Here is a 134,754-nt window from a genome sequence, read left to right on the forward strand (position 1 = left end):
CCTTGAGATATGTTGAACCATCCCTGCGTCTCTGGGATGAAGCCGACTTGATCATGATGATCAGGATGATTGTTCTGATGTGTTCTTGGATTCAATTTGCCAGTATTTTATTTAGTATTTTTGCATCAATGTTCATGAGTGAGATTGGTCTGCAATTCTCTTTCTTAGTAATGTCTTTATGTGGTTTGGGTATCAGGGTAATTGCAGCCTCATAAAAAGAGTTTGGCAATGTTCCTTCTGTTTCTATTGTATGGAATAATTTGAGGAGTATTGGTATTGGTTCTTCTTTGAAAATCTTGTAGAATTCTGAGCTGAAACCATTTGGTCCTGGGCTTTTTTTTGGTAGATAGTATTTTGATGACTGTTTCTATTTCTTCAGCAGTTATAAGTCTGTTTAATTTTCTTATCTTGTCTTGATTTAATTTTGTTAAGTGATATTTATCCAGAATGTTGTCCATTTCCTTTAAGTTTTCCAATTTTGTGGAGTACAGGTTTTTGAAATATGCCATGATGATTCTCTGTATTTCCTCCATGTCTGTTGTTATATTGCCCTTTTCATTTCTGATTTAGTTAATTTGGATATTCTCTCTCTGCCTTTTGGTTAGTTTGGATAAAAGTTGGTCTATTTTGTTGATTTTCTTGAAGAATCAACTCTTTGTCTCATTGATTCTTTGTATTGTTTTCTTTGTTTATATTTTTGTTGAGTTCAGCCCTCAATTTGATTATTTCCTGCCTTCTAGTTCTGTTGAGTGAGTTAGCTTCCTTTTGTTCTAGAGTTTTCAATTCTAGTGTGGAATTTTTCCAGCTTCTTTATATAGGCATTAGGTGCTTTGAACTTTTCTCTTAACACTGCTTTCATTGTGTCCCATAAATTTGGGTATGTTGTGTGGTCATTTTCATTGAATTTTAGGAAGTTTTTAATTTCTCCCTTCATTTCTTCCTTGACCCGTTGATGATTCAGGTGAACATTGTTTAATTTCTTTGTGTTTGTGGGCTTTCTGGAGTTATTATTGCTGTTGACTTCTATTTTTAAACCATAGTGATCTGATAAGATACATGGGGTTATTCCATTTTTTTTGTATTTGTTGAGGCTTTGTTTTGTTACTGAGTATGTGGTCAATTGTTGAGAAGATTCCATGAGGTGCTGAGAAGAAAATATATTCTTTTCTGTTTGGATGGAATATTCTATAGATGTTTGTTACGTCCATTTGAGTCATAACATCTGTTAGTTCTCTTATTTATCTATTCATATTTTGTCTGACTGACCTGTCCAGTGGTGAGAGTGGAGTGTTGAAGTCTCCCACTATTAGTGTGTGGGGTTTAATGTATGATTTAAGCTTTAGAAATGTTTCTTTTACATATGCAGGTGCCCTTGTATTTGGGGCATAGATATTCAGTATTGAAATTTCCTCTTGATGAATTTTTCCTGTGTCCTTCCTTGTCTCTTTTGATTGATTTTAGTTGAAGTCTATTTTGTTAGATATTAGGATTGCTATATCATCCTGTTTCTTAGGCCCGTTTGATTGGAAATTTTTTTCCCAACCCTTTACTCTGAGCCGATATCTGTCTTAGAGGTTGATGTGTGTTTCTTGTATGCAGAAGAAGGATAGATTCTGTTTTTGTATCCAGTCTGTTATCCTGTGCCTTTTTATAGTTGAGTTGAGTCCATTTATATTAATGGATATTAATGACCAGTGATTGCTATCTCCTGTTAATTTAGTTTTTGTTGTTGGTGATGTTAATTTGTGCATTTTTCCCTTCTTTGGAATTTGCTGCTATAAGACCATTAATTGTCTGTGTTTTTATTGATGTAGCCAAATTCCTTGGGTTGGAGTTTTTCTTCTAGTATTTTGTGTAGGGTTGGGTTTGTGGCTAGGTATTGGTTAAATCTGGTTTGTCATGGACTATGTCATTTTGTCTTCCTATGGTGATTGACATTTTTGCTGGATACAATAATGTATGCTGGCATCTGTGGTCTCTAAATGTCTGCATAGTGCTTGACCATGACCTTCTTTGGCTTTCATTGTCTCCAATGAAAAGTCATGTATAATTCTCATAGGTCTGCCTTTATATGTTACTTGGCATGTTTTCTTTGCAGATCTTGATATTCTTTTTTTTAATTCTGTATGTTTAGTGTTTTGATTATTATGTGGCAAGGGGACTTTTTTTATCCAGCCTGTTTGGTATTCTGTAAGCTTCTGGTATCTTCATAGGCATATCTTTCTTTAGGTTGGGAAAGTTTTCTTCTATGATTTTGTTAAATATATTTTCTGTGCTTTTGAAATGATCTTCTCTTTCTTCTATATCTATTATTCTTAGGTTTGGTCTTTTCATGGTGTCCCATATTTCCTGAATATTTCGGGTTAAGCTTTTGCTAGATTTAATGTTTTTTTTTGACTGATGAGTCTATTTCCTCTATTGTTTCTTCAGCACTTGAGATTCTCTCTTCCATCACTTGTATTCTGCTGTTCATGCTTGTGTTTGTGGTTTCTGATTATTTTCACATTATTTCTGTTTCCATAATTCCCTCAGATTTTGTTTTCTTTATTGTCTCTATTTTAGTTTTAAACATCCAAGACTGGTTATTTTTCAACAACTGATAATAAGACCCCATTGCTAAAGATAACACCTACACAACTCATTGAACATGGAGAAGTGGAGCTGGTGCCTATATAGAGGATGATACTCTGCATGCCAGCAAAAGAGAAACATAAAAATCAGTTCAGCCTCAAAACCTTTTATCTACCATGGTGTCCTGCCTAACCAGTATGCTAGTGTATTGGGGGCACAAAAGTTGTGGGAGTTATAAATATCTAATTTGACTTAAGGACAACTCCATGAGATGGAACCCATACATGACACTGTTTGGGTGATAAAGAACCTGAAACTAGATCACCAAGGGAGCTATGGTAAATCTAAATACTACTGTTCTAAAAATAGCAATAAAAAGACTCCCAGTGACATTCTGTTATACTCATAGATCGGTGACTTGCTCAGCCATTATCAGAGAAGCTTCCTTCTACAGCAGATGAGAACAAGTACAGAGACCTACAGTTAGACATTGCGAAGACAGTGGAACCTTGGAACATTCAGCCCTAAATGGGATGTCTCCATCAAATCTCTGCCTCCATGGCTAGGGGAATCCTGTGGAAGAGGAGGAAGAAAGAATATAAGAGCCAGTGGAGATGGAGGACAACATAAGAACAAGGCCCTCTAAATCACCATGCACAAAATTCATGTGGATTTATAGAGACTGAGGCAGCATGTATAGGGCCAGCATAAGTCTGCACTATATCTTTTGTTTACATGTTATGGCTTCCTGTTTAGTATTTCTGGGGATTCCTAAGTGTGTAAGCAAGTGAGTCTCTGTCTCTTGTGCCTTTTCTTGGCTGCTTTCCTCTTGTTGGTTTGCTTTGTCCAATTCTGATGTGTTAAGTTTTGCTTTTATCTCACTATATTTTATTTTATTAATATCTCTTACGATGTGGGATTCCCCTCTGTATGCTGTGAATATGTTTCATTACCATTGGTTAATAAAGAAGCTTCTTTGGCTTATGCCTGTGCAGAATATAGGTAGGTAGAAAAACTAAACTGAATGCAGGGAGAAAGTAGGTGGAGTCAGGAAGATGCCATGTAGCTACCGAAGGAGAAAGATGCCAGAACCTTACCAGTAAGCCACAGCCTGTGGTAATACACATATTAATAGAAATAGGTTAATTTTAGATGGAAGTGCTTGCTAGGAATATGCCTGAGTCATTGGCCAAATGGTGGTGTAATTAATATAGTTTTGTGTGATAATTCAGGTCAGGGTGGCCAGGAAACAAAGTACAGTCTCTGTCTATACTCTTAGAAGCTTGTTTTCTAGTGAGATCCAGAAAGGGAGTGGGTGTGGAGGGAAGGTGAGGTGGGGAGGAACTGGGAGGAGTATAGGGATTAGAAACTGTAATCAGGATATGTTGTATGAGAGAAACCTACTTTCAATAAAATATATCTTTTTTCAGAAAAAAATGTTCCAAGTAAAAATAACAGGTGGCAATTTACCCTCCAGATAAATTGGTAAAGTTTAGCTTCCCCAATTTGTATTGGCACTAGAATGTCCTGGTAGTTTTAAATACCAAGAATGCTCTAAAAATTAATGGGGACAAAGCCAAAACCCATAGGAGTCAAACACAAAGGCTTGAATGAGGAGCTCTAGTCTCTGAAAATGTTAGACAAAGACTTAATTACAGGTCTAAGATATATACTGCAAGACAGTATTCTGAAATATCTTGCTGGAGGAAAAATTATGTTTTGCTTGAAATTGGGAAATATTGTTAAAAAATGCAAATGCCTGAACATCATTCCCAAAGATGCCAAGTGAACAGATTTGGGGAGGATCTTGGATTCTTCACTATTTTTTAAAAGATTTATTTGTATGTGTTGTATGTGTGCATGTGTGTGTGCATGTGTGTGCACAAGCGTGTGTGTATGTGTGTACATCTGTATGTGCTGGTGCATGTGCCTTTGTGTGAATATTGGCTAGAAACAAACTTTGGGTATCTTCTATCAAAGACAAGGTCTCTTCCTGAACCTAAGACTCAGATTTTTTCAACTAGGTTAGAGGCCAAAAAACTCAACAGTTATCTTCCTGCCTCCATTCCCCTTAAAGCTAGGGTTAAAAGCATGCAAAGGTCACCCAGATTTGTATGTGGGTTTTGGGATCTGAACTCCAGTCCTCATGATTTTATAGCAAGTGTTGTTAAACTCTGAGACATCTCTCCAGTCCCCACTAATTTCTTTTAGAGTTAGGGTTGCAAGAAACCCAGGATGGCTTCAATCTCACTATGTAGCCAAAGGTAACCTTGAAGTTCTGACCCTCTTGTCTCTGCCTCCCAAGGTTTTCTGTTATGAGCTACCATGACTAGTTTATGTATAAATATCTGTCAAACTCAGGGCTTCCTGCATACTAGGCCAGTACTGTGCAAACTGAGCTACATCCCTATCCCCATAGCTGTAACTTTTAGTAAATTATGATTCTGTGAGCATTTTTTTAGCATCTCAACACAGTGTTGGCCATTTATATATTTTTTCTCCATCCACCGTTTCAGAGCAGAGGTTTGGTATTTGACTTTATAAATTCTGTTCAATGAGTTCTTATGGTGACAAAAGCATCAGGGTGGAGAGGAAGTATATGTCAAAGGAAAGGATGAGATTTTACTACTTGATTGGCCATGGTACTTGAAACCTAGCTACGTTCCTTTCCCTCTCCACTGAACTCTGGCATGCAGTGGTAACTGGATTGCATTGCCAGGTTTTCAGGAAGAAGGTGTTTGGGATGAAAGTCACAAATTCTGTGACAGGGGTTTGAGACCTGGCTCTGCCATTGACTGGCTGTGCAACATCTATTTCCTCTTCTGTGCAGTAGGACATAACTTACAGAAGAGGCACAGAGTGGTAAGCTGTTTCACTTCCAGAACTGTTTCATCAGTCAGATAGGGGGAGATGGAGAAAAGCCCTTAGCAGAATGTCTGATACACAGCTGTTACCTAATAAATGTACTTCTAGTGTCTTTCACTCCACTGCTGTGTAGTTCAAGTCAGAGAGTTGTATAACAACCTGAAAATGACAGTCTATATACACAGTAATATTTCAGACCCATATTGGTGGTGGAGAGTTGTACTGCAGGGTAGGAGCCACTTCACAAATATTTCTATGCAAAATAAGAACTATCTTAGAAACAGATCCTGCTGTTACAAATAAAGTTGCTATGAGCATAGTTGAGCAAGTGTCCTTGTGGTATGATTGAGCGTCCTTTGGGTATATATCCAAGAGTGGTGATGCTGAGTCTTGAGGTAGATTGATTCCTAATTTTCTGAGAAACTGCCATATTGATTTCCAAATTGGCTGTACAAGTTTGCATTCCCACTGGCAGTGGAGGAGTGTCGCTACTCCACATCCTCTCCATCATACACTGCCATTCATGTTTTTGACCATAGCCATTCTTATAGGTTATGGTGGTTTGAAAGAAAGTTGCCCCCAAAGGAGTGGCACTATTAGGAGGTGTGGACTTGTTGGAGTAGACATGGTCTTGTTGGAAGAAGTGTGTTGTAATATGAGCAGTCTGCTTGTTGTTGTTTTTGTCCTGTCTGGTACCCCACAACTGTTTAGACCCAAAGAAAATCACACATAGGTCTTCATAAATTATAAGCTGATTGGCTAGCCTCTCACTGGCTAACTCTCACATCTTGATTAACCCATCTTTCTGATCCATGTTAGCCATGTGGCTCAGTACCTTTTTCAGTGAGGCATATCACATCCTGCTGCTTTGGTAGTCTGGGCAGGAGTGGGAGGAATCAACTTCCTCCTTCCCAGAATTCTCCTGTTCTCATTATATCATTTTTACTTCCAGTCTGGTTTTCCCGCCTATATTTCCTGCTTGGCCAATCAGCATTTATTTATAACATGATTGGCAGAATACAGACAATTCTCCCACACCAGTGTGTCACTATGGAGGCAGGCTTTGAGGTCTCATATATGCTCAGGCCACCCCCAGTGCGTGAATCAATTTCCTGTTGTCTGCATATCAACATGTAGAAGCTGCCTCTCCCGTACCATGTTTGCCTGCACACCACCATGTCTTGCCATGATGATAATGACTGAACCTCTGAACTGTAAGTGAGTCACTACCATTAAATGCTTTCTTTGTAAGAGTTGTTGCTGTCATGGTGTCTCTTCACAACAATAGAAACTCTAACTATTACAGCACTGTAAGATGGAATCTCAGAGTCAATTTGATTTGCATTTCCTTGATGGCTAAGAAAATTGAACATTTAATTGTTTCCCTGCCATTTCAGATTCTACTGTTAAGTATTCTCTGTTTAGATATGTATCCCATGTTAAAATTGGATTATTTCATTTTTTGATGGCTAGTTTCTTAAGTTCTTTTTAAAAATATATTCATTTACTATGCATACTGTGTTCTACCTGCATGTATGTCTGAAGGCCAGAAGAGGGCACCAGATCTCATGATAGATGATTGTGAGCCACCATCTGGTTGGTGAGAATTGAACTTGGGACTTCTGGAAGAGCAGCCAGTACTCTTAACTGTTGAGCCATCTCTCCAGCCCCTCTTAAGTTCTTTATATATTTTAGAGATCTACCCTGTGCCAGATATGGGGTTGGGAAAGATCTTTTCCCATTCTGAATGCTGTCATTTTGTCTCATTGATATTGCCCTTTGCCTTTCAGAATCTTTTCAATTTCATGAGGTTCCACATATTAATGGTTGAGTTTAGTGTCTGTGCTACTGGTGATTCAGCAAGTTGTCTCCTGTGCCAATGTGTTTAGTGCTATTTCCCATTTTCTCTTCTATCAGGATCAGTGTAACTGGATTTATGTAGAGGCCTTTGTTAGACTTGAGTTTTGTGCAAGGTAATAGATATGTATCTATTTGCTTTCTTCTACATGCTGACATCCAGTTAAGCGAGCATCATTGCTTGAAGATGCTCTCTTTTACCCAGTGGGTTCTTTGTCAAAAATCAGATGTCCATAGGTGTGTGAATTTATGTCTGGGACTTCGATTTGATTCCATTGATCTACCCATCTGTTAGTATGACAATTCTATACTGTTTTTATTACTATAGCTCTGTAGTAGAGCTTGAAATCAGGGATGATGATACCTCCAGAAGTTCTTTTATTGTACAGGATTGTTTTTAAATATCCTGGGGTTTTTTATCTTCCATATAAAGTTGCATACTGTTCTTTCAAGGTCTATAAAGAATTGTGTTGGCATTTTGATGGAAACTGTGTAACAAATCTTATTTGCATTTCAATAAATAAAGGTTTTTTGAAGATCGGAGAAAAAACAGCCCAGGTGGTCAGTCTTACATACCAGTCAGTGGTAACACACAGCTTTAATTCCAGTAGCCACACCAGTTGCCTTAGAAACTGGGTGGTAGTGGTGCACGACTTTAATACCAATTCTAGAGAGGAATATAAGACAGGAGGAGATAGCTCTCAGACACAGTTTCATTCTGAGATTTCTGGAGGCAGGATCGCCATTTCAGACTGAAGTAGAAGTAAGAGCCAGTGGCTGGCTGTTTTGCTTTTCTGACCTTTAAGTTGAGACCCAACATCTGTCTCTGGGTTTTTATTAATCATGCTACAGGATTGCATTGAATTTGTAGATTGCTTTTGGTAAATTTTGTTAAAATTACTGATCAATAAGTTTGTGGCAGCTTTATTCATAATATCCAGGAACTGGAAACAACCTAGATGCCCATAAAACAGAAGAATGGACAAAGAAAATGTGGTACATTTTCAAGACAGTTTCAGGTTGTCCTGGAACTTCCTCTGGAGACCAGCTGGCATCAAACACAGAGATCCACTTGTCTCTGCCTCCCAAGCGCTAGAATTAAAGGTGTGCACCACCACTGCCCAGCTCCCTTGTAGAACCATTTTAAGAACTCAGGTATCCCAGGTTGCACTGAAACAGTGATATTTAGCTTGGAATAAATAAGTTATTCTGAAAAATTAAGAATAAAATAAATATTGGGGCTCTTCTGTGAGATAGAAACAGAGGTAGAGAAGAACTTAAGAGGAGAGTTGTAAAAATGTATTAATTTTGTAACTCTAGTTTGTTTTAGGGACTTCTTAGCAGTTGTAAGGTCTGGAACCAGGAAGTGACAGATTGATATGGCAGTGGTCAGGAACATGACAGTGGTCAGGAGAAGTGGTAAGGAACATGGCAGTGGTAAAGACTGTGGCAGTGGTAAGGAGTGTGGCAGTGATAAGGACTGTGGCAGTGGTAAGGGGTGTGGCAGTGGTAATGACTGTGGCAGTGGTAAGGGGTGTGGCAGTGGTAGGGATTGTGGCAGTGGTAAGGGGTGTGGCAGTGATAAGTATTGTGGCAGTGGTAAGGACTGTAGCAGTGGTAAGGAATGTAGCAGTGGTAAGGAGTGTGGCAGTGGTAAGGAGTGTGGCAGTGGTAATGACTGTGGCAGTGGTAAGGGGTGTGGCAGTGGTAGGGATTGTGGCAGTGGTAAGGGGTGTGGCAGTGGTAAGGGGTGTGGTAGTGGTAAGGGGTGTGGCAGTGGTAAAGAGTGTAGCAGTGGTAAAAAGTGTGGCAGTGGTAAGGGGTGTGGCCGTGATAAGGAGTGTGGCAGTGGTAGGGACTATGGCAGTGGTAAGGACTGTGGCCGTGGTAAGGGGTGTGGTAGTGGTAAGGACTGTGGCAGTGATAAGTATTGTGGCAGTGGTAAGGAGTGTGGCAGTGATAAGGAGTGTGGCAGTGGTAAGGGGTGTGGTAGTGGTAAGGAGTGTGGCAGTGGTAAGGGATGTGGCAGTGGTAAGGGATGTGGCAGTGCTAAGGAGTGTGGCAGTGGTAAGGGGTGTGGTAGTGGTAGGGATTGTGGCAGTGGTAAGGGGTGTGGCAGTGGTAAGGAGTGTGGCAGTGGTAAGGGGTGTGGCAGTGGTAAGGGGTGTGGCAGTGGTAAGGAGTGTGGCAGTGGTAAGGGGTGTGGTAGTGGTAAGGACTGTGGCAGTGGTAAGGGGCGAGGCAGTGGTAAGGGGTGTGGCAGTGGTAAGGACTGTGGCAGTGGTAAGGAGTGTGGCAGTGGTAAGGAGTGTGGCTGTGGTAAGGGGTGTGGCAGTGGTAAGGAGTGTGGCCTTGGTAAGGAGTTTGGCAGTGGTAAGGAGTGTGGCAGTGGTAAGGGGAGTGGCAGTGGTAAGGAACATGGCTGTGGTAAGGACTGTGGCAGTGGTAAGGGGTGTGGCAGTGGTAAGGGGTGCGGCAGTGGTAAGGGGTGTGGCAGTGACAAGGAGTGTGGCAGTGATAAGTATTGTGGCAGTGGTAAGGAGTGTGGCAGTGGTAAGGACTGTGGCAGTGGTAAGGGGTGTGGCAGTGGTAAGGACTATGGCAGTGGTAAGGGGTGTGGCAGTGGTAAGGAGTGTGGCAGTGGTAAGGACTGTGGCAGTGGTAAGGGGTGTGGCAGTGATAAGTATTGTGGCAGTGGTAAGGAGTGTGGCAGTTGTAAGGGGTGTGGTAATGGTAAGGACTGTGGCAGTGACAAGGGGTGTGGCAGTGGTAGAGATTGTGGCAGTGGTAAGGGGTGTGGCAGTGGTAAGGGGTGTGGCAGTGATAAGGATTGTGAAAGTGGTAAGGAGTGTGGCAGTGTTAAGGACTGTGGCAGTGGTAAGGGGTGTGGCAGTGGTAGGGATTGTGGCAGTGGTAAGGGGTGTGGCAGTGGTAAGGGGTGTGGCAGTGATAAGTATTGTGGCAGTGGTAATGAGTGTGGCTTTGGTAAGGGGTGTGGTAGTAGTAAGGACTGTGGCAGTGGTAAGGGGTGTGGCAGTGGTAAGAATTGTGGCAATGATAAGGAGTGTGGCAGTGGTAAGGGGTGTGGCAGTGGTAAGCGGTGTGGCAGTGGTAAGGGGTGTGGCAGTGGTAAGGGGTGTGGCAGTGGTAAGGAGTGTGGCTGTAGGAAGGAGTGTGGCAGTGGTAAGGACTGTGGCAGTGGTAAGGACTGTGGCAGTGGTAAGGGGTGTGGCAGTGGTAAGAAGTCTGGCAGTGGTAAGGAGTGTGGCAGCGGTAAGGGGTATGGCAGTGGTAAGGAACATGGCTGTGGTAAGGAGTGTGGCAGTGGTAAGGGCTGTGGCAGAGGTAAGGGGTGTTGCAGTGGTAAGGGGTGTGGCAAGAGTAAGGGGTGTGGCAGTGGTAGGGATTGTGGCAATGATAAGGAGTGTGGCAGTGGTAAGGAGTGTGGCAGTGGTAAGGGGAGTGGCAGTGGTAAGGGGTGTGACAGGGGTAAGGGGTGTGGCAGTGGTAAGGGGTGTGGCACTGGTAAGGGGTGTGGCAGTGGTAAGGGGTGTGTCAGTGGTAAGGACTGTGGCAGTGGTAAGTGGTGTGGCAGTGATAAGGAGTGTGGCAGTGGTAAGAGGTGTGGAAGTGGTAGTGGTGTGGCAGTGGTAAGGGGTGTGGCAGTGATAAGGAGTGTGGCAGTGACAAGGAGTGTGGCAGTGATAAGTATTGTGGCAGTGGTAAGGAGTGTGGCAGTGGTAAGGGGTGTGGCAGTGGTAAGGACTATGGCAGTGATAAGGGGTGTGGCAGTGGTAAGGACTGTGGCAGTGGTAAGGGGTGTGGCAGTGATAAGTATTGTGGCAGTGGTAAGGAGTGTGGCAGTGATAAGGAGTGTGGTAGTGGTAAGGACTGTGGCAGGTGTAAAGACTGTGGCTGTGGTAAGGGGTGTGGTAGTGATAAGGAACTTGGCAGTGATAAGTATTGTGGCAGTGGTAAGGACTGTGGCAGTGGTAAATGGTGTGGTAGTGGTAAGGACTGTGGCATTGGTAAGGAGTGTAGCAGTGGTAAGGAGTGTGGCAGTGGTAAGGAGTGTGGCAGTGGTAATGACTGTCGCAATGGTAAGTGGTGTGGCATTGGTAGGGATTGTGGCAGTGGTCTGGGGTGAGGCAGTGGTGAGGAGTGTGGCAGTGGTAACGGGTGTGGCAGTGGTAAGGAGTGTGGCAGTGGTAAGGAGTGTGGTAGTGGAAAGGAGTGTGGCAGTGATAAGGACTGTGGCAGTGGAAAGGGGTGTGGCAGTGATAAGGACTGTGGCAGTGGTAAGGACTGTGGCAGTGGTAAGGGGTGTGGCAGTGGTAGGGATTGTGGCAGAGCTAAGGGGTGTGGCAGTGGTAAGGGGTGTGGCAGTGATAAGTATTGTGGCAGTGGTAAGGAGTGTGGCTTTGGTAAGGGGTGTGGTAGTGGTAAGGACTGTGGCAGTGGTAAGGGGTGTGGCAGTGGTAGGAATTGTGGCAATGATAAGGAGTGTGGCAGTGGTAAGGGGTGTGGCAGTGGTAAGGGGTGTGGCAGTGGTAAGGGGTGTGGCAGTGGTAAGGGGTGTGGCAGTGGTATGGAGTGTGGCGGTGGTAAGGGGTGTTGCAGTGGTAAGGAGTGTGGCAGTGGTAAAGGGAGTGGCAGTGGTAAGGGGTGTGACAGGGGTAAGGGGTGTGGCAGTGGTAAGGGGTGTGGCACTGGTAAGGGGTGTGGCAGTGGTAAGGGGTGTGTCAGTGGTAAGGACTGTGGCAGTGGTAAGTGGTGTGGCAGTGATAAGGAGTGTGGCAGTGGTAAGAGGTGTGGAAGTGGTAGGGGTGTGGCAGTGGTAAGGGGTGTGGCAGTGATAAGGAGTGTGGCAGTGACAAGGAGTGTGGCAGTGATAAGTATTGTGGCAGTGGTAAGGAGTGTGGCAGTGGTAAGGGGTGTGGCAGTGGTAAGGACTATGGCAGTGGTAAGGGGTGTGGCAGTGGTAAGGAGTGTGGCAGTGGTAAGGACTGTGGCAGTGGTAAGGGGTTGGCAGTGATAAGTATTGTGGCAGTGGTAAGGAGTGTGGCAGTTGTAAGGGGTGTGGTAGTGGTAAGGACTGTGGCAGTGATAAGGGGTGTGGCAGTGGTAGAGATTGTGGCAGTGGTAAGGGGTGTGGCAGTGGTAAGGGGTGTGGCAGTGATAAGGATTGTGAAAGTGGTAAGGAGTGTGGCAGTGTTAAGGACTGTGGCAGTGGTAAGGGGTGTGGCAGTGGTAGGGATTGTGGCAGTGGTAAGGGGTGTGGCAGTGGTAAGGGGTGTGGCAGTGATAAGTATTGTGGCAGTGGTAATGAGTGTGGCTTTGGTAAGGGGTGTGGTAGTGGTAAGGACTGTGGCAGTGGTAAGGGGTGTGGCAGTGGTAAGAATTGTGGCAATGATAAGGAGTGTGGCAGTGGTAAGGGGTGTGGCAGTGGTAAGGGGTGTGGCAGTGGTAAGGGGTGTGGCAGTGGTAAGGGGTGTGGCAGTGGTAAGGAGTGTGGCTGTAGGAAGGAGTGTGGCAGTGGTAAGGACTGTGGCAGTGGTAAGGAGTGTGGGAGTGGTAAGGACTTTGGCAGTAATAAGGGGTGTGGCAGTGGTAAGGGGTGTGGCAGTGGTAAGAAGTCTGGCAGTGGTAAGGAGTGTGGCAGCGGTAAGGGGTGAGACAGTGGTAAGGAACATGGCTGTGGTAAGGACTGTGGCAGTGGTAAGGGCTGTGGCAGAGGTAAGGGGTGTTGCAGTGGTAAGGGGTGTGGCAAGAGTAAGGGGTGTGGCAGTGGTAGGGATTGTGGCAATGATAAGGAGTGTGGCAGTGGTAAGGAGTGTGGCAGTGGTAAGGGGAGTGGCAGTGGTAAGGGGAGTGACAGGGGTAAGGGGTGTGGCAGTGGTAAGGGGTGTGGCACTGGTAAGGGGTGTGGCAGTGGTAAGGGGTATGTCAGTGGTAAGGACTGTGGCAGTGGTAAGTGGTGTGGCAGTGATAAGGAGTGTGGCAGTGGTAAGAGGTGTGGAAGTGGTAGGGGTGTGGCAGTGGTAAGGGGTGTGGCAGTGATAAGGGGTGTGGCAGTGGTAACGGGTTTGGCAGTGGTAAGGGGTGTGGCAGTGGTAAGGACTGGGGCTGTGGTAAGGGGTGTGGCAGTGGTAAGGACTGTGGCAGTGATAAGTATTGTGGCAGTGGTAAGGGGTGTGGCAGTGGTAAGGAGTGTGGCAGTGGTAAGGAGTGTGGCAGTGGTAAGGGGTGTGGCAGTGATAAGGAGTGTGGTAGTGGTAAGGACTGTGGCAGGTGTAAAGACTGTGGCTGTGGTAAGGGGTGTGGTAGTGATAAGGAACTTGGCAGTGATAAGTATTGTGGCAGTGGTAAGGACTGTGGCAGTGGTAAATGGTGTGGTAGTGGTAAGGACTGTGGCATTGGTAAGGAGTGTAGCAGTGGTAAGGAGTGTGGCAGTGGTAAGGAGTGTGGCAGTGGTAATGACTGTCGCAATGGTAAGTGGTGTGGCATTGGTAGGGATTGTGGCAGTGGTCAGGGGTGAGGCAGTGGTGAGGAGTGTGGCAGTGGTAACGGGTGTGGCAGTGGTAAGGAGTGTGGCAGTGGTAAGGAGTGTGGTAGTGGAAAGGAGTGTGGCAGTGATAAGGACTGTGGCAGTGGAAAGGGGTGTGGCAGTGATAAGGACTGTGGCAGTGGTAAGGACTGTGGCAGTGGTAAGGGGTGTGGCAGTGGTAGGGATTGTGGCAGAGCTAAGGGGTGTGGCAGTGGTAAGGGGTGTGGCAGTGATAAGTATTGTGGCAGTGGTAAGGAGTGTGGCTTTGGTAAGGGGTGTGGTAGTGGTAAGGACTGTGGCAGTGGTAAGGGGTGTGGCAGTGGTAGGAATTGTGGCAATGATAAGGAGTGTGGCAGTGGTAAGGGGTGTGGCAGTGGTAAGGGGTGTGGCAGTGGTAAGGGGTGTGGCAGTGGTAAGGGGTGTGGCAGTGGTATGGAGTGTGGCGGTGGTAAGGGGTGTTGCAGTGGTAAGGGGTGTGGCAAGAGTAAGGGGTGTGGCAGTGGTAAGTGGTGTGGCAGTGGTAAGGGGTGTGGCAGTGCTAATGGGTGTGGCAGTGGTAAGGACTGTGGCAGTGGTAAGTGGTGTGGCAGTGATAAGGAGTGTGGCAGTGGTGAGAGGTGTGGAAGTGGTAGGGGTGTGGCACTGGTAAGGACTGGGGCTGTGGTAAGGGGTGTGGCAGTTGTAAGGTCTGTGGCAGTGATAAGTATTGTGGCAGTGGTAAGGGGTGTGGCAGTGCTAAGGAGTGTGGCAGTGGTAAGGAGTGTGGCAGTGGTAAGGGGTGTGGCAGTGATAAGGATTGTGGTAGTGGTAAGGACTGTGGCAGGGGTAAGGACTGTGGCTGTGGTAAGGGGTGTGGTAGTGGTAAGGAGTGTGGCAGTGATAAGTATTGTAGCAGTGGTAAGGACTGTGGCAGTGGTAAAAAGTGTGGCAGTGGTAAGCCGTGTGGCAGTGGTAAGGACTGTGGCAGTGGTAGGGATTGTGGCAGTGGTAAGGGGTGTGGTAGTGGTACGGAGTGTGGCAGTGGTAAGGGGTGTGGCAGTGGTAATGGGAGTGGCAGTGGTAAGGAGTGTGGTAGTGGTAAGGGGTGTGGTAGTGGTAGGGATTGTGGCAGTGGTATGGGGGGTGGCAGTCGTAAGGAGTGTGGCAGTGGTAAGGGGTGTGGTAGTGGTAAGGACTGTGGCAGTGTTAAGGCATGTGGCAGTGGTAAGGGGTGTGGCAGTGGTAAGGAGTGTGGCAGTGGTAAGGGGTGTGGCAGTGGTAAGGAGTGTGGCTGTGGTAAGGGGTGTGGCAGTGGTAAGGAGTGTGGCTGTGGTAAGGGGTATGGCAGTGGTAAGGAGTGTGGCAGTGGTAAGGAGTTTGGCAGTGGTAAGGAGTGTGGCAGTGGTAAGGGGTGTGTCAATGGTAAGGAACTTGGCTGTGGTAAGGAGTGTGGCACTGGTAAGGGGTATGGCAGTGGTAAGGAGTGTGGCAGCGGTAAGTGGTGTGGCAGTGTTAAGGAACATGGCTGTGGTAAGGAGTGTGGCAGTGGTAAGGGGTGTGGCAGAGGTAAGGGGTGTTGCAGTGGTAAGGGGTGTGGCAAGAGTAAGGGCTGTGGCAGTGGTAGGGATTGTGGCAATGATAAGGAGTGTGGCAGTGGTAAGGAGTGTGGCAGTGGTAAGGGGAGTGGCAGTGGTCAGGGGTGTGACAGGGTAAGGCGTGTGGCAGTAGTAAGGGTTGTGGCAGTGGTAAGTGGTGTGGCAGTGGTAAGGGGTTTGGCAGTGGTAAGGAGTGTAGCAGTGGTCAGGGGTGAGGCAGTGGTAAGGAGTGCGGCAGTGGTAACGGGTGTGGCAGTGGTAAGGAGTGTGGCGGTGGTAAGGAGTGTGGTTGTGGAAAGGAGTGTGGCAGTGATAAGGACTGAAACTGTGGTAAGGGGTGTGGCAGTTGTAAGGTCTGTGGCAGTGATAAGTATTGTGGCAGTGGTAAGGAATGTGGTAGTGGAAAGGAGTGTGGCAGTGATAAGGACTGTGGCAGTGGTAATGGTTGTGGCAGTGGTAGGGATTGTGACAGTGGTAAGGTGTGTGGCAGTGGTAAGGGGTGTGGCAGTGATAAGTATTGTGGCAGTGGTAAGGAGTGTGACTTTGGTAAGGGGTGTGGTAGAGGTAAGGACTGTGGCAGTGGTAAGGAATGTGGCAGTGGTAGGAATTGTGGCAATGATAAGGATGTGGCAGTGGTAAGGGGTGTGGCAGTGGTAAGGGGTGTGGCAGTGGTAAGGGGTGTGGCAGTGGTAAGGGGTGTGGCAGTGGTATGGAGTGTGGCGGTGGTAAGGGGTGTTGCAGTGGTAAGGGGTGTGACAAGAGTAAGGGGTGTGGCAGTGGTAGGGATTGTGGCAATGATAAGGAGTGTGGCAGTGGTAAGGGGTGTGGCAGTGGTAAGGGGAGTGGCAGTGGTAAGGGGTGTGGCAGGGGTAAGGGGTGTGGCAGTGGAAAGGGGTTTGGCAGTGGTAAGGGGTGTGGCAGGTGTAAGGGGTGTGTCAGTGGTAAGGACTGTGGCAGTGGTAAGTGGTGTGGCAGTGATAAGGAGTGTGGCAGTGGTAAGAGGTGTGGAAGTGGTAGGGGTGTGGCAGTGGTAAGGGGTGTGTCAGTGATATGGAGTGTGGCAGTGGTAAGGGGTGTGGGAGTGGTAATGGGTGTGGCAGTGGTAAGGACTGGAGCTGTGTTAAGGGGTGTGGCAGTTGTAAGGTCTGTGGCAGTGATAAGTATTGTGGCAGTGGTAAGGGGTGTGGCAGTGGTAAGGAGTGTGGCAGTGGTAAGAGTGTGGAAGTGGTAAGGGTTGTGGCAGTGATAAGGAGTGTGGTAGTGGTAAGATTGTGGCAGGGGTAAGGAATGTGGCTGTGGTAAGGGGTGTGGTAGTGGTAAGGACTGTGGCAGTGATAAGTATTGTAGCAGTGGTAAGGACTGTGGCAGTGGTAAAAAGTGTGGCAGTGGTAAGGGGTGTGGCAATGGTAAGGACTGTGGCAGTGGTAGGGATTGTGGCAGTGGTAAGGGGTGTGGTAGTGGTACGGAGTGTGGCAGTGGTTAGGGGTGTGGCAGTGGTAATGGGAGTGGCAGTGGAAAGGGATGTGGCAGTGCTAAGGAGTGTGGCAGTGGTAAGGCTTGTGGTAGTGGTAGGGAGTGTGGCAGTGGTACGGGTTGTGGCAGTCGTAAGGAGTGTGGCAGTGGTAAGGGGTGTGGTAGTGGTAAGGACTGTGGCAGTGTTAAGGAGTGTGGCAGTGGTAAGGGGTGTGGCAGTGGTAAGGAGTGTGGCAGTGGTAAGGGGTGTGGCAGTGGTAAGGAGTGTGGCTGTGGAAAGGGTTGTGGCAGTGGTATGGAGTGTGTCAGTGGTAAGGAGTTTCGCATTGGTAAGGAGTGTGGCAGTGGTAAGGGGTGTGGCAGTGGTAAGGAGTGTGGCAGCGGTAAGGGGTGTGGCAGTGGTAAGGAACATGGCTGTGGTAAGGAGTGTGGCGGTGGTAAGGGGTGTGGCAGAGGTAAGCGGTGTTGCAGTGGTAAGGGGTGTGGCAAGAGTAAGGGGTGTGGCAGTGGTAGGGATTGTGGCAATGATAAGGAGTGTGGCAGTGGTAAGGAGTGTGGCAGTGGTAAGGGGAGTGGCAGTGGTAAGGGGTTTGACAGGGTAAGGGGTGTGGCAGTGGTAAGGGGTGTGGCAGTGGTAAGTGGTGTGGCAGTGGTAAGGGGTGTGGCAGTGGTAAGGGGTGTGGCAGTGGTAAGGGGTGTGGCAGTGGTAAGGGGTGTGGCAGTGGTATGGAGTGTGGCTTTGGTAAGGGGTGTTGCAGTGGTAAGGGGTGTGGCAAGAGTAAGTGGTATGGCAGTGGTAGGGATTGTGGCAATGATAAGGAGTGTGGCAGTGGTAAGGAGTGTGGCAGTGGTAAGTGGAGTGGCAGTGGTAAGGGGTGTTGCAGGGGTAAGGGGTGTGGCAGTGGTAAGGGTTGTGGCAGTGGTAAGGGGTGTTGCAGTGGTAAGGGGTGTGGCAGTGGTAAGGGGTGTGTCTGTGGTAAGGACTGTGGCTGTGGTAAGTGGTGTGGCAGTGATAAGGAGTGTGGCAGTGGTAAGAGGTGTAAAAGTGATAGGGGTGTGGCAGTGGTAAGGGGTGTGTCAGTGATATGGAGTGTGGCAGTGGTAAGGGGTGTGGCAGTGGTAAGGACTGGGGCTGTGGTAAGGGGTGTGGCAGTGGTAAGGTCTGAGCACTGATAAGTATTGTGTCAGTGGTAAGGGGTGTGGCAGTGGTAAGGAGTGTGACAGTGGTAAGGAGTGTGGCAGTGGTAAGGGGTGTGGCAGTGATAAGGAGTGTGGTAGTGGTAAGGACTGTGGCAGGGGTAAGGACTGTGGCTGTGGTAAGGGGTGTGGTAGTGGTAAGGACTGTGGCAGTGATAAGTATTGTAGCAGTGGTAAGGACTGTGGCAGTGGTAAAAAGTGAGGAAGTGGTAAGGGGTGTGGCAGTGGTAAGGACTGTGGCAGTGGTAGGGATTGTGTCAGTGGAAAGGGGTGTGGTAGTAGTGCGGAGTGTGGCAGTGGTAAGGGGTGTGGCAGTGGTAATGGGAGTGGCAGTGGTAAGGGATGTGGCAGTGCTAAGGAGTGTGGCAGTGGTAAGGGGTGTGGTAGTGGTAGGGATTGTGGCAGTGGTACGGGGTGTGGCAGTCGTAAGGAGTGTGGCAGTGGTAAGGGGTGTGGTAGTGGTAAGGACTGTGGCACTGTTAAGGGGTGTGGCAGTGGTAAGGAGTGTGGCAGTGGTAAGGAGTTTGGCAGTGGTAAGGAGTGTGCCATTGGTAAGGGGTGTGGCAATGGTAAGGAATTTGGCTGTGGTAAGGAGTGTGGCAGTGGTAAGGGGTATGGGAGTGGTAAGGAGTGTGGCAGCGGTAAGGGGTGTGGCAGTGGTAAGGAACATGGCTGTGGTAAGGAGTGTGGCAATTGTAAGGGGTGTGGCAGAGGTAAGGGGTGTTGCAGTGGTAAGGGGTGTGGCAAGATTAAGGGGTGTGGCAGTGGTAGGGATTGTGTCAATGATAAGGAGTGTGGCTGTGGTAAGGAGTGTGGCAGTGGTAAGGGGAGTAGCAGTGGTAAGGGGTGTGACAGGGGTAAGGGGTGTGGCAGTGGTAAGGGGTGTGGCAGTGGTAAGTGGTGTGGCAGTGGTAAGGGGTGTGGCAGTGGTAAGGAGTGTGGCAGTGGTCAGGGGTGAGGCAGCGGTAAGGAGTGTGGCAGTGGTAACGGGTGTGGCAGTGGTAAGGAGTGTGGCAGTGGTAAGGACTGTGGCAGTGGTAAGGGGTGTGGCAGTGATAAAAAATGTTGGAGTGGTAAGGAGTGTGGCAGTGGTAAGGACTGTGGCAGTGGTAAGGGGTGTGGCAGTGGTAGGGATTGTGGCAGTGGTAAGGGGTGTGGCAGTGGTAAGGGGTGTGGCAGTGATAAGTATTGTGGCAGTGGTAAGGAGTGTGGCTTTGGTAAGGGCTGTGGTAGTGGTAAGGACTGTGGCAGTGGTAAGGGGTGTGGCAGTGGTAGGAATTGTGGCAATGATAAGGATGTTGCAGTGGTAAGGGTTTTGGCAGTGGTAAGGGGTGTGGCAGTGGTAAGGGGTGTGGCAGTGGTAAGGGGTGTGGCAGTGGTATGGAGTGTGGCGGTGGTAAGGGGTGTTGCAGTGGTAAGGGGTGTGGCAAGAGTAAGGGGTGTGGCAGTGGTAGGGATTGTGGCAATGATAAGGAGTGTGGCAGTGGTAAGGAGAGTGGCATTGGTAAGGGGTGTGGCAGGGGTAAGGGGTGTGGCAGTGGAAAGGGGTGTGGCAGTGGTAAGGGGTGTGGCAGTGGTAAGGGGTGTGGCAGTGGTAAGGGGTGTGTCAGTGGTAAGGACTGTGGCAGTGGTAAGTGGTGTGGCAGTGATAAGGAGTGTGGCAGTGGTAAGAGGTGTGGAAGTTGTAGGGGTGTGGCAGTGGTAAGGGGTGTGTCAGTGATATGGAGTGTGGCAGTGGTAAGGGGCATGGCAGTGGTAAGGGGTGTAACAGTGGTAAGGGATGGGGCTGTGGTAAGGGGTGTGGCAGTGGTAAAGTCTGTGGCAGTGATAAGTATTGTGTCAGTGGTAAGGGGGGTGGCAGTGGTAAGAATTGTGGCAGTGGTAAGGAGTGTGGCAGTGGTAAGGGGTGTGGCAGTGATAAGGAGTGTGGTAGTGGTAAGGACTGTGGCAGGGGTAAGGACTGTGGCTGTGGTAAGGGGTGTGGTAGTGGTAAGGACTGTGGCACTGATAAGTATTGTAGCAGTGGTAAGGACTGTGGCAGTGGTAAAAAGTGTGGCAGTGGGAAAGGGTGTGGCAGTGGTAAGGACTGTGGCAGTGGTAAGGGGTTTGGCAGTGGTAATGGGAGTGGCAGTGGTAAGGGATGTGGCAGTGCTAAGGAGTGTGGCAGTGGTAAGGGGTGTGGTAGTGGTAGGGATTGTGGCAGTGGTACGGCGTGTGGCAGTCATAAGGAGTGTGGCAGTGGTAAGGGGTGTGGTAGTGGTAAGGACTGTGGCAGTGTTAAGGGGTGTGGCAGTGGTAAGGGGTGTGGCAGTGGTAAGGAGTGTGGCAGTGGTAAGGGGTGTGGCAGTGGTAAGGAGTGTGGCTGTGGTAAGGACTGTGGCTGTGATAAGGGGTGTGGTAGTGGTAAGGACTGTGGCACTGATAAGTATTGTAGCAGTGGTAAGGACTGTGGCAGTGGTAAAAAGTGTGGCAGTGGTAAAGGGTGTGGCAGTGGTAAGGACTGTGGCAGTGGTAAGGGGTTTGGCAGTGGTAATGGGAGTGGCAGTGGTAAGGGATGTGGCAGTGCTAAGGAGTGTGGCAGTGGTAAGGGGTGTGGTAGTGGTAGGGATTGTGGCAGTGGTACGGCGTGTGGCAGTCATAAGGAGTGTGGCAGTGGTAAGGGGTGTGGTAGTGGTAAGGACTGTGGCAGTGTTAAGGGGTGTGGCAGTGGTAAGGGGTGTGGCAGTGGTAAGGAGTGTGGCAGTGGTAAGGGGTGTGGCAGTGGTAAGGAGTGTGGCTGTGGTAAGGGGTGTGGCAGTGGTAAGGACTGTGGCAGTGGTAAGGAGATTGGCAGTGGTAAGGAGTGTGGCAGTGGTAAGGGGTGTGGCAGTGGTAAGGAACTTGGCTGTGGTAAGGAGTGTGGCAGTGGTAAGGGGTGTGGCAGAGGTAAGGGGTGTTGAAGTGGTAAGGGGTGTGGCAAGAGTAAGGGGTGTGGCAGTGATAGTGATTGTGGCAATGATAAGGATTGTGGCAGTGGTAAGGAGTGTGGCAGTGGTAAGGGGAGTGGCAGTGGTAAGGAAAATGGCTGTGGTAAGGAGTGTGGCAGTGGTAAGGGGTGTGGCAGAGGTAAGGGGTGTTGAAGTGGTAAGGGGTGTGGCAAGAGTAAGGGGTGTGGCAGTGATAGTGATTGTGGCAATGATAAGGATTGTGGCAGTGGTAAGGAGTGTGGCAGTGGTAAGGGGAGTGGCAGTGCTAAGGGGTGTGACAGTGGTAAGGGGTGTGGCAGTGGTAAGGGGTGTGGCAGTGGTAAGGGGTGTGGCAGTGGTAAGGGGTGTCTCAGTGGTAAGGACTGTGGCAGTTGTAAGTGTTGTGGCAGTGATAAGGAGTGTGGCAGTGGTAAGAGGTGTGGAAGTGGTAGGGGTGTGGCAGTGGTAAGGGGTGTGGCAGTGATAAGGAGTGTGGCAGTGGTAGGGGGTGTGGCAGTGGTAAGGGGTGTGGCAGTGGTAAGGACTGGGGCTGTGGTAAGGGGTGTGGCAGTGGTAAGGACTGTGGTAGTGATAAGTTTGTGGCAGTGGTAAGGGGTGTGGCAGTGGTAAGGAGTGTGGCAGTGGTAAGGAGTGTGGCAGTGGTAATGGGTGTGGAAGTGGTAAGGAGTGTGGCAGTGGTAAGGAGTGTGGTAGTGGTAAGGACTGTGGCAGTGGTAAGGGGTGTGGCAGTGGTAGGAATTGTGGCAATGATAAGGAGTGTGGCAGTGGTAAGGTGTGTGGCAGTGGTAAGGGTTGTGGCAGTGGTAAGGGGTGTGGCAGTGGTAAGGGGTGTGGCAGTGGTATGGAGTGTGGCTTTGGTAAGGGGTGTTGCAGTGGTAAGGGGTGTGGCAAGAGTAAGGGGTGTGGCAGTGGTAGGGATTGTGGGAATGATAAGGAGTGTGGCAGTGGTAAGGGGAGTGGCATTGGTAAGGGGTGTGGCAGGGGTAAGGGGTGTGGCAGTGGTAAGGGGTGTGGCAGTGGTAATTGGTGTGGCAGTGGTAAGGGGTGTGGCAGTGGTAAAGGGTGTGTCAGTGGTAAGGACTGTGGCAGTGGTAAGTGGTGAGGCAGTGATAAGGAGTGTGGCAGTGGTAAGAGGTGTGGAAGTGGTAGGGGTGTGGCAGTGGTAAGGGGTGTGTCAGTGATATGGAGTGTGGCAGTGGTAAGGGGCGTGGCAGTGGTAAGGGGTGTGGCAGTGGTAAGGACTGGGGCTGTGGCAAGGGGTGTGGCAGTGGTAAAGTCTGTGGCAGTGATAAGTATTGTGTCAGTGGTAAGGGGGGTGGCAGTGGTAAGGAGTGTGGCAGTGGTAAGGAGTGTGGCAGTGGTAAGGGGTGTGGCAGTGATAAGGAGTGTGGTAGTGGTAAGGACTGTGGCAGGGGTAAGGACTGTGGCTGTGGTAAGGAGTGTGGTAGTGGTAAGGACTGTGGCAGTGATAAGTATTGTAGCAGTGGTAAGGACTGTGGCAGTGGTAAAAAGTGTGGCAGTGGTAAAGGGTGTGGCAGTGGTAAGGAATGTGGCAGTGGTAGGGATTGTGGCAGTGGTAAGGGGTTTGGCAGTGGTAATGAGAGTGGCAGTGGTAAGGGATGTGGCAGTGGTAAGGAGTGTGGCAGTGGTAAGGGGTGTGGTAGTGGTAGGGATTGTGGCAGTGGTACGGCGTGTGGCAGTCATGAGGAGTGTGGCAGTGGTAAGGGGTGTGTAGTGGTAAGGACTGTGGCAGTGGTAAGGGGTGTGGCAGTGGTAAGGGGTGTGGCAGTGGTAAGGAGTGTGGCAGTGGTAAGGGGTGTGGCAGTGGTAAGGTGTGTGGCTGTGGTAAGGGGTGTGGCAGTGGTAAGGACTGTGGCAGTGGTAAGGGGTGTGGCAGTGGTAAGGGGTGTGGCAGTGGTAAGTGGTGTGGCAGTTGTAAGGGGTGAGGCAGTGGTAAGGGGTGTGTCAGTGGTAAGGACTGTGGCAGTTGTAATTGGTGTGGCAGTGATAAGTAGTGTGGCAGTGGTAAGAGGTGTGGAAGTGGTAGGGGTGTGGCAGTGGTAAGGGGTGTGGCAGTGATAAGGAGTGTGGCAGTGGTAGGGGGTGTGGCAGTGGTAAGGGGTGTGGCAGTGGTAAGGACTGGGGATGTGGTAAGGGGTGTGGCAGTGGTAAGGACTGTGGTAGTGATAAGTTTGTGGCAGTGGTAAGGGGTGTGGCAGTGGTAAGGAGTGTGGCAGTGGTAAGGAGTGTGGCAGTGGAAACGGGTGTGGCAGTGGTAAGGAGTGTGGCAGTGGTAAGGAGTGTGGTAGTGGAAAGGAGTGTGGCAGTGATAAGGACTGTGGCAGTGGTAAGGTGTGAGGTAGTGGTAAGGAGTGTGGCAGTGGTAACGGGTGTGGCAGTGGTAAGGACTGTGGCAGTGGTAAGGAGTGTGGTAGTGGAAAGGATTGTGGCAGTGATAAGGACTGTGGCAGTGGTAAGGTGTATGGCAGTGATAAGGACTGTTGGAGTGGTAAGGGGTGTGGCAGTGGTAAGGAGTGTGGCAGTGGTAAGGACTGTGGCAGTGGTTAGGGGTGTGACAGTGGTAGGGATTGTGGCAGTGGTAAGGGGTGTGGCAGTGGTAAGGGGTGTGGCAGTGATAAGTATTGTGGCAGTGGTAACGAGTGTGGCTTTGGTAAGTGGTGTGGTAGTGGTAAGGACTGTGGCATTGGTAAGGGGTGTGGCAATGGTAGGAATTGTGGCAATGATAAGGAGTGTGGCAGTGGTAAGGGGTGTGGCAGTGGTAAGGGGTGTGGCAGTGGTAAGGGGTGTGGCGGTGGTAAGGGGTGTTGCAGTGGTATGGAGTGTGGCGGTGGTAAGGGGTGTTGCAGTGGTATGGGGTATGGCAAAAGTAAGGGGTGTGGCAGTCGTAGGGATTGTGGCAATGATAAGGAGTGTGGCAGTGGTAAGGAGTGTGGCAGTGGTAAGGGGAGTGGCAGTGGTAAGGGGTGTGGCAGTGGTAAGGGGTGTGGCAGTGGTAAGGGGTGTGGAAGTGGTAAGGGGTGTGGCAGTGGTAAGGGGTGTGGCAGTGGTAAGGGGTGTGTCAGTGGTAAGAGGTGTGGAAGTGGTAAGGGTGTGGCAGTGGTAAGTGGTGTGTCAGTGATATGGAGTGTGGCAGTGGTAAGGGGTGTGGCAGTGGTAAAAGGTGTGGCAGTGGTAAGGACTTGGGCTGTGGTAAGGGCTGTGGCAGTGGTAACGTCTGTGGCAGTGATAAGTATTGTGGCAGTGGTAAGGGGTGTGGCAGTGGTAAGGAGTGTGGCAGTGGGAAGGAGTGTGTCAGTGGTAAGGGGTGTGGCAGTAATAAGGAGTGTGGTTGTGGTAAGGACTGTGACAGAGGTAAGGACTGTGGCTGTGGTAAGGGGTCTGGGTAGTGGTAAGGACTGTGGCAGTGATAAGTATTGTAGCTTGGTAAGGACTGTGGCAGTGGTAAAAAGTGTGGCAGTGGTAAGGGGTGTGGTATTGGTAAGGACTGTGGCAGTGGTAGGGATTGTGGCAGTGGTAAGGAGTGTGGCTGTGGTAAGGGGTGTGGCAGTGGTAAGCTGTGTGGCAGTGGTAAGGAGTGTGCCATTGGTAAGGGGTGTGGCAATGGTAAGGAATTTGGCTGTGGTAAGGAGTGTGGCAGTGGTAAGGGGTATGGGAGTGGTAAGGAGTGTGGCAGCGGTAAGGGGTGTGGCAGTGGTAAGGAACATGGCTGTGGTAAGGAGTGTGGCAGTTGTCAGGCGTGTGGCAGAGGTAAGGGGTGTTGCAGTGGTAAGGGGTGTGGCAAGAGTAAGGGGTGTGGCAGTGGTAGGGATTGTGGCAATGATAAGGAGTGTGGCTGTGGTAAGGAGTGTGGCAGTGGTAAGGGGAGTGGCAGTGGTAAGTGGTGTGACAGGGGTAAGGGGTGTGGCAGTGGTAAGGAGTGTGGCAGTGGTCAGGGGTGAGGCAGTGGTAAGGAATGTGGCAGTGGTAAGGACTGGGGCTGTGTTAAGGGGTGTGGCAGTGGTAAAGTATGTGGCAGTGATAAGTATTGTGTCAGTGGTAAAAGGGGTGGCAGTGGTAAGGAGTGTGTCAGTGGTAAGGAGTGTGGCAGTGGTAAGGGGTGTGGCAGTGGTAAGGAGTGTGTCAGTGGTAAGGAGTGTGGCAGTGGTAAGGACTGTGGCAGTGGTAAGGACTGTGGCAGGGGTAAGTACTGTGGCTGTGGTAAGGGGTGTGGTAGTGGTAAGGACTGTGGCAGTGATAAGTATTGTAGCAGTGGTAAGGACTGTGGCAGTGGTAAAAAGTGTGGCAGTGGTAAAGGGTGTGGCAGTGGTAAGGGGTGTGGCAGTGGTAAGTGGTGTGGCAGTGGTAAGGGGTGTGGCAGTGGTAAGGAGTGTGTCAGTGGTAAGGACTGTGGCAGTTGTAAGTGGTGTGGCAGTGATAAGGAGTGTGGCAGTGGTAAGAGGTGTGGAAGTGGTAGGGGTGTGGCAGTGGTAAGGGGTGTGGCAGTAATAAGGAGTGTGGCAGTGGTAGGGGGTGTGGCAGTGGTAAGGGGTGTGGCAGTGGTAAGGACTGGGGCTGTGGTAAGGGGTGTAGCAGTGGTAAGGACTGTGGTAGTGATAAGTTTGTGGCAGTGGTAAGGGGTGTGGCAGTGGTAAGGAGTGTGGCAGTGGTAAGGAGTGTGGCAGTGGTAACGGGTGTGGCAGTGGTAAGGAGTGTGGCAGTGGTAAGGAGTGTGGTAGTGGAAAGGAGTGTGGCAGTGATAAGGACTGTGGCAGTGGTAAGGTGTGAGGTAGTGGTAAGGAGTGTGGCAGTGGTAACGGGTGTGGCAGTGGTAAGGACTGTGGCAGTGGTAAGGAGTGTGGTAGTGGAAAGGAGTGTGGCAGTGATAAGGACTGTGGCAGTGGTAAGGGGTGTGGCAGTGATAAGGACTGTTGGAGTCGTAAGGGATGTGGCAGTGGTAAGGAGTGTGGCAGTGGTAAGGACTGTGGCAGTGGTTAGGGGTGTGGCAGTGGTAAGGTCTGTGGCAGTGGTAAGGAGTGTGGCAGTGGTAAGGAGTGTGGCAGTGGTAAGGGGTGTGGCAGTAATAAGGAGTGTGGTTGTGGTAAGGACTGTGACAGGGGTAAGGACTGTGGCTGTGGTAAGGGGTGTGGTAGTGGTAAGGACAGTGGCAGTGATAAGTATTGTAGCTTGGTAAGGACTGTGGCAGTGGTAAAAAGTGTGGCAGTGGTAAGGGGTGTGGTATTGGTAAGGACTGTGGCAGTGGTAGGGATTGTGGCAGTGGTAAGGAGTGTGGCTGTGGTAAGAGGTGTGGCAGTGGTAAGCTGTGTGGCAGTGGTAAGGAGTTTGGCAGTGGTAAGGAGTGTGCCATTGGTAAGGGGTGTGGCAATGGTAAGGAATTTGGCTGTGGTAAGGAGTGTGGCAGTGGTAAGTGGTATGGGAGTGCTAAGGAGTGTGGCAGCGGTAAGGGGTGTGGCAGTGGTAAGGAACATGGCTGTGGTAAGGAGTGTGGCAGTTGTAAGGCGTGTGGCAGAGGTAAGGGGTGTTGCAGTGGTAAGGGGTGTGGCAAGAGTAAGGGGTGTGGCAGTGGTAGGGATTGTGGCAATGATAAGGAGTGTGGCTGTGGTAAGGAGTGTGGCAGTGGTAAGGGGAGTGGCAGTGGTAAGTGGTGTGATAGGGGTAAGGGGTGTGGCAGTGGTAAGGGTTGTGGCAGTGGTAAGTGGTGTGGCAGTGGTAAGGGGTGTGGCAGTGGTAAGGAGTGTGGCAGTGGTCAGGGGTGAGGCAGTGGTAAGGAATGTGGCAGTGGTAACGGGTGTGGCAGTGGTAAGGAGTGTGGCAGTTGTAAGGGGTGTGGTAGTGGAAAGGAGTGTGGCAGTGATAAGGACTGTGGCAGTGGTAAGGGGTGTGGCAGTGATAAAAACTGTTGGAGTGGTAAGGAGTGTGGCAGTGGTAAGGAGTGTGGCAATGGTAAGGAGTGTGGCTTTGGTAAGGGGTGTGGTAGTGGTAAGGACTGTGGCAGTGGTAAGGGGTGTGGCAGTGGTAGGAATTGTGGCAATGATAAGGATGTGACAGTGGTAAGGGTTGTGGCAGTGGTAAGGGGTGTGGTAGTGGTAAGGGGTGTGGCAGTGTTATGGAGTGTGGCGGTGGTAAGGGGTGTTGCACTGGTAAGGGGTGTGGCAAGAGTAAGGGGTGTGGCAGTGGTAGGGATTGTGGCAATGATAAGGAGTGTGGCAGTGGTAAGGAGTGTGGCAGTGGTAAGGGGTGTGGCAGTGGTAAGGGGTGTGGCAGGGGTAAGGGGAGTGGCAGTGGTAAGGGGTGTGGCAGTGGTAAGGGGTTTGGCAGTGGTAAGGGGTGTGGCAGTGATAAGGAGTGTGGCAGTGGTAAGAGGTGTGGAAGTGGTAGTGGTGTGGCAGTGGTAAGGGGTGTGGCAGTGGTAAGGGGCGTGGCAGTGGTAAGTGTGTGGCAGAGGTTAGGACTGGGTCTGTTTTAAGGGGTGTGGCAGTGGTAAAGTATGTGGCAGTGATAAGTATTGTGTCAGTGGTAAGGGGGGTGGCAGTGGTAAGGAGTGTGTCAGTGGTAAGGAGTGTGGCAGTGGTAAGCGGTGTGGCAGTGATAAGGAGTGTGGTAGTGGTAAGGACTGTGGCAGGGGTAAGGACTGTGGCTGTGGTAAGGGGTGTGGTAGTGGTAAAGACTGTGGCAGTGATAAGTATTGTAGCAGTGGTAAGGACTGTGGCAGTGGTAAAAAGTGTGGCAGTGGTAAAGGGTGTGGCAGTGGTAAGGACTGTGGCAGTGGTAGGGATTGTGACAGTGGTAAGGGATGTGGCAGTGCTAAGGGGTGTGGCAGTGGTAAGGGGTGTGGTAGTGGTAGGGATTGTGGCAGTGGTACGGCGTGTGGCAGTCATAAGGAGTGTGGCAGTGGTAAGAGGTGTGGTAGTGGTAAGGACTGTGGCAGTGTTAAGGGGTGTGGCAGTGGTAAGGGGTGTGGCAGTGGTAAGGAGTGTGGCAGTGGTAAGGGGTGTGGCAGTGGTAAGGAGTGTGGCTGTGGTAAGGGGTGTGGCAGTGGTAAGGACTGTGGCAGTGGTAAGGAGTTTGGCAGTGGTAAGGAGTGTGGCAGTGGTAAGGGGTGTGGCAGTGGTAAGGAACTTGGCTGTGGTAAGGAGTGTGGCAGTGGTAAGGGGTATGGCAGTGGTAAGGAGTGTGGCAGCGGTAAGGGGTGTGGCAGTGGTAAGGAACATGGCTGTGGTAAGGAATGTGGCAGTGGTAAGGGGTGTGGCAGAGGTAAGGGGTGTTGCAGTGGTAAGGGGTGTGGCAAGAGTAAGGGTTGTGGCAGTGATAGGGATTGTGGCAGTGATAAGGAGTGTGGCAGTGGTAAGGAGTGTGGCAGTGGTTAGCGGAGTGGCAGTGGTAAGGGGTGTGACAGGGTTAAGGGGTGTGGCAGTGGTAAGGGGTGTGGCAATGGTAAGTGGTGTGGCAGTGGTAAGAGGTGTGGCATGGTAAGGGGTGTGTCAGTGGTAAGGATTGTGGCAGTGGTAAGTGGTGTGTCAGTGATAAGGGGTGTGGCAGTGGTAAGAGGTGTGGAAGTGGTAGGGGTGTTGCAGTGGTAAGGGGTGTGGCAGTGGTAAGGGGTGTGGCAGTGGTAAGGACTGGGGCTGTGGTAAGGGGTGTGGCAGTGGTAAGGACTGTGGCAGTGATAAGTATTGTGGCAGTGGTAAGGGGTGTGGCAGTGGTAAGGAGTGTGGCAGTGGTAAGGTGTGTGGCAGTGGTAACGGGTGTGGCAGTGGTAAGGAGTGTGGCACTGGTAAGGAGTGTGGTAGTGGAAAGGAGTGTGGCAGTGATAAGGACTGTGGCAGTGGTATGGGGTGAGGTAGTGGTAAGGAGTGTGGCAGTGGTAACGGGTGTGGCAGTGGTAAGGACTGTGGCAGTGGCAAGGAGTGTGGTAGTGGAAAGGAGTATGGCAGTGATAAGGACTGTGGCAGTGGTAAGGGGTGTGGCAGTGATGAGGACTGTTGGAGTGGTAAGGAGTGTGGCAGTGGTAAGGACTGTGGCAGTGGTTAGGGGTGTGGCAGTGGTAGGGATGTGGCAGTGGTAAGGGGTGTGGCAGTTGTAAGGGGTGTGGCAGTGATAAGTATTGTGGCAGTGGTAAGGAGTGTGGCTTTGGTAAGGGGTGTGGTAGTGGTAAGGACTGTGGCATTGGTAAGGGGTGTGGCAATGGTAGGAATTGTGGCAATGATAAGGAGTGTGGCAGTGGTAAGGGGTGTGGCAGTGGTAAGGGCTGTGGCAGTGGTAAGGGGTGTGGCGGTGGTAAGTGGTGTTGCAGTGGTGTGGAGTGTGGCGGTGGTAAGGGGTATTGCAGTGGTAAGGGGTATGGCAAGAGTAAGGGGTGTGGCAGTGGTAGGGATTGTGGCAATGATAAGGAGTGTGGCAGTGGTAAGGAGTGTGGCAGTGGTAAGGGGAGTGGCAGTGGTAAGGGGTGTGGCAGGGGTAAGGGGTGTGGCAGTGGTAAGGGGTGTGGAAGTGTTAAGGGGTGTGGCAGTGGTAAGGGGTGTGGCAGTGGTAAGGGGTGTGTCAGTGGTAAGAGGTGTGGAAGTGGTAGGGGTGTTGCAGTGGTAAGGGGTGTGTCAGTGATATGGAGTGTGGCAGTAGTAAGGGGTGTGGCAGTGGTAAAAGGTGTGGCAGTGGTAAGGACTGGGGCTGTGGTAAGGGCTGTGGCAGTGGTTAGGTCTGTGGCAGTGATAAGTATTGTGGCAGTGGTAAGGGGTGTGGCAGTGGTAAGGAGTGTGGCAGTGGTAAGGGGTGTGGAAGTGGTAAGGGGTGTGGCAGTAATAAGGAGTGTGGTTGTGGTAAGGACTGTGACAGGGGTAAGGTCTGTGGCTGTGGTAAGGGGTGTGGTAGTGGTAAGGACTGTGGCAGTGGTATGGATTGTGGCAGTGGTAAGTGTGTGGTAGTGGTACGGAGTGTGGCAGTGGTAAGGGGTGTGGTAGTGGTAAGGACTGTGGCAGTGGTAGGGATTGTGGCAGTGGTAAGGGGTGTGGCAGTGGTAAGGAGTGTGGCAGTGGTAAGGGGTGTGGTAGTGGTAAGGAACTTGGCTGTGGTAAGGACTGTGGCAGTGGTAAGGGATATGGCAGTGGTAAGGAGTGTGGCAGCGGTAAGGGGTGTGGCAGTGGTAAGGAACATGGCTGTGGTAAGTCGTGTGGCAGTGGTAAGGGGTGTGCCAGAGGTAAGGGGTGATGCAGTGGTTAGGGGTGTGGCAAGAGTAAGGGGTGTGGCAGTGGTAGGGATTGTGGCAATAATAAGGAGTGTGGCAGTGGTAAGGGGTGTGGCAGTGGTAAGGGGAGTGGCAGTGGTAAGGGGTGTGACAGGGGTAAGGGGTGTGGCAGTGGTAAGGGGTGTGGCAGTGGTAAGTGGTGTTGCAGTGGTAAGGGGTGTGTCAGTGGTAAGGGGTGTGTCAGTGGTAAGGACTGTGGCAGTGGTAAGTGGTGTGGCAGTGATAAGGAGTGTGGCAGTGGTAAGAGGTGTGGAAGTGGTAGGGGTGTGGCAGTGGTAAAGGGTGTGGCAGTGATAAGGAGTGTGGCAGTGGTAAGGGGTGTGGCAGTGGTAAGGGGTGTGGCAGTGGTAAGGACTGTTGCTGTGGTAAGGGGTGTGGCAGTGGTAAGGACTGTGGCAGTGATAGGTATTGTGGCAGTGGTAAGGGGTGTGGCCGTGGTAAGGAGTGTGGCAGTGGTAAGGAGTGTGGCAGTGGTAAGGGGTGTGGCAGTGATAAGGAGTGTGGTAGTGGTAAGAACTGTGGCAGGTGTAAAGACTGTGGCTGTGGTAAGGGGTGTGGTAGTGGATAGGACCTTGGCAGTGATAAGTATTGTGGCAGTGTTAAGGACTGAGGCAGTGGTAAAGGTTGTGGTAGTGGTAAGGACTGTGGCACTGGTAAGGAGTGTAGCAGTGGTAAGGGGTGTGGTAGTGGTAGGGATTGTGGCAGTGGTACGGCGTGTGGCAGTCATAAGGAGTGTGGCAGTGGTAAGAGGTGTGGTAGTGGTAAGGACTGTGGCAGTGTTAAGGGGTGTGGCAGTGGTAAGGGGTGTGGCAGTGGTAAGGAGTGTGGCAGTGGTAAGGGGTGTGGCAGTGGTAAGGAGTGTGGCTGTGGTAAGGGGTGTGGCAGTGGTAAGGACTGTGGCAGTGGTAAGGAGTTTGGCAGTGGTAAGGAGTGTGGCAGTGGTAAGGGGTGTGGCAGTGGTAAGGAACTTGGCTGTGGTAAGGAATGTGGCAGTGGTAAGGGGTGTGGCAGAGGTAAGGGGTGTTGCAGTGGTAAGGGGTGTGGCAAGAGTAAGGGTTGTGGCAGTGATAGGGATTGTGGCAGTGATAAGGAGTGTGGCAGTGGTAAGGAGTGTGGCAGTGGTTAGCGGAGTGGCAGTGGTAAGGGGTGTGACAGGGTTAAGGGGTGTGGCAGTGGTAAGGGGTGTGGCAGTGGTAAGTGGTGTGGCAGTGGTAAGAGGTGTGGCAGTGGTAAGGGGTGTGTCAGTGGTAAGGATTGTGGCAGTGGTAAGTGGTGTGGCAGTGATAAGGAGTGTGGCAGTGGTAAGAGGTGTGGAAGTGGTAGGGGTGTTGCAGTGTTAATGGGTGTGGCAGTGGTAAGGGGTGTGGCAGTGGTAAGGACTGGGGCTGTGGTAAGGGGTGTGGCAGTGGTAAGGACTGTGGCAGTGATAAGTATTGTGGCAGTGGTAAGGGGTGTGGCAGTGGTAAGGAGTGTGGCAGTGGTAAGGTGTGTGGCAGTGGTAACGGGTGTGGCAGTGGTAAGGAACTTGGCTGTGGTAAGGACTGTGGCAGTGGTAAGGGATATGGCAGTGGTAAGGAGTGTGGCACCGGTAAGGGGTGTGGTAGTGGAAAGGAGTGTGGCAGTGATAAGGACTGTGGCAGTGGTAAGGGGTGAGGTAGTGGTAAGGAGTGTGGCAGTGGTAACGGGTGTGGCAGTGGTAAGGACTGTGGCAGTGGCAAGGAGTGTGGTAGTGGAAAGGAGTATGGCAGTGATAAGGACTGTGGCAATGATAAGGAGTGTGGCAGTGGTAAGGAGTGTGGCAGTGGTAAGGGGAGTGGCAGTGGTAAGGGGTGTGGCAGTGGCAAGGAGTGTGGTAGTGGAAAGGAGTATGGCAGTGATAAGGACTGTGGCAATGATAAGGAGTGTGGCAGTGGTAAGGAGTGTGGCAGTGGTAAGGGGAGTGGCAGTGGTAAGGGGTGTGGCAGGGGTAAGGGGTGTGGCAGTGGTAAGGGGTGTGGAAGTGGTAAGGGGTGTGGCAGTGGTAAGGGGTGTGGCAGTGGTAAGGGGTGTGTCAGTGGTAAGAGGTGTGGAAGTGGTAGGGGTGTTGCAGTGGTAAGGGGTGTGTCAGTGATATGGAGTGTGGCAGTAGTAAGGGGTGTGGCAGTGGTAAAAGGTGTGGCAGTGGTAAGGACTGGGGCTGTGGTAAGGGCTGTGGCAGTGGTTAGGTCTGTGGCAGTGATAAGTATTGTGGCAGTGGTAAGGGGTGTGGCAGTGGTAAGGAGTGTGGCAGTGGTAAGGGGTGTGGAAGTGGTAAGGGGTGTGGCAGTAATAAGGAGTGTGGTTGTGGTAAGGACTGTGACAGGGGTAAGGTCTGTGGCTGTGGTAAGGGGTGTGGTAGTGGTAAGGACTGTGGCAGTGGTATGGATTGTGGCAGTCGTAAGTGTGTGGTAGTGGTACGGAGTGTGGCAGTGGTAAGGGGTGTGGTAGTGGTAAGGACTGTGGCAGTGGTAGGGATTGTGGCAGTGGTAAGGGGTGTGGCAGTGGTATGGAGTGTGGCAGTGGTAAGGGGTGTGCCAGAGGTAAGGGGTGATGCAGTGGTTAGGGGTGTGGCAAGAGTAAGGGGTGTGGCAGTGGTAGGGATTGTGGCAATGATAAGGAGTGTGGCAGTGGTAAGGGGTGTGGCAGTGGTAAGGGGAGTGGCAGTGGTAAGGGGTGTGACAGGGATAAGGGGTGTGGCAGTGGTAAGGGGTGTGGCAGTGGTAAGTGGTGTTGCAGTGGTAAGGGGTGTGTCAGTGGTAAGGGGTGTGTCAGTGGTAAGGACTGTGGCAGTGGTAAGTGGTGTGGCAGTGATAAGGAGTGTGGCAGTGGTAAGAGGTGTGGAAGTGGTAGGGGTGTGGCAGTGGTAAAGGGTGTGGCAGTGATAAGGAGTGTGGCAGTGGTAAGGTGTGTGGCAGTGGTAAGGGGTGTGGCAGTGATAAGGACTGTTGCTGTGGTAAGGAGTGTGGCAGTGGTAAGGGGTGTGGCAGTGATAAGGAGTGTGGTAGTGGTAAGAACTGTGGCAGGTGTAAAGACTGTGGCTGTGGTAAGGGGTGTGGTAGTGGATAGGACCTTGGCAGTGATAAGTATTGTGGCAGTGTTAAGGACTGAGGCAGTGGTAAAGGTTGTGGTAGTGGTAAGGACTGTGGCACTGGTAAGGAGTGTAGCAGTGGTAAGGAGTGTGGCAATGGTAAGGGGTGTGGCAGTGGTAGGGATTGTGGCAGTAGTCAGGGGTGAGGCAGTGGTAAGGGGTGTGTCAGTGATATGGAGTGTGTCAGTGGTAAGGGGTGTGGCAGTGGTAAGGGGTGTGGCAGTGGTAAGGACTGGGGCTGTGGTAACGGGTGTGGCAGTGGTAAGGTCTGTGGCAGTGGTAGGGATTGTGGCAGTGGTCAGGGGTGAGGCAGTGGTGAGGAGTGTGGCAGTGGTAACGGGTGTGGCAGTGGTAATCACTGTCGCAATGGTAAGGGGTGTGGGAGTGGTAGGGATTGTGGCAGTGGTCAGGGGTGAGGCAGTGGTGAGGAGTGTGGCAGTGGTAACGGGTGTGGCAGTGGTAAGGAGTGTGGTAGTGGAAAGGAGTGTGGCAGTGATAAGGACTGTGGCACTGGTAAGGGGTGTGGCAGTGATAAAAACTGTTGGAGTGGTAAGGAGTGTGGCAGTCCTAAGGTGTGTGGCAGTGGTAAGGAGTGTGGCAGTGGTAAGAGGTGTGGCAGTGGTAGGGATTGTGGCAGTGGTAAGGGGTGTGGCAGTGATAAGTATTGTGGCAGTGGTAAGGAGTGTGGCTTTGGTAAGGGGATTGGTAGTGGTAAGGACTGTGGCAGTGGTAAGGGGTGTGGCAGTGGTAGGAATTGTTGCAGTGGTAAGGGGTGTGGCAGTGGTAAGGGGTGTGGCAGTGGTAAGGGGTGTGGCAGTGGTAATGGGTGTGGCAGTGGTATGGAGTGTGGCGGTGGTAAGTGGAGTTGCAGTGGTAAGGGGTGTGGCAAGAGTAAGGGGTGTGGCAGTGGTAGGGATTTTGGCAATGATAAGGAGTGTGGCAGTGGTAAGGGGAGTGGCAGTGGTAAGGGGTGTGGCAGGGGTAAGGGGTGTGGCAGTGGTAAGGGGTGTGGCAGTGGTAAGGGGTGTGGCAGTGGTAAGGGGTGCGGCAGTGGTAAAGGGTGTGTCAGTGGTAAGGACTGTGGCAGTGGTAAGTGGTGTGGCAGTGATAAGGAGTATGGCAGTGGTAAGATGTGTGGAAGTGGTAGGGGTGTGGAAGTGGTAAGGGGTGTGTCAGAGATTTGGAGTGTGGCAGTGGTAAGGGGTGTGGCAGTGGTAAGGGGTGTGGTAGTGATAAGGACTGGGGCTGTGGTAAGAGGTGTGGCAGTGGTAAGGTCTGTGGCAGTGATAAGTATTGTGGCAGTTGTAAGGGGTGTGTCAGTGGTAAGGAGTGTGGCAGTGGTAAGGAGTGTGGTAGTGGTAAGGACTGTGGCAGTGGTAAGTGGTGTGGCAGTGATAAGGAGTGTGGCAGTGGTAAGAGGTGTGGAAGTGGTAGGGGTGTGGCAGTGGTAAGGGGTGTGTCAGTGATATGGAGTGTGGCAGTGGTAAGGGGTGTGGCAGTGGTAAGGGGTGTGGCAGTGGTAAGGACTGGGCCTGTGGTAAGGACTGGGGCTGTGGTAAGGAGTGTGGCAGTGGTAAGGTCTGTGGCAGTGATAAGTATTGTGGCAGTGGTAAGGGGTGTGGCAGTGGTAAGGAGTGTGGCAGTGGTAAGGAGTGTGGCAGTGGTAAGGGGTGTGGCAGTGATAAGGAGTGTGGTAGTGGTAAGGACTGTGGCAGGGGTAAGGACTGTGGCTGTGGTAAGGGGTGTGGTAGTGGTAAGGACTGTGGCAGTGATAAGTATTGTAGCAGTGGTAAGGACTGTGGCAGTGGTAAAAACTGTGGAAGTAGTAAGGGGTGTGGCAGTGGTAAGGACTGTGGCAGTGGTAGGGATTGTGGCTGTGGTAAGGGGTGTGGTAATGGTACGGAGTGTGGCAGTGGTAATGGGTGTGGCAGTGGTAATGGTAGTGGCAGTGGTAAGGGATGTGGCAGTGCTAAGGAATGTGGAAGTGGTAAGGGGTGTGGTAGTGGTAGGGATTGTGGCAGTGGTAGGGATTGTGGCAGTGGTATGGGGTGTGGTAGTTGTAAGGAGTGTGGCAGTGGTAAGGGGTGTGGTAGTGGTAAGGACAGTGGCAGTGTTAAGGGGTGTGGCAGTGGTAAGGGGTGTGGCAGTGGTAAGGGGTGTGTCAGTGGTAAGGAGTTTGGCAGTGGTAAGGAGTGTGGCAGTGGTAAGGAGTGTGTCAATGGTCAGGAACTTGGCTGTGGTAAGGAGTGTGGCAGTGGTAAGGGGTATGGCAGTGGTAAGGAGTGTGGCAGAAGTAAGGGGTGTGCCAGTGGTAAGGAACATGGCTGTGGTAAGGAGTGTGGCAGTGGTAAGGGATGTGGCCGTGGTAAGGGGTGTTGCAGTGGTAAGGGGTGTGGCAAGAGTAAGGGGTGTGGCATTGGTAGGGATTGTGGCAATGATAAGGAGTGTGGCAGTGGTAAGGTTTTTGGCAGTGGTAAGGGGAGTGGCAGTGGTAAGGGGTGTGACAGGGGTAAGGGGTGTGGCAGTGGTAATGGGTGTGGCAGTGGTAAGTGGTGTGGCAGTGGTAAGGGGTGTGGCAGTGGTAAGGAGTGTGGCAGTTGTAAGGGGTGAGGCAGTGGTAAGGAGTGTGGCAGTGGTAACGGGTGTGGCAGTGGTAAGGAGTGTGGTAGTGGAAAGGAGTGTGGCAGGGATAAGGACTGTGGCAGTGGTAAGGGGTGTGGCAGTGATAAAAACTGTTGGAGTGGTAAGGAGTGTGGCAGTGGTAAGGAGTGTGGCAGTGGTAAGGACTGTGGCAATGGTAAGGGGTGTGGCAGTGGTAGGGATTGTGACAGTGGTAAGGTGTGTGGCAGTGGTAAGGGGTGTGGCAGTGATAAGTATTGTGGCAGTGGTAAGGAGTGTGGCTTTTGTAAGGGGTGTGGTAGTGGTAAGGACTTTGGCAGTGGTAAGGGGTGTGGCAGTGGTAGGAATTGTGGCAATGATAAGGATGTGGCAGTGGGATTGGGTGTGGCAGTGGTAAGGGGTGTGGCAGTGGTAAGGGGTGTGGCAGTGGTAAGGGGTGTGGCAGTGGTATGGAGTGTGGCGGTGGTAAGGGGTGTTGCAGTGGTAAGAGGTGTGGCAAGAGTAAGGGGTGTGGCAGTGGTAGGGATTGTGGCAATGATAAGGAGTGTGGCAGTGGTAAGGAGTGTGGTAGTGGTAAGGGGAGTGGCAGTGGTAAGGGGTGTGGCAGGGGTAAGGGCTGTGAAAGTGGTAAGGGGTTTGGCAGTGGTAAGGTGTGTGGCAGTGGTAAGGGGTGTGTCAGTGGTAAGGAGTGTGGCAGTGGTAAGTGGTGTGGCAGTGATAAGGAGTGTGGCAGTGGTAAGAGGTGTGGATGTGGTAGGGGTGTGGCAGTGGTAAGGGGTGTGTCAGTGATATGGAGTGTGGCAGTGGTAAGGGGTGTGGCAGTGGTAAGGGGTGTGGCAGTGGTATGGACTGGGGCTGTGGTAAGGTTTGTGGCAGTTGTAAGGTCTGTGGCAGTGATAAGTATTGTGGCAGTGGTAAGGGGTGTGGCAGTGGTAAGGAGTGTGGCAGTGGTAAGGAGTGTGGCAGTGGTAAGGGGTGTGGCAGTGATAAGGAGTGTGGTAGTGGTAAGGACTGTGGCAGGGGTAAGGACTGTGGCTGTGGTAAGGGGTGTGGTATTGGTAAGGACTGTGGCAGTGATAAGTATTGTAGCAGTGGTAAGGACTGTGGCAGTGGTAAAAAGTGTGGCAGTGGTAAGGGGTGTGGCAGTGGTAAGGACTGTGGCAGTGGTATGGATTGTGGCAGTGGTAAGGGGTGTGATAGTGGTACGGAGTGTGGCAGTGGTAAGGGGTGTGGCAGTGGTAATGGGAGTGGCAGTGGTAAGGGATGTGGCAGTGCTAAGGAGTGTGGCAGTGGTAAGGGGTGTGGGAGTGGTAGGGACTGTGGCTGTGGTACAGGGTGTGGCACTCGTAAGGTTGTGTGGCAGTGGTAAGGGGTGTGGTAGTGGTAAGGACTGTGGCAGTGATAAGGGGTGTGGCAGTGGTAAGGGGTGTGGCAGTGGTAAGGAGTGTGGCAGTGGTAAGGGGTGTGGCAGTGGTAAGGAGTGTGGCTGTGGTAAGGGGTGTGTCAGTGGTAAGGAGTGTGCCAGTGGTAAGGAGTTTGGCAGTGGTAAGGAGTGTGGCAGTGGTAAGGGGTGTGGCAGTGGTAAGGAACTTGGCTGTGGTAAGGAGTGTGGCAGTGGTAAGGGGTATGGCAGTGGTAAGGAGTGTGGCAGCGGTAAGGGGTGTGGCAGTGGTAAGGAACATGGCTGTGGAAAGGAATGTGGCAGTGGTAAGGGGTGTGGCAGAGGTAAGGGGTGTTGCAGTGGTAAGGGGTGTGGCAAGAGTAAGGGTTGTGGCAGTGATAGGGATTGTGGCAATGATAAGGAGTGTGGCAGTGGTAAGGAGTGTGGCAGTGGTTAGGGGAGTGGCAGTGGTAAGGGGTGTGACAGGGTTAAGGGGTGTGGCAGTGGTAAGGGATGTGGTAGTGGTAAGTGGTGTGGCAGTGGTAAGGGGTGTGGCAGTGGTAACGGGTGTGGCAGTGGTAAGGAGTGTGGCAGTGGTAAGGAGTGTGGTAGTGGAAAGGAGTGTGGCAGTGATAAGGACTGTGGCAGTGGTAAGGGGTGTGGCAGTGATAAGTATTGTGGCAGTGGTAAGGAGTGTGGCTTTGGTAAGGGGTGTTGTAGTGGTAAGGACTGTGGCAGTGGTAAGGGGTGTGGCAGTGGTAGGAATTGTGGCAATGATAAGGAGTGTGGCAGTGGTAAGGGGTGTGGCAGTGGTATGGAGTGTGGCGTGTGTAAGGGGTGTTGCAGTGATAAGGGGTGTGGCAAGAGTAAGGGGTGTGGCAGTGGTAGGGATTGTGGCAATGATAAGGAGTGTGGCAGTGGTAAGGAGTGTGGCCGTGGTAAGGGGATTGGCAGTGTTAAGTGGTGTGGCAGGGGAAGGGGTGTGGCAGTGGTAAGGGGTGTGTCAGTGGTAAGGGGTGTGGCAGTGGTAAGGGGTGTGGAAGTGGTAAGGGGTGTGTCAGTGGTAAGGACTGTGGCAGTGGTAAGTGGTGTGGCAGTGATAAGGAGTGTGGAAGTGGCAAGAAGTGTGGAAGTGGTAAGGGCGTGGCAGTGGTAAGGGGTGTGGCAGTTATAAGGACTGTGGCAGTGGTAAGGGGTGTGGTAGTGGTAAGGACTGTGGCAGGGGTAAGGACTGTGGCTGTGGTAAGGGGTGTGGTAGTGGTAAGGACTGTGGCAGTGATAAGTATTGTGGCAGTGGTAAGGACTGTGGCAGTGGTAACGAATTTAGCAGTGGTAAGGAGTGTGGCAGTGGTAAGGAGTGTGGCAGTGGTAATGACTGTGGCAGTGGTAAAGGGTGTGGCAGTGGTAGGGATTGTGGCAGTGGTAAGGGGTGTGGCAGTGGTAAGGGGTGTGGTAGTGGTAAGGAGTGTGGCAGTGGAAAAGAGTGTAGCAGTGGTAAGGAGTGTGGCAGTGGTAAGGGGTGTGGCCGTGATAAGGAGTGTGGCAGTGGTAAGGACTGTGGCAGTGGTAAGGACTGTGGCCGTGGTAAGGGGTGTGGTAGTGGTAAGGACTGTGGCAGTGATAAGTATTGTGGCAGTGGTAAGGAGTGTGGCAGTGATAAGGAGTGTGGCAGTGGTAAGGGGTGTGGTAGTGGTAAGGAGTGTGGCAGTGGTAAAGGATGTGGCAGTGGTAAGGAATGTGGCAGTGCTAAGGAGTGTGGCAGTGGTAAGGGGTGTGGTAGTGGTAGGGATTGTGGCAGTGGTAAGGGGTGTGGCAGTGGTAAGGAGTGTGGCAGTGGTAAGGGGTGTGGTAGTGGTAAGGACTGTGGCAGTGGTAAGGGGCGAGGCAGTGGTAGGGATTGTGACAGTGGTAAGGTGTGTGGCAGTGGTAAGGGGTGTGGCAGTGATAAGTATTGTGGCAGTGGTAAGGAGTGTGGCTTTGGTAAGGGGTGTGGTAGTGGTAAGGACTGTGGCAGTGGTAAGGGGTGTGGCAGTGGTAGGAATTGTGGCAATGATAAGGATGTGGCAGTGGTATTGGGTGTGGCAGTGGTAAGGGGTGTGGCAGTGGTAAGGGGTGTGGCAGTGGTAAGGGGTGTGGCAGTGGTATGGACTGTGGCGGTGGTAAGGGGTGTTGCAGTGGTAAGAGGTGTGGCAAGAGTAAGCGGTGTGGCAGTGGTAGGGATTGTGGCAATGATAAGGAGTGTGGCAGTGGTAAGGAGTGTGGCAGTGGTAAGGGGAGTGGCAGTGGTAAGGGGTGAGGCAGGGGTAAGGGGTGTGAAAGTGGTAAGGGGTTTGGCAGTGGTAAGGTGTGTGGCAGTGGTAAGGGGTGTGTCAGTGGTAAAAAGTGTGGCAGTGGTAAGTGGTGTGGCAGTGATATGGAGTGTGGCAGTGGTAAGGGGTGTGGCAGTGGTAAGGCGTGTGGCAGTGGTAAGGACTGGGGCTGTGGTAAGGTTTGTGGCAGTTGTAAGGTCTGTGGCAGTGATAAGTATTGTGGCAGTGGTAAGGGGTGTGGCAGTGGTAAGGAGTGTGGCAGTGGTAAGGAGTGTGGCAGTGGTAAGGGGTGTGGCAGTGATAAGGAGTGTGGTAGTGGTAAGGACTGTGGCAGGGGTAAGGACTGTGGCTGTGGTAAGGGGTGTGGTATTGGTAAGGACTGTGGCAGTGATAAGTATTGTAGCAGTGGTAAGGACTGTGGCAGTGGTAAAAAGTGTGGCAGTGGTAAGGGGTGTGGCAGTGGTAAGGACTGTGGCAGTGGTATGGATTGTGGCAGTGGTAAGGGGTGTGATAGTGGTACGGAGTGTGGCAGTGGTAAGGGGTGTGGCAGTGGTAATGGGAGTGGCAGTGGTAAGGGATGTGGCAGTGCTAAGGAGTGTGGCAGTGGTAAGGGGTGTGGGAGTGGTAGGGACTGTGGCTGTGGTACAGGGTGTGGCACTCGTAAGGTTGTGTGGCAGTGGTAAGGGGTGTGGTAGTGGTAAGGACTGTGGCAGTGATAAGGGGTGTGGCAGTGGTAGGAATTGTGGCAATGATAAGGATGTGGCAGTGGTATTGGGTGTGGCTGTGGTAAGGGGTGTGTCAGTGGTAAGGAGTGTGCCAGTGGTAAGGAGTTTGGCAGTGGTAAGGAGTGTGGCAGTGGTAAGGGGTGTGGCAGTGGTAAGGAACTTGGCTGTGGTAAGGAGTGTGGCAGTGGTAAGGGGTATGGCAGTGGTAAGGAGTGTGGCAGCGGTAAGGGGTGTGGCAGTGGTAAGGAACATGGCTGTGGAAAGGAATGTGGCAGTGGTAAGGGGTGTGGCAGAGGTAAGGGGTGTTGCAGTGGTAAGGGGTGTGGCAAGAGTAAGGGTTGTGGCAGTGATGGGGATTGTGGCAATGATAAGGAGTGTGGCAGTGGTAAGGAGTGTGGCAGTGGTTAGGGGAGTGGCAGTGGTAAGGGGTGTGACAGGGTTAAGGGGTGTGGCAGTGGTAAGGGGTGTGGCAGTGGTAAGTGGTGTGGCAGTGGTAAGGGGTGTGGCAGTGGTAACGGGTGTGGCAGTGGTAAGGAGTGTGGCAGTGGTAAGGAGTGTGGTAGTGGAAAGGAGTGTGGCAGTGATAAGGACTGTGGCAGTGGTAAGGGGTGTGGCAGTGATAAGTATTGTGGCAGTGGTAAGGAGTGTGGCTTTGGTAAGGGGTGTTGTAGTGGTAAGGACTGTGGCAGTGGTAAGGGGTGTGGCAGTGGTAGGAATTGTGGCAATGATAAGGAGTGTGGCAGTGGTAAGGGGTGTGGCAGTGGTATGGAGTGTGGCGTGTGTAAGGGGTGTTGCAGTGATAAGGGGTGTGGCAAGAGTAAGGGGTGTGGCAGTGGTAGGGATTGTGGCAATGATAAGGAGTGTGGCAGTGGTAAGGAGTGTGGCCGTGGTAAGGGGAGTGGCAGTGTTAAGTGGTGTGGCAGGGGAAGGGGTGTGGCAGTGGTAAGGGGTGTGTCAGTGGTAAGGGGTGTGGCAGTGGTAAGGGGTGTGGAAGTGGTAAGGGGTGTGTCAGTGGTAAGGACTGTGGCAGTGGTAAGTGGTGTGGCAGTGATAAGGAGTGTGGAAGTGGCAAGAAGTGTGGAAGTGGTAAGGGCGTGGCAGTGGTAAGGGGTGTGGCAGTGATAAGGACTGTGGCAGTGGTAAGGGGTGTGGTAGTGGTAAGGACTGTGGCAGGGGTAAGGACTGTGGCTGTGGTAAGGGGTGTGGTAGTGGTAAGGACTGTGGCAGTGATAAGTATTGTGGCAGTGGTAAGGACTGTGGCAGTGGTAACGAATTTAGCAGTGGTAAGGAGTGTGGCAGTGGTAAGGATTGTGGCAGTGGTAATGACTGTGGCAGTGGTAAAGGGTGTGGCAGTGGTAGGGATTGTGGCAGTGGTAAGGGGTGTGGCAGTGGTAAGGGGTGTGGTAGTGGTAAGGAGTGTGGCAGTGGAAAAGAGTGTAGCAGTGGTAAGGAGTGTGGCAGTGGTAAGGGGTGTGGCCGTGATAAGGAGTGTGGCAGTGGTAAGGACTGTGGCAGTGGTAAGGACTGTGGCCGTGGTAAGGGGTGTGGTAGTGGTAAGGACTGTGGCAGTGATAAGTATTGTGGCAGTGGTAAGGAGTGTGGCAGTGATAAGGAGTGTGGCAGTGGTAAGGGGTGTGGTAGTGGTAAGGAGTGTGGCAGTGGTAAAGGATGTGGCAGTGGTAAGGAATGTGGCAGTGCTAAGGAGTGTGGCAGTGGTAAGGGGTGTGGTAGTGGTAGGGATTGTGGCAGTGGTAAGGGGTGTGGCAGTGGTAAGGAGTGTGGCAGTGGTAAGGGGTGTGGTAGTGGTAAGGACTGTGGCAGTGGTAAGGGGCGAGGCAGTGGTAGGGATTGTGACAGTGGTAAGGTGTGTGGCAGTGGTAAGGGGTGTGGCAGTGATAAGTATTGTGGCAGTGGTAAGGAGTGTGGCTTTGGTAAGGGGTGTGGTAGTGGTAAGGACTGTGGCAGTGGTAAGGGGTGTGGCAGTGGTAGGAATTGTGGCAATGATAAGGATGTGGCAGTGGTATTGGGTGTGGCAGTGGTAAGGGGTGTGGCAGTGGTAAGGGGTGTGGCAGTGGTAAGGGGTGTGGCAGTGGTATGGACTGTGGCGGTGGTAAGGGGTGTTGCAGTGGTAAGAGGTGTGGCAAGAGTAAGGGGTGTGGCAGTGGTAGGGATTGTGGCAATGATAAGGAGTGTGGCAGTGGTAAGGAGTGTGGCAGTGGTAAGGGGAGTGGCAGTGGTAAGGGGTGAGGCAGGGGTAAGGGGTGTGAAAGTGGTAAGGGGTTTGGCAGTGGTAAGGTGTGTGGCAGTGGTAAGGGGTGTGTCAGTGGTAAAAAGTGTGGCAGTGGTAAGTGGTGTGGCAGTGATATGGAGTGTGGCAGTGGTAAGGGGTGTGGCAGTGGTAAGGGGTGTGGCAGTGGTAAGGACTGGGGCTGTGGTAAGGCTTGTGGCAGTTGTAAGGTCTGTGGCAGTGATAAGTATTGTGGCAGTGGTAAGGAGTGTGGCAGTGGTAAGGAGTGTGGCAGTGGTAAGGGGGGTGGCAGTGATAAGGAGTGTGGTAGTGGTAAGGACTGTGGCAGGGGTAAGGACTGTGGCTGTGGTAAGGGGTGTGGTATTGGTAAGGACTGTGGCAGTGATAAGTATTGTAGCAGTGGTAAGGACTGTGGCAGTGGTAAAAAGTGTGGCAGTGGTAAGGGGTGTGGCAGTGGTAAGGACTGTGGCAGTGGTAGGGATTGTGGCAGTGGTAAGGGGTGTGGTAGTGGTACGGAGTGTGGCAGTGGTAAGGGGTGTGGCAGTGGTAATTGGAGTGGTAGTGATAAGGGATGTGGCAGTGCTAAGGAGTGTGGCAGTGGTAAGGGGTGTGGTAGTGGTAGGGATTGTGGCATTGGTACGGGGTGTGGCAGTCGTAAGGAGTGCGGCAGTGGTAAGGGGTGTGGTAGTGGTAAGGACAGTGGCAGTGTTAAGGGGTGTGGCAGTGGTAAGGGGTGTGGCAGAGGTAAGGAGTGTGGCAATGGTAGGGGTGTGGCAGTGCTAAGGAGTGTGGCTGTGGTAAGGGGTGTGGCAATGGTAAGGAGTGTGGCAGTGGTAAGGAGTTTGGCAGTGGAAAGGAGTGTGGCAGTGGTAAGGGGTGTGTCAATGGTAGGGAACTTGGCTGTGGTAAGGAGTGTGGCAGTGGTAAGGGGTATGGCAGTGGTAAGGAGTGTGGCAGCGGTAAGGGGTGTGGCAGTGGTAAGGAACATGGCTGTGGTAAGGAGTGTGGCAGTGGTAAGGGGTGTGGCAGAGGTAAGGGGTGTTGCAGTGGTAAGGGGTGTGGCAAGAGTAAGGGGTGTGGCAGTGGTAGGGATTGTGGCAATGATTAGGAGTGTGGCAGTGGTAAGGTGTGTGGCAGTGGTAAGTGGAGTGGCAGTGCTAAGGGGTGTGACAGGGGTAAGGGGTGTGGAAGTGATATGGAGTGTGGCAGTGGTAAGGGGTGTGGCAGTGGTAAGGGGTTTTGTAGTGGTAAGGACTGTGGCAGTGGTTAGGGGTGTGGCAGTGATAAAAACAGTTGGAGTGGTAAGGAGTGTGGCAGTGGTAAGGAGTGTGGCAGTGGTAAGGGAGTGGCAGTGGTAGGGATTGTGACAGTGGTAAGGTGTGTGGCAGTGGTAAGGGGTGTGGCAGTGATAAGTATTGTGGCAGTGGTAAGGAGTGTGGCTTTGGTAAGGGGTGTGGTAGTGGTAAGTACTGTGGCAGTGGTAAGGGGTGTGGCAGTGGTAGGAATTGTGGCAATGAAAAGGATGTGGGAGTGGTAAAAGGTGTGGCAGTGGTAAGGGGTGTGGCAGTGGTAAGGGGTGTAGCAGTGGTAAGGGGTGTGGCAGTGGTATTGAGTGTGGCGGTGTTAAGAGGTGTTGCAGTGGTAAGGGTTGTGGCAAGAGTAAGGGGTGTGGCAGTGGTAGGGATTGTGGCAATGATAAGGAGTGTGGCAGTGGTAAGGGGAGTGGCAGTGGTAAGGGGTGTGGCAGGGGTAAAAGGTGTGGCAGTGGTAAGGTGTTTGGCAGTGGTAAGGGGTGTGGCAGTGGTAAGGGGTGTGTCCGTGGTAAGGAGTGTGGCAGTGGTAAGTGGTGTGGCAGTGATAAGGAGTGTGGCAGTGGTAAGAGGTGTGGAAGTGGTAGGGGTGTGGAAGTGGTAAGTGGTGTGTCAGTGATATGGAGTGTGGCAGTGGTAAGTGGTGTGGCAGTGATAAGGAGTGTGGCAGTTGTAAGAGGTGTGGAAGTGGTAGGGGTGTGGAAGTGGTAAGTGGTGTGTCAGTGATATGGAGTGTGGCAGTGGTAAGTGGTGTGGCAGTTGTAAGGGGTGTGGCAGTGGTAAGGACTGGGGCTGTGGTAAGGTTTATGGCAGTTGTAAGGTCTGTGGCAGTAATAAGTATTGTGTCAGTGGTAAGGGGTGTGGCAGAGGTAAGGGGTGTTGCAGTGGTAAGGGGTGTGGCAAGAGTAAGGGGTGTGGCAGTGATAGGGATTGTGGCAATGATAAGGAGTGTGGCAGTGGTAAGGAGTGTGGAAGTGGTAAGGGGAGTGGCAGTGGTAAGGGGTGTGACAGGGTTAAGGGGTGTGGCAGTGGTAAGGGGTGTGGCAGTGGTAAGTGGTGTGGCAGTTGTAAGGGGTGAGCAGTGGTAACGGGTGTGGCAGTGGTAAGGAGTGTGGCAGTGGTAAGGGGTGTGGCAGTGATAAAAACTGTTGGAGTGGTAAGGAGTGTGGCAGTGGTAAGGAGTCTGGCAGTGGTAAGGACTGTGGCAGTGGTAAGGGGTGTGGCAGTGGTAAGGATGGTGGCAGTGGTAATGGGTGTGGCAGTGGTAAGGGGTGTGGCAGTGATAAGTATTGTGGCAGTGGTAAGGAGTGTGGCTTTGGTAAGGGGTGTGGTAGTGGTAAGGACTGTGGCAGTGGTAAGGGGTGTGGCAGTGGTAGGAATTGTGGCAATGATAAGGAGTGTGGCAGTGGTAAGGGGTGTGGCAGTGGTAAGGGGTGTTGCAGTGGTAAGGGGTGTGGCAGTGGTAAGGGGTGTGGCAGTGGTATGGAGTGTGGCGGTGGTAAGGGGTGTTGCAGTGGTAAGGGGTGTGGCAAGAGTAAGGGGTGTGGCAGTGGTTACGGATTGTGGCAATGATAAGGAGTGTGGCAGTGGTAAGGAGTGTGGCCGTGGTAAGGGGAGTGGCAGTGGTAAGGGGTGTGGCAGGGGTAAGGGGTGTGGCAGTGTTAAGGGGTGTGGCAGTGGTAAGGGGTGTCGCAGTGGTAAGGGGTTTGGCAGTGGTAAGGGGTGTGTCAGTGGTAAGGACTGTGGCAGTGGTAAGTGGCGTGGCAGTGATAAGGAGTGTGGCAGTGGTAAGAGGTGTGGAAGTGATAGGGGTGTAGCTGTGGTAAGGGGTGTGTCAGTGATATGGAGTGTGGCAGTGGTAAGGGGTGTGGCAGTGGTAAGGGGTGTGGCAGTGGTAAGTCCTGGTCCTGTGGTAAGGGGTGTGGCAGTGGTAAGGTCTGTGGCAGTGATAAGTATTGTGGCAGTGGTAAGGGGTGTGGCAGTGGTAAGGAGTGTGGCAGTGGTAAGGACTGGGCCTGTGGTAAGGACTGGGGCTGTGGTAAGGAGTGTGGCATTGGTAAGGTCTGTGGCAGTGATAAGTATTGTGGCAGTGATAAGGGGTGTGGCAGTGGTAAGGAGTGTGGCAGTGGTAAGGAGTGTGGCAGTGGTAAGGGGTGTGGCAGTGATAAGGAGTGTGGTAGTGGTAAGTAGTGTGGCAGTGGTAAGGGGTGTGGCAGTGGTAACGAGTGTGGCTGAGGTAAGGGGTGTGGCAGTGGAAAGGGTTGTGGCAGTGGTAAGGGGTGTGGCAGTGGTAAAAGGTGTGGCAGTGGTAAGGGGTGTGGCTGTGGTATGGAGTGTGGCGGTGGTAAGGGGTGTTGCAGTGGTAAGGGGGTGGCAAGAATAAGGGGTGTGGCTGTAGTAGGGATTGTGGCAATGATAAGGAGTGTGGCAGTGGTAAGGAGTGTGGCAGTGGTAAGGGGAGTGGCAGTGGTAAGGGGTTTGGCAGGGGTAAGGGGTGTGGCAGTGGTAAGGGGTGTGGCAGTGGTAAGGGGTGTGGCAGTGGTAAGGGGTGTGGCAGTGGTAAGGACTGTGGCAGTGGTAAGTGGTGTGGCAGTGATAAGGAGTGTGGCAGTGGTAAGAGGTGTGGAAGTGGTAGGGGTGTGGCAGTGGTGGGGTGTGTCAGTGATATGGAGTGTGGCAGTGGTAAGGGGTGTGGCAGTGGTAAGGGGTGTGGCAGTGGTAAGTACTGGGCCTGTGGTAAGGACTGGGGCTGTGGTAAGGAGTGTGGCAGTGGTAAGGTCTGTGGCAGTGATAAGTATTGTGGCAGTGGTAAGGGGTGTGGCAGTGGTAAGGAGTGTGGCAGTGGTAAGGAGTGTGGCAGTGGTAAGGGGTGTGGCAGTGATAAGGACTGTGGTAGTGGTAAGGACTGTGGCAGGGGTAAGGACTGTGGCTGTGGTAAGGGGTGTGGTAGTGGTAAGGACTGTGGCAGTGATAAGTATAGTAGCAGTGGTAAGGACTGTGGCAGTGGTAAAAAGTGTGGAAGTGGTAAGGGGTGTGGCAGTGGTAAGGACTGTGGCAATGGTAGGGATTGTGGCTGTGGAAAGTGGTGTGGTAATGGTACGGAGTGTGGCAGTGGTAAGGGGTGTGGCAGTGGTAATGGTAGTGGCAGTGGTAAGGGATGTGGCAGTGCTAAGGAATGTGGAAGTGGTAAGGGGTGTGGTAGTGGTAGGGATTGTGGCAGTGGTACGGGGTGTGGTAGTCGTAAGGAGTGTGGCAGTGGTAAGGGGTGTGGTAGTGGTAAGGACAGTGGCAGTGTTAAGGGGTGTGGCAGTGGTAAGGGGTGTGGCAGTGGTATGGAGTGTGGCAGTGGTAAGGGGTGTGGCAGTGGTAAGGAGTGTGGCTGTGGTAAGGGGTGTGGCAGTGGTAAGGTGTGTGGCAGTGGTAAGGAGTTTGGCAGTGGTAAGGAGTGTGGCAGTGGTAAGGGCTGTGTCAATGGTAAGGAACTTGGCTGTGGTAAGGAGTGTGGCAGTGGTAAGGGGTATGGCACTGGTAAGGAGTGTGGCAGCGGTAAGGGGTGTGCCACTGGTAAGGAACATGGCTGTGGTAAGGAGTGTGGCAGTGGTAAGGGATGTGGCCGTGGTAAGGGGTGTTGCAGTGGTAAGGGGTGTGGTAAGAGTAAGGAGTGTGGCATTGGTAGGGATTGTGGCAATATAAGGAGTGTGGCAGTGGTAAGTTTTCTGGCAGTGGTAAGGGGAGTGGCAGTGGTAAGGGGTGTGACAGGGGTAAGGGGTGTGGCAGTGGAAAGGGGTGTGGCAGTGGTAAGTGGTGTGGCAGTGGTAAGGGGTGTGGCAGTGGTAAGGGGTGTGGCAGTGGTATGGAGTGTGGCGGTGGTAAGGGGTGTTGTAGTGGTAAGAGGTGTGGCAAGAGTAAGGGGTGTGGCAGTGGTAGGGATTGTGGCAATGATAAGGAGTGTGGCAGTGGTAAGGAGTGTGGCAGTGGTAAGGGGAGTGGCAGTGGTAAGGGGTTTGGCAGGGGTAAAGGGTGTGGCAATGGTAAGGGGTGTGGCAGTGGTAAGGGGTGTGGCAGTGGTAAGGGGTGTGGCAGTGGTAAGGACTGTGGCAGTGGTAAGTGGTGTGGCAGTGATAAGGTGTGTGGCAGTGGTAAGAGGTGTGGAAGTGGTAGGGGTGTGGCAGTGGTAAGGGGTGTGTCAGTGATATGGAGTGTGGCAGTGGTAAGGGGTGTGGCAGTGGTAAGGGGTGTGGCAGTGGTAAGTACTGGGCCTGTGGTAAGGACTGGGGCTGTGGTAAGGAGTGTGGCAGTGGTAAGGTCTGTGGCAGTGATAAGTATTGTGGCAGTGGTAAGGGGTGTGGCAGTGGTAAGGAGTGTGGCAGTGGTAAGGAGTGTGGCAGTGGTAAGGGGTGTGGCAGTGATAAGGAGTGTGGTAGTGGTAAGGACTGTGGCAGGGGTAAGGACTGTGGCTGTGGTAAGGGGTGTGGTAGTGGTAAGGACTGTGGCAGTGATAAGTATAGTAGCAGTGGTAAGGACTGTGGCAGTGGTAAAAAGTGTGGAAGTGGTAAGGGGTGTGGCAGTGGTAAGGACTGTGGCAATGGTAGGGATTGTGGCTGTGGAAAGGGGTGTGGTAATGGTACGGAGTGTGGCAGTGGTAAGGGGTGTGGCAGTGGTAATGGTAGTGGCAGTGCTAAGGGATGTGGCAGTGCTAAGGAATGTGGAAGTGGTAAGGGGTGTGGTAGTGGTAGGGATTGTGGCAGTGGTACAGGGTGTGGTAGTCGTAAGGAGTGTGGCAGTGGTAAGGGGTGTGGTAGTGGTAAGGACATTGGCAGTGTTAAGGGGTGTGGCAGTGGTAAGGGGTGTGGCAGTGGTATGGAGTGTGGCAGTGGTAAGGGGTGTGGCAGTGGTAAAAGGTGTGGCAGTGGTAAGGGGTGTGGCTGTGGTATGGAGTGTGGCGGTGGTAAGGGGTGTTGCAGTGGTAAGGGGGTGGCAAGAATAAGGGGTGTGGCTGTAGTAGGGATTGTGGCAATGATAAGGAGTGTGGCAGTGGTAAGGAGTGTGGCAGTGGTAAGGGGAGTGGCAGTGGTAAGGGGTTTGGCAGGGGTAAGGGGTGTGGCAGTGGTAAGGGGTGTGGCAGTGGTAAGGGGTGTGGCAGTGGTAAGGGGTGTGGCAGTGGTAAGGACTGTGGCAGTGGTAAGTGGTGTGGCAGTGATAAGGAGTGTGGCAGTGGTAAGAGGTGTGGAAGTGGTAGGGGTGTGGCAGTGGTAAGGGGTGTGTCAGTGATATGGAGTGTGTCAGTGGTAAGGGGTGTGGCAGTGGTAAGGGGTGTGGCAGTGGTAAGTACTGGGCCTGTGGTAAGGACTGGGGCTGTGGTAAGGAGTGTGGCAGTGGTAAGGTCTGTGGCAGTGATAAGTATTGTGGCAGTGGTAAGGGGTGTGGCAGTGGTAAGGAGTGTGGCAGTGGTAAGGAGTGTGGCAGTGGTAAGGGGTGTGGCAGTGATAAGGACTGTGGTAGTGGTAAGGACTGTGGCAGGGGTAAGGACTGTGGCTGTGGTAAGGGGTGTGGTAGTGGTAAGGACTGTGGCAGTGATAAGTATAGTAGCAGTGGTAAGGACTGTGGCAGTGGTAAAAAGTGTGGAAGTGGTAAGGGGTGTGGCAGTGGTAAGGACTGTGGCAATGGTAGGGATTGTGGCTGTGGAAAGTGGTGTGGTAATGGTACGGAGTGTGGCAGTGGTAAGGGGTGTGGCAGTGGTAATGGTAGTGGCAGTGGTAAGGGATGTGGCAGTGCTAAGGAATGTGGAAGTGGTAAGGGGTGTGGTAGTGGTAGGGATTGTGGCAGTGGTACGGGGTGTGATAGTCGTAAGGAGTGTGGCAGTGGTAAGGGGTGTGGTAGTGGTAAGGACAGTGGCAGTGTTAAGGGGTATGGCAGTGGTAAGGGGTGTGGCAGTGGTATGGAGTGTGGCAGTGGTAAGGGGTGTGGCAGTGGTAAGGAGTGTGGCTGTGGTAAGGGGTGTGGCAGTGGTAAGGGGTGTGGCAGTGGTAAGGAGTTTGGCAGTGGTAAGGAGTGTGGCACTGGTAAGGGCTGTATCAATGGTAAGGAACTTGGCTGTGGTAAGGAGTGTGGCAGTGGTAAGGGGTATGGCACTGGTAAGGAGTGTGGCAGCGGTAAGGGGTGTGCCAGTGGTAAGGAACATGGCTGTGGTAAGGAGTGTGGCAGTGGTAAGGGATGTGGCCGTGGTAAGGGGTGTTGCAGTGGTAAGGGGTGTGGCAAGAGTAAGGAGTGTGGCATTGGTAGGGATTGTGGCAATGATAAGGAGTGTGGCAGTGGTAAGTTTTCTGGCAGTGGTAAGGGGAGTGGCAGTGGTAAGGGGTGTGACAGGGGTAAGGGGTGTGGCAGTGGAAAGGGGTGTGGCAGTGGTAAGGGGTGTGGCAGTGGTAAGGAGTGTGGCAGTTGTCAGGGGTGAGGCAGTGGTAAGGAGTGTGGCAGTGGTAACGGGTGTGGCAGTGGTAAGGAGTGTGGCAGTGGTAAGGAGTGTTGTAGTGGAAAGGAGTGTGGCAGTGATAAGGACTGTGGCAGTGGTAAGAGGTGTGGCAGTGATAAAAACTGTTGGAGTGGTAAGGAGTGTGGCAGTGGTAAGGAGTGTGGCAGTGGTAAGGACTGTGGCAGTGGTAAGGGGTGTGGCAGTGGTAGGGATTGTGACAGTGGTAAGGTGTGTGGCAGTGGTAAGGGGTGTGGCAGTGATAAGTATTGTGGCAGTGGTAAGGAGTGTGGCTTTTGTAAGGGGTGTGGTAGTGGTAAGGACTGTGGCAGTGGTAAGGGGTGTGGCAGTGTTAGGAATTGTGGCAATGATAAGGATGTGGCAGTGGTATTGGGTGTGGCAGTGGTAAGGGGTGTGGCAGTGGTAAGGGGTGTGGCAGTGGTAAGGGGTGTGGCAGTGGTATGGAGTGTGGCGGTGGTAAGGGGTGTTGTAGTGGTAAGAGGTGTGGCAAGAGTAAGGGGTGTGGCAGTGGTAGGGATTGTGGCAATGATAAGGAGTGTGGCAGTGGTAAGGAGTGTGGCAGTGGTAAGGGGAGTGGCAGTGGTAAGGGGTTTGGCAGGGGTAAAGGGTGTGGCAGTTGTAAGGGGTGTAGCAGTGGTAAGGGGTGTGGCAGTGGTAAGGTGTGTGGCAGTGGTAAGTGGTGTGGCAGTGATAAGGAGTGTGGCAGTGGTAAGAGGTGTGGAAGTGGTAGGGGTGTGGCAGTGGTAAGGGGTGTGTCAGTGATATGGAGTGTGGCAGTGGTAAGGGGTGTGGCAGTGGTAAGGGGTGTGGCAGTGGTAAGTACTGGGCCTGTGGTAAGGACTGGGGCTGTGGTAAGGAGTGTGGCAGTGGTAAGGTCTGTGGCAGTGATAAGTATTGTGGCAGTGGTAAGGGGTGTGGCAGTGGTAAGGAGTGTGGCAGTGGTAAGGAGTGTGGCAGTGGTAAGGGGTGTGGCAGTGATAAGGAGTGTGGTAGTGGTAAGGACTGTGGCAGGGGTAAGGACTGTGGCTGTGGTAAGGGGTGTGGTAGTGGTAAGGACTGTGGCAGTGATAAGTATAGTAGCAGTGGTAAGGACTGTGGCAGTGGTAAAAAGTGTGGAAGTGGTAAGGGGTGTGGCAGTGGTAAGGACTGTGGCAATGGTAGGGATTGTGGCTTTGGTAAGGGGTGTGGTAATGGTACGGAGTGTGGCAGTGGTAAGGGGTGTGGCAGTGGTAATGGTAGTGGCAGTGGTAAGGGATGTGGCAGTGCTAAGGAATGTGGAAGTGGTAAGGGGTGTGGTAGTGGTAGGGATTGTGGCAGTGGTACGGGGTGTGGTAGTCGTAAGGAGTGTGGCAGTGGTAAGGGGTGTGGTAGTGGTAAGGACAGTGGCAGTGTTAAGGGGTGTGGCAGTGGTAAGGGGTGTGGCAGTGGTATGGAGTGTGGCAGTGGTAAGGGGTGTGGCAGTGGTAAGGAGTGTGGCTGTGGTAAGGGGTGTGGCAGTGGTAAGGGGTGAGGCAGTGGTAAGGAGTTTGGCAGTGGTAAGGAGTGTGGCAGTGGTAAGGGCTGTGTCAATGGTAAGGAACTTGGCTGTGGTAAGGAGTGTGGCAGTGGTAAGGGGTATGGCACTGGTAAGGAGTGTGGCAGCGGTAAGGGGTGTGCCAGTGGTAAGGAACATGGCTGTGGTAAGGAGTGTGGCAGTGGTAAAGGATGTGGCTGTGGTAAGGGGTGTGGCAGTGGTAAGGGGTGTGGCAAGAGTAAGGAGTGTGGCATTGGTAGGGATTGTGGCAATGATAAGGAGTGTGGCAGTGGTAAGTTTTCTGGCAGTGGTAAGGGGAGTGGCAGTGGTAAGGGGTGTGACAGGGGTAAGGGGTGTGGCAGTGGAAAGGGGTGTGGCAGTGGTAAGTGGTGTGGCAGTGGTAAGGGGTGTGGCTGTGGTAAGGAGTGTGGCAGTTGTCAGGGGTGAGGCAGTGGTAAGGAGTGTGGCAGTGGTAACGTGTGTGGCAGTGGTAAGGAGTGTGGCAGGGGTAAGGGGTGTGGCAGTGATAAAAACTGTTGGAGTGGTAAGGAGTGTGGCAGTGGTAAGGACTGTGGCAGTGGTAAGGGGTGTGGCAGTGGTAGGGATTGTGACAGTGGTAAGGTGTGTGGCAGTGGTAAGGGGTGTGGCAGTGATAAGTATTGTGGCAGTGATAAGGAGTGTGGCTTTTGTAAGGGGTGTGGTAGTGGTAAGGACTGTGGCAGTGGTAAGGGGTGTGGCAGTGGTAGGAATTGTGGCAATGATAAGGATGTGGCAGTGGTATTGGGTGTGGCAGTGGTAAGGGCTGTGGCAGTGGTAAGGGGTGTGGCAGTGGTAAGGGGTGTGGCAGTGGTATGGAGTGTGGCGGTGGTAAGGGGTGTTGTAGTGGTAAGAGGTGTGGCAAGAGTAAGGGGTGTGGCAGTGGTAGGACTTGTGGCAATGATAAGGAGTGTGGCAGTGGTAAGGAGTGTGGCAGTGGTAAGGGGAGTGGCAGTGGTAAGGGGTGTGGCAGGGGTAAGGGGTGTGAAAGTGGTAAGGGGTTTGGCAGTGGTAAGGTGTGTGGCAGTGGTAAGGGGTGTGTCAGTGGTAAGGAGTGTGGCAGTGGTAAGTGGTGTGGCAGTGATAAGGAGTGTGGCAGTGGTAAGAGGTGTGGATGTGGTAGGGGTGTGGCAGTGGTAAGGGGTGTGTCAGTGATATGGAGTGTGGCAGTGGTAAGGGGTGTGGCAGTGGTAAGGGGTGTGGCAGTGGTAAGGACTGGGGCTGTGGTAAGGTTTGTGGCAGTTGTAAGGTCTGTGGCAGTGATAAGTATTGTGGCAGTGGTAAGGGGTGTGGCAGTGGTAAGGAGTGTGGCAGTGGTAAGGAGTGTGGCAGTGGTAAGGGGTGTGGCAGTGATAAGGAGTGTGGTAGTGGTAAGGACTGTGGCAGGGGTAAGGACTGTGGCTGTGGTAAGGGGTGTGGTATTGGTAAGGACTGTGGCAGTGATAAGTATTGTAGCAGTGGTAAGGACTGTGGCAGTGGTAAAAAGTGTGGCAGTGTTAAGGGGTGTGGCAGTGGTAAGGACTGTGGCAGTGGTAGGGATTGTTGCAGTGGTAAGGGGTTTGATAGTGGTACGGAGTGTGGCAGTGGTAAGGGGTGTGGCAGTGGTAATTGGAGTGGCAGTGGTAAGGGATGTGGCAGTGCTAAGGAGTGTGGCAGTGGTAAGGGGTGTGGTAGTGGTAGGGATTGTGGCAGTGGTACAGGGTGTGGCAGTCGTAAGGTTGTGTGGCAGTGGTAAGGGGTGTGGTAGTGGTAAGGACTGTGGCAGTGTTAAGGGGTGTGGCAGTGGTAAGGGGTGTGGGAGTGGTAAGGAGTGTGGCAGTGGTAAGGGGTGTGGCCGTGATAAGGAGTGTGGCAGTGGTAAGGACTGTGGCAGTGGTAAGGACTGTGGCCGTGGTAAGGGGTATGGTAGTGGTAAGGACTGTGGCAGTGATAAGTATTGTGGCAGTGGTAAGGAGTGTGGCAGTGATAAGGAGTGTGGCAGTGGTAAGGGGTGTGGTAGTGGTAAGGAGTGTGGCAGTGGTAAAGGATGTGGCAGTGGTAAGGGATGTGGCAGTGCTAAGGAGTGTGGCAGTGGTAAGGGGTGTGGTAGTGGTAGGGATTGTGGCAGTGGTAAGGGGTGTGGCAGTGGTAAGGAGTGTGGCAGTGGTAAGGGGTGTGGTAGTGGTAAGGACTGTGGCAGTGGTAAGGGGCGAGGCAGTGATAAGGGGTGTGGCAGTGGTAAGGACTTTGGCAGTGGTAAGGGGTGTGGCAGTGGTAAGGAGTGTGGCAGCGGTAAGGGGTGTGCCAGTGGTAAGGAACATGGCTGTGGTAAGGAGTGTGGCAGTGGTAAGGGGTGTGGCAGTGGTAAGGGGAGTGGCAGTGGTAAGGGGTGTGGCAAGTGTAAGGGGTGTGGCAGTGGTAAGGGGTGTGGCAGTGGTAAGTGGTGTGGCAGTGGTAAGTGGTGTGGCAGTGGTAAGGAGTGTGGCAGGGGTCAGGGGTGAGGCAGTGGTAAGGAGTGTGGCAGTGGTAACGGGTGTGGCAGTGGTAAGGAGTATGGTAGTGGAAAGGAGTGTGGCAGTGATAAGGACTGTGGCAGTGGTGAGGGGTGTGGCAGTGATAAAAACTGTTGGAGTAGTAAGGAGTGTGGCAGTGGTAAGGAGTGTGGCAGTGGTAAGGACTGTGGCAGTGGTAAGGGGTGTGGCAGTGGTAGGGATTGTGACAGTGGTAAGGTGTGTGGCAGTGGTAAGGGGTGTGGCAGTGATAAGTATTGTTGCAGTGGTAAGGAGTGTGGCTTTGGTAAGGGGTGTGGTAGTGGTAAGGACTGTGGCAGTGGTAAGGGGTGTGGCAGTGGTAGGAATTGTGGCAATGATAAGGATGTGGCAGTGGTATTGGGTGTGGCAGTGGTAAGGGGTGTGGCAGTGGTAAGGGGTGTGGCAGTGGTAAGGGGTGTGGCAGTGGTATGGAGTGTGGCGGTGGTAAGGGGTGTTGCAGTGGTAAGAGGTGTGGCAAGAGTAAGGGGTGTGGCAGTGGTAAGGATTGTGGCAGGGGTCAGGGGTGAGGCAGTGGTAAGGAGTTTGGCAGTGGTAACGGGTGTGGCAGTGGTAAGGAGTATGGTAGTGGAAAGGAGTGTGGCAGTGATAAGGACTGTGGCAGTGGTAAGGGGTGTGGCAGTGATAAAAACTGTTGGAGAGGTAAGGAGTGTGGCAGTGGTAAGGAGTGTGGCAGTGGTAAGGACTGTGGCAGTGGTAAGGTTTGTGGCAGTGGTAGGGATTGTGACAGTGGTAAGGTGTGTGGCAGTTGTAAGGGGTGTGGCAGTGATAAGTATTGTTGCAGTGGTAAGGAGTGTGGCTTTGGTAAGGGGTGTGGTAGTGGTAAGGACTGTGGCAGTGGTAAGGGGTGTGGCAGTGGTAGGAATTGTGGCAATGATAAGGATGTGGCAGTGGTATTGGGTGTGGCAGTGGTAAGGGGTGTGGCAGTGGTAAGGGGTGTGGCAGTGGTAAGGGGTGTGGCAGTGGTATGGAGTGTGGCGGTGGTAAGGGGTGTTGCAGTGGTAAGAGGTGTGGCACGAGTAAGGGGTGTGGCAGTGGTAGCGATTGTGGCAATGATAAGGAGTGTGGCAGTGGTAAGGAGTGTGGCAGTGGTAAGGGGAGTAGCAGTGGTAAGGGGTGTGACAGTGGTAAGTGGTGTGGCAGTGATATGGAGTGTGGCAGTGGTAAGGGGTGTGGCAGTGGTAAGGGGTGTGGCAGTGGTAAGGACTGGGGCTGTGGTAAGGTTTGTGGCAGTTGTAAGGTCTGTGGCAGTGATAAGTATTGTGGCAGTGGTAAGGGGTGTGGCAGTGGTAAGGAGTGTGGCAGTGGTAAGGAGTGTGGCAGTGGTAAGGGGTGTGGCATTGATAAGGAGTGTGGTAGTGGTAAGGACTGTGGCAGGGGTAAGGACTGTGGCTGTGGTGAGGGGTGTGGTATTGGTAAGGACTGTGGCAGTGATAAGTATTGTAGCACTGGTAAGGACTGTGGCAGTGGTAAAAAGTGTGGCAGTGGTAAGGGGTGTGGCAGTGGTAAGGACTGTGGCAGTGGTAGGGATTGTGGCAGTGGTAAGGGGTGTGGTAGTGGTACGGAGTGTGGAAGTGGTAAGGGGTGTGGCAGTGGTAATTGGAGTGGCAGTGGTAAGGGATGTGGCAGTGCTAAGGAGTGTGGCAGTGGTAAGGGGTGTGGTAATGGTAGGGATTGTGGCAGTGGTACAGGGTGTGGCAGTCGTAAGGTTGTGTGGCAGTGGTAAGGGGTGTGGTAGTGGTAAGGACTGTGGCAGTGTTAAGGGGTGTGGCAGTGGTAAGGGGTGTGGCAGTGGTAAGGAGTGTGGCAGTGGTAAGGGGTGTGGCAGTGATAAGGAGTGTGGCTATGGTAAGGGGTGTGTCAGTGGTAAGGAGTGTGCCAGTGGTAAGTAGTTTGGCAGTGGTAAGGAGTGTGACAGTGGTAAGGGGTGTGGCAGTGGTAAGGAACTTGGCTGTGGTAAGGAGTGTGGCAGTGGTAAGGGGTATGGCAGTGGTAAGGAGTGTGGCAGCGGTAAGGGGTTTGGCAGTGGTAAGGAACATGGCTGTGGTAAGGAATGTGGCAGTGGTAAGGGGTGTGGCAGAGGTAAGGGGTGTTGCAGTGGTAAGGGGTGTGGCAAGAGTAAGGGTTGTGGCAGTGATAGGGATTGTGGCAATGATAAGGAGTGTGGCAGTGGTAAGGAGTGTGGCAGTGGTTAGGGGAGTGGCAGTGGTAAGGGGTGTGACAGGGTTAAGGGGTGTGGCAGTGGTAAGGGGAGTGGCAGTGGTAAGTGGTGTGGCAGTTGTAAGGGGTGTGGCAGTGGTAACGGGTGTGGCAGCGGTAAGGAGTGTGGCAGTGGTAAGGAGTGTGGTAGTGGAAAGGAGTGTGGCAGTGATAAGGACTGTGGCAGTGGTAAGGGGTGTGGCAGTGATAAAAACTGTTGGAGTGGTAAGGAGTGTGGCAGTGGTAAGGACTGTGGCAGTGGTAAGGGGTGTGGCAGTGGTAGGGTTGTGGCAGTGGTAAGGGGTGTGGCAGTGGTAGGAATTGTGGCAATGATAAGGAGTGTTGCAGTGGTAATGGGTGTGGCAGTGGTAAGGGGTGTGGCTTTGGTAAGGGGTGTGGTAGTGGTAAGGACTGTGGCAGTAGTAAGGGGTGTGGCAGTGGTAGGAATTGTGGCAATGATAAGGAGTGTTGCAGTGGTAATGGGTGTGGCAGTGGTAAGGGGTGTGGCAGTGGTATGGAGTGTGGCGAGTGTAAGGGGTGTTGCAGTGATAAGGGGTGTGGCAAGAGTAAGGGGTGTGGCAGTGATAAGGACTGTGGCAGTGGTAAGGGGTGTGGTAGTGGTAAGGACTTGGGCAGGGGTAAGGACTGTGGCTGTGGTAAGGGGTGTGGCATTGGTAGGGATTGTGGCAGTGGTGAGGGGTGTGGCAGTGCTAAGGGGTGTGGTAGTGGTAAGGAGTGTGGCAGTGGTAAAGAGTGTAGCAGTGGTAAGGAGTGTGGCAGTGGTAAGGGGTGTGGCCGTGATAAGGAGTGTGGCAGTGGTAAGGACTGTGGCAGTGGTAAGGACTGTGGCCGTGGTAAGGGGTGTGGTAGTGGTAAGGACTGTGGCAGTGTTAAGTATTGTGGCAGTGGTAAGGAGTGTGGCAGTGATAAGGAGTGTGGCAGTGGTAAGGGGTGTGGTAGTGGTAAGGAGTGTGGCAGTGGTAAAGGATGTGGCAGTGGTAAGGGATGTGGCAGTGCTAAGGAGTGTGGCAGTGGTAAGGGGTGTGGTAGTGGTAGGGATTGTGGCAGTGGTAAGGGGTGTGGCAGTGGTAAGGAGTGTGGCAGTGGTAAGGGGTGTGGTAGTGGTAAGGACTGTGGCAGTGGTAAGGGGCGAGGCAGTGATAAGGGGTGTGGCAGTGGTAAGGACTTTGGAAGTGGTAAGGAGTGTGGCAGTGGTAAGGAGTGTGGCAGCGGTAAGGGGTGTGCCAGTGGTAAGGAACATGGCTGTGGTAAGGAGTGTGGCAGTGGTAAGGGGTGTTGCAGTGGTAAGGGGTGTGGCAAGTGTAAGGGGTGTGGCAGTGGTAGGGATTGTGGCAATGATAAGGAGTGTGGCAGTGGTAAGGTGTGTGGCAGTGGTAAGGGGAGTGGCAGTGGTAAGGGGTGTGACAGGGGTAAGGGGTGTGGCAGTGGTAAGGGGTGTGGCAGTGGTAAGTGGTGTGGCAGTGGTAAGTGGTGTGGCAGTGGTAAGGGGTGTGGCAGTCGTAAGGAGTGTGGCAGTGGTCAGGGGTGAGGCAGTGGTAAGGAGTGTGGCAGTGGTAACGGGTGTGGCAGTGGTAAGGAGTGTGGCAGTGGTAAGGAATGTGGTAGTGGAAAGGAGTGTGGCAGTGATAAGGACTGTGGCAGTGGTAAGGGGTGTGGCATTAATAAAAACTGTTGGAGTGGTAAGGAGTGTGGCAGTGGTAAGGAGTGTGGCAGTGGTAAGGACTGTGGCTGTGGTAAGGGGTGTGGCAGTTGTAGGGATTGTGACAGTGGTAAGGTGTGTGGCAGTGGTAAGGGGTGTGGCAGTTATAAGTATTGTGGCAGTGGTAAGGAGTGTGGATTTGGTAAGGGGTGTGGTAGTGGTCAGGACTGAGGCAGTGGTAAGGGGTGTGGCAGTGGTAGGAATTGTGGCAAATATAAGGATGTGGCAGTGGTATTGGGTGTGGCAGTGGTAAGGGGTGTGGCAGTGGTAAGGGGTGTGGCAGTGGTAAGGGGTGTGGCAGTGGTATGGAGTGTGGCGTGTGTAAGGGGTGTTGCAGTGGTAAGGGGTGTGGCAAGAGTAAGGGGTGTGGCAGTGGTAGGGATTGTGGCAATGATAAGGAGTGTGGCAGTGGTAAGGAGTGTGGGAGTGGTAAGGGGAGTGGCAGTGGTAAGGGGTGTGTTAGGGGTAAGGTGTGTGAAAATGGTAAGGGGTTTGGCAGTGGTAAGGTGTGTGGCAGTGGTAAGGGGTGTTTCAGTGGTAAGGAGTGTGGCAGTGGTAAGTGGTGTGGCAGTGATAAGGAGTGTGGCAGTGGTAAGAGGTGTGGAAGTGGTAGGGGTGTGGCAGTGGTAAGGGGTGTGTCAGTGATATGGAGTGTGGCAGTGGTAAGGGGTGTGGCAGTGATAAGGAGTGTGGTAGTGGTAAGGAATGTGGCAGGGGTAAGGACTGTGGCTGTGGTAAGGGGTGTGGTAGTGGTAAGGACTGTGGCATTGATAAGTATTGTGGCAGTGGTAAGGACTGTGGCAGTGGTAAAAAGTGTGGCAGTGGTAAAGGGTGTGGCAGTGGTAAGGACTGTGGCAGTGGTAGGGATTGTGGCAGTGGTAAGGGGTGTGGCAGTGGTAAGGGATGTGGCAGTGCTAAGGAGTGTGGCAGTGGTAAGGGGTGTGGTAGTGGTAGGGATTGTGGCAGTGGTACGGCGTGTGGCAGTCATAAGGAGTGTGGCAGTAGTAAGGGGTGTGGTAGTGGTAAGGACTGTGGCAGTGTTAAGGGGTGTGGCAGTGGTAAGGGATGTGGCAGTGGTAAGGAGTGTGGCAGTGGTAAGGGGTGTGGCAGTGGTAAGGAGTGTGGCTGTGGTAAGGGGTGTGGCAGTGGTAAGGACTGTGGCAGTGGTAAGGAGTTTGGCAGTGGTAAGGAGTGTGGCAGTGGTAAGGGTTGTGGCAGTGGTAAGGAACTTGGCTGTGGTAAGGAGTGTGGCAGTGGTAAGCGGTATGGCAGTGGTAAGGAGTGTGGCAGCGGTAAGGGGTGTGGCAGTGGTAAGGAACATGGCTGTGGTAAGGAGTGTGGCAGTGGTAAGGGGTGTGGCAGAGGTAAGGGGTGTTGAAGTGGTAAGGGGTGTGGCAAGAGTAAGGGGTGTGGCAGTGATAGTGATTGTGGCAATGATAAGGATTGTGGCAGTGGTAAGGAGTGTGGCAGTGGTAAGGGGAGTGGCAGTGGTAAGGGGTGTGACAGGGGTAAGGGGTGTGGCAGTGGTAAGGGGTGTGGCAGTGGTAAGTGGTGTGGCAGTGGTAAGGGGTGTGGCAGTGGTAAGGGGTGTGTCATTGGTCAGGACTGTGGCAGTGGTAAATGGTGTGGCAGTGATAAGGAGTGTGGCAGTGGTAAGAGGTGTGGATGTGGTAGGGGTGTGGCAGTGGTAAGGGGTGTGGCAGTGATAAGGAGTGTGGCAGTGGTAAGGGGTGTGGCAGTGGTAAGGGGTGTGGCAGTGGTAAGGACTGGGGCTGTGGTAAGGGGTGTGGCAGTGGTAAGGACTGTGGCAGTGATAAGTATTGTGGCAGTGGTAAGGGGTGTGGAGGTGGTAAGGAGTGTGGCAGTGGTAAGGAGTGTGGCAGTGGTAACGGGTGTGGCAGTGGTAAGGAGTGTGGCAGTGGTAAGGAGTGTGGTAGTGGAAAGGAGTGTGGCAGTGATAAGGACTGTGGCAGTGGTAAGGGGTGAGGTAGTGGTAAGGAGTGTGGCAGTGGTAACGGGTGTGGCAGTGGTAAGGACTGTGGCAGTGGTAAGGAGTGTGGTAGGGGAAAGGAGTGTGGCAGTGATAAGGACTGTGGCAGTGGTAAGGTGTGTGGCAGTGATAAGGACTGTTGGAGTGGTAAGGAGTGTGGCAGAGGTAAGGCGTGTGGCAGTGGTAAGGACTGTGGCAGTGGTTAGGGGTGTGGCAGTGGTAGGGATTGTGGCAGTGGTAAGGGGTGTGTCAGTGGTAAGGGGCGTGGCAGTGATAAGTATTGTGGCAGTGGTAAGGAGTGTGGCTTTGGTAAGGGGTGTGGTATTGGTAAGGACTGTGGCAATGGTAAGGGGTGTGGCAATGGTAGGAATTGTGGCAATGATAAGGAGTGTGGCAGTGGTAAGGGGTGTGGCAGTGGTAAGGGGTGTGGCAGTGGTAAGGGGTGTGGCGGTGGTAAGGAGTGTTGCAGTGGTATGGAGTGTGGCGGTGGTAAGGGGTGTTGCAGTGGTAAGGGGTGTGGCAAGAGTAAGGGGTGTGGCACTGGTTACGGATTGTGGCAATGATAAGGAGTGTGGCAGTGGTAAGGGGTGTTGCAATGATAAGGAGTGTGGCAGTGGTAAGGAGTGTGGCAGTGGTAAGGGTTGTGGCAGTGATAAGGGGTGTGGTAGTGGTAAGGACTGTGGCAGTGATAAGTATTGTAGCTGGGTAAGGACTGTGGCAGTGGTAAAAAGTGTGGCAGTGGTAAGGGGTGTGGTAGTGGTAGGGATTGTGGCAGTGGTACGGCGTGTGGCAGTCATAAGGAGTGTGGCAGTGGTAAGGGGTGTGGTAGTGGTAAGGACTGTGGCAGTGTTAAGGGGTGTGGCAGTGGTAAGGGATGTGGCAGTGGTAAACAGTGTGGCAGTGGTAACGGGTGTGGCAGTGGTAAGGAGTGTGGCTGTGGTAAGGGGTGTGGCAGTGGTAAGGACTGTGGCAGTGGTAAGGAGTTTGGCAGTGGTAAGGAGTGTGGCAGTGGTAAGGGGTGTGGCAGTGGTAAGGAACTTGGCTGTGGTAAGGAGTGTGGCAGTGATAAGCGGTATGGCAGTGGTAAGGAGTGTGGCAGCGGTAAGGGGTGTGGCTGTGGTCAGGAACATGGCTGTGGTAAGGAGTGTGGCAGTGGTAAGGGGTGTGGCAGAGGTAAGGGGTGTTGAAGTAGTAAGGGGTGTGGCAAGAGTAAGGGGTGTGCAGTGATAGTGATTGTGGCAATGATAAGGATTGTGGCAATGGTAAGGAGTGTGGCAGTGGTAAGGGGAGTGGCAGTGGTAAGGGGTGTGACAGGGGTAAGGGGTGTGGCAGTGGTAAGGGGTGTGGCAGTGGTAAGTGGTGTGGCAGTGGTAAGGGGTGTGGCAGTGTTAAGGGGTGTGTCATTGGTAAGGACTGTGGCAGTGGTAAGTGGTGTGGCAGTGATAAGGAGTGTGGCAGTGGTAAGAGGTGTGGATGTGGTAGTGGTGTGGCAGTGGTAAGGGGTGTGGCAGTGATAAGGAGTGTGGCAGTGGTAAGGGGTGTGGCAGTGGTAAGGGGTGTGGCAGTGGTAAGGACTGGGGCTGTGGTAAGGGGTGTGGCAGTGGTAAGGACTGTGGCAGTGATAAGTATTGTGGCAGTGGTAAGGCGTGTGGCAGTGGTAAGGAGTGTGGCAGTGGTAAGGAGTGTGGCAGTGGTAACGGGTGTGGCAGTGGTAAGGAGTGTGGCAGTGGTAAGGAGTGCGGTAGTGGAAAGGAGTGTGGCAGTGATAAGGACTGTGGCAGTGGTAAGGGGTGAGGTAGTGGTAAGGAGTGTGGCAGTGGTAACGGGTGTGGCAGTGGTAAGGACTGTGGCAGTGGTAAGGAGTGTGGTAGTGGAAAGGAGTGTGGCAGTGATAAGGACTGTGGCAGTGGTAAGGTGTGTGGCAGTGATAAGGACTGTTGGAGTGGTAAGGAGTGTGGCAGAGGTAAGGAGTGTGGCAGTGGTAAGGACTGTGGCAGTGGTTAGGGGTGTGGCAGTGGTAGGGATTGTGGCAGTGGTAAGGGGTGTGTCAGTGGTAAGGGCTGTGGCAGTGATAAGTATTGTGGCAGTGGTAAGGAATGTGGCTTTGGTAAGGGGTGTGGTAGTGGTAAGGACTGTGGCAATGGTAAGGGGTGTGGCAATGGTAGGAATTGTGGCAATGATAAGGAGTGTGGCAGTGGTAAGGGGTGTGGCAGTGGTAAGTGGTGTGGCAGTGGTAAGGGGTGTGGCGGTGATAAGGGGTGTTGCAGTGGTATGGAGTGTGGCGGTGGTAAGGGGTGTTGCAGTGGTAAGGGGTGTGGCCAGAGTAAGTGGTGTGGCAGTGGTAGGGATTGTGGCAATGATAAGGAGTGTGGCAGTGGTAAGGAGTGTGGCAGTGGTAAGGGTTGTGGCAGTGGTAAGGGGTGTGGCAGGGATAAGGGGTGTGGCAGTTGTAAGGGGTGTTGAAGTGGTAAGGGGTGTGGCAGTGGTAAGAGGTGTGGAAGTGGTAGGGGTGTGGCAGTGGTAAGGGGTGTGTCAGTGATATGGAGTGTGGCAGTGGTAAGGGGTGTGACAGTGGTAAAAGGTGTGGCAGTGGTAAGGACTGGGGCTGTCGTAGGGCTGTGGCAGTGGTAAGGTCTGTGGCAGTGATAAGTATTGTGGCAGTAGTAAGGGGTGTGGCAGTGGTAAGGAGTGTGGCAGTGGTAAGGAGTGTGGCAGTGGTAAGGGGTGTGGCAGTAATAAGGAGTGTGGTAGTGGTAAGGACTGTGACAGGGGTAAGGACTGTGGCTGTGGTAAGGAGTGTGGTAGTGGTAAGGACTGTGGCAGTGATAAGTATTGTAGCTTGGTAAGGACTGTGGCAGTGGTAGAAATTGTGGCAGTGGTAAGGGGTGTGGTAGTGGTAAGGACTGTGGCAGTGGTAGGGATTGTGGCAGTGGTAAGGGGTATGGTAGTGGTACGGAGTGTGGCAGTGGTAAGGACTGTGGCAGTGGTTAGGGGTGTGGCAGTGGTAGGGATTGTGGCAGTGGTAAGGGGTATGGCAGTGGTAAGGTCTGTGGCAGTGATAAGTATTGTGGCAGTAGTAAGGGGTGTGGCAGTGGTAAGGAGTGTGGCAGTGGTAAAGAGTGTGGCAGTGGTAAGGGGTGTGGCAGTAATAAGGAGTGTGGTAGTGGTAAGGACTGTCACAGGGGTAAGGACTGTGGCTGTGGTAAGGGGTGTGGTAGTGGTAAGGACTGTGGCAGTGATAAGTATTGTAGCTGGGTAAGGACTGTGGCAGTGGTAAAAAGTGTGGCAGTGGTAAGGGGTGTGGTAGTGGTAAGGACTGTGGCAGTGGTAGGGATTGTGGCAGTGGTAAGTGGTGTGGTAGTGGTACGGAGTGTGGCAGTGGTAAGGTGTGTGGTAGTGGTAAGGACTGTGGCAGTGGTAGGGATTGTGGCAGTGGTAAGGGGTGTGGCAGTGGTAAGGGGTGTGGCAGTGATAAGTATTGTGGCAGTGGTAAGGAGTGTGGCTTTGTTAAGGGGTGTGGTAGTGGTAAGGACTGTGGCAATGGTAATGGGTGTGGCAATGGTAGGAATTGTGGCAATGATAAGGAGTGTGGCAGTGGTAAGGGGTGTGGCAGTGGTAAGGGGTGTGGCGGTGGTAAGGGGTGTTGCAGTGGTATGGAGTGTGGCGGTGGTAAGGGGTGTTGCAGTGGTAAGGGGTGTGGCAAGAGTAAGGGGTGTGGCAGTGGTAGGGATTGTGGCAATGATAAGGAGTGTGGCAGTGGTAAGGAGTGTGGCAGTGGTAAGGGGAGTGGCAGTGGTAAGGGGTGTGGCAGGGGTAGGGGGTGTGGCAGTGGTAAGGGGTATGGAAGTGGTAAGGGGTGTGGCAGTGGTAAGGGGTGTGGCAGTGGTAAGGGGTGTGTCAGTGGTAAGAGGTGTGGAAGTGGTAGGGGTGTGGCAGTTGTAAGGGGTGTGTCAGGGATATGGAGTGTGGTAGTGGTAAGGTGTGTGGCAGTGGTAAAAGGTGTGGCAGTGGTAAGGAACATGGCTGTGGTAAGGAGTGTGGCAGTGGTAAGGGGTGGGGCAGTGGTAATGGGTGTTGCAGTGGTAAGGGGTGTTGCAGTGGTAGGGATTGTGGCAGTGGTAAGGGGTGTGGCAGTGGTAAGGGGTCTGGCAGTGATAAGTATTGTGGCAGTGGTAAGGAGTGTGGCTTTGGTAAGGGGTGTGGTAGTGGGAAGGACTTTGGCAGTGGTAAGGGGTGTGGCAGTGGTAGGAATTGTGGCAATGATAAGGAGTGTGGCAGTGGTAAGGGGTGTGGCAGTGGTAAGGGGTGTGGCAGTGGTAAGGGGTGTGGCAGTGGTAAGGGGTGTGGCAGTGGTATGGAGTGTGGTGGTGGTAAGGGGTGTTGCAGTGGTAAGGGGTGTGGCAAGAGTAAGGGGTGTGGCTGTGGTAGGGATTGCGGCAATGATAAGGAGTGTGTCAGTGGTAAGGAGTGTGGCAGTGGTAAGGGGAGTGGCAGTGGTAAGGGGTGTGTCAGGGATAAGGGGTGTGGCAGTGATAAGGGGTGTGGCAGTGGTAAGGGGTGTGGCAATGGTAAGGACTGTGGCAGTGGTAAGTGGTGTGGCAGTGATAAGGTGTGTGGCAGTGGTAAGAGGTGTGGAAGTGGTAGGGGTGTGGCAGTGGTAAGGGGTGTGTCAGTGATATGGAGTGTGGCAGTGGTAAGGGGTGTGGCAGTGGTAAGGGGTGTGGCAGTGGTAAGTACTGGGGCTGTGGTAAGGGGTGTGGCAGTGGTAAGGTCTGTGGCAGTGATAAGTATTGTGGCAGTGGTAAGGGGTGTGGCAGTGGTAAGGAGTGTGGCAGTGGTAAGGAGTGTGGCAGTGGTAAGGGGTGTGGCAGTGATAAGGAGTGTGGTAGTGGTAAGGACTGTGGCAGGAGTAAGGACTGTGGCTGTGGTAAGGGGTGTGGTAGTGGTAAGGACTGTGGCAGTGATAAGTATTGTAGCAGTGGTAAGGACTGTGGCAGTGGTAAAAAGTGTGGCAGTGGTAAGGGGTGTGGCAGTGGTAAGGACTGTGGCAGTGGTAGGGATTGTGGCAGTGGTAAGGGGTGTGGCAGTGGTAAGGAGTGTGGCAGTGGTAAGGGGTGAGGCAGTGGTAAGGAACTTGGCTGTGGTAAGGACTGTGGCAGTGGTAAGGGATATGGCAGTGGTAAGGAGTGTGGCAGCCGTAAGGGGTGTGGCAGTGGTAAGGAACATGGCTGTGGTAAGGAGTGTGGCAGTGGTAAGAGGTGTGGCAGAGGTAAGGGGTGTTGCAGTGGTAAGGGGTGTTGCAGTGGTAGGGATTGTGGCAGTGGTAAGGGGTGTGGCAGTGATAAGTATTGTGGCAGTGGTAAGGAGTGTGGCTTTGGTAAGGGGTGTAATAGTGGTAAGGACTGTGGCAGTGGTAAGGGGTGTGGCAGTGGTAGGAATTGTGGCAATGATAAGGAGTGTGGCAGTGGTAAGGGGTGTGGCAGTGGTAAGGGGTGTGGCAGTGGTAAGGGGTGTGGCAGTGGTAAGGGGTGTGGCAAGAGTAAGGGGTGTGGCAGTGGTAGGGATTGTGGCAATGATAAGGAGTGTGGCAGTGGTAAGGAGTGTGTCAGTGGTAAGGGGAGTGGCAGTGGTAAGGGGTGTGGCTGGGGTAAGGGGTGTGGCAGTGGTAAGGGTTGTGGCAGTGGTAAGGGGTGTGGCAGTGGTAAGGGGTGTAGCAGTGGTAAGGGGTGTGTCAGTGGTAAGGACTGTGGCAGTGGTAAGTGGTGTGGCACTGATAAGGAATGTGGCAGTGGTAAGAGGTGTGGAAGTGGTACGGGTGTGGCAGTGGTAAGGGGTGTGTCAGTGATATGGAGTGTGGCAGTGGTAAGGGGTGTGGCAGTGGTAAGGGGTGTGGCAGTGGTAATGACTGGGACTGTGGTATGGGGTGTGGCAGTGTTAAGGGGTGTGGCAGTGGTAAGTGGTGTGGCAGTGGTAAGGAGGGTGGCAGTGGTAAGGGGTGTGGCAGTGGTAAGGAGTGTGGCTGTGGTAAGGGGTGTGGCAGTGGTAAGGAGTGTGGCAGAGGTAAGGGGTGTTGCAGTGGTAAGGGGTGTGGCAAGAGTAAGGGGTGTGGCAGTGGTAGGGATTGTGGCAATGATAAGGAGTGTGGCTGTGGTAAGAAGTGTTGCAGTGGTAAGGGGAGTGGCAGTGGTAGGGGGTGTGACAGGGGTAAGGGGAGTGGCAGTGGTAAGGGGTGTGGCAGTGGTAAGTGGTGTGGCAGTGGTAAGGGGTGAGGCAGTGGTAAGGAGTGTGGCAGTGGTAAGGGGTGTGGCAGTGGTAAGGACTGTGGCTGTGGTAAGGGGTGTGGCAGTTGTAGGGATTGTGACAGTGGTAAGGTGTGTGGCAGTGGTAAGGGGTGTGGCAGTTATAAGTATTGTGGCAGTGGTAAGGAGTGTGGATTTGGTAAGGGGTGTGGTAGTGGTCAGGACTGAGGCAGTGGTAAGGGGTGTGGCAGTGGTAGGAATTGTGGCAAATATAAGGATGTGGCAGTGGTATTGGGTGTGGCAGTGGTAAGGGGTGTGGCAGTGGTAAGGGGTGTGGCAGTGGTAAGGGGTGTGGCAGTGGTATGGAGTGTGGCGTGTGTAAGGGGTGTTGCAGTGGTAAGGGGTGTGGCAAGAGTAAGGGGTGTGGCAGTGGTAGGGATTGTGGCAATGATAAGGAGTGTGGCAGTGGTAAGGAGTGTGGGAGTGGTAAGGGGAGTGGCAGTGGTAAGGGGTGTGTTAGGGGTAAGGTGTGTGAAAATGGTAAGGGGTTTGGCAGTGGTAAGGTGTGTGGCAGTGGTAAGGGGTGTTTCAGTGGTAAGGAGTGTGGCAGTGGTAAGTGGTGTGGCAGTGATAAGGAGTGTGGCAGTGGTAAGAGGTGTGGAAGTGGTAGGGGTGTGGCAGTGGTAAGGGGTGTGTCAGTGATATGGAGTGTGGCAGTGGTAAGGGGTGTGGCAGTGATAAGGAGTGTGGTAGTGGTAAGGAATGTGGCAGGGGTAAGGACTGTGGCTGTGGTAAGGGGTGTGGTAGTGGTAAGGACTGTGGCATTGATAAGTATTGTGGCAGTGGTAAGGACTGTGGCAGTGGTAAAAAGTGTGGCAGTGGTAAAGGGTGTGGCAGTGGTAAGGACTGTGGCAGTGGTAGGGATTGTGGCAGTGGTAAGGGGTGTGGCAGTGGTAAGGGATGTGGCAGTGCTAAGGAGTGTGGCAGTGGTAAGGGGTGTGGTAGTGGTAGGGATTGTGGCAGTGGTACGGCGTGTGGCAGTCATAAGGAGTGTGGCAGTAGTAAGGGGTGTGGTAGTGGTAAGGACTGTGGCAGTGTTAAGGGGTGTGGCAGTGGTAAGGGATGTGGCAGTGGTAAGGAGTGTGGCAGTGGTAAGGGGTGTGGCAGTGGTAAGGAGTGTGGCTGTGGTAAGGGGTGTGGCAGTGGTAAGGACTGTGGCAGTGGTAAGGAGTTTGGCAGTGGTAAGGAGTGTGGCAGTGGTAAGGGTTGTGGCAGTGGTAAGGAACTTGGCTGTGGTAAGGAGTGTGGCAGTGGTAAGCGGTATGGCAGTGGTAAGGAGTGTGGCAGCGGTAAGGGGTGTGGCAGTGGTAAGGAACATGGCTGTGGTAAGGAGTGTGGCAGTGGTAAGGGGTGTGGCAGAGGTAAGGGGTGTTGAAGTGGTAAGGGGTGTGGCAAGAGTAAGGGGTGTGGCAGTGATAGTGATTGTGGCAATGATAAGGATTGTGGCAGTGGTAAGGAGTGTGGCAGTGGTAAGGGGAGTGGCAGTGGTAAGGGGTGTGACAGGGGTAAGGGGTGTGGCAGTGGTAAGGGGTGTGGCAGTGGTAAGTGGTGTGGCAGTGGTAAGGGGTGTGGCAGTGGTAAGGGGTGTGTCATTGGTCAGGACTGTGGCAGTGGTAAATGGTGTGGCAGTGATAAGGAGTGTGGCAGTGGTAAGAGGTGTGGATGTGGTAGGGGTGTGGCAGTGGTAAGGGGTGTGGCAGTGATAAGGAGTGTGGCAGTGGTAAGGGGTGTGGCAGTGGTAAGGGGTGTGGCAGTGGTAAGGACTGGGGCTGTGGTAAGGGGTGTGGCAGTGGTAAGGACTGTGGCAGTGATAAGTATTGTGGCAGTGGTAAGGGGTGTGGAGGTGGTAAGGAGTGTGGCAGTGGTAAGGAGTGTGGCAGTGGTAACGGGTGTGGCAGTGGTAAGGAGTGTGGCAGTGGTAAGGAGTGTGGTAGTGGAAAGGAGTGTGGCAGTGATAAGGACTGTGGCAGTGGTAAGGGGTGAGGTAGTGGTAAGGAGTGTGGCAGTGGTAACGGGTGTGGCAGTGGTAAGGACTGTGGCAGTGGTAAGGAGTGTGGTAGGGGAAAGGAGTGTGGCAGTGATAAGGACTGTGGCAGTGGTAAGGTGTGTGGCAGTGATAAGGACTGTTGGAGTGGTAAGGAGTGTGGCAGAGGTAAGGCGTGTGGCAGTGGTAAGGACTGTGGCAGTGGTTAGGGGTGTGGCAGTGGTAGGGATTGTGGCAGTGGTAAGGGGTGTGTCAGTGGTAAGGGGCGTGGCAGTGATAAGTATTGTGGCAGTGGTAAGGAGTGTGGCTTTGGTAAGGGGTGTGGTATTGGTAAGGACTGTGGCAATGGTAAGGGGTGTGGCAATGGTAGGAATTGTGGCAATGATAAGGAGTGTGGCAGTGGTAAGGGGTGTGGCAGTGGTAAGGGGTGTGGCAGTGGTAAGGGGTGTGGCGGTGGTAAGGAGTGTTGCAGTGGTATGGAGTGTGGCGGTGGTAAGGGGTGTTGCAGTGGTAAGGGGTGTGGCAAGAGTAAGGGGTGTGGCACTGGTTACGGATTGTGGCAATGATAAGGAGTGTGGCAGTGGTAAGGGGTGTTGCAATGATAAGGAGTGTGGCAGTGGTAAGGAGTGTGGCAGTGGTAAGGGTTGTGGCAGTGATAAGGGGTGTGGTAGTGGTAAGGACTGTGGCAGTGATAAGTATTGTAGCTGGGTAAGGACTGTGGCAGTGGTAAAAAGTGTGGCAGTGGTAAGGGGTGTGGTAGTGGTAGGGATTGTGGCAGTGGTACGGCGTGTGGCAGTCATAAGGAGTGTGGCAGTGGTAAGGGGTGTGGTAGTGGTAAGGACTGTGGCAGTGTTAAGGGGTGTGGCAGTGGTAAGGGATGTGGCAGTGGTAAACAGTGTGGCAGTGGTAACGGGTGTGGCAGTGGTAAGGAGTGTGGCTGTGGTAAGGGGTGTGGCAGTGGTAAGGACTGTGGCAGTGGTAAGGAGTTTGGCAGTGGTAAGGAGTGTGGCAGTGGTAAGGGGTGTGGCAGTGGTAAGGAACTTGGCTGTGGTAAGGAGTGTGGCAGTGATAAGCGGTATGGCAGTGGTAAGGAGTGTGGCAGCGGTAAGGGGTGTGGCTGTGGTCAGGAACATGGCTGTGGTAAGGAGTGTGGCAGTGGTAAGGGGTGTGGCAGAGGTAAGGGGTGTTGAAGTAGTAAGGGGTGTGGCAAGAGTAAGGGGTGTGCAGTGATAGTGATTGTGGCAATGATAAGGATTGTGGCAATGGTAAGGAGTGTGGCAGTGGTAAGGGGAGTGGCAGTGGTAAGGGGTGTGACAGGGGTAAGGGGTGTGGCAGTGGTAAGGGGTGTGGCAGTGGTAAGTGGTGTGGCAGTGGTAAGGGGTGTGGCAGTGTTAAGGGGTGTGTCATTGGTAAGGACTGTGGCAGTGGTAAGTGGTGTGGCAGTGATAAGGAGTGTGGCAGTGGTAAGAGGTGTGGATGTGGTAGTGGTGTGGCAGTGGTAAGGGGTGTGGCAGTGATAAGGAGTGTGGCAGTGGTAAGGGGTGTGGCAGTGGTAAGGGGTGTGGCAGTGGTAAGGACTGGGGCTGTGGTAAGGGGTGTGGCAGTGGTAAGGACTGTGGCAGTGATAAGTATTGTGGCAGTGGTAAGGCGTGTGGCAGTGGTAAGGAGTGTGGCAGTGGTAAGGAGTGTGGCAGTGGTAACGGGTGTGGCAGTGGTAAGGAGTGTGGCAGTGGTAAGGAGTGCGGTAGTGGAAAGGAGTGTGGCAGTGATAAGGACTGTGGCAGTGGTAAGGGGTGAGGTAGTGGTAAGGAGTGTGGCAGTGGTAACGGGTGTGGCAGTGGTAAGGACTGTGGCAGTGGTAAGGAGTGTGGTAGTGGAAAGGAGTGTGGCAGTGATAAGGACTGTGGCAGTGGTAAGGTGTGTGGCAGTGATAAGGACTGTTGGAGTGGTAAGGAGTGTGGCAGAGGTAAGGAGTGTGGCAGTGGTAAGGACTGTGGCAGTGGTTAGGGGTGTGGCAGTGGTAGGGATTGTGGCAGTGGTAAGGGGTGTGTCAGTGGTAAGGGCTGTGGCAGTGATAAGTATTGTGGCAGTGGTAAGGAATGTGGCTTTGGTAAGGGGTGTGGTAGTGGTAAGGACTGTGGCAATGGTAAGGGGTGTGGCAATGGTAGGAATTGTGGCAATGATAAGGAGTGTGGCAGTGGTAAGGGGTGTGGCAGTGGTAAGTGGTGTGGCAGTGGTAAGGGGTGTGGCGGTGATAAGGGGTGTTGCAGTGGTATGGAGTGTGGCGGTGGTAAGGGGTGTTGCAGTGGTAAGGGGTGTGGCCAGAGTAAGTGGTGTGGCAGTGGTAGGGATTGTGGCAATGATAAGGAGTGTGGCAGTGGTAAGGAGTGTGGCAGTGGTAAGGGTTGTGGCAGTGGTAAGGGGTGTGGCAGGGATAAGGGGTGTGGCAGTTGTAAGGGGTGTTGAAGTGGTAAGGGGTGTGGCAGTGGTAAGAGGTGTGGAAGTGGTAGGGGTGTGGCAGTGGTAAGGGGTGTGTCAGTGATATGGAGTGTGGCAGTGGTAAGGGGTGTGACAGTGGTAAAAGGTGTGGCAGTGGTAAGGACTGGGGCTGTCGTAGGGCTGTGGCAGTGGTAAGGTCTGTGGCAGTGATAAGTATTGTGGCAGTAGTAAGGGGTGTGGCAGTGGTAAGGAGTGTGGCAGTGGTAAGGAGTGTGGCAGTGGTAAGGGGTGTGGCAGTAATAAGGAGTGTGGTAGTGGTAAGGACTGTGACAGGGGTAAGGACTGTGGCTGTGGTAAGGAGTGTGGTAGTGGTAAGGACTGTGGCAGTGATAAGTATTGTAGCTTGGTAAGGACTGTGGCAGTGGTAGAAATTGTGGCAGTGGTAAGGGGTGTGGTAGTGGTAAGGACTGTGGCAGTGGTAGGGATTGTGGCAGTGGTAAGGGGTATGGTAGTGGTACGGAGTGTGGCAGTGGTAAGGACTGTGGCAGTGGTTAGGGGTGTGGCAGTGGTAGGGATTGTGGCAGTGGTAAGGGGTATGGCAGTGGTAAGGTCTGTGGCAGTGATAAGTATTGTGGCAGTAGTAAGGGGTGTGGCAGTGGTAAGGAGTGTGGCAGTGGTAAAGAGTGTGGCAGTGGTAAGGGGTGTGGCAGTAATAAGGAGTGTGGTAGTGGTAAGGACTGTCACAGGGGTAAGGACTGTGGCTGTGGTAAGGGGTGTGGTAGTGGTAAGGACTGTGGCAGTGATAAGTATTGTAGCTGGGTAAGGACTGTGGCAGTGGTAAAAAGTGTGGCAGTGGTAAGGGGTGTGGTAGTGGTAAGGACTGTGGCAGTGGTAGGGATTGTGGCAGTGGTAAGTGGTGTGGTAGTGGTACGGAGTGTGGCAGTGGTAAGGTGTGTGGTAGTGGTAAGGACTGTGGCAGTGGTAGGGATTGTGGCAGTGGTAAGGGGTGTGGCAGTGGTAAGGGGTGTGGCAGTGATAAGTATTGTGGCAGTGGTAAGGAGTGTGGCTTTGTTAAGGGGTGTGGTAGTGGTAAGGACTGTGGCAATGGTAATGGGTGTGGCAATGGTAGGAATTGTGGCAATGATAAGGAGTGTGGCAGTGGTAAGGGGTGTGGCAGTGGTAAGGGGTGTGGCGGTGGTAAGGGGTGTTGCAGTGGTATGGAGTGTGGCGGTGGTAAGGGGTGTTGCAGTGGTAAGGGGTGTGGCAAGAGTAAGGGGTGTGGCAGTGGTAGGGATTGTGGCAATGATAAGGAGTGTGGCAGTGGTAAGGAGTGTGGCAGTGGTAAGGGGAGTGGCAGTGGTAAGGGGTGTGGCAGGGGTAGGGGGTGTGGCAGTGGTAAGGGGTATGGAAGTGGTAAGGGGTGTGGCAGTGGTAAGGGGTGTGGCAGTGGTAAGGGGTGTGTCAGTGGTAAGAGGTTTGGAAGTGGTAGGGGTGTGGCAGTTGTAAGGGGTGTGTCAGGGATATGGAGTGTGGTAGTGGTAAGGTGTGTGGCAGTGGTAAAAGGTGTGGCAGTGGTAAGGAACATGGCTGTGGTAAGGAGTGTGGCAGTGGTAAGGGGTGGGGCAGTGGTAATGGGTGTTGCAGTGGTAAGGGGTGTTGCAGTGGTAGGGATTGTGGCAGTGGTAAGGGGTGTGGCAGTGGTAAGGGGTCTGGCAGTGATAAGTATTGTGGCAGTGGTAAGGAGTGTGGCTTTGGTAAGGGGTGTGGTAGTGGGAAGGACTTTGGCAGTGGTAAGGGGTGTGGCAGTGGTAGGAATTGTGGCAATGATAAGGAGTGTGGCAGTGGTAAGGGGTGTGGCAGTGGTAAGGGGTGTGGCAGTGGTAAGGGGTGTGGCAGTGGTAAGGGGTGTGGCAGTGGTATGGAGTGTGGTGGTGGTAAGGGGTGTTGCAGTGGTAAGGGGTGTGGCAAGAGTAAGGGGTGTGGCTGTGGTAGGGATTGCGGCAATGATAAGGAGTGTGTCAGTGGTAAGGAGTGTGGCAGTGGTAAGGGGAGTGGCAGTGGTAAGGGGTGTGTCAGGGATAAGGGGTGTGGCAGTGATAAGGGGTGTGGCAGTGGTAAGGGGTGTGGCAATGGTAAGGACTGTGGCAGTGGTAAGTGGTGTGGCAGTGATAAGGTGTGTGGCAGTGGTAAGAGGTGTGGAAGTGGTAGGGGTGTGGCAGTGGTAAGGGGTGTGTCAGTGATATGGAGTGTGGCAGTGGTAAGGGGTGTGGCAGTGGTAAGGGGTGTGGCAGTGGTAAGTACTGGGGCTGTGGTAAGGGGTGTGGCAGTGGTAAGGTCTGTGGCAGTGATAAGTATTGTGGCAGTGGTAAGGGGTGTGGCAGTGGTAAGGAGTGTGGCAGTGGTAAGGAGTGTGGCAGTGGTAAGGGGTGTGGCAGTGATAAGGAGTGTGGTAGTGGTAAGGACTGTGGCAGGAGTAAGGACTGTGGCTGTGGTAAGGGGTGTGGTAGTGGTAAGGACTGTGGCAGTGATAAGTATTGTAGCAGTGGTAAGGACTGTGGCAGTGGTAAAAAGTGTGGCAGTGGTAAGGGGTGTGGCAGTGGTAAGGACTGTGGCAGTGGTAGGGATTGTGGCAGTGGTAAGGGGTGTGGCAGTGGTAAGGAGTGTGGCAGTGGTAAGGGGTGAGGCAGTGGTAAGGAACTTGGCTGTGGTAAGGACTGTGGCAGTGGTAAGGGATATGGCAGTGGTAAGGAGTGTGGCAGCCGTAAGGGGTGTGGCAGTGGTAAGGAACATGGCTGTGGTAAGGAGTGTGGCAGTGGTAAGAGGTGTGGCAGAGGTAAGGGGTGTTGCAGTGGTAAGGGGTGTTGCAGTGGTAGGGATTGTGGCAGTGGTAAGGGGTGTGGCAGTGATAAGTATTGTGGCAGTGGTAAGGAGTGTGGCTTTGGTAAGGGGTGTAATAGTGGTAAGGACTGTGGCAGTGGTAAGGGGTGTGGCAGTGGTAGGAATTGTGGCAATGATAAGGAGTGTGGCAGTGGTAAGGGGTGTGGCAGTGGTAAGGGGTGTGGCAGTGGTAAGGGGTGTGGCAGTGGTAAGGGGTGTGGCAAGAGTAAGGGGTGTGGCAGTGGTAGGGATTGTGGCAATGATAAGGAGTGTGGCAGTGGTAAGGAGTGTGTCAGTGGTAAGGGGAGTGGCAGTGGTAAGGGGTGTGGCTGGGGTAAGGGGTGTGGCAGTGGTAAGGGTTGTGGCAGTGGTAAGGGGTGTGGCAGTGGTAAGGGGTGTAGCAGTGGTAAGGGGTGTGTCAGTGGTAAGGACTGTGGCAGTGGTAAGTGGTGTGGCACTGATAAGGAATGTGGCAGTGGTAAGAGGTGTGGAAGTGGTACGGGTGTGGCAGTGGTAAGGGGTGTGTCAGTGATATGGAGTGTGGCAGTGGTAAGGGGTGTGGCAGTGGTAAGGGGTGTGGCAGTGGTAATGACTGGGACTGTGGTATGGGGTGTGGCAGTGTTAAGGGGTGTGGCAGTGGTAAGTGGTGTGGCAGTGGTAAGGAGGGTGGCAGTGGTAAGGGGTGTGGCAGTGGTAAGGAGTGTGGCTGTGGTAAGGGGTGTGGCAGTGGTAAGGAGTGTGGCAGAGGTAAGGGGTGTTGCAGTGGTAAGGGGTGTGGCAAGAGTAAGGGGTGTGGCAGTGGTAGGGATTGTGGCAATGATAAGGAGTGTGGCTGTGGTAAGAAGTGTTGCAGTGGTAAGGGGAGTGGCAGTGGTAGGGGGTGTGACAGGGGTAAGGGGAGTGGCAGTGGTAAGGGGTGTGGCAGTGGTAAGTGGTGTGGCAGTGGTAAGGGGTGAGGCAGTGGTAAGGAGTGTGGCAGTGGTGATGGGTGAGGCAGTGGTAAGGAGTGTGGTAGTGGAAAGGAGTGTGGCAGTGATAAGGACTGTGGCAGTGGTAAGGGGTGTGGCAGTGATAAAAACTGTTGGAGTGGTAAGGAGTGTGGCAGTGGTAAGGAGTGTGGCAGTGGTAAGGACTGTGGCAGTGGTAAGGGGTGTGGCAGTGGTAGGGATTGTGGCAGTGGTAAGGGGTGTGGCATTGGTAAGGGGTGTGGCAGTGATAAGTATTGTGGCAGTGGTAAGGAGTGTGGCTTTGGTAAGTGGTGTGGTAGTGGTAAGGACTGTGGCAGTGGTAAGGGGTGTGGCAGTGGTAAGAGGTGTGGAAGTGGTAGGGGTGTGGCAGTGGTAAGAGGTGTGTCAGTGATATGGAGTGTGGCAGTGGTAAGGGGTTTGGCAGTGGTAAAAGGTGTGGCATTGGTAAGGACTGGGGCTGTGGTAGGGCTGTGGCAGTGGTAAGTTCTGTGGCAGTGATAAGTATTGTGGCAGTAGTAAGGGGTGTGGCAGTGGTAAGGAGTGTGGCAGTGGTCAGGAGTGTGGCAGTGGTAAGGGGTGTGGCAGGAATAAGGAGTGTGGTAGTGGTAAGAACTGTGACAGGGGTAAGGACTGTGGCTGTGGTAAGGGGTGTGGTAGTGGTAAGGACTGTGGCAGTGATAAGTATTGTAGCTTGGTAAGGACTGTGGCAGTGATAAAAAGTGTGGCAGTGGTAAGGGGTGTGGTAGTGGTAAGGACTGTGGCAGTGGTAGGGATTGTGGCAGTGGTAAGGGGTGTGGTAGTGGTACGGAGTGTGGCAGTGGTAAGGGGTGTGGTAGTGGTAAGAACTGTGGCAGTGGTAGGGATTTTGGCAGTGGTAAGGGGTGTGGCAGTGGTAAGGAGTGTGGCAGTGGTAAGGGGTGTGGCAGTGGTAAGGAACTTGGCTGTGGTAAGGACTGTGGCAGTGGTAAGGGATATGGCAGTGGTAAGGAGTGTGGCAGCCATAAGGGGTGTGGCAGTGGTAAGGAACATGGCTGTGGTAAGGAGTGTGGCAGTGGTAAGAGGTGTGGCAGAGGTAAGGGGTGTTGCAGTGGTAAGGGGTGTTGCAGTGGTAGGGATTGTGGCAGTGGTAAGGGGTGTGGCAGTGATAAGTATTGTGGCAGTGGTAAGGAGTGTGGCTTTGGTAAGGGGTGTAATAGTGGTAAGGACTGTGGCAGTGGTAAGGGGTGTGGCAGTGGTAGGAATTGTGGCAATGATAAGGAGTGTGGCAGTGGTAAGGGGTGTGGCAGTGGTAAGGGGTGTGGCAGTGGTAAGGGGTGTGGCAGTGGTAAGGGGTGTGGCAAGAGTAAGGGGTGTGGCAGTGGTAGGGATTGTGGCAATGATAAGGAGTGTGGCAGTGGTAAGGAGTGTGTCAGTGGTAAGGGGAGTGGCAGTGGTAAGGGGTGTGGCAGGGGTAAGGGTTGTGGCAGTGGTAAGGGTTGTGGCAGTGGTAAGGGGTGTGGCAGTGGTAAGGGGTGTGGCAGTGGTAAGGGGTGTGTCAGTGGTAAGGACTGTGGCAGTGGTAAGTGGTGTGGCACTGATAAGGAGTGTGGCAGTGGTAAGAGGTGTGGAAGTGGTACGGGTGTGGCAGTGGTAAGGGGTGTGTCAGTGATATGGAGTGTGGCAGTGGTAAGGGGTGTGGCAGTGGTAAGGGGTGTGGCAGTGGTAATGACTGGGTTGTGGTAAGGGGTGTGGCAGTGGTATGGTCTGTTGCAGTGATAAGTATTGTGGCAGTGGTAAGGGGTGTGGCAGTGGTAAGGAGTGTGGCAGTGGTAAGGAGTGTGGCAGTGGTAAGTGGTGTGGCAGTGATAAGGAGTGTGGTAGTGGTAAGGACTGTGGCAGGGGTAAGGACTGTGGCTGTGGTAAGGGGTGTTGTAGTGGTAAGGACTGTGGCAGTGATAAGTATTGTAGCAGTGGTAAGGACTGTGGCAGTGGTAAAAAGTGTGGCAGTGTTAAGGGGTGTGGCAGTGGTAAGGACTGTGGCAGTGGTAGGGATTGTGGCAGTGGTAAGGGGTGTGGTAGTGGTATGGAGTGTGGCAGTGGTAAGGGGTGTGGCAGTGGTAATGGGAGTGGCAGTGGTAAGGGTTGTGGCAGTGCTAAGTAGTGTGGCAGTGGTAAGGGGTGTGGTAGTGGTAGGGATTGTGGCAGTGGTACGGGGTGTGGCAGTAGTAAGGAGTGTGGCAATGGTAAGGGGTGTGGTAGTGGAAAGGACTGTGGCAGTGTTAAGGGGTGTGGCAGTGGTAAGGGATGTGGCAGTGGTAAACAGTGTGGCAGTGGTAAGGGGTGTGGCAGTGGTAAGGAGTGTGGCTGTGGTAAGTGGTGTGGCAGTGGTAAGGAGTGTGGCAGTGGTAAGGAGGTTGGCAGTGGTAAGGAGTGTGCCATTGGTAAGGGGTGTGGCAATGGTAAGGATATTGGCTTGGTAAGGAGTGTGGCAGTGGCAAAAGGTATGGGAGTGGTAAGGAGTGTGGCAGCGGTAAGGGGTGTGGCAGTGGTAAGGAACATGGCTGTGGTAAGGAGTGTGGCAGTTGTAAGGGGTGTGGCAGAGGTAAGGGGTGTTGCAGTGGTCAGGGGTGTGGCAAGAGTAAGGGGTGTGGCAGTGGTAGGGATTGTGGCAATGATAAGGAGTGTAGCTGTGGTAAGGAGTTGGTAGTGGTAAGGGGAGTGGCAGTGGTAAGGGGTGTGACAGGGGTAAGGGGTGTGGCAGTGGTAAGGGGTGTGGCAGTGGTAAGTGGTGTGGCAGTGGTAAGGGGTGTAGCACTGGTAGGGATTGTGGCAGTGGTAAGGGGTGTGGCAGTGGTAAGGGGTGTGGCAGTGATAAGTATTGTGGCAGTGGTAAGGAGTGTGGCTTTGGTAAGGGGTGTGGTAGTGGTAAGGACTGTGGCAGTGGTAAGGGGTGTGGCAGTGGGAGGAATTGTGGCAATTATAAGGATGTGGCAGTGGTAAGGGTTGTGGCAGTGGTAAGGGGTGTGGCAGTGGTAAGGGGTGTGGCAGTGGTAAGGGGTGTGGCAGAGGTATGGAGTGTGGCGGTGGTAAGGGATGTTGCAGTGGTAAGGGGTGTGGCAAGAGTAAGGGGTGTGGCAGTGGTAGGGATTGTGGCAATGATAAGGAGTGTGGCAGTGGTAAGGAGTGTGGCAGTGGTAAGGGGAGTTGCAGTGGTAAGGGGTGTGGCAGGGGTAAGGGGTGTGGCAGTGGTAAGGGGTGTGGCAGTGCTAAGGGGTGTGGCAGTGGTAAGGGGTGTGGCAGTGGTAAGGGGTGTGTCAGTGGTAAGGACTGTGGCAGTGGTAAGTGGTGTGGCAGTGATAAGGAGTGTGGCAGTGGTAAGAGGTGTGGAAGTGGTAGGGGTTTGGCAGTGGTAAGGGGTGTGTCAGTGATATGGAGTGTGGCAGTGGTAAGGGGTGTGGCAGTGGTAAGGACTGGGCCTGTGGTAAGGACTGGGGCTGTGGTAAGGGGTGTGGCAGTGGTAAAGTCTGTGGCAGTGATAAGTATTGTGTCAGTGGTAAGGGGGGTGGCAGTGGTAAGGAGTGTGGCAGTGGTAAGGAGTGTGGCAGTGGTAAGGGGTGTGGCAGTTATAAGGAGTGTGGTAGTGGTAAAGACTGTGGCAGGGGTAAGGACTGTGGCTGTGGTAAGGGGTGTGGTAGTGGTAAGGACTGTGGTAGTGATAAGTATTGTAGCAGTGGTAAGGCCTGTGGCAGTGGTAAAAAGTGTGGCAGTGGTAAAGGGTGTGGCAGTGGTAAGGACTGTGGCAGTGGCAGGGATTGTTTCAGTGGTAAGGGATGTGGCAGTGCTAAGGAGTGTGGCAGTGGTAAGGGGTGTGGTAGTGGTACGGATTGTGGCAGTGGTACGGCGTGTGGGAGTCATAAGGAGTGTGGCAGTGATAAGGGGTGTGGTAGTGGTAAGGACTGTGGAAGTGTTAAGGGGTGTGGCAGTGGTAAGGGGTGTGGCAGTGGTAAGGAGTGTGGCAGTGGTAAGGGGTGTGGCAGTGGTAAGGAGTGTGGCTGTGGTAAGTGGTGTGGCAGTGGTAAGGACGGTGGCAGTGGTAAGGAGTTTGGCAGTGGTAAGGAGTGTGGCAGTGGTAAGGGGTGTGGCAGTGGTAAGTAACTTGGCTGTGGTAAGGGGTGTGGCTGTGGTAAGGGGTATGGCAGTGGTAAGGAGTGTGGCAGCGATAAGGGGTGTGGCAGTGGTAAGGAACATGGCTGTGGTAAGGAGTGTGGCAGTGGTAAAAGGTATGGCAGAGGTAAGGGGTGTTGAAGTGGTAAGGGGTGTGGCAAGAGTAAGGGGTGTGGCAGGGATAGTGATTTTGGCAATGATAAGGATTGTGGCAGTGGTAAGGAGTGTGGCAGTTGTAAGGGGAGTGGCACTGGTAAGGGGTGTGACAGGGGTAAGGGGTGTGGCAGTGGTAAGGGGTGTGGCAGTGGTAAATGGTGTGGCAGTGGTAAGGGGTGTGGCAGTGGTAAGGGGTGTGTCAGTGGTAAGGACTGTGGCAGTGGTAAGTGGTGTGGCAATGATAAGGAGTGTATCAGTGGTAAGAGGTGTGGAAGTGGTAGGGGTGTGGCAGTGGTAAGGGGTGTGGCAGTGATAAGGAGTGTGGCAGTGGTAAGGGGTGGGGCAGTGGTAAGGGGTGTGGCAGTGGTAAGGACTGGGGCTGTGGTAAGGGGTGTGGCAGTGGTAAGGACGGTGGCAGTGATAAGTATTGTGGCAGTGGTAAGGGGTGTGGCAGTGGTAAGGAGTGTGGCAGTGGTAAGGACTGGGGCTGTGGTAAGGGGTGTGGTAGTGGTAAGGACTGTTGCAGTGGTAAGGACTGTGGCTGTGGTAAAGGGTGTGGTAGTGGTAAGGACTGTGGCAGTGATAAGTATTGTGGCAGTGGTAAGGGGTGTGGCAGTGGTAAGGAGTGTGGCAGTGGTAAGGAGTGTGGCAGTGGTAACGGGTGTGGCAGTGGTAAGGAGTGTGGCAGTGGTAAGGAGTGTGGTAGTGGAAAGGAGTGTGGCAGTGATAAGGACTGTGGCAGTGGTAAGGGGTGAGGTAGTGGTAAGGAGTGTGGCAGTGGTAACGGGTTTGGCAGTGGTAAGGACTGTGGCAGTGGTAAGGAGTGTGGTAGTGGAAAGGAGTGTGGCAGTGATAAGGACTGTGGCAGTGGTAAGGGGTGTGGCAGTGATAAGGACTGTTGGAATGGTAGGGATTGTGGCAGTGGTAAGGGGTGTGGCAGTGGTAAGGGGTGTGGCAGTGATAAGTATTGTGGCAGTGGTAAGGAGTGTGGCTTTGGTAAGGGGTGTGGTAGTGGTAAGGACTGTGGCAATGGTAAGGGGTGTGGCAATGGTAGGAATTGTGGTAATGATAAGGAGTGTGGCAGTGGTAAGGGGTGTGGCAGTGGTAAGGGGTGTGGCAGTGGTAAGGGGTGTGGCGTTGGTAAGGGGTGTTGCAGTGGTATGGAGTGTGGCCGTGGTAAGGGGTGTTGCAGTGGTAAGGGGTGTGGCAAGAGTAAGGGGTATGGCAGTGGTAGGGATTGTGGCAATAATAAGGAGTGTGGCAGTGGTAAGGAGTGTGGCAGTGGTAAGGGGAGTGGCAGTGGTAAGGGGTGTGGAAGTGGTAAGGGGTGTGGCAGTGGTAAGGGGTGTGGCAGTGGTAAGGGGTGTGTCAGTGGTAAGAGGTGTGGAAGTGGTAGGGGTGTGGCAGTGGTAAGGGGTGTGTCAGTGATATGGAGTGTGGCAGTGGTAAGGGGTGTGGCAGTGGTAAAAGTGTGGCAGTGGTAAGGACTGGGGCTGTGGTAAGGGCTGTGGCAGTGGTAATGTCTGTGGCAGTGATAAGTATTGTGGCAGTAGTAAGGGGTGTGGCAGTGGTAAGGAGTGTGGCAGTGGTAAGGAGTGTGGCAGTGGTAAGGGGTGTGGCAGTAATAAGGAGTGTGGTAGTGGTAAGGACTGTGACAGGGGTAAGGACTGTGGCTGTGGTAAGGGGTGTGGTAGTGGTAAGGACTGTGGCAGTGATAAGTATTGTAGCTTGGTAAGGACTGTGGCAGTGGTAAAAAGTGTGGCAGTGGTAAGGGTTGTGGTAGTGGTAAGGACTGTGGCAGTGGTAGGGATTGTGGCAGTTGTAAGGGGTGTGGTAGTGGTACGGAGTGTGGCAGTGGTAAGGGGTGTGGTAGTGGTAAGGAACTTGGCTGTGGTAAGGACTGTGGCAGTGGTAAGGGATATGGCAGTGGTAAGGAGTGTGGCAGCGGTAAGGGGTGTGGCAGTGGTAAGGAACATGGCTGTGGTAAGGAGTGTGGCAGTGGTAAGGGGTGTGGCAGAGGTAAGGGGTGTTGCAGTGGTAAGGGGTGTGGCAAGAGTAAGGGGTGTGGCAGTGGTAGGGATTGTGGCAATGATAAGGAGTGTGGCCGTGGTAAGGTGTATGGCAGTGGTAAGGGGAGTGGCAGTGGTAAGGGGTGTGGCAGTGGTAAGGGTTGTGTCAGTGGTAAGGAATGTGGCAGGTGTAAGTGGTGTGGCAGTGATAAGGAGTGTGGCAGTGGTAAGATGTGTGGAAGTGGTAGGGGTGTGGCAGTGGTAAAGGGTGTGGCAGTCATAAGGAGTGTGGCAGTGGTAAGGGGTGTGGCAGTGGTAAGGGGTGTGGCAGTGGTCAGGACAGTTGCTGTGGTAAGGGGTGTGGCAGTGGTAAGGACTGTGGCAGTGATAAGTATTGTGGCAGTGGTAAGGGGTGTGGCCGTGGTAAGGAGTGTGGCAGTGGTAAGGAATGTGGCAGTGGTAAGGGGTGTGGCAGTGATAAGTAGTGTGGTAGTGGTAAGGACTGTGGCAGGTGTAAAGACTGTGGCTGTGGTAGGGGTGTGGTAGTGGATAGGACCTTGGCAGTGATAAGTATTGTGGCAGTGGTAAGGACTGTGGCAGTGGTAAAGGGTGTGATAGTGGTAAGGACTGTGGCACTGGTAAGGAGTGTAGCAGTGGTAAGGAGTGTGGCAGTGGTAAGGAGTGTCGCAGTGGTAATGACTGTCGCAATGGTAACGGGTGTGGCAGTGGTAGGGATTGTGGCAGTGGTCAGGGGTGAGGCAGTGGTAATGGGTGTGTCAGTGATATGGAGTGTGGCAGTGGTAAGGGGTGTGGCAGTGGTAAGGGGTGTGGCAGTGGTAAGGACTGGGGCTGTGGTAACGGGTGTGGCAGTGGTAAGGTCTGTGGCAGTGACAAGTATTGTGGCAGTGGTAAGGGGTGTGGCAGTGGTAAGGTGTGTGGCAGTGGTAAGGAGTGTGGCAGTGGTAAGGAGTGTGGCAGTGGTAATGACTGTCGCAATGGTAAGGGGTGTGGCAGTGGTAGGGATTGTGGCAGTGGTCAGGGGTGAGGCAGTGGTGAGGAGTGTGGCAGTGGTAACGGGTGTGGCAGTGGTAAGGAGTGTGGCAGTGGTAAGGAGTGTGGTAGTGGAAAGGAGTGTGGCAGTGATAAGGACTTTGGCAGTGGTAAGGGGTGTGGCAGTGGTAGGGATTGTGGCAGTGGTAAGGGGTGTCGCAGAGGTAAGGGGTGTGGCATTGATAAGTATTGTGGCAGTGGTAAGGAGTGTGGCTTTGGTAACGGGTGTGGTAGTGGTAAGGACTGTGGCAGTGGTAAGGGGTGTGGCAGTGGTAGGAATTGTGGCAATGATAAGGAGTGTGGAAGTGGTAAGGGGTGTGGCAGTGGTAAGGGGTGTGGCAGTGGTAAGGGGTGTGGCAGTGGTAATGGGTGTGGCAGTGGTATGGAGTGTGGTGGTGGTAAGGGGTGTTGCAGTGGTAAGGGGGGTGGCAAGAGTAAGGGGTGTGGCAGTGGTAGGGATTGTGGCAATGATAAGGAGTGTGGCAGTGGTAAGGAGTGTGGCAGTGGTAAGGGGAGTGGCAGTGGTAAGGGGTGTGGCAGGGGTAAGGGGTGTGGCAGTGGTAAGGGGTGTGGCAGTGGTAAGGGGTGTGGCAGTGGTATGGAGTGTGGCGGTGTTAAGGGGTGTTGCAGTGGTAAGGGGTGTGGCAAGAGTAAGGGGTGTGGCAGTGGTAGGGATTGTGGCAATGATAAGGAGTGTGGCAGTGGTAAGGAGTGTGGCAGTGGTAAGGGGAGTGGCAGTGGTAAGGGGTGTGGCAGGGTTAAAATGTGTGGCAGTGGTAAGGGGTTTGGCAGTGGTAAGGGGTGTGGCAGTGGTAAGGGGTGTGTCAATGGTAAGGAGTGTGGCAGTGGTAAGTGGTGTGGCAGTGATAAGGAGTGTGGCAGTGGTAAGAGGTGTGGAAGTGGTAGGGGTGTGGAAGTGGTAAGGGGTGTGTCAGTGATATGGAGTGTGGCAGTGGTAAGGGGTGTGGCAGTGGTAAGGGGTGTGGCAGTGGTAAGGACTGGGGCTGTGGTAAGGTTTGTGGCAGTTGTAAGGTCTGTGGCAGTGATAAGTATTGTGGCAGTGGTAAGGGGTGTGGCAGGGGTAAGGAGTGTGGCAGTGGTAAGGAGTGTGGCAGTGGTAAGGGGTGTGGCAGTGATAAGGAATGTGGTAGTGGTAAGGACTGTTGCAGCGGTAAGGACTGTGGCTGTGGTAAGGGGTGTGGTAGTGGTAAGGACTGTGGCAGTGATAAGTATTGTAGCAGTGGTAAGGACTGTGGCAGTGGTAAAAAGTGTGGCAGTGGTAAGGGGTGTGGCAGTGGCAAGGACTGTGGCAGTGGTAGGGATTGTGGCAGTGGTAAGGGGTGTGGTAGTGGTACGGAGTGTGGCAGTGGTAAGGGGTGTGGCAGTGGTAATGGGAGTGGCAGTGGTAAGGGATGTGGCAGTGCTAAGGAGTGTGGCAGTGGTAAGGGGTGTGGTAGTGGTAGGGATTGTGGCACTGGTACAGGGTGTGGCAGTCGTAAGGAGTGTGGCAGTGGTAAGGAGTGTGGCAGTGATAAGGGGTGTGGCAGTGGTAAGGAGTGTGCCTGTGGTAAGGGGTGTGGCAGTGGTAAGGAGTGTGGCAGTGGTAAGGAGTTTGGCAGTGGTAAGGAGTGTGGCAGTGGTAAGGGGTGTTGCAGTGGTAAGGAACTTGGCTGTGGTAAGGATTGTGGCAGTGGTAAGGGGTATGGCAGTGGTAAGGAGTGTGGCAGCGGTAAGGGGTGTGGCAGTGGTAAGGAACATGGCTGTGGTAAGGAATGTGGCAGTGGTAAGGGGTGTGGCAGAGGTAAGGACTCTGGCAGTGGTAAGTGGTCTGGCAGTTGTAAGGAGTATGGCAGTGGTAAGGGGTGTGGCAGTGGTAAGGAGTGTGGCAGTGGTAAGGACTGTGGCAGTGATAAGTATTGTGGCAGTGGTAAGTGGTGTGGCAGTGGTAAGGGGTGTGGCAGTGGTAAGGGGTGTGGCAGTGGTAAGGAGTGTGGCAGTGGTAAGGAGTTTGGCAGTGGTAAGGAGTGTGGCAGTGGTAAGGGGTGTGGCAGTGGTAAGGACTGTGGCAGTGATAAGTATTGTGGCAGTGGTAAGGACTCTGGCAGTGGTAAGGACTGTGGCAGTGGTAAGGGGTGTGGCAGTGGTAAGGGGTGTGGCAGTGGTAAGGAGTGTGGCAGTGGTAAGGGTTGTGGCAGTGGTAAGGACTCTGGCAGTGTTAAGTGGTGTGGCAGTTGTAAGGAGTATGGCAGTGCTAAGGGGTGTGGCAGTGGTAAGGAGTGTGGCAGTGGTAAGGACTGTGGCAGTGATAAGTATTGTGGCAGTGGTAAGGGGTGTGGCAGTGGTAAGGGGTGGCAGTGTTAAGGGGTGTAGCAGTGGTAAGGAGTGTGGCTGTGGTAAGGGGTGTGGCAGTGGTAAGGAGTGTGGCAGTGGTAAGGAGTTTGGCAGTGGTAAGGAGTGTTGCAGTGGAAAGGGGTGTGGCAGTGGTAAGGACTGTGGCAGTGATAAGTATTGTGGCAGTGGTAAGGACTCTGGCAGTGGTAAGGACTGTGGCAGTGGTAAGGGGTGTGGCAGTGGTAAGGGGTGTGGCAGTGGTAAGGAGTGTGGCAGTGGTAAGGGTTGTGGCAGTGGTAAGGACTCTGGCAGTGGTAAGTGGTGTGGCAGTTGTAAGGAGTATGGCAGTGGTAAGTGGTGTGGCACTGGTAACGAGTGTGGCAGTGGTAAGGACTGTGGCAGTGATAAGTATTGTGGCAGTGGTAAGGGGTATGGCAGTGGTTAGGGGTGGCAGTGTTAAGGGGTGCAGCAGTGGTAAGGGGTGTGGCAGTGGTAAGGGTTGTGGCAGTGGTAAGGAGTGTGGCTGTGGTAAGGGGTGTGGCTGTGGTAAGGAACGTGGCTGTGGTAAGGTGTGTGGCAGTGGTAAGGACTGTGGCAGTGGTAAGGGGTGTGGCAGTGGTAAGGAGTGTGGCAGTGTTAAGGACTGTGGCAGTGGGAAGGACTGTGTCAGTGGTAAGGATTAGGCAGTGGAAAGGGGTGTGGTAGTGGTAAGGAGTGTGGCAGTGGTAAGGGGTGTGACAGTGGTAAGTATTGTGGCAGTGGAAGGGGTGTGGTAGTGATAAGGGGTGTGGCAGTGGTAAGTATTGTCGCTGTGGTAAAGACTGTGGCTGTGGTAAGGGGTGTGGCAGTGGTAGTGATTGTGGCAGTGCTAAGGGGTGTGGCAGAGAGAAGGAGTGTGGCAGTGTAAAGTATTGTCGCTCTTTTAAGGAGTGTGGCAGTGGTAAGAAGTGTGACAGTTGTAGGGATTGTGGCAGTGATAAGGAGTGTGCAGTGGTAAGGAGTGTGGCAGTGGTAAGGGGTGTGGCAGTGGTAAGGGGTCTGGCAGTGGTAAGGGGTGTTGCAGTGATAAGGGGTGTGGCAGTGGTAAGGGGTGTGGCAGTGGTAAGGGTGTGGTAGTGGTAAGGGGTGTGGCAGTGGTAAGGACTGTGGCAGTGGTAAGGTGTGTGGCAGTGATAAGGAGTGTGGCAGTGGTAAAGAGTATGGCAGTGGTAAGGAGTGTGGCAGTGGAAATGGTGTGGCAGTGGTAAGGGGTGTGGCAGTGTTAAAAAGTGTGGCAGTGGGAAGGAGTGTGGCAGTGGTAGGGGTCTGGCAGTGGTAAGGACTGTGGCAGTGGTAAGTGGTGTGGCAGTGGTAAGGAGTGTGGCATTGGTAAGGGGTGTGGCAGTGGTAGGGGTGTGGCAGTGGTAAGGGGTGTGGCAGTGGTAAGGACTGTGGCAGTGGTAAGGGGTGTGGCAGTGGTACGGGGTGTGGCAGTGTTAAGGACTGTGGCACTGATAAGTATTTTGCCAGTGGTAAGGGGTATGGATGTGGTAAGGGATGTGGCAGTGGTAAGGGGTGGCTGTGTTAAGGGGTGTAGCAGTGGTAAGGACTGTGGCAGTGGTAAGGGGTGTGGCAGTGGTAAGGGGTTTGGCAGTGGTAAGGACTGTGGAAGTGGTAAGGGGTGTGGCAGTGGTTAGGACTGTGGCAGTGGTAAGGGGTGTGGCAGTGGTAAGGGGTTTGGCAGTGGTAAGTTATGTGGCAGTGGTAAGGACTCTGGCAGTGGTAAGGACTGTGGCAGTGGTAAGGGGTGTGGCAGTGGTTAGGACTGTGGCAGTGGTAAGGGGTGTGGCAGTGTTAAGGGGTGTGGCAGTGGTAAGGGGTGTGGCAATGGTAAGGACTGTGGCAGTGGTAAGGGGTGTGGCAGTGGTAAGGGGTGTGGCAGTGGTAAGGAGTGTGGCAGTGGTAAGGGTTGTGACAGTGGTAAGGACTGTGGCAGTGGTAAGTGGTGTGGCAGTTGTAAGTAGTATGGCAGTGGTAAGGGGTGTGGCAGTGGTAAGGAGTGTGGCAGTGGTAAGGACTGTGGCAGTGATAAGTATTGTGGCAGTGGATAGGGGTGTGGCAGTGTTAAGGGGTGGCAGTGTTAAGGGGTGTAGCAGTGGTAAGGGGTGTGGCAGTGGCAAGGGTTGTGGCAGTGGTAAGGAGTGTGGCTGTGGTATGGGGTGTGGCAGTGGTAAGGAACATGGCTGTGGTAAGGTGTGTGGCAGTGGTAAGGACTGTGGAAGTGGTAAGGGGTGTGGCAGTGGTAAGGAGTGTGGTAGTGTTAAGGACTGTGGCAGTGGTAAGGACTGTGTCAGTGGTAAGGACTTAGGCAGTGGAAAGGGGTGTGGTAGTGGTAAGGAGTGTGGCAGTGGTAAGGGGTGTGGCATTGGTAAGTATTGTGGCAGTGGAAGGGGTGTGGTAGTGGTAAGGGGTGTGGCAGTGGTAAGTGGTGTGGCAGTTGTAAGTAGTATGGCAGTGGTAAGGGGTGTGGCAGTGGTAAGGAGTGTGGCAGTGGTAAGGACTGTGGCAGTGATAAGTATTGTGGCAGTGGATAGGGGTGTGGCAGTGGTAAGGGGTGGCAGTGTTAAGGGGTTTAGCAGTGGTAAGGGGTGTGGCAGTGGTAAGGGTTGTGGCAGTGGTAAGTATTGTGGCAGTGGAAGGGGTGTGGTAGTGGTAAGGGGTGTGGCAGTGGTAAGTATTGTCGCAGTGGTAAAGACTGTGGCTGTGGTAAGGGGTGTGGCAGTGGTAGTGATTGTGGCAGTGCTAAGGGGTGTGGCAGAGAGAACGAGTGTGGCAGTGTAAAGTATTGTCGCTGTTTTAAGGAGTTTTGCAGTGGTAAAGGGTGTGATAGTGGTAGGGATTATGGCAGTGATAAGGAGTGTGCAGTGGTAAGGAGTGTGGCAGTGGTAAGGGGTGTGGCAGTGGTAAGGGGTCTGGCAGTGGTAAGGGGTGTGGCAGTGGTAAGGAGTGTGGCAGTAGTAAGGGGTGTGGCAGTGGTAAGGGGTGTGGCAGTGGTAAGGACTGAGGCAGTGGTAATGGGTGTGGCAGTGGTAAGGGTTTTGGCAGTGGTAAGGACTGTGGAAATTTTAAGGGGTGTGGCAGTGGTAAGGACTGTGGCAGTGGTAAGGGTGTGGCAGTGGTAAGGGGTGTGGCAGTGGTAAGGACTGTGGCAGTGGTAAGGTGTGTGGCAGTGATAAGGAGTGTGGCAGTGGTAAAGAGTGTGGCAGTGGTAAGGAGTGTGGCAGTGGAAATGGTGTGGCAGTGGTAAGGGGTGTGGCAGTGTTAAAAAGTGTGGCAGTGGGAAGGAGTGTGGCAGTGGTAGGGGTCTGGCAGTGGTAAGGACTGTGGCAGTGGTAAGTGGTGTGGCAGTGGTAAGGAGTGTGGCATTGGTAAGGGGTGTGGCAGTGGTAGGGGTGTGGCAGTGGTAAGGGGTGTGGCAGTGGTAAGGACTGTGGCAGTGGTAAGGGGTGTGGCAGTGGTAAGGGGTGTGGCAGTGTTAAGGACTGTGGCACTGATAAGTATTGTGCCAGTGGTAAGGGGTATGGATGTGGTAAGGGATGTGGCAGTGGTAAGGGGTGGCTGTGTTAAGGGGTGTAGCAGTGGTAAGGACTGTGGCAGTGGTAAGGGGTGTGGCAGTGGTAAGGGGTTTGGCAGTGGTATGGACTGTGGAAGTGGTAAGGGGTGTGGCAGTAGTAAGGAGTATGGCAGTGGTAAGTGGTGTGGCAGTGGTAAGGGGTGTGGCAGTGGTAAGTTATGTGGCAGTGGTAAGGACTCTGGCAGTGGTAAGGACTGTGGCAGTGGTAAGGGGTGTGGCAGTGGTTAGGACTGTGGCAGTGGTAAGGGGTGTGGCAGTGTTAAGGGATGTGGCAGTGGTAAGGGGTGTGGCAATGGTAAGGACTGTGGCAGTGGTAAGGGGTGTGGCAGTGGTAAGGGGTGTGGCAGTGGTAAGGAGTGTGGCAGTGGTAAGGGTTGTGACAGTGGTAAGGACTGTGGCAGTGGTAAGTGGTGTGGCAGTTGTAAGTAGTATGGCACTGGTAAGGGGTGTGGCAGTGGTAAGGAGTGTGACAGTGGTAAGGACTGTGGCAGTGATAAGTATTGTGGCAGTGGATAGGGGTGTGGCAGTGGTAAGGGGTGGCAGTGTTAAGGGGTGTAGCAGTGGTAAGGGGTGTGGCAGTGGCAAGGGTTGTGGCAGTGGTAAGGAGTGTGGCTGTGGTATGGGGTGTGGCAGTGGTAAGGAACATGGCTGTGGTAAGGTGTGTGGCAGTGGTAAGGACTGTGGCAGTGGTAAGGGGTGTGGCAGTGGTAAGGAGTGTGGTAGTGTTAAGGACTGTGGCAGTGGTAAGGACTGTGTCAGTGGTAAGGACTTAGGCAGTGGAAAGGGGTGTGGTAGTGGTAAGGAGTGTGGCAGTGGTAAGGGGTGTGGCATTGGCAAGTATTGTGGCAGTGGAAGGGGTGTGGTAGTGGTAAGGGGTGTGGCAGTGGTAAGTGGTGTGGCAGTTGTAAGTAGTATGGCAGTGGTAAGGGGTGTGGCAGTGGTAAGGAGTGTGGCAGTGGTAAGGACTGTGGCAGTGATAAGTATTGTGGCAGTGGATAGGGGTTTGGCAGTGGTAAGGGGTGGCAGTGTTAAGGGGTTTAGCAGTGGTAAGGGGTGTGGCAGTGGTAAGGGTTGTGGCAGTGGTAAGTATTGTGGCAGTGGAAGGGGTGTGGTAGTGGTAAGGGGTGTGGCAGTGGTAAGTATTGTCGCAGTGGTAAAGACTGTGGCTGTGGTAAGGGGTGTGGCAGTGGTAGTGATTGTGGCAGTGCTAAGGGGTGTGGCAGAGAGAAGGAGTGTGGCAGTGTAAAGTATTGTCGCTGTTTTAAGGAGTTTTGCAGTGGTAAAGGGTGTGATAGTGGTAGGGATTGTGGCAGTGATAAGGAGTGTGCAGTGGTAAGGAGTGTGGCAGTGGTAAGGGGTGTGGCAGTGGTAAGGGGTCTGGCAGTGGTAAGGGGTGTGGCAGTGGTAAGGAGTGTGGCAGTAGTAAGGGGTGTGGCAGTGGTAAGGGGTGTGGCAGTGGTAAGGACTGAGGCAGTGGTAATGGGTGTGGCAGTGGTAAGGGTTTTGGCAGTGGTAAGGACTGTGGAAATTTTAAGGGGTGTGGCAGTGGTAAGGACTGTGGCAGTGGTAAGGGGTGTGGCAGTGGTAAGGACTGTGGCAGTGGTAAGGACTGTGGCAGTGGTAAGGGGTGTGGCACTGGTAAGGACTGTGGCAGTGGTAAGGGGTGTGGCAGTGGTAAGGGGTGTGGTAGTGTCAGGAGCCAATTTCCTCCTAAAATCATTACAGGAACCATCACCCTGGGGAGTCTGCAGAGAACCCCACACCCTTAATTGTGTTAGTAATGGTTCTATTGACATCGCCTACCCCACACCCAAATTGGCTGTTAATGAGAGCTATCTGTTAGCGGAACCCACCCCACATTCCAAACTATCTAGGGAGCTAGGTGTGTCAACTTCCAGGCCTACAGTGACCTGACTGAAGGTAACCTCCTGCCTACATGACCAACTCGGACCATGTGACCAACGTGAACCACGCGGCAAGAGACCAGGCCCCTGTGCCCATCCCCCAACTCCTTACCCTATAAAAAGTTGTATATCGTCCCTAATAATCGGAGGCTTTGACAAACTTTGCATGGCCTTCTTCCTGTCTCCTAGCCCATATCTTCCAGGTAGTGCCTCTCCGGGACCCTGGAATAACTGAATCGCCAGGCGGGCTACTAACCCTAGACTAAGTAGCCCGCCAAGGCAATCAACAGTGGCGCCCGAACCAGCGACGCGGAGCACGGTCAACTATCGGACGACAACGCGCAGTCCCGGGAAAACAGAAGGTCCTGCGGCTGTAGAACTCGGACAGATCTGCAGGACAAGGTAGGCGCAGGCTCACCGTCGTCCAAAAAGATATGGGACTTTCAAGGGAAGAGAAATTCATACAGGAATTTAATCAATCACTCAGGGAGAGAGGAGTAAGAGTCAAAAACAGAGATTTATGTGTTTGCTTCATGGGTTTGCTTTATGTGTTTGCTTGTGGACTCAAAAGGGAGTCCCTCAAGATGCGAGAAGTTAGGGTACAATCCACACAGCTACGCCTGCCAAGCAGGCTGGCTGCTAGGGCTAGAGAGCCTATGTCTTTAACCCCCTGCCATATGGAGCAAAAGCTGACAGGCAGGTTTGCTATACAGGAATCTAGACTCAAAAAGCTGCAGCTTCATTTAGGACAGTAAATATGCTTCTTTTCCATTTTAAAAATCTTGCTTCTTGGTCAAAAATCTTTAGTTTGTAGGTGTATAAGTTTATATCTAAGGTAGATTAATTTCAGTACTGTGTTTCTGTAGGAAAGTTTTAAAATCAAAGATTGTGATACATTCAGAGGATTTTTAGAATTGTTTAGGCTATCCTGAGTTTTTATTTCTTTTGTATAAGGTTGGAGATTGTTCTTTTGAGTTCTATATTGTTCTTTTGAGTTCTGTGAAAAGTTTTGCTATAGTTTTAATGAACATTTACATTAAATCTGTGAGTTCTGTGAGGAATGTTGCTATAATTTTTAATGGACATTTACACTGAATCTGTAAACTGCTTTCAGTGAAATTGTCATTTTTGCTGTGTTTCTTCTGCTTTCGCAAGAAAGTAGGGGATCTTTCAAGATTTAAAGTTCTTATACAAGTTTTTCCATTTGTACGGCCCGCTCTTGGGTGGGAGTCGTATTGTTTCAGCTTGAGGACCTTTCCTGCTGCCAGGTATGGCTTCAAGGTGGAATGCTGAGACTCAGGCCTCTTAATTAACTTTATCAAGGGCCAGAGTTATACTCTAACAAATGATAATGGTTAAAAATAAAAAACATTTTGGCCTTCACAGGCAGAGATGACAGGACCCAAAACGTCTGTCCTGCTTGCTTGGAGTTACTCCAAGATATTTTGTGGTATTCATGGATATTTAAAAGGATGATGTCTCATTTATCCTAGATGTAAAAGAGGTACATCTGGGTTATTTTCAGATTCTAGGCTATGATAAAATGGTTCTGCTATGGGCATGGCTAAACACGTGTCCTTATGGTATGGTTAAACATCTTTGTATTTAGGCCCAAAAGGGGTATTGCTGAGTTTTGAGGTAGATATTTGCCTAATTTTAAAAAATAGACAAAAAGAGGGTCCCTCAATGCTGGGGAGACTCTCACTCGGGTCTAGGGATGGAGCAGGCCTGGAGACCATCCTTGCTGAGGTCACACATGTGGCCTAGGTTGGTGGGGGAGGAGTTCGACCCCCAATGACCAGGAGAAAGAATTTTTTGAGGAAAGGGGCCACACCCCAGTGGTCCGGGAGAGTCATACATTCCAAAAATCCTGTGGTGGTTGCAGGAGGACAGCTCTCCTGCCTCGGGACCACTCCCAAGGTTCTAATCCCCTAGTTCCTAAAACAGTGCTGTGATAATTGCAGCTGGAAAACCTGTTTTTCGAGGTCACGGCTTTGTCTTCAGCTGGTTCCTGGTGCAGGGTCGCTGAAGCGGCTAGCCCTGGATTTTTGGTTCTTCTCTTCCTGCTGGGAGAGTCTGGTTTATCCAGGATTTTCAATACTAGGTATGATCCAAAAGTGGCTGTGCCAGTATGCACTTCCAGCACCAGTTTACACTTCCAGCAATAAAAGTTTTTTCTTTACCCACATTTTCTTAAGCATAAATTGTTAGCAATAATTTTTAATCTTGGTCATTTCTACAAGGATAAGATAAAATCTCGGAGTTTTGGTTTGCATTTCTCTGAGGGCTAAAGGTTGTTATGTTTGAGCATTTTTAAGTGTCTCAGTCATTTTTAAGTTCGTCTGAGAGTTTTCAGTTTAGGTCTATAACAAATATTTTTTGGGATTAAAATTTTTAATAACTAATTTCCTGAGTTCTTCATATATTTTTGGAATGGATTTATGATAAGTAAAGATCTTTTCCCACTCTATAGTCTTGTTATTCAAAAGTTTCTCAGTTCAGGAGATTTATGGTTTCTCCAAATGTTTATGCCACTGAGGCTGTGTTTGAGATGTGGCAAAGTGTGCTTCAAAAATTTTTCTCTGTGAGATTCAACATAATTTTTATATGCTGAGACCTTTGGCTCATTTAAACTTATGTTTTGTACATGAAGATGGATGTAGATTTATTTTCATTCTTCTACATGTTGGTGTCTAATGAGGCCAGCATTATTAGTCAAACAATGCTTCATTTTTCCATTTTCCTATCTGCAAGGCAGACTTAAAACTTAAGAGGAGGATAGCTTAAAAACTTTTAATTAGATATACAATGGTTAAAGCCCTAGTTATAATATTCTTATGGAAGACCTTGAGCCGCTAGGTAAAATTCTTACAAAAAAAACAGTTTCCAATAGAGAGCTTAAAGCTGCCTAACAGGTACTCAAGCAGGTAAAAAATATAAATCAACAGGTAAAGTATACAATAATCAACAAATACAATATGTTAATTATAATTCAGTTATGGCAAATATGTTTATTAAATGTAAAACTTATTCTACAACAGTTTTATAAAAAATGCTGTTTATGGCTAAACCTTTCCAGTTTTGCCAGTTAAGATATTAAACTCTTAATTTAAAACAGTAGCCTGTCTAATACAAAAGGGCAGGATAAAAGCTGAAAAATGGTTTGACAAAATATTGACTATGATCAATGCTTCTTATACTAAACAATAGATTCATTGAGAATTTTAAAATTGATTCCTGGACAATTATGTTTGCTCAATTCAAAGGCAAAAACAATAATCTTTTCCCAGATCATTGCTACAATTCACACAACTATATTTTGCTAATGTTATAGCAAAAAAATCCCTTAAAGGATTTTATGCTAAATTTTACAAATGGCTTTTCCAATGGAAAAACTATATATGGTTAAAATAAAAAAAAATTGTGGAGCGTAACAAGGCTCCTTCAAAGCAACTCATAAAAAGTTGCAAGCAGATCCTGATGCAAACGGATCTGGCGCAATAACACCAAGCTATCGTTTGCTAAGGCAAGGTGGAAAAACCCTTGCAATGCATTATAAAAAAAATACCCGACCTATTTATATTTGCGGTTGAGGATATGTTTATGCTTTTTTCACAGAAAGAAAAGAAAAGGTGGATCTAATGTCGAGGCTGCAGATGCCCACAGAGGAGTTCCAGAGGAGATTGGGGAGAGGTCCTTGGTCCGGCCTTTCCTGCCCCCGAGGAGAGGAGTGCCTGATAACACAAGCTGCTACACCACTCTGCAGGGTGTCAATTCTGCCCCTAGAGAGTCCAGGGAGACCCGCCTGAGATGAGTGCCAGGATGTGCTTCAGATAGCTGAATCCAGCTCACCTCACTCAGGAATCCCACCTGCCCTGAAGCACAAATGCTGAGATGTTTCTGATGCAGACTAAACATCAGACAGTTTTAATCTTTGGGACATAAAACTCATTTTATTTAAAATATTAATGCTTCTTCACTTAAGAAGGGGGAAGATTAGGGTTCCTGTCACTGTTGCTCAGAGACTGGAACTGGTGGTATTTGATAACAACAATGTATGTCATTGTGCTCTTACTACAATTGACCTGATACTTATAACTGCTTATAGATGTTGGGAAAGGATTGACACACACTGTAAAATGTTTGGGTTTAATGCATATGTTAAAAATTTTAGATTTAGATCCCTTTTACACTGCCCTAATTATTGGCAGGCAGCACTCATAATCTTATTGTGGGGTAGGCATTTAGGAAGGAGGATACCTAAGGCCAGATAAAAAGGTGAATACTGGGTTTGGAAAATGCCCTTTCTTCTTGTCTGGAAGATGGAGTTATTGGTGCCCAAAATTATATCATTATATTTTGTTTGAGGAGCTACTCACAGTCTTTTCATTAATGATAGACACAGGGGCCCAATGACGGGAGTTAGTGTGGACCCTCGCCTGTACAGCACACCATACAGAGGCTGTACTGGCCGGCTCAACAATGGCATGGTGCCAGGTACGAGGAGTGCCCTCCACATAGCCTAAGACAGGGCGACCTGTGATCTGTTTACTTTAAATCTCGCTAGATACCTTTCATTTGAGGAGCTCCAAGGACGGGTGACTTGTGGCAGGAAATCCCCCAACCTAAGACAGGATACTGGGAATCCTAGGACGGGTAAGGGGGATAAAGACCTGGTCCCCACTCGACCTAAGAATCATAAGGCACCCCTCTGTTCCCAGGAGAGGTAAATTGCTTCATCATTCGAGAGGAGGGTCTCTCCTTGTCCCAGTCCCTTCTCCTTTAGATCTGACACCTTGGTTGGACTCTGACCTGATGCCCTTCACTTAATAGCTGCCTGTCTTTATAAAAGAAAGGGGGATCTGTCAGGAGCCAATTTCCTCCTAAAATCATTAGAGGAACCATCACCCTGGGGAGTCTGCAGAGAACCCCACACACTTAATTGTGTTAGTAATGGTTCTATTGACAGAGCCTACCCCACACCCAAATTGGTTGTTAATGAGAGCTATCTGTTAGCGGAACCCACACCACATTCCAAACTATCTAGGGAGCTAGGTGGGTCAACTTCCAGGCCTACAGTGACCTGACTGAAGGTAACCTCCTGCCTACATGACCAACTCGGACCATGTGACCAACGTGAACCACGCAGCAAGAGACCAGGCCCCTGTGCCCATCCCCCAACTCCTTACCCTATAAAAAGTTGTATCTCGTCCCTAATAAACGGAGGCTTTGACAAACCTTGCATAGCCTTCTTCCTCTTTCTTAGCCCATTTATCGTCCAGGTAGTGCCTCTCCGTGACCCTGGAAAAACTGAACCGCCAGGCGGGCTACTAACCCTAGACTAAGTAGCCCGCCAAGGCAATCAACATGGTAGTGGTAAGGACTGTGGCAGTGGTAAGGGGTGTGGCAGTGGTAAAGGGTGTGGCAGTGGTAAGGTGTGTGGCTGTGGTAAGGGGTGTGGCAGTGGTAAGGAACATGGCTGTGGCAAGGGGTATGGCAGTGGTAGGGACTGTGGCAGTGGTAAGGAGTGTGGCCGTGGTAAGGGGTTTGGCAGTGGTAAGTATTGTGGCAGTGGTAGGGACTGTGGCAGTGGCAAGGGGTGTGGGAGTGGTAAGGGGTATGGCAGTGGTAAGGGGTATGGCTGTGGTAAGGGGTGTGGCAGTGGTAAGGAACATGGCTGTGGCAAGGGATGTGGCAGTGGTAAGGACTGTGGGAGTGGTAAGGGGTGTGGCTGTGGTAAGGACTGTGGCAGTGGTAAGGGGTGTGGCAGTGGTAAGGGGTGTGGCAGTGGCAAGGACTGTGGCAGTGGTAAGGACTGTGGCAGTGGTAAGAAGTTTGGCAGTGGTAAGGGGTGTGGCAGTGGTAAGGAGTGTGGCAGTGGTAAAAAGTGTAGCAGTGGTAAGGAGTGTGGCAGTGATAAGGAGTGTGGCAGTGGTAAGTATTGTCGCAGTGGTAAGGAATGTGGCAGTGGTAAGTATTGTCGCAGTGGTAAGGAATGTGGCAGTGGTAAGGGGTGTGGTAGTGGTAAGGATTGTGGCAGTGATAAGTATTGTGGCAGTGGCAAGGAGCGTGGCAGTGATAAGGACTGTAGCAGTGGTACGGGGTGTATCAGTGGTAGGGATTGTGGCAGTGATAAGGAGTGTGTTAGTGGTAAACTGTGTGGCAGAGGTAAGGGGTGTTGCAGTGGTAAGGTGTGTGGCAGTGGTAAGGGGTGTGGCAGTGGTAAGGGGTGTGGCAGTGGTAAGGAGTACGGCAGTTGCAAAGACTGTGGCAGTGATAAGAACTGTGGCAGTGGTATGGGGTGTGGCAGTGGTAAGGAGTTTGGCAGTGGTAAGGGGTGTGGCAGTGGTAAGGGGTGTGGCAGTGGTAAGGACTGTGTCATTGGTATGGGTTGTGGCAGTGGTAAGGACTGTGGCAGTGGTAAGTGGTGTGGCAGTGATAAGGATTGTGGCAGTGGTAAGGGGTGTGGCAGTGGTAAGGACTGTGGCAGTGGTAAGTGGTGTGGCAGTGATAAGGAGTGTGGCAGTGGTAAGGGGTGTGGCAGTGGTAGGGGTGTGGCAGTGGTAAGGGGTGTGGCAGTGATAAAAAATGTCGCAGTGGTAAGGGGTGTGGCAGGGTAAGGGGTGTGGCAGTGGTAAGGACTGTGGCAGTGATAAGTATTGTGGCAGTAGTAAGGGGTGTGGCAGTTGTAAGGGATGTAGCAGTGGTAAGGGGTGGCAGTGTTAAGGGGTGTAGCCATGGTAAGGGGTGTGGCAGTGGTAAGGGGTGTGGCACTGGTAAGGAGTATGGCTGTGTTAGGGGTGTGGCAGTGGTAAGTAACATGGCTGTGGTAAGGGATGTGGTAGTGGTAAGGGGTGTGGCAGTGGTAAGGACTGTGGCAGTAGTAAGGGGTGGGGCAATGGTAATGGGTGTGGCAGTGATAAGGACTGTGGCAGTGGTAAGCGGTGTGGCAGTGGTAAGGAGTATGGCAGTGGTAAGGGGTGTGGCAGTGGTAGGGACAGTGGCAGTGGTAATGAGTGTGGCAGTGGAAGGACTGTGGCAGTGGTAAGGGGTGTGGCAGTGGTAAGGGGTGTGGCAGTGGTAAGGACTGAGGCAGTGGTAAGGGGTGTGGCAGTGGTAAGGGGTGTGGCAGTGGTAAGGACTGTGGCAGTGGTAAGGACTCTGGCAGTGGTAAGGACTGTGGCAGTGGTAAGGGGTGTGGCAGTGGTAAGGAGTGTGGCAGTGGTAAGGGTTGTGGAAGTGCTAACGGGTGTGGCAGTGGTGAGTGGTGTGGCAGTGTTAGGGATTGTGGCAGTGGTAAAGGGTGTGGTAGTGGTAAGGACTGTGTCAGTGGTAAGGGGTGTGGAAGTGTTAGGGATTGTGGCAGTGGTAAGGGGTGTGGCAGTGGAAAGGGGTGTGGCAGTGATAAGGAGTGTGGCAGTGGTAAGGAATGTGGCAGTGTTAAGGAGTGTGGCAGTGGTAAGGTGTGTGGCAGTGGTAAGGAGTGTGGTAGTGGTAAGGGGTATGGCAGTGGAAAGGACTGTGTCAGTGGTAAAACGTGTGGCAGTGGTAGGGATTGTGGCAATGGTAAGGGGTGTGGCAGTGGTAAGGAGTGTGGCAGTGGTAAGGGATGTGGCTGTGGTAAGGTGTGTGGCAGTGGTAAGGCGTGTGGCAGTGGTAAGTATTGTCGCAGTGGTAAGGAGTGTGGCAGTGGTAAGGGGTGTGGTAGTGGTAAGGAGTATGGCAGTATAAGGGGTGTGGCAGTGGAAAGATGTTTGGCAGTGATAAGGAGTGTGGCAGTGGTAAGGAATGTGGCAGTGTTAAGGAGTGTGGCACTGGTAAGGTGTTTGGTAGTGGTAAGGAGTGTGGTAGTGGTAAGGGGTGTGGCAGTGGTAAGGAGTGTGGCAGTGGTAAGGAGTGTGGCAGTGGTAAGGGATGTGGCAGTGGTAAGGTGTGTGGCAGTGGTAAGGGGTGTGGCAGTGGTAAGTATTGTCGCAGTAGTAAGAGTGTGGCAGTGGTAAGGGGTGTGGCAGTGTTAAGGAGTATGGCAGTGTAAGGGGTGTGGCAGTGGTAAGGAGTGTGGCAGTGGTAAGGAGTATGGCAGTGGTAAAGACTGTCGCAGTGGTAAGGGATGTGGCAGTGGTAAGGGGTGTGGCAGTGGTAAGGGGTGTGGCAGTGGTAAGGACTGTGGCACTGGTAAGGACTGTGGCAGTGGTAAGGGGTGTGGCAGTATTAAGGGGTGTCATGGTGGTAAGGGGTGTGGCAGTGGTAAGGAATGTGGCAGTGGTAAGGGGTGTGGAAGTGCTAAGGGGTGTGGCAGTGGTAAGGGGTGTGGCAGTGGTAGGGTTGTGGCAGTGTTATGGAGTGTGGCAGTGGTAAGGAGTGTGGCAGTGGTAAGGAGTGTGGAAGTGATAAGGACTGTGGCATTGGTAAGTGGTGTGGCAGTGGTAAGGACTGTGGCAGTTGTAAGGACTGTGGCAGTGGTATGGGGTGTGGCAGTGTTAAGAACTGTGGCAGTGGTATGGGTGTTGGCAGTGGTAAGGAATGTGTCAGTGGTAAAACGTGTGGCAGTGGGAAGGATTGTGGCAGTGGTAAGGGTTGTGGCAGTGATAAGGAGTGTGGCAGTGGTAAGGGATGTGGCAGTGGTAAGGGGTGTGGTAGTGGTAAGTTTTGTCGCAGTGGTAAAGACTGTTGCAGTGGTAAGTGGTGTGGCAGTGCTAGGGATTGTGGCAGTGGTAAGGGGTGTGGCAGTGATAAGGAGTGTGGCAGTGGTAAGGACAGTGGCAGTCGTAAGGAGTGTGGCAGTGGTAAGTGGTGTGGCAGTGGTAGTGATTGTGCAGTGATAAGGAGTGTGCAGTGGTAAGGAGTGTGGCAGTGTAAGGTGTCTGGCAGTGGTACGGGGTGTGGCAGTGGTAAGGAATGTGGCAGTGGTAAGGGGTGTGGCAGTGGTAAGGTGTGTACCAGTGGTAAGAACTGTGGCAGTGGTAAGGGGTGTGGCAGTGGTAAGGGGTGTGGCAGTGGTAAAGAGTGTAGCAGTGGTAAGGAGTGTGGCAGTGCTAAGGGGTGTGGCAGTGGTAAGGACTTTGGCAGTGGTAAGGGGTGTGGCAGTGGTAAAGAGTGTGGCAGTGGTAAGGACTTTGGCAGTGATAAGGGGTGTGGCAGTGGTAAGGGGTGTGGCAGTGATAAGAAGTGTGGCAGTGGTAAGGGGTGTTGCAGTGAAAAGGGGTGTGGCACTGGTAAGGAGTGTGGCAGTGGTAAGGGGTATGGCAGTGGTAAGGTGTGTGGCAGTTGTAAGGGATGTGGCAGTGGTAAGGACTGTGGCAGTGGTAAGGGGTGTAGCAGTGATAAGGGGTGTGGCAGTGGTAAGGAGTGTGGCAGTGGTAAGTATTGTCGCAGTGGTAAGGAGTGTGGCAGTGGTAAGGGGTGTGGTAGTGGTAAGGAGTATGGCAGTATAAGGGGTGTGGCAGTGGAAAGATGTTTGGCAGTGATAAGGAGTGTGGCAGTGGTAAGGAATGTGGCAGTGTTAAGGAGTGTGGCACTGGTAAGGTGTTTGGTAGTGGTAAGGAGTGTGGTAGTGGTAAGGGGTGTGGCAGTGGTAAGGAGTGTGGCAGTGGTAAGGAGTGTGGCAGTGGTAAGGGATGTGGCAGTGGTAAGGTGTGTGGCAGTGGTAAGGGGTGTGGCAGTGGTAAGTATTGTCGCAGTAGTAAGAGTGTGGCAGTGGTAAGGGGTGTGGCAGTGTTAAGGAGTATGGCAGTGTAAGGGGTGTGGCAGTGGTAAGGAGTGTGGCAGTGGTAAGGAGTATGGCAGTGGTAAAGACTGTCGCAGTGGTAAGGGATGTGGCAGTGGTAAGGGGTGTGGCAGTGGTAAGGGGTGTGGCAGTGGTAAGGACTGTGGCACTGGTAAGGACTGTGGCAGTGGTAAGGGGTGTGGCAGTATTAAGGGGTGTCATGGTGGTAAGGGGTGTGGCAGTGGTAAGGAATGTGGCAGTGGTAAGGGGTGTGGAAGTGCTAAGGGGTGTGGCAGTGGTAAGGGGTGTGGCAGTGGTAGGGTTGTGGCAGTGTTATGGAGTGTGGCAGTGGTAAGGAGTGTGGCAGTGGTAAGGAGTGTGGAAGTGATAAGGACTGTGGCATTGGTAAGTGGTGTGGCAGTGGTAAGGACTGTGGCAGTTGTAAGGACTGTGGCAGTGGTATGGGGTGTGGCAGTGTTAAGAACTGTGGCAGTGGTATGGGTGTTGGCAGTGGTAAGGAATGTGTCAGTGGTAAAACGTGTGGCAGTGGGAAGGATTGTGGCAGTGGTAAGGGTTGTGGCAGTGATAAGGAGTGTGGCAGTGGTAAGGGATGTGGCAGTGGTAAGGGGTGTGGTAGTGGTAAGTTTTGTCGCAGTGGTAAAGACTGTTGCAGTGGTAAGTGGTGTGGCAGTGCTAGGGATTGTGGCAGTGGTAAGGGGTGTGGCAGTGATAAGGAGTGTGGCAGTGGTAAGGACAGTGGCAGTCGTAAGGAGTGTGGCAGTGGTAAGTGGTGTGGCAGTGGTAGTGATTGTGCAGTGATAAGGAGTGTGCAGTGGTAAGGAGTGTGGCAGTGTAAGGTGTCTGGCAGTGGTACGGGGTGTGGCAGTGGTAAGGAATGTGGCAGTGGTAAGGGGTGTGGCAGTGGTAAGGTGTGTACCAGTGGTAAGAACTGTGGCAGTGGTAAGGGGTGTGGCAGTGGTAAGGGGTGTGGCAGTGGTAAAGAGTGTAGCAGTGGTAAGGAGTGTGGCAGTGCTAAGGGGTGTGGCAGTGGTAAGGACTTTGGCAGTGGTAAGGGGTGTGGCAGTGGTAAAGAGTGTGGCAGTGGTAAGGACTTTGGCAGTGATAAGGGGTGTGGCAGTGGTAAGGGGTGTGGCAGTGATAAGAAGTGTGGCAGTGGTAAGGGGTGTTGCAGTGAAAAGGGGTGTGGCACTGGTAAGGAGTGTGGCAGTGGTAAGGGGTATGGCAGTGGTAAGGTGTGTGGCAGTTGTAAGGGATGTGGCAGTGGTAAGGACTGTGGCAGTGGTAAGGGGTGTAGCAGTGATAAGGGGTGTGGCAGTGGTAAGGAGTGTGGCAGTGGTAAGGAGTGTGGCAGTGGTAAGGTGTGTGGTAGTGGTATGGGGTGTGGTAGTGGTAAGGAGTGTGGACAGGATAAGGAGTGTGGCATTGGTAAGGTGGTGGCAATGGTAAGGGGTGTGGCAATGGAAATGGTGTGGCAGTGGTAACGGGTTAGCAGTGTTAAAAAGTATGGCAGTGGTAAGGAGTGTGTCAGTGGTAAGGGGTGTGGCAGTGGTAAGGAACATGGCTGTAGTAAGGTGTGTGGCAGTGGTAAGAACTGTGGCAGTGGTAAGCGGTGTGGCAGTGGTAAGGAGTGTGGCAGTGGGAAGGACTGTGGCAGTGGTAAGGACTGTGGCAGTGGTAAGGACTGTGGCAGTGGAAAGGGGTGTGGTAGTGGTAAGGAGTGTGGCAGTGGTAATGGGTGTGGAGTGGTAAGTATTGTGGCAGTGGTAAGGAGTGGGGCAGTGGTAAGGACTGTGACAGTGGTAAGGGGTGTGGCAGTTGTAAGGGGTATGGCAGTGGTAAGGAGTATGGCAGTGGTAAGTAAGGTGGCAGTAGTAAGAGGTTTGGTAGTGGTAAGGACTGTGCCAATGGTATGGGGTGTGGCAGTGGTAAGGACTGTGGCAGTGGTAAGGGGTGTGGCAGTGGTAGGGATTGTGGCAGTGGTTAGGGGTGTGGCAGGATAAGGTTGGTGGCAGTGATAAGGGGTGTGGCAGTGGTAAGTATTTTAGCAGTGGTAAGGGGTGTGACAGTGGTAGGGATTGTGGCAGTGATAAGGAGTGTGCAGTGGTAAGGAGAGTGGCAGTGGTAAGGGGTGTGGCAGTGGTAAGTGGTCTGGCAGTGGTAAGGGGTGTGGCAGTGGTAAGGAGTGTGGCAGTGGTAGGGACTGTGGCAGTGGTAAGGGGTGTGGCATTGGTAAGGGGTTTAGCAGGGGTTGGTATTGTGGCAGTGGTAGGGACTGTGGCAGTGGCAAGGGGTGCGGCAGTGGTAAGGGGTATGGCAGTGGTAAGGGGTGTGGCTGTGGTAAAGGTTGTGGCAGTGGTAAGGAACATGGCTGTGGCAAGCGGTGTGGCAATAGTAAGGATTGTGGCAGTGGTAAGGGGTGTGGCTGTGGTAAGGACTGTGGCACTGGTAAGGGGTGTGGCAGTGGTAAGTGGTGTGGCAGTGGTAAGGGGTTTGGCAGTGGTAAGGACTGTGGCAGTGGTAAGGACTGTGGCAGTGGTAAGGGGTGTGGCAGTTGTAAGGAGTGTGGCAGTGGTAAGTATTGTCGCAGTGGTAAGGAGAGTAGCAGTGGTAAGGGGTGTTGTTGTGGTAAGGACTGTGGCAGTGATAAGTATTGTGGCAGTGGTAAGGAGTTTGGCTGTGGTAAGGGGTGTGGCATTGGTAGGGATTGTGGCAGTTGTAAGGGGTGTGGCAGTGGTAAGGAGTGTGGCAGTGGTAAGGAGTGTGGCAGTGGTAAGGACTGTGGCAGTGGTAAGGACTGTGGAAGTGGTAAGGGGTGTAACAGTGGTAAGGAGTATGGCAGTGGTAAGGAAGGTGGCAGCGGTAAGGGGTGTGGTAGCGGTAAGGACTGTGACAGTGGTATGGGGTGTGGCAGTGGTAAGGACTGTGGAAGAGGTAAGGGGTGTAACAGTGGTAAGGGGTCTGGTAGTGTTAAGGACTGTGTCGGTGGTAAGGGGTGTGGCAGTTGTAAGGGGTGTGGCAGTGGTAAGGAGTATGGCAGTGGTAAGGAAGGTGGCAGTGGTAAGGGGTGTGGTAGCGTTAAGGACTGTGGCAGTGGTATGGGGTGTGGCAGTTGTAAGGACTGTGGCAGTGGTAAGGGGTGTGTCAGTGGTAGGGATTGTGGCAGTGGTAAGGGGTGTGGCAGTGGTAAGTATTGTCGCAGTGGTAAGGAGTGTGGTAGTGGAAGGGGTGTGGTAGTGGTAAGGGGTGTGGTAGTGGTAAATATTGTCGCAGTGGTAAACAATGTGGCAGTGGTAAGGGGTGTGGCAGTGGTAGGGATTGTGGCAGTGGTGAGGGGTGTGGCAATGATAAGCAGTGTGGCAGTGGAACGTATTGTCGCAGTGGTAAGGAGTGTGGCATTGGTAAGGGATGAGGTAGTGGTAGGGATTGTGGCAGTGATAAGGACTGTGCAGTGGTAAGGAGTGTGGCAGTGGTAAGGGGTCTGGCAGTGGTAAGTGTTGTGGCAGTGGTAAGGGGTGTGGCAGTGTTAAGGACTGTGGCAGTGGGAAGGACTGTGGCAGTGGTAAGGGGTGTGGCACTGGTAAGGGGTGTGGCAGTGGTAAGGGTGTGGCAGTGGTAAGGAGTGTGGCAGTGGTAAGGGGTGTGGCAGTGGTAAGGGGTATGGCAGTGGTAAGGGGTGTGCCAGTGGTAAGGAGTGGGGCAGTGGTAAAGGGTATTGTAGTGGTAAGGTCTGTGGCAGTGGTAAGGGGTGTGGCAGTGTTAGGGATTGTGGCAGTGGTAAGTGGTGTGGCAGTGGTAAGGGGTGTGGCAGTGATAAGGAGTGTGGCAGTGGTAAGGTGTGTGGTAGTGGTAAGGACTGTGTCAGTGGTAAAACGTGTGGCAGTGGTAGGGATTGTGGCAATGGTAAGGGGTGTGGCAGTGGTAAGGAGTGTGGCAGAGGTAAAACGTGTGGCAGTGGTAGGGAATGTGGCAATGGTAAGGGGTGTGGCAGTGGTAAGGAGTGTGGCAGTGGTAAGGGATGTGGCAGTGGTAAGATGTGTGGCAGTGGTAAGGGGTGTGGCAGTGGTAAGTATTGTCGCAGTGGTAAGGAGTGTGGCAGTGGTAAGGGGTGTGGCAGTGGTAAGGAGTATGGCAGTGTAAGGGGTGTGGCAGTGGTAAGGAGTGTGGCAGTGGTAAGGAGTATGGCAGTGGTAAAGACTGTGGCAGTGGTAAGGGGTGTGGCAGTGGTAAGGGGTGTGGCAGTGGTAAGGACTGTGGCAGTGGTAAGGAGTGTGGCAGTGGTAAGGGGTGTGGCAGTGGTAAGGACTGTGTCACTGGTAAGTACTGTGTCAGTGGTAAGGGGTGTGGCAGTGTTAAGAGCTGTCGTAGTGGTAAGGGGTGTGGCAGTGGTAAGGAATGTGGCAGTGTTAAGGGGTGTGGAAGTGCTAAGGGGTGTGGCAGTGGTAAGGGGTTTGGCAGTGGTAGGGTTGTGGCAGTGTTATGGAGTGTGGCAGTGGTAAGGAGTGTGGCAGTGATAAGGACTGTGGCAGTGGTAAGTGGTGTGGCAGTGGTAAGGACTGTGGCAGTGGTAAGGACTGTGGCAGTGGTATGGGGTGTGGCAGTGTTAAGAACTGTGGCAGTGGTATGGGGTTTGGCAGTGGTAAGGAATGTGTCAGTGGTAAAACTTGTGGCAGTGGGAAGGATTGTGGCAGTGGTAAGGGTTGTGGCAGTGATAAGGTGTGTGGCAGTGGTAAGGGATGTGGCTGTGGTAAGTGGTGTGGTAGTGGCAAGTATTGTCGCAGTGGTAAAGACTGTGGCAGTGGTAAGGGGTGTGTCAGTGGTAGGGATTGTGGCAGTGGTAAGTGGTGTGGCAGTGATAAGGAGTGTGGCAGTCGTAAGTATTGTCGCAGTGGTAAGGAGTCTGGCAGTGGTAAGTGGTGTGGCAGTGGTAGGGATTGTGCAGTGATAAGGAGTGTGCAGTGGTAAGGAGTGTGGCAGTGTAAGGCGTCTGGCAGTGGTACGTGGTGTGGCAGTGGTAAGGAGTGTGGCAGTGCTAAGGGGTGTGGCAGTGGTAAGGGGTGTGGCAGTGGTAAGGACTGTAGCATGGGTAAGGGATGTGGCAGTGGTAAAGGGTGTGGCAGTGGTAAGGACTGTGGCAGTGATAAGGGGTGTGGCAGTGGTAAGGGGTGTGGCAGTTGTAAGGACTGTGGCAGTGGTAAGGACTTTGGCAATGGTAAGGGGTGTGGCAGTGGTAAGGAGTGTGGCAGTGGTAAAGGGTGTGGTAGTGGCAAGGACTGTGTCAGTGGTAAGGGGTGTGGCACTGTTAGGGATTGTCGCATTGGTAAGGAATGTGGCAGTGGTAAGGGGTGTGGCAGTGATAAGGAGTGTGGCAGTGGTAAGGAGTGTGGCAGTTGTAAGGAGTGTGGCAGTGGTAAGGTGTGAGGTAGTGGTAAGGCGTGTGGTAGTGGTAAGGGGTATGGTAGTGGTAAGAACTGTGGAAATGATAAGGAGTGTGGCAGTGGTAAGGGGTGTGGCAGTGGTAAGGGGTGTGGCAGTGGTAAGGGGTGTGGCAGGATTAAAGAGTGTGGCAGTGGTCAGGAGTGTGGCAGTGGTAAGGGGTGTGGCAGTGGTAAGGACTGTGGCAGTGGTAAGTGGTGTGGCAGTGATAAGGAGTGTGGCAGTGGTAAGGGGTGTGGCAGTGGTAGGGGTGTGGCAGTGGTAAGGGGTGTGGCAGTGATAAAAAGTGTGGCAGTGGTAAGGGGTGTGGCAGTGGTAAGGGGTGTGGCAGTGGTAAGGACTGTGGCAGTGATAAGTATTGTGGTAGTGTTAAGGGGTGTGGCAGTGCTAAGGGATGTGGCACTGGTAAGGGGTGGCAGTGTTAAGGGGTGTACTGTGGTAAGTGGTGTGGCAGTGGTAAGGGGTGTGGCCGTGGTAAGGAGTATGGCTGTGGTAAGGGGTGTGGCAGTGGTAAATAACATGGCTGTTGTAAGGTGTGTGCCAGTGGTAAGGACTGTGGCAGTGGTAAGGTCTATGGCAGTTGTAAGGTGTGTGGTAGTTGTAAGGGGTGTGGCAGTGGTAAGGACTGTGGCAGTGGTAAGGTGTGGGGCATTGGTAAGGGGTGTGGCAGGGATAAGGACTGTGGCAGTGGTAAGGGTTGTGGCAGTGGTAAGGAGTATGGTAGTGGTAAGGGGTGTCGCAGTGGTAAGGACTCTGGCAGTTGTAAGGACTGTGGCAATGGTAAGGAGTGTGGCAGTGTTATGGACTGTGGCAGTGGTAAGGGGTGTGGCAGTGGTAAGGGGTGTGGCAGTGGTAAGGACTTTGGCAGTGGTAAGGACTTTGGCAGTGGTAAGGGGTGTGGCAGTGGTAAAGAGTGTGGCAGTGGTAAGGGTTGTGGAAGTGCTAACGGGTGTGGCCTTGGTAAGGGGTGTGGCAGGGTTAGGGATTGTGGCAGTGGTAAAGGGTGTGGCAGTGTTAGGGATTGTGGCAGTGGTAAGGGGTGTGGCATGGTAAGGGGTGTGGCAGTGTTAAGGAGTATAGCAGTAGTAAGGAGTGTGGCAGTGGTAAGGAGTATGGCATGGTAAGGACTGTGGCAGTGGTAAGTTGTGTGGCAGTGATAAGAAGTGTATCAGTGGTAAGGGGTGTGGAAATGGTAAGAGGTGTGGCAGTGCTAAGGGGTGTTGCAGTGATAAGGAGTGTGGCAGTGGTAAGGGGTGTGGCAGTGGTAAGGGGTGTTGCAGTGATAAGGGGTGTGGCACTGGAAAGGAGTGTGGCAGTGGTAAGGGGTATGGCAGTGGTAAGGGGTGTGGCAGTTGTAAGGACTGTGGCAGTGGTAAGGGGTGTAGCAGTGATAAGTGGTGTGGCAGTGGTAAGGACTGTGGCAGTGGTAAGGAGTGTGGCAGTGGTAAGGGGTGTGGCAGTGGTAAGGACTGTGTCACTGGTAAGGACTGTGTCAGTGGTAAGGGGTGTGGCAGTGTTAAGGGGTGTCGTAGTGGTAAGGGGTGTGGCAGTGGTAAGGAATGTGGCAGTGTTAAGGGGTGTGGAAGTGCTAAGGGGTGTGGCAGTGGTAAGGGGTTTGGCAGTGGTAGGGTTGTGGCAGTGTTATGGAGTGTGGCAGTGGTAAGGAGTGTGGCAGTGGTAAGGAGTGTGGCAGTGATAAGGACTGTGGCAGTGGTAAGTGGTTTGGCAGTGGTAAGGACTGTGGCAGTGGTAAGGACTGTGGCAGTGGTATGGGGTGTGGCAGTGTTAAGAACTGTGGCAGTGGTATGGGGTTTGGCAGTGGTAAGGAATGCGTCAGTGGTAAAATTGTGGCAGTGGGAAGGATTGTGGCAGTGGTAAGGGTTGTGGCAGTGATAAGGTGTGTGGCAGTGGTAAGGGATATGGCTGTGGTAAGTGGTGTGGTAGTGGCAAGTATTGTCGCAGTGGTAAAGACTGTGGCAGTGGTAAGGGGTGTGGCAGTGGTAGGGATTGTGGCAGTGGTAAGGGGTGTGGCAGTGATAAGGAGCTTGGCAGTCGTAAGTATTGTCGCAGTGGTAAGGAGTCTGGCAGTGGTAAGTGGTGTGCCAGTGGTAGGGATTGTGCAGTGATAAGGAGTGTGCAGTGGTAAGGAGTGTGGCAGTGTAAGGCGTCTGGCAGTGGTACGTGGTGTGGCAGTGGTAAGGAGTTTGGCAGTGCTAAGGGGTGTGGCAGTGGTAAGGGGTGTGGCAGTGGTAAGGACTGCAGCATGGGTAAGGGGTGTGGCAGTGGTAAAGGGTGTGGCAGTGGTAAGGACTGTGGCAGTGATAAGGGTTGTGGCAGTGGTAAGGGGTGTGGCAGTGGTAAGGACTGTGGCAGTGATAAGGACTTTGGCAATGGTAAGGGGTGTGGCAGTGGTAAGGAGTGTGGCAGTGGTAAAGGATGTGGTAGTGGTAAGGACTGTGTCAGTGGTAAGGGGTGTGGCACTGTTAGGGATTGTGGCAGTGGTAAGGAATGTGGCAGTGGTAAGGGGTGTGGCAGTGATAAGGAGTGTGGCAGTGGTAAGGAGTGTGGCAGTGGTAAGGAGTGTGGCAGTGGTAAGGTGTGTGGTAGTGGTAAGGGGTTCGGTAGTGGTCAGGGTTATGGTAGTGGTAAGGACTGTGGAAATGATAAGGAGTGTGGCAGTGGTAAGGGGTGTGGCAGTGGTAAGGGGTGTGGCAGTGGTAAGGGGTGTGGCAGTAGTAAGGGGTGTGGCAGGTTTAAGTAGTTTGGCAGTGGTAAGGGGTGTGGCAGTGGTAAGGAGTGTGTCAGTGGTAAGGACTGTGGCAGTGGTAATTGGTGTGGCAGTGATAAGGAGTGTGGCAGTGGTAAGGGGTGTGGCAGTAGTAGGGGTGTGGCAGTGGTAAGGAGTGTTGCAGTGGTAAGGACTGTGGCAGTGGTAATTGGTGTGGCAGTGATAAGGAGTGTGGCAGTGGTAAGGGGTGTGGCAGTAGTAGGGGTGTGGCAGTGGTAAGGGATGTGGCAGTGGTAAGGGTTGGCAGTGTTAAGGGGTGTAGCTGTGGTAAGTGGTGTGGCAGTGGTAAGGGGTGTGGCAGTGGTACGGAGTATGGCTGTGCTAAGGGGTGTGGCAGTGGTAAATAACATGGCTGTGGTAAGGTGTGTGGCAGTGGTAAGGACTGTGGCAGTGGTGAGGACAATGGCAGTGGTAAGGGGTGTGGTAGTGGTAAGGGTTGTGGCAGTGGTAAGGACTGTGGTAGTGGTAAGGGGTAGGGCAGTGGTAAGGGGTGTGGCAGGGATAAGGACTGTGGCAGTGGTAAGGGTTGTGGCAGTGGTAAGGAGTATGGCAATGGTAAGGGGTGTGGCAGTGGTAAGGACTCTGGCAGTGGTAAGGACTGTGGCAATGGTAAGGAGTGTGGCAGTGGTAAGGACTGTGGCAGTGGTAAGGGGTGTGGCAGTGGTAAGGGGTGTGGCAGTGGTAAGGACTGTGGCAGTGGTAAGCGGGGTTGCAGTGGTAAGGGGTGTTGCAGTGGTAAGGACTGTGGCAGTGGTAACGGGTGTGGCAGTGGTAAGGAGTGTGGCAGTGGTAAGGGTTGTGGAAGTGCTAACGGGTGTGGCAGTGGTAAGGGGTGTGGCAGGGTTAGGGATTGTGGCAGTGGTAAAGGGTGTGGTAGTGGTAAGGACTTTGTCAGTGGTAAGGGGTGTGGCAGTGTTAGGGATTGTGGCAGTGGTAAGGGGTGTGGCAGTGGTAAGGGGTGTGGCAGTGTTAAGGAGTATAGCAGTAGTAAGGAGTGTGGCAAGGGTAAGGGGTGTGGCATGGTAAGGACTGTGGCAGTGGTAATTTGTGTGGCAGTGATAAGGAGTGTATCAGTGGTAAGGGGTGTGGAAATGGTAAGGGGTGTGGCAGTGGTAAGGGGTGTGGCAGTGATAAGAAGTGTGGCAGTGGTAAGGGGTGTTGCAGTGAAAAGGGGTGTGGCACTGGTAAGGAGTGTGGCAGTGGTAAGGGGTATGGCAGTGGTAAGGTGTGTGGCAGTGGTAAGGGGTGTGGCAGTGGTAAGGACTGTGGCAGTGGTAAGGGGTGTGGTAGTGGTAAGGGGTGTGGTAGTGGTAAGGGCTCGGTAATGGTAAGGACTGTGGACATGATAAGGAGTGTGGCATTGGTAAGGGGGTGGCAATGGTAAGGGGTGTGGCAATGGAAATGGTGTGGCAGTGGTAACGGGTTAGCAGTGTTAAAAAGTGTGGCAGTGGTAAGGAGTGTGTCAGTGGTAAGGGGTGTGGCAGTGGTAAGGAACATGGCTGTAGTAAGGTGTGTGGCAGTGGTAAGAACTGTGGCAGTGGTAAGCGGTGTGGCAGTGGTAAGGAGTTTGGCAGTGGGAAGGACTGTGGCAGTGGTAAGGACTGTGGCAGTGGTAAGGACTGTGGCAGTGGAAAGGGGTGTGGTAGTGGTAAGAAGTGTTGCAGTGGTAATGGGTGTGGAGTGGTAAGTATTGTAGCAGTGGTAAGGAGTGGGGCAGTGGTAAGGACTGTGACAGTGGTAAGGGGTGTGGCAGTTGTAAGGGGTGTGGCAGTGGTATGGAGTATGGCAGTGGTAAGAAAGGTGGCAGTGGTAAGAGGTTTGGTAGTGGTAAGGACTGTGGCAATGGTATGGGGTGTGGCAGTGGTAAGGACTGTGGCAGTGGTAAGGGGTGTGGCATTGGTAGGGATTGTGGCAGTGGTAAGGGGTGTGGCAGGATAAGGTTTGTGGCAGTGATAAGGGGTGTGGCAGTGGTAAGTATTGTAGCAGTGGTAAGGGGTGTGACAGTGGTAGGGATTGTGGCAGTGATAAGGAGTGTGCAGTGGTAAGGAGTGTGGCAGTGGTAAGGGGTGTGGCAGTGGTAAGTGGTCTGGCAGTGGTAAGGGGTGTGGCAGTGGTAAGGAGTGTGGCAGTGGTAGGGACTGTGGCAGTGTTAAGGGGTGTGGCATTGGTAAGGGGTTTAGCAGGGGTTGGTATTGTGGCAGTGGTAGGGACTGTGGCAGTGGCAAGGGGTGCGGCAGTGGTAAGGGGTATGGCAGTGGTAAGGGGTGTGGCTGTGGTAAAGGTTGTGGCAGTGGTAAGGAACATGGCTGTGGCAAGGGGTGTGGCAGTAGTAAGGATTGTGGCAGTGGTAAGGGGTGTGGCTGTGGTAAGGACTGTGGCACTGGTTAGGGGTGTGGCAGTGGTAAGTGGTGTGGCAGTGGTAAGGGGTTTGGCAGTGGTAAGGAATGTGGAAGTGGCAAAGGACTGTGGCAGTGGTAAGGGGTGTGGCAGTTGTAAGGAGTGTGGCAGTGGTAAGTATTGTCGCAGTGGTAAGGAGTGTAGCAGTGGTAAAGGGTGTTGTAGTGGTAAGGACTGTGGCAGTGATAAGTATTGTGGCAGTGGTAAGGAGTTTGGCTGTGGTAAGGGGTGTGGCATTGGTAGGGATTGTGGCAGTGGTAAGGGGTGTGGCAGTGGTAAGGAGTGTGGCAGTGGTAAGGAGTGTGGCAGTGGTAAGGACTGTGGCAGTGGTAAGGACTGTGGAAGTGGTAAGGACTGTGTCAGTGGTAAGGGGTGTGGCAGTGGTAAGGGGTGTTGCAGTGATAAGGGGTGTGGCACTGGAAAGGAGTGTGGCAGTGGTAAGGGGTATGGCAGTGGTAAGGGGTGTGGCAGTGGTAAGGGGTGTGGCAGTTGTAAGGACTGTGGCAGTGGTAAGGGGTGTAGCAGTGATAAGTGGTGTGGCAGTGGTAAGGACTGTGGCAGTGGTAAGGAGTGTGGCAGTGGTAAGGGGTGTGGCAGTGGTAAGGACTGTGTCACTGGTAAGGACTGTGTCAGTGGTAAGGGGTGTGGCAGTGTTAAGGGGTGTCGTAGTGGTAAGGGGGGTGGCAGTGGTAAGGAATGTGGCAGTGTTAAGGGGTGTGGAAGTGCTAAGTGGTGTGGCAGTGGTAAGGGGTTTGGCAGTGGTAGGGTTGTGGCAGTGTTATGGAGTGTGGCAGTGGTAAGGAGTGTGGCAGTGGTAAGGAGTGTGGCAGTGATAAGGACTGTGGCAGTGGTAAGTGGTTTGGCAGTGGTAAGGACTGTGGCAGTGGTAAGGACTGTGGCAGTGGTATGGGGTTTGGCAGTGGTAAGGAATGTGTCAGTGGTAAAACTTGTGGCAGTGGGAAGGATTGTGGCAGTGGTAAGGGTTGTGGCAGTGATAAGGTGTGTGGCAGTGGTAAGGGATGTGGCTGTGGTAAGTGGTGTGGTAGTGGCAAGTATTGTCGCAGTGGTAAAGACTGTGGCAGTGGTAAGGGGTGTGGCAGTGGTAGGGATTGTGGCAGTGGTAAGGGGTGTGGCAGTGATAAGGAGCTTGGCAGTCGTATGTATTGTCGCAGTGGTAAGGAGTCTGGCAGTGGTAAGTGGTGTGGCAGTGGTAGGGATTGTGCAGTGATAAGGAGTGTGCAGTGGTAAGGAGTGTGGCAGTGTAAGGCGTCTGGCAGTGGTACGTGGTGTGGCAGTGGTAAGGAGTGTGGCAGTGCTAAGGGGTGTGGCAGTGGTAAGGGGTGTGGCAGTGGTAAGGACTGTAGCATGGGTAAGGGGTGTGGCAGTGGTAAAGGGTGTGGCAGTGGTAAGGACTGTGGCAGTGATAAGGGTTGTGGCAGTGGTAAGGGGTGTGGCAGTGGTAAGGACTGTGGCAGTGGTAAGGACTTTGGCAATGGTAAGGGGTGTGGCAGTGGTAAGGAGTGTGGCAGTGGTAAAGGGTGTGGTAGTGGTAAGGACTGTGTCAGTGGTAAGGGGTGTGGCACTGTTAGGGATTGTGGCAGTGGTAAGGAATGTGGCAGTGGTAAGGGGTGTGGCAGTTATAAGGAGTGTGGCAGTGGTAAGGAGTGTGGCAGTGGTAAGGAGTGTGGCAGTGGTAAGGTGTGTGGTAGTGGTAAGGGGTTCGGTAGTGGTAAGGGTTATGGTAGGGCTAAGGACTGTGGAAATGATAAGGAGTGTGGCAGTGGTAAGGGGTGTGGCAGTGGTAAGGGGTGTGGCAGTGGTAAGGGGTGTGGCAGTAGTAAGTGGTGTGGATGGTTTAAGTAGTTTGGCAGTGGTAAGGGGTGTGGCAGTGGTAAGGGGTGTGGCAGTGGTAAGGACTGTGGCAGTGGTAATTGGTGTGGCAGTGATAAGGAGTGTGGCAGTGGTAAGGGGTGTGGCAGTAGTAGGGGTGTGGGAGTGGTAAGGAGTGTGGCAGTGGTAAGGACTGTGGCAGTGGTAATTGGTGTGGCAGTGATAAGGAGTGTGGCAGTGGTAAGGGGTGTGGCAGTAGTAGGGGTGTGGCAGTGGTAAGAGATGTGGTAGTGGTAAGGGTTGGCCGTGTTAAGGGGTGTAGCTGTGGTAAGTGGTGTGGCAGTGGTAAGGGGTGTGGCAGTGGTACGGAGTATGGCTGTGCTAAGGGGTGTGGCAGTGGTAAATAACATGGCTGTGGTAAGGTGTGTGGCAGTGGTAAGGACTGTGGCAGTGGTGAGGACTATGGCAGTGGTAAGGGGTGTGTTAGTGGTAAGGTTTGTGGCGGTGGTAAGGACTGTGGTAGTGGTAAGGGGTAGGGCAGTGGTAAGGGGTGTGGCAGGGATAAGGACTGTGGCAGTGGTAAGGGTTGTGGCAGTGGTAAGGAGTATGGCAGTGGTAAGGGGTGTGGCAGTGGTAAGGACTCTGGCAGTGGTAAGGACTGTGGCAATGGTAAGGAGTGTGGCAGTGGTAAGGACTGTGGCAGTGGTAAGGGGTGTGGCAGTGGTAAGGGGTGTGGCAGTGGTAAGGACTGTGGCAGTGGTAAGGGGGTTTGCAGTGGTAAGGGGTGTGGCAGTGGTAAGGACTGTGGCAGTGGTAACGGGTGTGGCAGTGGTAAGGAGTGTGGCAGTGGTAAGGGTTGTGGAAGTGCTAACGGGTGTGGCATTGGTAAGGGGTGTGGCAGGGTTAGGGATTGTGGCAGTGGTAAAGGGTGTGGTAGTGGTAAGGACTTTGTCAGTGGTAAGGGTTGTGGCAGTGATAAGGTGTGTGGCAGTGGTAAGGGATATGGCTGTGGTAAGTGGTGTGGTAGTGGCAAGTATTGTCGCAGTGGTAAAGACTGTGGCAGTGGTAAGTGGTGTGGCAGTGGTAAGGGGTGTGGCAGTGTTAAGGAGTATAGCACTAGTAAGGAGTGTGGCAAGGGTAAGGGGTGTGGCATGGTAAGGACTGTGGCAGTGGTAATTTGTGTGGCAGTGATAAGGAGTGTATCAGTGGTAAGGGGTGTGGAAATGGTAACGGGTGTGGCAGTGGTAAGGGGTGTGGCAGTGATAAGAAGTGTGGCAGTGGTAAGGGGTGTTGCAGTGAAAAGGGGTGTGGCACTGGTAAGGAGTGTGGCAGTGGTAAGGGGTATGGCAGTGGTAAGGTGTGTGGCAGTGGTAAGGGGTGTGGCAGTGGTAAGGACTGTGGCAGTGGTAAGGGGTGTAGCAGTGATAAGGGGTGTGGCAGTGGTAAGGAGTGTGGCAGTGGTAAGGAGTGTGGCAGTGGTAAGGTGTGTGGTAGTGGTAAGGGGTGTGGTAGTGGTAAGGGCTCGGTAATGTTAAGGACTGTGGACATGATAAGGAGTGTGGCATTGGTAAGGGGGTGGCAATGGTAAGGGGTGTGGCAATGGAAATTGTGTGGCAGTGGTAACGGGTTAGCAGTGTTAAAAAGTGTGGCAGTGGTAAGGAGTGTGTCAGTGGTAAGGGGTGTGGCAGTGGTAAGGAACATGGCTGTAGTAAGGTGTGTGGCAGTGGTAAGAACTGTGGCAGTGGTAAGCGGTGTGGCAGTGGTAAGGAGTGTGGCAGTGGGAAGGACTGTGGCAGTGGTAAGGACTGTGGCAGTGGTAAGGACTGTGGCAGTTGTAAGGGGTGTGGCAGTGGTAAGGAGTATGGCAGTGGTAAGAAAGGTGGCAGTGGTAAGAGGTTTGGTAGTGGTAAGGACTGTGGCAATGGTATGGGGTGTGTCAGTGGTAAGGACTGTGGCAGTGGTAAGGTGTGTGGCAGTGGTAGGGATTGTGGCAGTGTTAAGGGGTGTGGCAGGATAAGGTTTGTTGCAGTGATAAGGGGTGTGGCAGTGGTAAGTATTGTAGCAGTGGTAAGGGGTGTGATAGTGGTAGGGAGTGTGGCAGTGATAAGGAGTGTGCAGTGGTAAGGAGTGTGGCAGTGGTAATGGGTGTGGCAGTGGTAAGTGGTCTGGCAGTGATAAGGGGTGTGGCAGTGGTAAGGAGTGTGGCAGTAGTAGGGACTGTGTCAGTGTTAAGGGGTGTGGCTGTGGTAAGGACTGTGGCACTGGTAAGGGGTGTGGCTGTGGTAAGGACTGTGGCACTGGTAAGGGGTGTGGCAGTGGTAAGTGGTGTGGCAGTGGTAAGGGGTTTGGCAGTGGTAAGGACTGTGGCAGTGGTAAGGACTGTGGCAGTGGTAAGGGGTGTGGCAGTTGTAAGGAGTGTGGCAGTGGTAAGTATTGTCGCAGTGGTAAGGAGTGTAGCAGTGGTAAGGGGTGTTGTAGTGGTAAGGACTGTGGCAGTGATAAGTATTGTGGCAGTGGTGAGGAGTTTGGCTGTGGTAAGGGGTGTGGCATTGGTAGGGATGGTGGCAGTGGTAAGGGGTGTGGCAGTGGTAAGGGGTGTGGCAGTGGTAAGGAGTGTGGCAGTGGTAAGGACTGTGGCAGTGGTAAGGACTGTGGAAGTGGTAAGGGGTGTAACAGTGTTAAGGAGTATGGCAGTGGTAAGGAAGGTGGCAGCGGTAAAGGGTGTGGTAGCGGTAAGGACTGTGACAGTGGTATGGGGTGTGGCAGTGGTAAGGACTGTGGAAGAGGAAAGGGGTGTAACAGTGGTAAGGGGTCTGGTAGTGTTAAGGACTGTGTCTGTGGTAAGGGGTGTGGCAGTTGTAAGGGGTGTGGCAGTGGTAAGGAGTATGGCAGTGGTAAGGAAGGTGGCAGTGGTAAGGGGTGTGGTAGCGTTAAGGACTGTGGCAGTGGTATGGGGTGTGGCAGTTGTAAGGACTGTGGCAGTGGTAAGGGGTGTGGCAGTGTTAGGGATTGTGGCAGTGGTAAGGGGTGTGGCAGTGGTAAGTATTGTCGCAGTGGTAAGGAGTGTGGTAGTGGAAGGGGTGTGGTAGTGGTAAGGGGTGTGGTAGTGGTAAATATTGTCGCAGTGGTAAACAATGTGGCAGTGGTAAGGGGTGTGGCAGTGGTAGGGATTGTGGCAGTGGTAAGGGGTGTGGCAATGATAAGGAGTGTGGCAGTGGAAAGTATTGTCGCAGTGGTAAGGAGTGTGGCAGTGGTAAGGGATGAGGTAGTGGTAGGGATTGTGGCAGTGATAAGGACTGTGCAGTGGTAAGGAGTGTGGCAGTGGTAAGGGGTCTGGCAGTGGTAAGTGTTGTGGCAGTGGTAAGGGGTGTGGCAGTGTTAAGGACTGTGGCAGTGGGAAGGACTGTGGCAGTGGTAAGGGGTGTGGCACTGGTAAGGGGTGTGGCAGTGGTAAGGGTGTGGCAGTGGTAAGGAGTGTGGCAGTGGTAAGGGGTGTGGCAGTGGTAAGGGGTATGGCAGTGGTAAGGGGTGTGCCAGTGGTAAGGAGTGGGGCAGTGGTAAAGGGTATGGTAGTGGTAAGGTCTGTGGCAATGGTAAGGGGTGTGGCAGTGTTAGAGATTGTGGCAGTGGTAAGTGGTGTGGCAGTGGTAAGGGGTGTGGCCGTGATAAGGAGTGTGGCAGTAGTAAGGTGTGTGGTAGTGGTAAGGAGTGTGGTAGTGGTAAGGGGTGTGGCAGTGGTAAGGACTGTGTCAGTGGTAAAACGTGTAGCAGTGGTAGGGATTGTGGCAATGGTAAGGGGTGTGGCAGTGGTAAGGGGTATGGCAGTGTTAAGGACTGTGTCTGTGGTAAAACGTGTGGCAGTGGTAAGGGATGTGGTAGTGGTAAGGTGTGTGGCAGTGGTAAGGGGTGTGGCAGTGGTAAGTATTGTCGCAGTGGTAAGGAGTGTGGCAGTGGTAAGGGGTGTGGCAGTGGTAAGGAGTATGGCAGTGTAAGGGGTGTGGCAGTGGTAAGGAGTGTGGCAGTGGTAAGGAGTATGGCAGTGGTAAAGACTGTGGCAGTGGTAAGGGGTGTGGCAGTGGTAAGGGGTGTGGCAGTGGTAAGGACTGTGGCAGTGGTAAGGAGTGTGGCAGTGTTAAGGGGTGTGGCAGTGGTAAGGACTGTGTCACTGGTAAGGACTGTGTCAGTGGTAAGGGGTGTGGCAGTGTTAAGTGGTGTCGTAGTGGTAAGGGGTGTGGCAGTGGTAAGGAATGTGGCAGTGTTAAGGGGTGTGGAAGTGCTAAGAAGTGTGGCAGTGGTAAGGGGTGTGGCAGTGGTAGGGTTTTGGCAGTGTTATGGAGTGTGGCAGTGGTAAGGAGTGTGGCAGTGATAAGGACTGTGGCAGTGGTAAGTGGTGTGGCAGTGGTAAGGACTGTGGCAGTGGTAAGGACTGTGGCAGTGGTATGGGGTGTGGCAGTGGTATGGGGTTTGGCAGTGGTAAGGAATGTGTCAGTGGTAAAACTTGTGGCAGTGGGAAGGATTGTGGCAGTGGTAAGGGTTGTGGCAGTGATAAGGTGTGTGGCAGTGGTAAGGGATGTGGCTGTGGTAAGTGGTGTGGTAGTGGCAAGTATTGTCGCAGTGGTAAAGACTGTGGCAGTGGTAAGGGGTGTGGCAGTGGTAGGGATTGTGGCAGTGGTAAGGGGTGTGGCAGTGATAAGGAGTGTGGCAGTCGTAAGTATTGTCGCAGTGGTAAGGAGTCTGGCAGTGGTAAGTGGTGTGGCTGTGGTAGGGATTGTGCAGTGATAAGGAGTGTGCAGTGGTAAGGAGTGTGGCAGTGTAAGGCGTCTGGCAGTGGTACGTGGTGTGGCAGTGGTAAGGAGTGTGGCAGTGCTAAGGGGTGTGGCAGTGGTAAGGGGTGTGGCAGTGGTAAGGACTGTAGCATGGGTAAGGGGTGTGGCAGTGGTAAAGGGTGTGGCAGTAGTAAGGGCTGTGGCAGTGATAAGGGGTGTGGCAGTGGTAAGGGTGTGGCAGTGGTAAGGACTGTGGCAGTGGTAAGGACTTTGGCAATGGTAAGGGGTGTGGCAGTGGTAAGGAGTGTGGCAGTGGTAAAGGGTGTGGTAGTGGTAAGGACTATGTCAGTGGTAAGGGGTGTGGCACTGTTAGGGATTGTGGCAGAGGTAAGGAATGTGGCAGTGGTAAGGGGTGTGGCAGTGATAAGGAGTGTGGCAGTGGTAAGGAGTGTGGCAGTGGTAAGGAGTGTGGCAGTGGTAAGGGGTGTGGCAGTGGTAAGTGGTGTGGCAGTGGTAAGGACTGTGGCAGTGGTAATTGGTGTGGCGGTGATAAGGAGTGTGGCAGTGGTAAGGGGTGTGGCAGTTGTAGGGGTGTGGCAGTGGTAAGGGGTGTGGCAGTGGTAAGGACTGTGGCAGTGGTAATGGGTGTGGCAGTGATAAGGAGTGTGGCAGTGGTAAGGGGTGTGGCAGTAGTAGGGGTGTGGCAGTGGTAAGGGATGTGGCAGTGGTAAGGGGTGTAGCTGTGGTAAGTGGTGTGGCAGTGGTAAGGGGTGTGGCAGTGGTACGGAGTATGGCTGTGCTAAGGGGTGTGGCAGTGGTAAATAACATGGCTGTGGTAAGGTGTGTGGCAGTGGTAAGGACTGTTGCAGTGGTAAGGACTATGGCAGTGGTAAGGGGTGTGGTAGTGGTAAGGGTTGTGGCAGTGGTAAGGACTGTGGTAGTGGTAAGGGGTAGGGCAGTGGTAAGGGGTGTGGCATGGATAAGAACTGTGGCAGTGGTAAGGGTTGTGGCAGTGGTAAGGAGTATGGCAGTGGTAAGGGGTGTGGCAGTGGTAAGGACTCTGGCAGTGGTAAGGACTGTGGCAATGGTAAGGAGTGTGGCAGTGGTAAGGGGTGTGTCAGTGGTAAGGGGTGTGTCAGTGGTAAGAGGTGTGGAAGTAGTAGGGGTGTGGCAGTGGTAAGGGGTGTTTCAGTGATATGGAGTGTGGCAGTGGTAAGGGGTGTGGCAGTGGTAAAAAGTGTGGCAGTGGTAAGGACTGGGGCTGTGGTAAGGGTTGTGGCAGTGGTAAGGTCTGTGGCAGTGGTAAGGAGTGTGGCAGTGGTAAGGGGTGTGGCAGTAATAAGGAGTGTGGTAGCGGTAAGGACTGTGACAGGGGTAAGGACTGTGGCTGTGGTAAGGGGTGTGGTAGTGGCAAGGACTGTGGCAGTGGTAAGTATTGTAGCTTGGTAAGGATTGTGGCAGTGGTAAAAAGTGTGGCAGTGGTAAGGGGTGTGGTAGTGTTAAGGACTGTGGCAGTGGTAGGGTTTGTGGCAGTGGTAAGGGGTGTGGTAGTGGTACGGAGTGTGGCAGTGGTAAGGGGTGTGGTAGTGGTAAGGACTGTGGCAGTGGTAGGGATTGTGGCAGTGGTAAGGGGTGTGGCAGTGGTAAGAAGTGTGACAGTGGTAAAGGGTGTGGCAGTGGTAAGGAACTTGGCTGTGGTAAGGACTGTGGCAGTGGTAAGGGGTGTGGCAGTGTTAAGGAGTGTGGCAGCGGTAAGTGGTGTGGCAGTGGTAAGGAACATGGCTGTGGTAAGGAGTGTGGCAGTGGTAAGGGGTGTGGCAGAGGTAAGGGGTGTTGCAGTGGTAAGGGGTGTGGCAAGAGTAAGGGGTGTGGCAGTGGTAGGGATTGTGGCAATGATAAGGAGTGTGGCACTGGTAAGGGGTGTGGCAGTGGTAAGGGGAGTGGCAGTGGTAAGGGGTGTGACAGGGGTAAGGGGTGTGGCAGTGGTAAGGGGTGTGGCAGTGGTAAGTGGTGTGGCAGTGGTAAGGGGTGTGGCAGTGGTAAGGGTTGTGTCAGTGGTAAGGACTGTGGCAGTGCTAAGTGGTGTGGCAGTGATAAGGAGTGTAGCAGTGGTAAGAGGTGTGGAAGTGGTAGGGGTGTGGCAGTGGTAAGGGGTGTGGCAGTGATAAGGACTGAGGCAGTGGTATGGGGTGTGGTAGTGGTAAGGACTGTGGCAGGGGTAAGGACTGTGGCTGTGGTAAGGGGTGTTGCAGTGGTAAGGACTGTGGCAGTGATAAGTATTGTGGCAGTGGTAAGGACTCTGGCAGTGGTAAGGGGTGTGGCAGTGGTAAGGGGTGTGGCAGTGGTAAGGGGTGTGGCAGTGGTAAGGAGTGTGGCAGTGGTAAGGGTTGTGGCAGTGGTAAGGACTGTGGCAGTGGTAAGTGGTGTGGCAGTTTTAAGGAGTATGGCAGTGGTAAGGGGTGTGGCAGTGGTAAGGGGTGTGGCAGTGGTAAGGGGTGGCAGTGTTAAGGGGTGTAGCAGTGGTAAGGGGTGTGGCAGTGGTAAGGGTTTTGGCAGTGGTAAGGAGTGTGGCTGTGGTAAGGGGTGTGGCTGTGGTAAGGAACATGGCTGTGGTAAGGTGTGTGGCAGTGGTAAGGACTGTGGCAGTGGTAAGGGGTGTGGCAGTGGTAAGGAGTGTGGCAGTGTTAAGGACTGTGGCAGTGGTAAGGACTGTGTCAGTGGTAAGGACTTAGGCAGTGGAAAGGGGTGTGCTAGTGGTAAGGAGTGTGGCAGTGGTAAGGGGTGTGGCAGTGGTAAGTATTGTGGCAGTGGAAGGGGTGTGGTAGTGGTTAGGGGTGTGGCAGTGGTAAGTATTGTCGCTGTGGTAAAGACTGTGGCTGTGGTAAGGGGTGTGGCAGTGGTAGTGATTGTGGCAGTGCTAAGGGGAGTGGCAGAGAGAAGGAGTGTGGCAGTGTAAAGTATTGTCGCTGTTTTAAAGAGTGTGGCAGTGGTAAGGGGTGTGACAGTTGTAGGGATTGTGGCAGTGATAAGGAGTGTGCAGTGGTAAGGAGTGTGGCAGTGGTAAGGGGTGTGGCAGTGGTAAGTGGTCTGGAAGTGGTAAGGGGTGTTGCAGTGATAAGGGGTGTGGCAGTGGTAAGGGGTGTGGCAGTGGTAAGGGTGTGGCAGTGGTAAGGGGTGTGGCAGTGGTAAGGACTGTGGCAGTGGTAAGGTGTGTGGCAGTGATAAGGAGTGTGGCAGTGGTAAAGAGTGTGGCAGTGGTAAGGAGTGTGGCAGTGGAAAGGTTTGTGGTAGTGGTACGGGGTGTGGTAGTGGTAAAGGGTTGGTAGTTGTAAGGACTGTGGAAATGATAAGGAGTGTGGCAGTGGTAAGGAGTGTGGCAGTGGAAATGGTGTGGCAGTGGTAAGGGGTGTGGCAGTGTTAAAAAGTGTGGCAGTGGGAAGGAGTGTGGCAGTGGTAGGGGTCTGGCAGTGGTAAGGACTGTGGCAGTGGTAAGTGGTGTGGCAGTGGTAAGGAGTGTGGCATTGGTAAGGGGTGTGGCAGTGGTAGGGGTGTGGCAATGGTAAGGGGTGTGGCAGTGGCAAGGACTGTGGCAGTGGTAAGGTGTGTGGCAGTGGTAAGGGGTGTGGCAGTGTTAAGGACTGTGGCAGTGATAAGTATTGTGCCAGTGGTAAGGGGTATGGATGTGGTAAGGGATGTGGCAGTGTTAAGGGGTGGCTGTGTTAAGGGGTGTAGCAGTGGTAAGGACTGTGGCAGTGGTAAGGGGTGTGGCAGTGGTAAGGGGTTTGGCAGTGGTAAGGACTGTGGAAGTGGTAAGGGGTGTGGCAGTAGTAAGGAGTATGGCAGTGGTAAGTGGTGTGGCAGTGGTAAGGGGTGTGGCAGTGGTAAGGAATGTGGCAGTGGTAAGGACTCTGGCAGTGGTAAGGACTGTGGCAGTGGTAAGGGGTGTGGCAGTGGTTAGGACTGTGGCAGTGGTAAGGGGTGTGCCAGTGTTAAGGGGTGTGGCAGTGGTAAGGGGTGTGGCAATGATAAGGACTGTGGCAGTGGTAAGGGGTGTGGCAGTGGTAAGGGGTGTGGCAGTGGTAAGGAGTGTGGCAGTGGTAAGGGTTGTGGCAGTGGTAAGGACTGTGGCAGTGGTAAGTGGTGTGGCAGTTGTAAGTAGTATGGCAGTGGTAAGGGGTGTGGCAGTGGTAAGGAGTGTGGCAGTGGTAAGGACTATGGCAGTGATAAGTATTGTGGCAGTGGATAGGGGTGTGGCAGTGGTAAGGGGTGGCAGTGTTAAGGGGTGTAGCAGTGGTAAGGGGTGTGGCAGTGGTAAGGGTTGTGGCAGTGGTAAGGAGTGTGGCTGAGGTAAGGGGTGTGGCAGTGGTAAGGAACATGGCTGTGGTAAGGTGTGTGGCAGTGGTAAGGACTGTGGCAGTGGTAAGGGGTGTGGCAGTGGTAAGGAGTGTGGCAGTGTTAAGGACTGTGGCAGTGGTAAGGACTGTGTCAGTGGTAAGGACTTAGGCAGTGGAAAGGGGTGTGGTAGTGGTAAGGAGTGTGGCAGTGGTAAGGGGTGTGGCATTGGTAAGTATTGTGGCAGTGGAAGGGGTGTGGTAGTGGTAAGGGGTGTGGCAGTGGTAAGTGGTGTGGCAGTTGTAAGTAGTATGGCAGTGGTAAGGGGTGTGGCAGTGGTAAGGAGTGTGGCAGTGGTAAGGACTGTGGCAGTGATAAGTATTGTGGCAGTGGATAGGGGTGTGGCAGTGGTAAGGGGTGGCAGTGTTAAGGGGTGTAGCAGTGGTAAGGGGTGTGGCAGTGGTAAGTGTTGTGGCAGTGGTAAGGAGTGTGGCTGTGGTAAAGGGGTGTGGCAGTGGTAAGGAACATGGCTGTGGTAAGGTGTGTGGCAGTGGTAAGGACTGTGGCAGTGGTAAGGGGTGTGGCAGTGGTAAGGAGTGTGGCAGTGTTAAGGACTGTGGCAGTGGTAAGGACTGTGTCAGTGGTAAGGACTTAGGCAGTGGAAAGGGGTGTGGTAGTGGTAAGGAGTGTGGCAGTGGTAAGGGGTGTGGCATTGGTAAGTATTGTGGCAGTGGAAGGGGTGTGGTAGTCGTAAGGGGTGTGGCAGTGGTAAGTGGTGTGGCAGTTGTAAGTAGTATGGCAGTGGTAAGGGGTGTGGCAGTGGTAAGGAGTGTGGCAGTGGTAAGGACTGTGGCAGTGATAAGTATTGTGGCAGTGGATAGGGGTGTGGCAGTGGTAAGGGGTGGCAGTGTTAAGGGGTGTAGCAGTGGTAAGGGGTGTGGCAGTGGTAAGGGTTGTGGCAGTGGTAAGGAGTGTGGCTGTGGTAAGGGGTGTGGCAGTGGTAAGGAACATGGCTGTGGTAAGGTGTGTGGCAGTGGTAAGGACTGTGGCAGTGGTAAGGGGTGTGGCAGTGGTAAGGAGTGTGGCAGTGTTAAGGACTGTGGCAGTGGTAAGGACTGTATCAGTGGTAAGGACTTAGGCAGTGGAAAGGGGTGTGGTAGTGGTAAGGAGTGTGGCAGTGGTAAGGGGTGTGGCATTGGTAAGTATTGTGGCAGTGGAAGGGGTGTGGTAGTGGTAAGGGGTGTGGCAGTGGTAAGTATTGTCGCAGTGGTAAAGACTGTGGCTGTGGTAAGGGGTATGGCAGTGGTAGTGATTGTGGCAGTGCTAAGGGGTGTGGCAGAGAGAAGGAGTGTGGCAGTGTAAAGTATTGTCGCTGTTTTAAGGAGTTTTGCAGTGGTAAAGGGTGTGATAGTGGTAGGGATTGTGGCAGTGATAAGGAGTGTGCAGTGGTAAGGAGTGTGGCAGTGGTAAGGGGTGTGGCAGTGGTAAGGGGTCTGGCAGTGGTAAGGGGTGTGGCAGTGGTAAGGAGTGTGGCAGTAGTAAGGGGTGTGGCAGTGGTAAGGGGTGTGGCAGTGGTAAGGACTGAGGCAGTGGTAAGGGGTGTGGCAGTGGTAAGGGTTTTGGCAGTGGTAAGGACTGTGGAAATTTTAAGGGGTGTGGCAGTGGTAAGGACTGTGGCAGTGGTAAGGGGTGTGGCAGTGGTAAGGACTGTGGCAGTGGTAAGGACTGTGGCAGTGGTAAGGTGTGTGGCACTGGTAAGGACTGTGGCAGTGGTATGGGGTGTGGCAGTGGTAAGGGGTGTGGTAGTGTCAGGAGCCAATTTCCTCCTAAAATCATTACAGGAACCATCACCCTGGGGAGTCTGCAGAGAACCCCACACCCTTAATTGTGTTAGTAATGGTTCTATTGACATCGCCTACCCCACACCCAAATTGGCTGTTAATGAGAGCTATCTGTTAGCGGAACCCACCCCACATTCCAAACTATCTAGGGAGCTAGGTGTGTCAACTTCCAGGCCTACAGTGACCTGACTGAAGGTAACCTCCTGCCTACATGACCAACTCGGACCATGTGACCAACGTGAACCACGCGGCAAGAGACCAGGCCCCTGTGCCCATCCCCCAACTCCTTACCCTATAAAAAGTTGTATATCGTCCCTAATAAACGGAGGCTTTGACAAACTTTGCATGGCCTTCTTCCTGTCTCCTAGCCCATATCTTCCAGGTAGTGCCTCTCCGGGACCCTGGAATAACTGAATCGCCAGGCGGGCTACTAACCCTAGACTAAGTAGCCCGCCAAGGCAATCAACAGTGGCGCCCGAACCAGCGACGCGGAGCACGGTCAACTATCGGACGACAACGCGCAGTCCCGGGAAAACAGAAGGTCCTGCGGCTGTAGAACTCGGACAGATCTGCAGGACAAGGTAGGCGCATGCTCACCGTCGTCCAAAAAGATATGGGACTTTCAAGGGAAGAGAAATTCATACAGGAATTTAATCAATCACTCAGGGAGAGAGGAGTAAGAGTCAAAAACAGAGATTTATGTGTTTGCTTCATGGGTTTGCTTTATGTGTTTGCTTGTGGACTCAAAAGGGAGTCCCTCAAGATGCGAGAAGTTAGGGTACAATCCACACAGCTACGCCTGCCAAGCAGGCTGGCTGCTAGGGCTAGAGAGCCTATGTCTTTAACCCCCTGCCATATGGAGCAAAAGCTGACAGGCAGGTTTGCTATACAGGAATCTAGACTCAAAAAGCTGCAGCTTCATTTAGGACAGTAAATATGCTTCTTTTCCATTTTAAAAATCTTGCTTCTTGGTCAAAAATCTTTAGTTTGTAGGTGTATAAGTTTATATCTAAGGTAGATTAATTTCAGTACTGTGTTTCTGTAGGAAAGTTTTAAAATCAAAGATTGTGATACATTCAGAGGATTTTTAGAATTGTTTAGGCTATCCTGAGTTTTTATTTCTTTTGTATAAGGTTGGAGATTGTTCTTTTGAGTTCTATATTGTTCTTTTGAGTTCTGTGAAAAGTTTTGCTATAGTTTTAATGAACATTTACATTAAATCTGTGAGTTCTGTGAGGAATGTTGCTATAATTTTTAATGGACATTTACACTGAATCTGTAAACTGCTTTCAGTGAAATTGTCATTTTTGCTGTGTTTCTTCTGCTTTCGCAAGAAAGTAGGGGATCTTTCAAGATTTAAAGTTCTTATACAAGTTTTTCCATTTGTACGGCCCGCTCTTGGGTGGGAGTCGTATTGTTTCAGCTTGAGGACCTTTCCTGCTGCCAGGTATGGCTTCAAGGTGGAATGCTGAGACTCAGGCCTCTTAATTAACTTTATCAAGGGCCAGAGTTATACTCTAACAAATGATAATGGTTAAAAATAAAAAACATTTTGGCCTTCACAGGCAGAGATGACAGGACCCAAAACGTCTGTCCTGCTTGCTTGGAGTTACTCCAAGATATTTTGTGGTATTCATGGATATTTAAAAGGATGATGTCTCATTTATCCTAGATGTAAAAGAGGTACATCTGGGTTATTTTCAGATTCTAGGCTATGATAAAATGGTTCTGCTATGGGCATGGCTAAACACGTGTCCTTATGGTATGGTTAAACATCTTTGTATTTAGGCCCAAAAGGGGTATTGCTGAGTTTTGAGGTAGATATTTGCCTAATTTTAAAAAATAGACAAAAAGAGGGTCCCTCAGTGCTGGGGAGACTCTCACTCGGGTCTAGGGATGGAGCAGGCCTGGAGACCATCCTTGCTGAGGTCACACATGTGGCCTAGGTTGGTGGGGGAGGAGTTCGACCCCCAATGACCAGGAGAAAGAATTTTTTGAGGAAAGGGGCCACACCCCAGTGGTCCGGGAGAGTCATACATTCCAAAAATCCTGTGGTGGTTGCAGGAGGACAGCTCTCCTGCCTCGGGACCACTCCCAAGGTTCTAATCCCCTAGTTCCTAAAACAGTGCTGTGATAATTGCAGCTGGAAAACCTGTTTTTCGAGGTCACGGCTTTGTCTTCAGCTGGTTCCTGGTGCAGGGTCGCTGAAGCGGCTAGCCCTGGATTTTTGGTTCTTCTCTTCCTGCTGGGAGAGTCTGGTTTATCCAGGATTTTCAATACTAGGTATGATCCAAAAGTGGCTGTGCCAGTATGCACTTCCAGCACCAGTTTACACTTCCAGCAATAAAAGTTTTTTCTTTACCCACATTTTCTTAAGCATAAATTGTTAGCAATAATTTTTAATCTTGGTCATTTCTACAAGGATAAGATAAAATCTCGGAGTTTTGGTTTGCATTTCTCTGAGGGCTAAAGGTTGTTATGTTTGAGCATTTTTAAGTGTCTCAGTCATTTTTAAGTTCGTCTGAGAGTTTTCAGTTTAGGTCTATAACAAATATTTTTTGGGATTAAAATTTTTAATAACTAATTTCCTGAGTTCTTCATATATTTTTGGAATGGATTTATGATAAGTAAAGATCTTTTCCCACTCTATAGTCTTGTTATTCAAAAGTTTCTCAGTTCAGGAGATTTATGGTTTCTCCAAATGTTTATGCCACTGAGGCTGTGTTTGAGATGTGGCAAAGTGTGCTTCAAAAATTTTTCTCTGTGAGATTCAACATAATTTTTATATGCTGAGACCTTTGGCTCATTTAAACTTATGTTTTGTACATGAAGATGGATGTAGATTTATTTTCATTCTTCTACATGTTGGTGTCTAATGAGGCCAGCATTATTAGTCAAACAATGCTTCATTTTTCCATTTTCCTATCTGCAAGGCAGACTTAAAACTTAAGAGGAGGATAGCTTAAAAACTTTTAATTAGATATACAATGGTTAAAGCCCTAGTTATAATATTCTTATGGAAGACCTTGAGCCGCTAGGTAAAATTCTTACAAAAAAACCAGTTTCCAATAGAGAGCTTAAAGCTGCCTAACAGGTACTCAAGCAGGTAAAAAATATAAATCAACAGGTAAAGTATACAATAATCAACAAATACAATATGTTAATTATAATTCAGTTATGGCAAATATGTTTATTAAATGTAAAACTTATTCTACAACAGTTTTATAAAAAATGCTGTTTATGGCTAAACCTTTCCAGTTTTGCCAGTTAAGATATTAAACTCTTAATTTAAAACAGTAGCCTGTCTAATACAAAAGGGCAGGATAAAAGCTGAAAAATGGTTTGACAAAATATTGACTATGATCAATGCTTCTTATACTAAACAATAGATTCATTGAGAATTTTAAAATTGATTCCTGGACAATTATGTTTGCTCAATTCAAAGGCAAAAACAATAATCTTTTCCCAGATCATTGCTACAATTCACAAAACTATATTTTGCTAATGTTATAGCAAAAAAATCCCTTAAAGGATTTTATGCTAAATTTTACAAATGGCTTTTCCAATGGAAAAACTATATATGGTTAAAATAAAAAAAAATTGTGGAGCGTAACAAGGCTCCTTCAAAGCAACTCATAAAAAGTTGCAAGCAGATCCTGATGCAAACGGATCTGGCGCAATAACACCAAGCTATCGTTTGCTAAGGCAAGGTGGAAAAACCCTTGCAATGCATTATAAAAAAAATACCCGACCTATTTATATTTGCGGTTGAGGATATGTTTATGCTTTTTTCACAGAAAGAAAAGAAAAGGTGGATCTAATGTCGAGGCTGCAGATGCCCACAGAGGAGTTCCAGAGGAGATTGGGGAGAGGTCCTTGGTCCGGCCTTTCCTGCCCCCGAGGAGAGGAGTGCCTGATAACACAAGCTGCTACACCACTCTGCAGGGTGTCAATTCTGCCCCTAGAGAGTCCAGGGAGACCCGCCTGAGATGAGTGCCAGGATGTGCTTCAGATAGCTGAATCCAGCTCACCTCACTCAGGAATCCCACCTGCCCTGAAGCACAAATGCTGAGATGTTTCTGATGCAGACTAAACATCAGACAGTTTTAATCTTTGGGACATAAAACTCATTTTATTTAAAATATTAATGCCTCTTCACTTAAGAAGGGGGAAGATTAGGGTTCCTGTCACTGTTGCTCAGAGACTGGAACTGGTGGTATTTGATAACAACAATGTATGTCATTGTGCTCTTACTACAATTGACCTGATACTTATAACTCCTTATAGATGTTGGGAAAGGATTGACACACACTGTAAAATGTTTGGGTTTAATGCATATGTTAAAAATTTTAGATTTAGATCCCTTTTACACTGCCCTAATTATTGGCAGGCAGCACTCATAATCTTATTGTGGGGTAGGCATTTAGGAAGGAGGATACCTAAGGCCAGATAAAAAGGTGAATACTGGGTTTGGAAAATGCCCTTTCTTCTTGTCTGGAAGATGGAGTTATTGGTGCCCAAAATTATATCATTATATTTTGTTTGAGGAGCTACTCACAGTCTTTTCATTAATGATAGACACAGGGGCCCAATGACGGGAGTTAGTGTGGACCCTCGCCTGTACAGCACACCATACAGAGGCTGTACTGGCCGGCTCAACAATGGCATGGTGCCAGGTACGAGGAGTGCCCTCCACATAGCCTAAGACAGGGCGACCTGTGATCTGTTTACTTTAAATCTCGCTAGATACCTTTCATTTGAGGAGCTCCAAGGACGGGTGACTTGTGGCAGGAAATCCCCCAACCTAAGACAGGATACTGGGAATCCTAGGACGGGTAAGGGGGATAAAGACCTGGTCCCCACTCGACCTAAGAATCATAAGGCACCCCTCTGTTCCCAGGAGAGGTAAATTGCTTCATCATTCGAGAGGAGGGTCTCTCCTTGTCCCAGTCCCTTCTCCTTTAGATCTGACACCTTGGTTGGACTCTGACCTGATGCCCTTCACTTAATAGCTGCCTGTCTTTATAAAAGAAAGGGGGATCTGTCAGGAGCCAATTTCCTCCTAAAATCATTAGAGGAACCATCACCCTGGGGAGTCTGCAGAGAACCCCACACCCTTAATTGTGTTAGTAATGGTTCTATTAACCGAGCCTACCCCACACCCAAATTGGTTGTTAATGAGAGCTATCTGTTAGCGGAACCCACACCACATTCCAAACTATCTAGGGAGCTAGGTGGGTCAACTTCCAGGCCTACAGTGACCTGACTGAAGGTAACCTCCTGCCTACATGACCAACTCGGACCATGTGACCAACGTGAACCACGCAGCAAGAGACCAGGCCCCTGTGCCCATCCCCCAACTCCTTACCCTATAAAAAGTTGTATCTCGTCCCTAATAAACGGAGGCTTTGACAAACCTTGCATAGCATTCTTCCTCTTTCTTAGCCCATTTATCGTCGAGGTAGTGCCTCTCCGTGACCCTGGAAAAACTGAACCGCCAGGCGGGCTACTAACCCTAGACTAAGTAGCCCGCCAAGGCAATCAACATGGTAGTGGTAAGGACTGTGGCAGTGGTAAGGGGTGTGGCAGTGGTAAAGGGTGTGGCAGTGGTAAGGTGTGTGGCTGTGGTAAGGGGTGTGGCAGTGGTAAGGAACATGGCTGTGGCAAGGGGTATGGCAGTGGTAGGGACTGTGGCAGTGGTAAGGAGTGTGGCAGTGGTAAGGGGTTTGGCAGTGGTAAGTATTGTGGCAGTGGTAGGGACTGTGGCAGTGGCAAGGGGTGTGGGAGTGGTAAGGGGTATGGCAGTGGTAAGGGGTATGGCTGTGGTAAGGGGTGTGGCAGTGGTAAGGAACATGGCTGTGGCAAGGGATGTGGCAGTGGTAAGGACTGTGGCAGTGGTAAGGGGTGTGGCTGTGGTAAGGACTGTGGCAGTGGTAAGGGGTGTGGCAGTGGTAAGGGGTGTGGCAGTGGCAAGGACTGTGGCAGTGGTAAGGACTGTGGCAGTGGTAAGAAGTTTGGCAGTGGTAAGGGGTGTGGCAGTGGTAAGGAGTGTGGCAGTGGTAAAAAGTGTAGCAGTGGTAAGGAGTGTGGCAGTGATAAGGAGTGTGGCAGTGGTAAGTTTTGTCGCAGTGGTAAGGAATGTGGCAGTGGTAAGTATTGTCGCAGTGGTAAGGAATGTGGCAGTGGTAAGGGGTGTGGTAGTGGTAAGGATTGTGGCAGTGATAAGTATTGTGGCAGTGGCAAGGAGCGTGGCAGTGATAAGGACTGTAGCAGTGGTACGGGGTGTATCAGTGGTAGGGATTGTGGCAGTGATAAGGAGTGTGTTAGTGGTAAACTGTGTGGCAGAGGTAAGGGGTGTTGCAGTGGTAAGGTGTGTGGCAGTGGTAAGGGGTGTGGCAGTGGTAAGGGGTGTGGCAGTGGTAAGGGGTGTGGCAGTGGTAAGGAGTACGGCAGTTGCAAAGACTGTGGCAGTGATAAGAACTGTGGCAGTGGTATGGGGTGTGGCAGTGGTAAGGAGTTTGGCAGTGGTAAGGGGTGTGGCAGTGGTAAGGGGTGTGGCAGTGGTAAGGACTGTGTCATTGGTATGGGTTGTGGCAGTGGTAACGACTGTGGCAGTGGTAAGTGGTGTGGCAGTGATAAGGATTGTGGCAGTGGTAAGGGGTGTGGCAGTGGTAAGGACTGTGGCAGTGGTAAGTGGTGTGGCAGTGATAAGGAGTGTGGCAGTGGTAAGGGGTGTGGCAGTGGTAGGGGTGTGGCAGTGGTAAGGGGTGTGGCAGTGATAAAAAATATCGCAGTGGTAAGGGGTGTGGCAAAGGTAAGGGGTGTGGCAGTGGTAAGGACTGTGGCAGTGATAAGTATAGTGGCAGTAGTAAGGGGTGTGGCAGTTGTAAGGGATGTAGCAGTGGTAAGGGGTGGCAGTGTTAAGGGGTGTAGCCATGGTAAGGGGTGTGGCAGTGGTAAGGGGTGTGGCACTGGTAAGGAGTATGGCTGTGTTAGGGGTGTGGCAGTGGTAAGTAAGTAACATGGCTGTGGTAAGGGATGTGGTAGTGGTAAGGGGTGTGGCAGTGGTAAGGACTGTGGCAGTAGTAAGGGGTGGGGCAATGGTAATGGGTGTGGCAGTGATAAGGACTGCGGCAGTGGTAAGCGGTGAAGCAGTGGTAAGGAGTATGGCAGTGGTAAGGGGTGTGGCAGTGGTAGGGACTGTGGCAGTGGTAATGAGTGTGGCAGTGGAAGGACTGTGGCAGTGGTAAGGGGTGTGGCAGTGGAAAGGGGTGTGGCAGTGATAAGGACTGTGGCAGTGGTAAGGGGTGTGGCAGTGGTAAGGGGTGTGGCAGTGGTAAGGACTGTGGCAGTGGTAAGGACTGTGGCAGTGGTAAGGACTGTGGCAGTGGTAAGGGGTGTGGCAGTGGTAAGGAGTGTGGCAGTGGTAAGGGTTGTGGAAGTGCTAACGGGTGTGGCAGTGGTAAGTGGTGTGGCAGTGTTAGGGATTGTGGCAGTGGTAAAGGGTGTGGTAGTGGTAAGGACTGTGTCAGTGGTAAGGGGTGTGAAAGTGTTAGGGATTGTGGCAGTGGTAAGGTGTGTGGCAGTGGTAAGGCGTGTGGCAGTGGTAAGTTGTCGCAGTGCTAAGGAGTGTGGCAGTGGTAAGGGGTGTGGTAGTGGTAAGGAGTATGGCAGTGTAAGGGGTGTGGCAGTGGAAAGATGTGTGGCAGTGATAAGGAGTGTGGCAGTGGTAAGGAATGTGGCAGTGTTAAGGAGTGTGGCAATGGTAAGGTGTTTGGTAGTGGTAAGGAGTGTTGTAGTGGTAAGGGGTGTGGCAGTGGTAAGGACTGTGTCAGTGGTAAAACGTGTGGCAGTGGTAGGGATTGTGGCAATGGTAAGGGGTGTGGCAGTGGTAAGGAGTGTGGCAGTGGTAAGGGATGTGGCAGTGGTAAGGTGTGTGGCAGTGGTAAGTGGTGTGGCAGTGGTAAGTATTGTCGCAGTGGTAAGGAGTGTGGCAGTGGTAAGGGGTGTGGCAGTGTTAAGGAGTATGGCAGTGTAAGGGGTGTGGCAGTGATAAGGAGTGTGGCAATGGTAAGGAGTATGGCAGTGGTAAAGACTGTCGCAGTGGTAAGGGATGTGGCAGTGGTAAGGGGTGTTTCAGTGGTAAGGACTGTGGCAGTGGTAAGGGGAGTGGCAGTGGTAAGGGGTGTGGCAGTGGTAAAGACTGTGGCACTGGTAAGGTCTGTGGCAGTGGTAAGGGGTGTGGCAGTATTAAGGGGTGTCGTAGTGGTAAGGGGTGTGGCAGTGGTAAGGAATGTGGCAGTGGTAAGGGGTGTGGAAGTGCTAAGGGGTGTGGCAGTGGTAAGGGGTGTGGCAGTGGTAGGGTTGTGGCAGTGTTATGGAGTGTGGCAGTGGTAAGGAGTGTGGCAGTGGTAAGGAGTGTGGAAGTGATAAGGACTGTGGCATTGGTAAGTGGTGTGGCAGTGGTAAGGACTGTGGCAGTTGTAAGGACTGTGGCAGTGGTATGGGGTGTGGCAGTGTTAAGAACTGTGGCAGTGGTATGGGTGTTGGCAGTGGTAAGGAATGTGTCAGTGGTAAAACGTGTGGCAGTGGGAAGGATTGTGGCAGTGGTAAGGGTTGTGGCAGTGATAAGGAGTGTGGCAGTGGTAAGGGATGTGGCAGTGGTAAGGGGTGTGGTAGTGGTAAGTTTTGTCGCAGTGGTAAAAACTGTGGCAGTGGTAAGGGGTGTGGCAGTGCTAGGGATTGTGGCAGTGGTAAGGGGTGTGGCAGTGATAAGGAGTGTGGCAGTGGTAAGGACAGTGGCAGTCGTAAGGAGTGTGGCAGTGGTAAGTGGTGTGGCAGTGGTAGGGATTGTGCAGTGATAAGGAGTGTGCAGTGGTAAGGAGTGTGGCAGTGTAAGGCGTCTGGCAGTGGTACGGGGTGTGGCAGTGGTAAGGAATGTGGCAGTGGTAAGGGGTGTGGCAGTGGTAAGGGGTGTGGCAGTGGTAAGATCTGTGGCAGTGGTAAGGGGTGTGGCAGTGGTAAGGGGTGTGGCAGTGGTAAAGAGTGTAGCGGTGGTAAGGAGTGTGGCAGTGCTAAGGGGTGTGGCAGTGGTAAGAACTTTGGCAGTGGTAAGGGGTGTGGCAGTGGTAAAGAGTGTGGCAGTGGTAAAGACTTTGGCAGTGATAAGGGGTGTGGCAGTGGCAAGGGGTGTGGCAGTATTAGGACTGTGGCAGTGGTAAGGACTTTGGCAGTGGTAAGGGGTGTGGCAGTGGTAAGGAGTCTGGCACTGGTAAGGACTTTGGCAGTGGTAAGGAGTGTGGCAGTGGTAAGGTGTGAGGTAGTGGTAAGGCGTGTGGTAGTGGCAAGGACTGTGTCAGTGGTAAGGGGTGTGGCACTGTTAGGGATTGTCGCTGTGGTAAGCAATGTGGCAGTGGTAAGTGGTGTGGCAGTGATAAGGAGTGTGGCAGTGGTAAGGAGTGTGGCAGTGGTAAGGAGTGTGGCAGTGGTAAGGTGTGAGGTAGTGGTAAGGCGTGTGGTAGTGGTAAGGGGTATGGTAGTGGTAAGGACTGTGGAAATGATAAGGAGTGTGGCAGTGGTAAGGGGTGTGGTAGTGGTAAGGGGTGTGGCAGTGGTAAGGGGTGTGGCAGGATTAAAGAGTGTGGCAGTGGTAAGGGGTGTGGCAGTGGTAAGGACTGTGGCAGTAATAAGTGGTGTGGCAGTGATAAGGAGTGTGGCAGTGGTAAGGGGTGTGGCAGTGGTAGGGGTGTGGCAGTGGTAATGGGTGTGGCAGTGATAAAAAGTGTGGCAGTGGTAAGGGGTGTGGCAGTGGTAAGGGGTGTGGCAGTGGTAAGGACTGTGGCAGTGATAAGTATTGTGTTAGTGTTAAGGGGTGTGGCAGTGCTAAGGGATGTGGCAGTGGTAAGGGGTGGCAGTGTTAAGGGGTGTACTGTGGTAAGTGGTGTGGCAGTGGTAAGGGGTGTGGCAGTGGTAAGGAGTATGGCTGTGGTAAGGGGTGTGGCGGTGGTAAATAACATGGCTGTGGTAAGGTGTGTGGCAGTGGTAAGGACTGTGGCAGTGGTAAGGTCTATGGCAGTGGTAAGGTGTGTGGTAGTTGTAAGGGTTGTGGCAGTGGTAAGGACTGTGGCAGTGGTAAGGGGTGGGGCATTGGTAAGGGGTGTGGCAGGGATAAGGACTGTGGCAGTGGTAAGGGGTGTGGCAGTGGTAAGGGGTGTGGCAGTGGTAAGGACTTTGGCAGTGGTAAGGACTTTGGCAGTGGTAAGGGGTGTGGCAGTGGTAAAGAGTGTGGCAGTGGTAAGGGTTGTGGAAGTGCTAACGGGTGTGGCATTGGTAAGGGGTGTGGCAGGGTTAGGGATTGTGGCAGTGGTAAGGGGTGTGGCAGTGGTAAGGAGTGTGGCAGTGTCAAGGAGTATAGCAGTAGTAAGGAGTGTGGCAGTGGTAAGGAGTGTGGCATGGTAAGGACTGTGGCAGTGGTAAGTTGTGTGGCAGTGATAAGAAGTGTATCAGTGGTAAGGGGTGTGGAAATGGTAAGAGGTGTGGCAGTGGTAAGGGGTGTTGCAGTGATAAGGAGTGTGGCAGTGGTAAGGGGTGTGGCAGTGGTAAGGGGTGTTGCAGTGATAAGGGGTGTGGCACTGGGAAGGAGTGTGGCAGTGGTAAGGGGTATGGCAGTGGTAAGGGTTGTGGCAGTGGTAAGGGGTGTGGCAGTTGTAAGGACTGTGGCAGTGGTAAGGGGTGTAGCAGTGATAAGTGGTGTGGCAGTGGTAAGAAGTGTGGCAGTGGTAAGGAGTGTGGCAGTGGTAAGGTGTGTGGTAGTGGTAAGGTGTGTGGTAGTGGTAAGGGCTTGGTAGTGGTAAGGACTGTGGACATGATCAAGAGTGTGGATTTGGTAAGGGGGTGGCAATGGTAAGGGGTGTGGTAGTGGAAATGGTGTGGCAGTGGTAACGGATGTGGCAGTGTTAAAAAGTGTGGCAGTGGTAAGGAGTGTGTCAGTGGTAAAGGGTGTGTCAGTGGTAAGGGGTGTGGTAGTGGTAAGGAGTATGGCACTGTAAGGAGTGTGGCAGTGGAAAGGGGTGTGGCAGTGATAAGGAGTGTGGCAGTGGTAAGGAATGTGGCAGTGTTAAGGAATTTGGCAGTGGTAAGGTGTGTGGTAGTGGTAAGGAGTGTGGTAGTGGTAAGGGGTGTGGCAGTGGTAAGGACTGTGTCAGTGGTAAAACGTGTGGCAGTGGTAGGGATTGTGGCAATGGTAAGGGGTGTGGCAGTGGTAAGGAGTGTGGCAGTGGTGAGGGGTGTGGCAGTGGTAAGGAGTATGGCAGTGTAAGGGGTGTGGCAGTGGTAAGGAGTGTGGCAGTGGTAAGGAGTATGGCAGTGGTAAAGACTGTGGCAGTGGT

This window comes from Microtus pennsylvanicus, chromosome X (genome assembly GCF_037038515.1).
Source record: "Microtus pennsylvanicus isolate mMicPen1 chromosome X, mMicPen1.hap1, whole genome shotgun sequence".
NCBI classification, from domain to species: domain Eukaryota; kingdom Metazoa; phylum Chordata; class Mammalia; order Rodentia; family Cricetidae; genus Microtus; species Microtus pennsylvanicus.